This window comes from Bubalus bubalis, chromosome 4 (genome assembly GCF_019923935.1).
Source record: "Bubalus bubalis isolate 160015118507 breed Murrah chromosome 4, NDDB_SH_1, whole genome shotgun sequence".
NCBI classification, from domain to species: domain Eukaryota; kingdom Metazoa; phylum Chordata; class Mammalia; order Artiodactyla; family Bovidae; genus Bubalus; species Bubalus bubalis.
The window spans coordinates 161,622,168-161,766,346 of NC_059160.1; the positions used below are offsets into that span (position 1 = coordinate 161,622,168).

The 144,179-nt window shown below is 42.1% G+C and overlaps 2 protein-coding genes across 6 annotated transcripts in view; both read right to left on the minus strand.

The window, feature by feature from the left end:
• Positions 1 to 20,228: 20,228 nt before the first annotated feature.
• PTPN20 (protein tyrosine phosphatase non-receptor type 20) lies at positions 20,229 to 86,753 on the minus strand. Of its 5 annotated transcripts, XM_044942399.1 has the most exons (12): positions 86,545 to 86,753; positions 73,764 to 73,914; positions 64,851 to 65,047; positions 54,005 to 54,105; positions 50,767 to 50,870; positions 47,891 to 47,905; positions 46,785 to 46,933; positions 44,001 to 44,091; positions 36,001 to 36,335; positions 31,514 to 31,729; positions 22,828 to 22,890; positions 20,229 to 21,947 (listed from the first exon to the last, which is right to left on the minus strand). In XM_044942399.1, exons 2-12 carry the CDS (start codon positions 73,795 to 73,797, stop codon positions 21,882 to 21,884), a joined length of 1,371 nt encoding a protein of 456 aa, XP_044798334.1. In that variant the 5' UTR covers positions 73,798 to 73,914; positions 86,545 to 86,753; the 3' UTR covers positions 20,229 to 21,881. The 5 variants fall into 5 exon arrangements, with proteins under 5 accessions (XP_044798334.1, XP_044798332.1, XP_025140676.2 ...); XM_044942397.1 differs by lacking the exons at positions 44,001 to 44,091; positions 46,785 to 46,933; positions 47,891 to 47,905; XM_025284891.2 differs by lacking the exons at positions 44,001 to 44,091; positions 46,785 to 46,933; positions 47,891 to 47,905; positions 86,545 to 86,753 and adding an exon at positions 84,018 to 84,374.
• Positions 86,754 to 100,874: 14,121 nt separating this feature from the next.
• Positions 100,875 to 144,179, minus strand: part of FRMPD2 (FERM and PDZ domain containing 2) — a 63,500-nt gene continuing 20,195 nt past the window's right edge. The window contains exons 12-27 of the mRNA XM_025284893.2: positions 140,274 to 140,429; positions 135,309 to 135,494; positions 128,374 to 128,521; positions 124,177 to 124,387; positions 121,114 to 121,214; positions 119,443 to 119,535; positions 118,669 to 118,776; positions 118,460 to 118,576; positions 115,445 to 115,650; positions 113,122 to 113,226; positions 111,991 to 112,084; positions 111,148 to 111,233; positions 109,168 to 109,315; positions 107,342 to 107,556; positions 104,896 to 104,994; positions 100,875 to 101,491 (exon numbers count right to left, since the gene is read on the minus strand). Coding sequence (XP_025140678.2) covers positions 101,144 to 101,491; positions 104,896 to 104,994; positions 107,342 to 107,556; positions 109,168 to 109,315; positions 111,148 to 111,233; positions 111,991 to 112,084; positions 113,122 to 113,226; positions 115,445 to 115,650; positions 118,460 to 118,576; positions 118,669 to 118,776; positions 119,443 to 119,535; positions 121,114 to 121,214; positions 124,177 to 124,387; positions 128,374 to 128,521; positions 135,309 to 135,494; positions 140,274 to 140,429 — 2,421 coding nt within the window. The 3' untranslated portion in view covers positions 100,875 to 101,143. The remainder of the gene's footprint in view (positions 101,492 to 104,895; positions 104,995 to 107,341; positions 107,557 to 109,167; positions 109,316 to 111,147; positions 111,234 to 111,990; positions 112,085 to 113,121; positions 113,227 to 115,444; positions 115,651 to 118,459; positions 118,577 to 118,668; positions 118,777 to 119,442; positions 119,536 to 121,113; positions 121,215 to 124,176; positions 124,388 to 128,373; positions 128,522 to 135,308; positions 135,495 to 140,273; positions 140,430 to 144,179) is intronic.

Sequence of the window (144,179 nt, forward strand, 5' to 3'; positions counted from 1 at the left end):
TTGAGTTGAAGTAGATGTTTATGTTTGGGATGGTACCCCCGTTAGATGGAGGGTTTGCATGTATTTTCTCTCATTCCATAGCATGCCGTTTCACCATTGTCTGCTGTTTCCTTTCCATTTTTCCACTTGGATAAAGTCCCACTTGTCTATTTTTTTTCCCTGTATTTTTGGTATCAAATCCAAGAAGTCATTGCAAAGACCAATGTCAAGAAGTTCCCCCCGCGCCCACCAATGGTTTCTTTGAGGAACTTTATAGTTTCAGGTATTACACTTACGTATTTAATCCATTTTGCTTTGATTTTCATTTATGGCATCAAATAGAAGCCCAGTTTCATTCTTTTGCATGTGGATATAGAATTTCCCCCGGAGAAGGCAATGGCACCCCACTCCAGTACTCTTGCCTGGAAAATCCCATGGACAGAGAGGAGCCTGGTAGGCTGCAGTCCATGGGGTCGCACAGAGTCGGACACGACTGAAGCGACTTAGCAGCAGCATGCAGTTTCCCCAGCACCATTTGTTTAAAGAGACGATGCTTTCTCGCTATGTTTTCTGTCTTGTGACTTCTCTTCTTCTACAAAACTCAGGAAAACCGAGTTTACTCCCTTAAAATAAACTATGTCCTAGGCTTGTTGCCTTTCGGATTCCTGCCCATCTCCATCCCAGCTTCTCTCCGTGCTTGTAACGCTGAGCGGTGAGCTGCGCAGTCACCACTTGCCGCTCTGCCGTCCTTCCACCCTCGGTGCGCAGGCGTTGTGCCCCGCCCCACACACACCCTGGAGGAGCGGGTGGAGGAGCGGGTGGGTGCCGTGGCTCCTTTGCGGCGCTCACTTCCTTTGGCTTCTTCACGAATTGTTACTCTTGTGACTTTCCAAGTCTCAGTTTCTCTGATGTGACAAGTTCTCCCACTTCACATTAACCCTGTTTCCTTCCCACAAATCTCTAGGATTCTGCCCTTGACCCTCCTCTTTTGCTCCATATCACCTAGGATTCTCAATGAGGAGACATGGCCCTTTAAAACTTATCATCCAGACTGGGACACTTTGGAGAATTAAAGAAATTACGTAGAGCAATAGGTATCAGGAAGGACTGTCTTGGTCAGACTACCCATAGGGCTGTTGTAAGGGTTCTGGGATTTGTTTTAATCAGGTATGATAAGACACGCAGACTTGGAAATGATTGTCTTGAAAGACTTTGTTACATTCACAGATCCCTAGAAACAGGAGACACAGCCTGCCATGTAGGGCCCCCAGGGTCAATCAGGAGGCAGAGGAAAAGGGGGAAATTGTGGGCAAATGCCTTTATTGTGGTTTTCGTGGGAATGACTAGACAGGGCAGAATGAGGTTGCTTAGGATTGGCTAGTTTGAACAATTTTAGTAGTTCTGGGACACGTTTCAAGTATGTGGCCCTGGGTGATTAGGGCAGATGGATACTGGCCCAAAGTGTGAGAACCACTGAAGGAGGTAGTCAGGTATGGGCCCTGGGTTGGTTGGTTTGCAGTTGAGAAACATACTCTCAGGTAGGTTGTTTACTACCTTTAGGAACTGGCAGCAAGTTCCCAAGGTGTCCAAGCATCAGAATACAGAAGATAAAAGACAGGATCAATAACTTGACTATGGGTTAAACAGTTTTGCTGAACTACTGCACTTCTCACAGCTTTAGCTACCAAGGAGACTTTAATAAAGACAGTCCTCCCAAGGAGAGAAGAAGGGAGTGTGGAGGCTGTTTTTGGTTTTTGTTTGTTTGTAATTTCCTTGGCCTTTATTCTCAGACTCATGGGATTGATGATTCTGAAAAGCACTCTAGTCTAAGAGCAATGCTCTCAGGAGGCTGTGGGGCAGGTGAGTCCTCCTGCATCCTGCAAATCACATCAGCTAGACCGGTACCTATTTCACTGGCGTGCAGTCATTCCCAGCCTCCAATTAAGGTGACCCTTATCCTGAGAAGCTAATATGACCCATCTGTTCCTTCTCTTTAGTTACCCTCGGGGACATAAACTAAGCCAGCCCTTCCCCCTCATCCTTGGCTCCAGTCAAGCTGATCAGCTTGCAGTTTCCAGAATGCAACACATTTCTCTCTTCTGCTCCTTTTCTCATACTACTTGCTTCAACTAAAAAAATATATACATATATATGAAGAGCATAATCCTAATATATATAAAATCTAATACATATAATCATATATGTTCATCTGTATAAAGAACCGTATATATGAAGTTTGAGGTGCACATATATATGGATATGTTCAGAAAAGGAAGAGAAAGTGGACTCTGCTATGGACCCACTTTTCAATGTCCCAAAGTCCTGTATTTCACACCCACCATGTCTTTCTTGTCAACTTGCCCTCCTGCTAAACTCTCCCACTGTGTACAGTCCCCCTCACTCCAAGCAGATGACGCTGCCCCTACTTTCCAGGAGGAGCCTTCTGGAAAGGTTCCAGGAGGAACCGTCTGGTACACAGCCCCCAGCTGAGCCCCTGAGCCCAGCCACTACCCTCCCTCAGCTCTCACCCACCACCCTCGCTTGACTAGCTGCACTGGTCTCTCAATTCCCTGGGCACAGCCCGCTCCCCCTGCATAGGCCCATTGCAGGCAGCTCTGTCTCTGCCATTTAGCACGTCTGGTGGGCCCTCAGCAAACTAACTCTTATTTGCCCTGCAGATCTCAGCTCAGACGTCACTGCCCCCTTGTCACTAGCCCTGAACCCTAAGAACGGATCCCCTTCCTCTGTCATATTCTCCAGGCGCCTGCTTCCTTTCATACCTTGCATCTCCTCAAATAATCATCATGAGATGATGTTTAAATTATAGGCATTGTGATCTTCCTGAAGTGTTTGAAAGCACCGTAGGAACAGGCACCTATCTGCTTCTACTGCTTAGGCTGTCCCTGACACTTAAGAAATACTCAATAATATTTATGACATGAAAGAAAAGGAAAAGAGAGTAAATCAATGAATTAATGAATGAAAATAAAGTCTTTAATACCCATGTTGGAGAATCTTGATCTGATAGGAAATAGAAGCTGTGGCTTGGCAGAGACTCCCTCCTTAACCAGACTGTAGCCAGGCACCTCCGAGCTCTCCTCTGGACTAGGCCTTGTCTTTGGCTGGCAGAACCTAGGGTCATGTGCTAACAGACTCTGAATGGGATGAGGAGACTCGGGACCAAATTTTGGGACAAATTTATACTCGCTTACAGTAAACCCACCTGTCACAAACCCAAGATGGCCCTGGAGAGAGAGCCCTGGCCTCTTTCTGCCCCAGGTCTGGCTGGCCCTGGCCAAGCAGCCAGCCTGCCAGTTCAGAAGGTGCCTGGGGACCCGTGGAAATGGCCGTTCTCATGCTCTGGTAAGGCTGACTGGGAGTGGAGATGTATCAGGCTCCAAACCTCACCTTTCAAGCTTTCCTAGAACAGAGCCTCTGAGGCAAAAACACCTCCTGGTTGTTCTCATTCCCTAAATGGCTGTGTTTTATGATGTGTTAAGTTTGGGGGGAAAAATGAAAATTCCTCCAGCTGTGCAGTTATCCCAGCTGAAGGCCTTGCAGGACGGTGATTTATGATCTGCTGAGTGCCAGCAGCGTGCTCAGCTCCACGAGAGAGCCCGAGAGGGGAGGCCGGGCCGGGGAACTGCACTGCACCCCGCTCAGCAGGTACGACCTCCATGGAGACCCTTCAGCTTGAGAGGCCCCTGTGGGCTCAGGGCTCTCCGCACACTGGGACTGTCTCCAAGCCTGGGAAACTATTGGCCTGCTATTCCAGTCACCCTGAGAGTTCAAGCCTGGCCTTGGTTCATGGCGCTTCTTTGGCTTGAGGGATGGCCTCCTGAGCTGAAGGCCCTGTGGGCAGCTGTTCCTGGCCTGGGGCCCTTGCAGCTTTGCCCCCCTCTCGGTGCCTGGGCCCCTGGTAAGCAGGGCCTGTTTGTCCTGGAGGCTGACCTGGCGACCTCAGAGCAGACTTGGTTTGCCAGCACCCCATTTCCAGACCTAGATGTGAGGGCTGCTGTCGGCCAGTTTCCTTCCCCAGGAAGCAGAAGGCTGTGCCAGAGGAGAAGGCTTCACAGTTGGCCTACCCAGCCGGTTTGGAGCTTTCTGGTTACATGGAGGGGAGCCAGGCCAGGCTTTGAGCAGAGTAATCTCATTAGAGTTAACAGACTCTCCTAGATGGGCACACACTATGACTGCTGGCAGGGGTGAGTGGGTGCCCTCTGGTGGGGGATGACAAAGGTGGGACTGCCTTAGTGGCAGGGAACCATTTCGAGGTGGTTATAAAGGATCCAGGCAAACACTGATCCAATGGCCGCCCACCTTCCTTCTTTGATAGAGCATATCCCACCCTCTCAACGCTAACTGTAGAAACTGCCTGTCATTCCAGGTCAGCCTTTACCAGGGAGCGGGCTGAGCAGCCCAGAGGGGTGAGAACGTGGGGCTTCCAGTCACACAGAAGCCACCTGAGTTCAAACAATAGGTGCCCTGGGCACTGTGGGCTCTGGGGGCAGGTGCTGCTGGCAAGTGGAAAATCAGCCCACACGGGAAGCGTCAGGGTGGCTGTGTTTCTGTCCAAAAGGAGGCTCATTGTCAGCTCCAAATCCAAGCAGAAAAGCAGGGAACCCTGAGCCCCAGTGAAGAGCTCAGGGAGTGCAGAGGGATGGAGAACCGTGGGGCCGGCTCTGGGTATAATTCCATGTGACTTAGAGTCCGCCTCTCCAACAAAGACCAATTAACCTCTCTTTCGGGGGTTCCTGTGAGCTTCAGATGGGGTAACAGACTGAAGCAGTCCCTGTGCTGTGATCTTGCTCAGCAAAGAGACACTGCTCTCACACCCCAGGGTGGCTGTTGCTGCCTGGCAGGTCACACAAAGAACAGGCATTCAACGACATTTAAAGTTGGAATAAACTCACCTCGCTGCCTCTTCTGTCATTTATGCAACCGCTCATTTAATTAACGCTTCGGGGCACAGAAAATACTTTAAGCACTAACAATACAGAGTGAATACAATGAAGTTGGAAATGTGTTAGATCAAGGTTAATCCAGAGGTGAGCAGTAAAATTATCACTCCAACAATAAAATTTTAATATTGTGGTCTGTTTTTTTTTTTTTTCTTTCTTTTCTGTCCTCAGGTGGGATGGATTGTTTTGTAAGAGAAAAATCACATGGAAAATTAGAGCATAACAATTCTGAGAGGAGCTGTGCCTGTTCTAAGCCTGACCCAGTGCTGACCTACCCTGTCTGAAGGGACCCTGAGTTAGAAAGAAGTTGGGATACAACCAAGAAAGAGACAAATGACAGCTGATCCCAGCAACCGGGGCCTCCCAATTCTGGTACCCACCCTTCCTTTTCAGCAGCCTGGAATACAATGATGGCTTGTTCTCAGCTTGGATCTCTCGAGCCAGGAAAAGTCAGTACAAGGAACAGGCCTCAGGGTCTCACTACTTACTGTGGAAAGATGAACAACCACTTCCACTTAAAAGATGGCCATGATCCTCCTCTCTAGCAGGAGAAACGCACATATGCACCACACCCACGCGAGAGGACGCCTGCACTGCGCCTGTGCAAGGCCAGAAGCACACAGCCGGGCCGGTGTGGACACTGTGCCCCAGCCAGCAGCAGGGTTCTGAAGGGGCCTGGTGAGCCCCTGTCCTGATTCAATCCTTGTTTTCCTTCTGATCATTCTCGGTGAGTGAGTCATGTCTTCTCAGGTTCCAGGGTGAAAAGGGCTCTGAATCAGAAGCCCACCTTCTTACCCCTGTCTCTAGGACACACAGGGTTAGGCACTTTCAACATACCCAAGCACTATGCATGAGGAGAGAAGAATCTGGGGTTGACCAACACTCTGACTTATCTTTAGCCAACAACTTTTGCTTTACCTGTTATCAACAGAAAAAGCTGAGCAAAAGGGAATCCCCAAGTCCAGAAGGATTCGCTTAACAGTGATTCCCAAAATGCCTTATACAAAACAGCAACAGCAATCAAAATGGTGATTGTATATTCATTGTTACCAGACTGCCTCTCTTGAGAGATGGTCTGGGAGAGAATGTCAAGTGTTCTCTATTAACAATTCTAGTCTTTAGCACTGCAGCATGAGAAGGCAACGTCTCTTTTCACTTCATGAAGAAGGAGAACTCCTGAGGGCCCTCCGTGACAGCACTAAGCTGCTGATTCACTTGGTTCTCTAACAGTAACGAGTGTTTGTGGTGACTGGCTTAACCAAAGCATTGGGAAAATGCACCCGAAAAATAAGGTATGGACATTCATCCACTCATTCAAATATATGAACTACTTGAAATTGAGGGGCAGGGACATACAAGAAGTCAGCGCCAGTAAGGACAAGTTGAGAGGCAGCAGAGTGAAGTCCAAGCTTCCAGCCCTGACGATACCCACACCACCCTTGACTGTTCACTGTAGACAGAAGGGTTTCCTGTCCGAGTGGAAAGAAGTGACCACGGGAAACATTCAAACTCCAGAGGAGAGGAGACAGGCAACCAGCGGCTGAAGAACACCTGACAGATGAGAATCACGGACCCACAAAACAAGAATTAGAGGAGACAGAAGCCCTCAGAGAGGAGGAGGAGGAGGAGAAAAAGGCCATGGGAGAACAACAGAAGTTTAAACGTGAGTACATGGTGCTTGGGGAAAAATTTCCTGTTTCTTAAACCCAGCCAGCCCTTTCGTCTTCCTGCTGGTCTGGCCATTAATAAGTTAAATGGAACAATGAAATATGTTACCTGTCTGTTTGCATGAGAATTATGTTTTCAACACAATAGCTTCCTCCATAACAACATTCAATGCTATGCGGTTAGGTGCATATCTACAAAACATCTACAAATATCGACAATATCTACAAAACCCTCCAAATGAGAAAAGAATGACTTGTGAATTTTATGCAGAGCCTAACAAACGTCATACTACATGAGAAAGACATTTTCAAATATTCCAGACATGGAATATAGAACTCATGAGCTCCTCTTAGAAAAGCAATTGGAGGATAAACGCTAATAAATGCAATAGAATTCCTATGTAACCACTAAAGAGACAAAAGTAAGTTTTCTATTACAACCCAATATTTCATTCATTCATCCTTCTTCCTGTAATCATAATTTCATACCAAAGATCAAGAGAGATGGCATTTTCTGTGTGCAAGTCCTTCTCCTGGTCCATCTGATGCTAGTACACTAATCTGCACTACAGAACTCCCGCAGAATGAAGTTAGTCACTCAGTCATGTTCGACTCTTTGCAACCGCATGGACTGTAGTGCCCCAGACTTCTCTGCCCATGGAATTCTCCAGGCAAGAATACTGGTGTGGGTAGCCATTCCCTTTTCCAGGGGATCTTGCCAACCCAGGGATCGAATCCAGGTCTCCTGCGTTGTACACAGATTCTTTACCAACTGAGCCACCAGGAAGCCTATGGAATGCAGTATGTCCCAAGAACTCTTCTCTTATTGACTCTCATGGGACTGGTTTCTGTGGAATATGCCTAAGCATTTCTGGATAGTATGCTCATGTCATAAACCAATGCCTAAGATATGAACATTGCTCCAAAATATTGACATTACATGATAGGTATGCAATGACAACTTTTCTGTTCATGCATTCTCCATTCATCTGACTTTTACTGAGAACTTACTCTGTTTAGGCATCACACTCGGTAATGATGACTCAAAGCAGAGGAAAGCACAGTTGAGCCTGTGACAGCTCGTAAGAAAGTCACCCATCAATAGTTATGATGTTGTGTTTGCTGTAGTATATAAACAAGCTGTGATATAACAATGACTAACAGTCTAGGGGTGAGAGTGAAAAAAGTGTGTAATGCTTCGTAAGTCTGCACCTATTTCAAGGAGAGGGCTTTAAGTGGAATATGACACTGTCCCTTCCTGCTCTGCTCTGAAGAAAGGTGGGTGGTGGGGAAAGCAGAGAAGTACCAGGAGATCACACCTGCATGACACTCCATGTATCTGGGTGTGGACGACTAGGGAACTTGTGAGTGAGAATAGACAGAGAGGGCACTTCAGTTCAGTTCAGTCGCTCAGTTATGTCCGACTCTGCGACCCCATGAATCGCAGCACGCCAGGCCTCCCTGTCCATCACCAACTCCTGGAGTTCACTCAGACTCACGTCCATCGAGTCGGTGGTGCCATCCAGCCATCTCATCCTCTGTCGTCCCCTTCTCCTCCTGCCCCCAGTCCCTCCCAGCATCAGAGTCTAGTAGTGTACACTTGTGATTCTCCAGCAAAGCAGCCTACTCAGCCAAGGGTGCCCCCTACCCACAGATCTACGCAGGCTCTCTCGCTGTCCCCCAGCATTACCGCTCAGGTTGCTGCACTTCCCCAGCACTCCTTCCGAGTAGGACACCATCCTGGCCACAGGCACAGATCTAGCCCTGGCCTCGGTATTACAGTGATGAGCAGAGACCTCTTTTCTTCTCATTTAATGAATCCCAGCAAAGGTGTATTCCCAGATTATTTGTTATTATTGCAGTGCTTTCTATGACTTGCTTTTATAGCTTATCTTTTCATCAACATACCTCCTCTGAAGGTCAAGAGCCAGAGGAGATGTGAGTGACCCTGCTCAACCCCAGGCCTCCTTACAAATGCCTTACTCAGGCTCCTTGTCTCCAGCAGGAGCCTGGCAGTCTCTCTGCCCCCTCTCTCCCCCACAGGACTTGACCAGAGGAGCTAGGGGGTGGCCACTGTGGCCAAATGCCATCACTCAGCTCTGAGGGTAGCAGTTAGTGCCAGTGGGCAGAGACATTGTCTCCCCTTAGAGGTCATTAGAACACTCATAAAAATAAGCTGCTCACATAAGTATGCCAGATCAGGTGTCACGGGCAGGCCACAACAGACCCCGATGCTCAATGACAGGCCAGCTTGGACAGTCACTAAGGGACTCACGCACCGTTTTGTTTTGTAGGGCCGGAACTGCTCAGACTCTGACTGCTGCGTCTCTTTGATCTGGCCCTTTGTTGCACACAGCTTTAATGTTCTGCTTCGTTTTCTGCTTCGTACAGGCGGAATTCCCTGCAAACAAGTACCCTAACACTGGAGTATTGAGCTCTTCAGATGTATTTTTTGAGAGAATAAAAACACTAACAGGCATTTCTGTGAAGTAAGTTTTCTGCATTGGATTTGTGAGAAGATTGGTTCTGGATGGCTGACATCCCAAGTGCTGATACTGAGCAGAAAGGATACTGTTTGAGAATATTAAAGCTGTTCTATGGTGTATAATTAACCAAAGCCCTCAAATAGCTAGAAAGCACTTAAGAATCATCAGCAGTAAGGAAGGCATGATCTTTTACATGAAGGGACACTGAGTCATTTCCTTGGAGCTACTATCCAAGCTTGACTGTGTAGCGGACTCAGTTTCCCCAGTTCCACAGCTACCCAGCATTTCAGAAGACAAGTCCAAAACAGCCCTTGATTTGTCGGAGGGCAACCATGTCTTACTATTAAATGAGCATTTCCTGTGAGTTTGCTGCATCTGTTTGCTAGCAGATTAAAGCAATTCTCTTCGGTTCCTAGTTTGCTAAGAACTTTCTTTTTAAAAATCAAAAGTGGATATAAAATTTCATCAAAATTTTTTTCTGCATTTATTGAGCTGTGTGTAGGATTTTCCCTTTTAATCCATTAATGTGATGAATCACATTCATTGATTTTACATTGTTAAACCAATTTGGCATTTCTAGAATAAGCCAAATTTGATCATGATTCTTTTTATATTGCCATGAAAATTCATGAAAGACTTTGAAGTGGACCAAAAGGATTACTTGGTGTTCTCAATGGAGGTTATAATCTGTTTATATTAACAGTTATTGTAAAATATTGGCTATATTCCCTGTACTATAAATTTATTCTTATAGCTTATATTTTACCTAATTATGAATGATTTTTTAAATTTTTCCTGCGAACTAGGTTAGGGGTTCCCTATCATTAATTGATAAGATAAACACACATTTTGACTTGCGTATATTTTGTAATTAAAGTAATAATTACGCTGTCTTTAAACTCTCTTCTAACAGTTTCTCCTGGGCTCAGTTTGCGGCCACTTTGTCTCGGATATGTGCATACCTGTTCACGCGTCAGACTGACCTGGTGAGTTCTCATAGTTCCTTTCTGGGTTTCGCGAGCAACGTTATACTGATCTTTTTCTCTATCAGAGAACTGGATAAGATTGGAGAAATTTCTAATTATTTTTTTAGAACTTGCCAGTGGAGCCACCTACCTGGTTTTTATTGAGGAATGGTTCTAATTAGGAATCCGTTTCTTTGACATTTTAAACCTACTTACTATGAATTTCCATTTTGATTATTAGTTTTAGTATTTTTCTAGGACTCTGTCCATTTCAAGTGTATTGGCACAAACTTATTGATATGCTTTCATTTTCTTTTTTCAACATTTTTATTGAGGGATAATTGACATATAACATTATATAAGTTTTCAGGTATACAACATAATGGTTCTGTATTTGTATACACTGCAAAATGATCACCAGAACAAGTCTAGTTAACATCCTTTACCATATGTTTAAATTTTTTTTCTTGTGATGAGCACTTTAAAAATCTACTCTTAGCAGTTTTCAGATATTATATCGGTGACCATATTATTATCAATGTCACCAAGCTGTATATTATATCCCCATGACTTATTTTATAACTGGAAATTTGTACCTTTGACCCCCTTCACTCATTTCGTCCACCGCCCCCCCCCCCCAGCTATGGCTTCTAGTAGACACCAATCTGTTTTCTATATCCATGAGCTTGGTCTTTGTTTTGTTTCATTTTTTAGATTTCACATTTAAGTGAGGTCATGTAGTGTTTGTCTTTCTCTGATTTATTTCACTTAGCATAATGTCCTCAAGGTCCACTCACGTTGTTGCAAATAGCAAGATTTCCTTTTCTGTTGCTGAATAGTATTCCATTGTGTGTGTGTGTGTGTGTGTGTGTGTGTGTGTGTGTGTATCTCACATCTATATCCATTCATCCATCTATGGATGAACACTTTGGTTGTTTCCATATCTTGGCTATAGTAAATAATGCTGCTGTGAACACGAGGGTACATATATTTTTTTCAAATTAGTGTTTTAATTTTCTTTGGATGAATACCTAGAAGTGGAATTGCTGGATCATAGAGTAGTTCCATTTTTAACTCCTTAAGGGCTTCCCTTGTGGCTCAGCTGGTAAAGAATCCACCTGTAATGCAGGAGATCTGGGTTCAGTCCCTGGGTTGGGAAGATCCCCAGAGACGGGAAAGGCTGCCCACTCCAGTATTCTGGCCTGGAGAATTCTACGGACTGTATAGTCCATGGAGCGGCACGGCGGCTGGAGCTGCAGCTTCATGGTGCTTGAGCGGCGGCTGTGGGGGGCTGGAGTGACTTGAAGGAGATACTCCATGTCCAAGGGCAAAGGAGAAGCCCCAGCAAGATGGTAGGAGGGGTGAGATCGCATTTAGAATCAAACTCCATACCCGCCAGAGACGCTCAGAGGGCTCAAACAAACCTTGTACAAACCAAGACCCAGAGACCCCACAGAGACTGAGGCAGAACTGTGTTTGGGTGTCTCCTGGGGAGGTGCGGGTCAGCAGTGGACTGCTGTGGGGGCAGGGGCTCTGGGTGCAGCAGACCTGGGTATGGCGTAAGCCCTCTTAGAGGAGGTCGCCATTAACCCCACAATAGATCCTCCAGAACTTACACAGGACATGGGGAAACAGATTCTGGGAGGTTACAAACAGAATCTTATGCACATCAGGACCCAGGAGAAAGGAGCCGTGACCCCACAAGAGACTGACCCATACTTGCCTGTGAGTGTCCAGGAGTCTCAGTGGAAGCATGGGTCAGCGGTCGCCTGCTGCAGGGTTGGGGGCACTGAGTGCAGCAGTGCCTGCATGGGACCTTTTGAAGGAGGTCTCCATTATCTTCATTACCTCCACCATAGTTTGTCCAGGTCAAATAACAGGGAGGGAACACAGCCCTGCCCTTCAGTAGAAAATTGGATTAAGGATTTACTGAATATGGCCCCGCCCATTAGAACAAGACCCAGTTTCCCCCTCAGTCAGTCTCTTCCAACAGGAAGCTTCCATAAGCCTCTTATCCTTCTCCACCAGAGGGCAGATAGACGAAAACCACAATCACAGGAAACTAACCAATCTGGTCACATGAACCACAGCCTTGTCTAACTCAATGAAACTATGAGCCATGCCATGTAGGGCCACCCAATACAGACGGGTCATGGTGGAAAGTTTTGACAAACATGGTCCACTGGAGAAGGGAATGGCAAACCACTTCAGTATTCTTGCCTTGAGAACCCCATGAACAGTATGAAAAGGCAAAAAGATAGGACACTGAAAGATGAACTCCCCAGGTCAGTAGGTGCCCGATATGCTACTGGAGATCAGTGGAGAAATAACTCCACAAAGAATGAAGGGATGGAGCCAAAGCAAAAACAACACCCAGTTGTGTGTGTGACTGGTGATGGAAGTAAAGTCCGATGCTGTCAAGAGCAATGTTGCATAGGAACCTGGAATGTCAGGTCCATGAATCAAGGCAAATTGGAAGTGATGAAACAGGAGATGGCAAGAGAGAACACTGACATTTTAGGAATCAGCAAACTAAAACGGACTGGAATGGGTGAATTTAACTCAGATGACCATTATATCTACTACTGTGGGCAGGAATCCCTTAGAAGAAATGGGGTAGCCATCATAGTCAACAAGAGTCCGAAATGCAGTACTTGGATGCAATGTCAAAAACAACAGAATGATTTCTGTTGGTTTCCAAAGCAAACCATTCAACATCACGGTAATCCAAGTCTACACCCCGACCAGTAATGCTGAAGAAGTTGAATGGTTCTATGAAGACCTACAAGACCTTCTAGAACTAACACCCAAAAAAGATGTCCATTTCATTACAGGGGACTGGAATGCAAAAGTAGGAAGTCAAGAAACACCTGGAGTAACAGGCAAATTTGGCCTTGGAATACAAAATGAAACAGGGCAAAGGGTAATAGAGTTTTGCCAAGAGAACGCACTGGTCATAGCAAACACCCTCTTCCAACAACACAAGAGAAGACTCTACACATGGACATCACTAGATGGTCAATACCGAAATCAGATTGATTATATTCTTTGCAGCCAAAGATGGAGAAGCTCTATACAGGCAGCAAAAACAAGACCAGGAGCTGACTGTGGCTCAGATCATGAACTCTTTATTGCTAAATTCAGACTTAAATTGAAGAAAGCAGGGAAAACCACTAGATCATTCATGTATGACCTAAATGAAATCCCTTATGACTATACAGTGGAAGTGAGAAATAGATTTAAGGGACTAAATCTGATAGAGTTCCTGAAGAAATATGGACAGAGGTTTGTGACATTGTACAGGAAGCAGTGATCAAGACCATCCCCAAGAAAAAGAAATACAAAAAGACAAAATGGTTGTCTGAGGAGGGCTTACAAACAGTTGAGAAAAGTAGAGAAGTGAAAAGCAAAGGAGAAAAGGAAAGATATACCCATTTGAATGCAGAGTTCCAAAGAATAGCACGGAAATATCGGAAAGCTTTCTTCAGTGATCAGTGCAAAGAAATAGAGGAAAACAATGGAATGGGAAAGACTAAAGATCTCTTCAAGGAAATTAGAGATACTAAGGGAACATTTCATGCAAAGATGGGCTCGATAAAGGACAGAAATGGTATGGGCCTAACAGAAGCAGAAGATATCAAGAAGAGGTGGAAAGAATACACAGAAGAACTATACAAAAAAGATCTTCATGGCCCAGATAATCACGATGGTGTGATCACTGACCTAGAGCCAGACATCCTGGAATGTGAAGTCAAGTGGGCCTTAGAAAGCATCACTACGAACAAAGCTAGTGGAGGTGATGGAATTCCAGTTGAGCTATTCCAAATCCTGAAAGATGATGCTGTGAAAGTGCTGCACTCAATATGCCAGCAAATTTGGAAAACTCAGCAGTGGCCACAGGACTGGAAAAGGTCAGTTTTCATTCCAATCACAAAGAGAGGCATGCTAAAGAATGCTAAAACTACCTCACAATCGCACTCATCTCACACACTAGCAAAGTAATGCTCAAAATTCTCCAAGCCAGGCTTCAACAATACATGAACCGTGAACTTCCAGATGCTCAAGCTGGATTTAGAAAAGGCAGAGGAACCAGAGTTCAAATTACCAATATCTGTTATCATAGAAAAAGCAAGAGAGTTCCAGAAAACCATCTACTTCTGCTTTATTGGCTATGCCAAAGCCTTTGACTGTGTGGATCACAATAAACTGTGGAAAATTCTTCAAGAGATGGAAATACCAGACCACCTGATCTGCCTCCTGAGAAATCTGTATGCAGGTCAAGAAGCAACAGTTAGAACTGGACATGGAACAACAGACTGGTTCCAAATAGGAAAAGGAGTACATCAAGGCTGTATATTATCACCCTACTTATTTAACTTATATGCAGAGTACATCATGAGAAATGCTGGAATGGATGAAGCACAAGCTGGAATCAAGATTGCCTGGAGAAATATCAATAACCTCAGATATGCAGATGACACCACCCTTAAGCAGAAAATGAAGAACTAAAGAGCCTCTTGATGAAAGTGAAAGAGAATTAAAAAGTTGGCTTAAAACTCAACATTCAGAAAACTTAGATCATGGCATCTGGTCCCATCACTTCATGGCAAATAGATGGGGAAACAGTGGAAACAATGACAGACTTTATTTTCTTGGGCTCCAAAATCACTGCAGATGGTGACTGCAGCCATGAAATTAAAAGACGCTTGCTCCTTGGAAGAAAAGTATGACCAATCTAGACAGCTTTTAAAAAGCAGAGAGATTACTTTGCCAACAAAGGTCCCTCCAGTCAAGGCTATGGTTTTTCCAGTAGTCATGTACAGATGTGAGAGTTGGACTATAAACAAAGATGAGCACCAAGAATTGATGCTTTTGAACTATGGTGTTGGAGAAGACTCTTGAGAGTCCCTTACACAGCAAGAAGATCCAACCAGTCCATCCTGAAGGAAATCAGTCCTGAATATTCATTGAAAGGACTGATGCTGAAGCTGAAACTCCAATACTTTGGCCACCTGATGCAAAGAACTGACTCATTTGAAAAGATCCTGATGCTAGGAAAGATTGAAGGCAGGAGGAGAACAGGACGACAGAGGATGAGAATGTTGGATAGCATCACTGACTCAATGGACATGAGTCTGAGTAAACTCCGAGAGTTGGTGATGGACAGGGAGGCCTCGCGTGCTGCAGTCCATGGAGTTGCAGAGTCAGACATGACTGAGGGACTGAACTGAATAGTCCATGGGGTCGCAGAGTCAGAAATGACTGAGCGACTTTCACTTTCACTTTCACTTTAAGGAGCTTCCATGGTGTTTTCTGTGATGGCTGCATCAATTTACATTCTCATCAATATTTTACGCAGGTTCCCCTTTGTCCACATGCCAAAACTTATATATCTTTTTGATAATAGCCAATCTACCAGGTGTGAGGTGGTGTTTCATTGTGGTTTTGATATGCACTTCCCTGATGTTTAGTGATGCTGAGCATCTTTTCTTGTACCAGTAGGACATCCTCTTTGGAAAAAACATCTGTTCAGATTATCTGCTCATTTTTTAAAACTCAGCTTCCTTTTTGGTTTGTTGTTACTTGTTGTTTGTTATTGAGTTGTGTGAGTCCTTTATAAATTTTGGGCATTAACTCATTTTCAGGCATGATTTAGAAATATTTTATCTCATCCTATAGGTTGCCTCTTTCATTTTGTTGACAGTTTTCTTTACTGTGCAGCAGCCTTTTAGTTTGGTACATTCTCACTTTTGTTTTTGCTTTTGTTGCCTTTACTTGAAGCCTGCATTTTCTTTCTGTCAAGTCTCCAGATTCTATAATAATTTTTTTTCCATTCATGCTCTTCATTATTTGTGCCTTCTCTCAGCTTTCTAGATGTCTTACTATTAATAGAATCAATGTTGATCAAGCTATATTGATTCCCCTTATTATATATTTGTTATGTCATTTGTTTCTAGTCTTAACTTCCTCCAACTTTACTTTGGCTGATTTTGCTGTCCTTTAAGTTCTTGAGATTAATGCTTGTTTATCTTACTAATTTTGCCCTTTCTTTCCTAACATATGTATTTAAGGCCACAAATTCCCCTCTAAATATTGCTCTAGCTCTCTCAAAAAAGTTTTTCAAGTTTCTCCCTAAACTTTGTCACTGCATCTTACAAGCTGATATTGTTTTGTTTTCATTCATTTCAAAATATTTTCTAATTTCTCTTTTTTGTTTGACTCATAAGTTATTTAGAAGTACACTGTTAAATTTCCAAATACCTTGGAATTTTCAAAATACTTTTATATTGTTGATCTCCATTTAATTCCATAAACATATAGTTCTTTTCCTTTTAATTATATTGAGACTATTTTGAACCCCAAATATAATCTGTTGGTGAATATCCCACATGCACTTTAAGAAGTGTGTATTCTGCTATAGTTTGGTGCAGTACTCTACAAATGTCAATTAGGTCAAGCAAGTTGATATTGCTCTACGACTCTTTTACATCCTTACTGATTTTCCGTCTACTTATTCCTATCAACTATTAAGAGGTAAAACCTTTAACTATAGTTGAAGATTTTTCTATCTTTCCAGTTTTGTCAGTTCTATCAGTTTTCAGCTTCATATATGTTGAAGCTCTGGATTTGAAATGCCATTTTTCACGTACAATATGTATTAAATTAAATAGGTTTCTCAGGCGATGCTAGTGGTCAAGAACCTGCTTACCAATGCAGGAGACTTAAGTGATGGAGGTTCAATCCCTGGGTCAGGAAGATCCTCTGGAGAAGGGCATAGCAACCCATTCCAGTATTCTTGCCAGGAGAACCCCATGGACAGAGAAGCCTGGCAGGGACTGTGATCAATAGGGTTGCAAAGAATCAGACATGACTGAAGACAACTTAACATGCACACACATGTATGAAATATTCACAAATATATATGAGTCTATGGACTCTATTTTTGACTATTTTGTTCCACTGAACCATTTATGTATCCCTATACCAGCATCACATTGTTTTAATTACTGTGACTTTGGACAATACCTTGATTATTGCTAAGGCAAACCCTCTCCTTTCCTCACAATTAATTTTTCTTTGCAAAATATCATGGTTCATGCATTTACTATTCATTCAGAAGATCAGCATCGGTTGGTCAAGTTCCCAGTAAGTTTAATCTTCAGTATTTTATACATTTTATAAAATATATACGTTATATATCCCTATCACTCAGAGATACTTTTCCCATTAGAGATATATATTCGAGGCTAGTAACTTCTTCTTTAAAGGGTCATGATGATAAATACTTCAGACTTTATGGGCCATATGATCCCTACCACCTTGCCACTGCCATTGCAGCACAAAAGCAGCTACAGACAATATACAAAGAAGAACTCTATTTACAAAAATAGGCAATAGGTCAGATTTGGCCTGCAGGCTAGTTTGCTGACCCTTGATATGCTGCTGCTGCTGCTAAGTCGCATCAGTCATGTCCGACTCTGTGCAACCCCATAGACGGCAGCTCACCAGGCTCCCCCATCCCTGGGATTCTCCAGGCAAGAACATTGGAGTGGGTTGCCATTTTCTTCTCCAATGCATGAAAGTGAAAAGTGAACGTGAAGTCGCCCAGTCGTGTCCAATTCTTCGCGACCCCATGGACTGCAGCCCACCAGGCTCCTCCGTCCATGGGATTTTCCAGGCAAAGGTACTGGAGTGGGCTGCCATTGCCTTCTCCAGACCCTTAATATAGAGAAAGATTAATTTTTGGTGCATAGATATTTTTTATCCATACTTCATAATGAGTTTTCTAATACTATACTTGAGTTCACTATTTCTAGGTGGGCAAAATATCCAAACAAAAGATTATATGTTCCCATTTGCTAACATTGATGCCAATTATACCATTCTGCAATCTTATTGCGTTGGCTGGGTAACTGTAGAGCAGTTCTCACTATAGTGCTAACAGGAGGTTCTGTTTTGTTCATCAGAAGACTCTGTTTTTTCATCTCCAAATATGATGTTGCTTGCTAGTAGTATGTAAAATATGTTGAGGTTTCAGATATGATGGTTGCATCAGATATCTTTTAAAATTCCTTCTAATTCAAATTGTTTCATTATGAGGTCATTAGTTATTACTTTTTGATTGTGGCAGTGGACAAATTGAGTGCTCCACTGAACGATTCATTATCCCATCATTGACCTATTTAATGAATACTCTCCAATCTTCTGGTTTAGTTACTTGAACTTCAAGACAATATTGAAGAAAATTAATTTTTTCTGGAGATTAAGAAAAAATAAGTAGAACATGAAACTTATTTGTTTTAAAGTTATTTAAGGTGTTTTCCTTGAAATTTTTCAGTATAAATAAATCACTGAAATGACCTTTGAGTAACAATTGTAAACTTAATCGAAAATTCAATAGTCCTTTAGACAAATTGGGGGTGAAAGGTCTGCCGGGAGCCAGTGTGAGGAGCTCCGCCCGTGGCAAAGGTCATGAGGAAGGAGGCTCGGCATACACAAAGGCGGGATCAAGCCTCAGGAGTCCCCCTGAAAATTCTCGAGCATCTACCCCCAAAACCAGAGTCTGCCTACTTTCTGCTTTGTGCTCTCACCTACACCTCTGACTTTACGGAGGGCTGTTCCCCACTACCTCTCTCTGAAAAAAGAGTTAACTTACAGCTCCAGTTAATAATTCCTGGGTGTGACAGTGTTTCAACCTACAAACTCCTTTGGAAATCCTCTAGCCTGTCTGAATAGGTTTTTCCGGCCACATGTGATTGTTCAGAGCCTCCCAACTGTGAGAAGCAGGAGATGTTCTAAACTGTCTAAACACAGATTCCTTTGAGCAGTTAAAAGATGGATTAGAAATTGTATTGGTGAAGGGATTTTCACTTGTTGGGCCAATGTTTGCTGCTAAGTTTCCACATCCCTTACCTGCTGTGTCCCTGGCAGTGTATTGATTAATATAATTGGTGTAATTAGTAGCTTTAATGTTTGTAACCTTGGACCCTTGAGTTAATTCTTTTTCTTGTTATAGCCCACCACACCTTTGCCCCATAGGAATGCAACTTTATTATACTTTTGGAGGGTGTCGCCTGACTAATCACCTTTAGAGAAAAATAAGTTTTCTGAAGAAAGGGTCTTAAAATGTTAACAGGCCTCCTGGCCAGAAGATGATGCAAATCACCTAAACTTTTGCATATGATAAGTTTGCAGGAAGAAAGCCTGGCTTACTGCATGACTCTACCCCTTCCTCCATTATCCTCTATGCATAACTTAAGGTATAAAAACTACTTTGGAAAATAAAGTGCGGGCCTTGTTCACCGAAACTTGGTCTCCTCATGTCGTTCTTTCTCTCACCTTCTGGCTGAATTATTCAGCCTCTTTTCTCCACTGAATTTCCTCACTGAGCTATCCTTATTTAACCACTCTTTATATCTTTAATTAACGTTTAAATAAGCTGTTGTTTCCTAATCACTGATGCCGTCTCCCCTTCGAATTCCCTGGATCCACCGGGGCTGGACCCTGGCAAAGGTCCAAAAGAAAAATAAATTGGTAAGACTTACATGAACATAAAATTTACATTTATTTCTGAAAAGTTTGGGTCCAATATATAAATTCACCAAGAGCATGTGATTTAAACTATATTTAAAGTTGAAGCTAATATGTACATATATGCTTATATTTAAATGTTGTAAAAGTTCCTCTAAATAAGCATTTATATACTCATATAGGTGTTAGGGCTTTCCTGGTGGCTCAGAGGTTAAAGCGTCTGCCTGCAATGCGGGAGACCTGGGTTCAATCCCTGGGTTGGGAAGATCCCTGGAGAAGGAAATGGCAACCCACTCTAGTATTCTTGCCTGGAGAATCCCATGGACGGAGGAGCCTGGTGGGCTACAGTCCACAGGGTCGCAAAGAGTCAGACACGACCGAGCGACTTCACTTTCACTGTCATAGGTGTTAGTGGGAGTTTCATATTTATATCCTAAGGCAAAAATTGATTTATTATTGGCATAAAACTTTGTATTTCAATTAGTCAAAAATTTTCAATTTGGGATTCACTTCCCCAAAATTAAATAAAACAAATGCAATTAGTATTTTCATATTTACTTATTTCCCTGAAAAACTAAAAATTAGTCCAGCTATAAAAATATGAGGCAGACATTAAAGAAGAGACATGTTTCCATCAAGAATTGTGGAAATTTTCTTTATAAGAACATTTCAAGGTCCAAATAATAAAAATACTTCAGGCAATACATAGTAAATCTTTCAATTTAAATAATAGCATAGAATCCTTTTCAGAACTATTACTGTACATTATATTTATTATTTTGCTATGAGAGAAAAGAAAATTAGTAATATAAATATTAAAAGCCAATCATCAAAATTAATGTTTAGCACAGATTATTATTTACAAAAATAATGTAAATAGGTAAAATCAATTCATTTAATATAAATTACATTTCCAGCATTTAATTATTTTTAAAATGAGAAGTATCAATTTTAATTCAACCTATTCAAGTGTTTTTTCAGCTAAGGGAACAAAATAAGCTCTTAAAAATTCAAGACTTATGGATTAATATTAGAAACTTTCTCAGTACAATGCAAAGACTTCTCTGATCTCAACTGAATTACATCATAGAAAGACATGAATCACTTGCTTTATAGTTTATAATCAAGTATAACTGGTCACTAAAATTCCTTGACAAAAATATCATTATAACTGTATGAGGCAAAGTCCTATAATAAGATGAATTTAATAATGGCCACATCTTTTCAAAAACAGAATATGGAAGTTTTCATTTTCACAACTACAAATTTGGTTCTCCAGAATCTGGTTCCCAAAGCCAACTTCTAAATGTCATGGCAGAGGTGGGGCAGTAATGGAAATAAATGATTAAATGGAACACTGAAGAAAAAAATAATCATCATAGATTTTAGTTTGAAAAATATATCTGGCGTAAAAGATACCTGGAACTACGTAATAAAGCTTATATCAAAGTTTATTGCCCGCTAAAGCTAAAGGGCAGAGATTAAGAGGCAAGTAAAATGTAATGTTTGCTTTTAACAAAGCAGACTAATATGTAAAGTGTTAGGGTGGGATAGGAAAGAACTCAAGAACGGGCAAAAATTTCCTCTTGGACTTTCTACATAAACATCTATTTTAGTTTTGGACTGTCCACCAGTGTGCTCAAGTGATGGAGAAGAGGAACTCTGCCCACCCATGAAAATTCCCAGACCTTGTCCAGCTGCTCTAGAAAGGCAGCTTGTCCTTTGAGGTCCCTGGGGCTCCACAGGAGTAGAGAAGTACAGCGAAAGGGAATCCAATTTGCATAGAAAGTTGACCCTTTCTAACTGGGTTCTTTAGTGACCTAAGCTATTCAAATACCACCTAAAAGTACAGACTCTAGTTAAAAAACATGGATACGTATCTGTCTTGAAAATGCTTGTAAGAAATCATGATATAAGCTCACGATCTTGTGATCCTGAAAATTCTCAGCTCCCTCCAGCTGTCTTTCCAAATAAAATCTTAAATAATACAGTTTAAATCCTTTACTGGGTTCTGTAATCTCTTCAACCAAATAGACGGAAGTTGTTTTACATAACTTTCATTTCATGGGAAAATATGGGAAGGTATTTGACATTACCTAAGTAAGATCAGTGGGTAAACACCGTTTACCCCAAACCAAATGGCACTGCCTTCAGGGAACTGTCAGAAAGTCGAACGATATACCAAGAAAGCACATTTGTATCAGCAAAGCCCTTCAAGCACAGCTCGAATGTGTTCTTTAAGAGGAGGCTCCAAGCCACTTGCTAATAATTTCAAGTGTGAGGCAATAGTTCTTACTTTACAGTCCAAAGCTTCTGAAGAACTTCAAGCACAATTTTATAACAAAACATATACTGCTCCTAAACACACACATACATGAAAAACAATGCAATGTTAATTGAATACCAATATCCACTTTCAGAAAAGACATTTGTACTTTTTAACCACAAAGTGCCTAAAAAGAGTGCCTTAACCTAAAAAGAAGTGACTAAAAAAGGTTAACATTTAGCCAAGAACTTCTTATATGAATACATTTTTTAAAGCATCAGGAAGATAAATGGTAATAATATAGTCTTTGGTCTAGAATTAGTTAACTGAACAGAGGGGAATCTGACTCAATATCAGTCTCTTTATATCTTCATTGGATGAATCAAATTTAAACTTTTTAAAGATGTAGCCTCAGATCTCTTAGGCAACCCTATAGTTCAAAGGAAATACTTCATATCACTGAACATTGCCTTAAAAAACCATAAAAAAGATTTAGGGGTACCTGTTTGTTTTTATTATCCATATTCTCTTGACCCTTCAATAATTAGTATAACTAATATCTGTGATATTTATGCTATCTTTTTTATGACATGCCAATGACTGATACTTTAGTTGCAAATAAATGTCCTAAAATTGCCATTCATAAATTTATGGAAAATAACTTTAGATATGTTACTTAAATAACATGGTATTATGGACTAAGCATGTGTTTGGGCATTAGGAGACTTCAGTTTCAGATTTGGCTCCTACACTTGCTCTCTGATAAAACAAACTTCATTGCTCTGAACTTGAGGTACTTCATCAGTAATGTCAGAGCGTAACTTATGTTTACCTCAAACAGTGAGAATTCAATGCAACTGTGTAGGTAAAAGAGCTTTACAAATTGTAATGTGCTGTACAATGTATGTTACAATGTAATATTCATCTTTACATCATTATTGTTCTTATGAGAATTTATGTGGTGTGACTTACCTTTGTTTGGATCATTCCATGACGCTGTTCTCTCATTTGGCCCACTATATTCATGATGTCGAACTGTAACAGGATGACAGTAATTTTGAATTATCCAGAGAGGGGGAAAACACAAAACCCACAGATGCCTAAGGGGTACGCCATACTTCTTTCCAGTAAAAGATATCTCAAGATTTAACTGGCAAGTTCTCGTTTTCAGTCATAAGAACATGTACTATGTTTAACCTAGTCTAGTGGATAAGGAAGACTTGTTCAAATGGGTTTCCAGGAAAAAGCAGGAAGCAATCATTTATAATAAGAAATGTTCTCCAAAAGAAATAACAACAAATTTGCCCCTGTGTATACTTTTCTGTTCTCCAAAGGGAGAACTTAAAGCAGCATTGTGATTCTGCAAGAGTCTGAAGCATAGAAAACCTTTTCTGGCCACAACAGTAACACAGCTGTTTCTCATATAAAGAGCCCTCTCAACTCAAATGGAGACCCTGAGCAGCAGTTGGCCCAACCCCAGATTCTGCACCTGTGCATGGAGAACAGCACTACCCAGTGTGGTCACCAAGCTGGTGCAGGTCTGCAGAAGGCTGTCGCTAGACCAAAATGAGCTGAGGCCAGAAGCTGGTAATAAGTGTTTAGAAAATCTTAATGGCGATCTGGCAGTGGTGCAGCACCAAGCAGCCTCGTCGGTGGAGCAGCCGCATCATAGGCCAGCTCAGGTGCTGCTCAGCTTGCTTGAAAAGCCACACGTGGTGCAAGCTGAGGACCAGTCATGTGCGATAAGACCACATGAAATTTAAGATTTGTCAACTGTCAACTATCATCCAAAAGTACATAAAAATCAGAGAAATGTTAAGTATTCCTTTATTTTTACAACTTTGTGTTACTATAACTTAAAATTTTAATTACTCCTTTGAATATTTTTATATTGAAATAACTATAGATACATAGTAAGTTGCAAAAAATGTACAGGGATAGTCTGTGTATCTTTTCACCTAGTATTATACCAATTAGAGTATAATATTGAAACCAGGAAATTGACATTGGTATAATTTACTAGCCTTTTTAGATTTTGCCAGTTTTACACGCAATCATTCATCAACATAGGCATACATGTGTTATTGTATACAAAGTTATCACACATGAAGATTCATGTAACTGCAACCACAACCAAGACGCATAACTATAGCACCATAAGCCTTCCTCCTGTTATCTATTAGGACTACCCACCCACTCCAATCCTCAACCCTTGGCGACCAGTAATCTGTTCTGAATCTCTACAGTTTTGTTATTTCAAGCAGATCACATAAAGGAATCATGTAATATCCAATTTTTTGAGACTTTTTGTCATTGCTAATTGCTTTGAGATTCATGAAAATTGAGTATATCAATAGTTCATTCCTTTTTGTTACTAAATAGTATTCCACAGTCAGAGAAGGCAATGGCACCCCACTCCAGTACTCTTGCCTGGAATATCCCATGGATGGAGGAGCCTGGTGGGCTGCAGTCCATGGGGTTGCAAAGAGTCAGGCACGACTGAGCGACTTCACTTTCACTTTTCACTTTCATGCATTGGAGAAGGAAATGGCAACCCACTCCAGTGTTCTTGCCTGGAGAATCCCAGGGATGGGGGAGCCTGGTGGGCTGCCGTCTCTGGGGTCACACAGAGTCGGACACGACTGAAGCGACTTAGCAGCAGCAGCACCAGTATTTCATAGTATGGGTGTGTTGAAGGACATCTAGGCTGTTTTCCAGTTTAGGGGGATGATAAATAGATCTGCTATGAACACATACATACAGGTTTTTACATGAACTGAAGTTTTCATTTCCATGGAATAAACACCCAAGAGTATTATTGCTAGGATTATATGGTAAGATTAGTTTAATTCTGCTTTTGTTTGTTTTTTTTTTTTCTAAGAAATTTAAAAACTCCTTTCCAGACTGGATGTACCATTTTACATTCATTCCTATAAGCAATGTATGCTGCTGCTGCTCACTTCTGTCTGACTCTTTGAGACCCTATGGACTGTAGCCCACCAGGCTCCTCTGTCCGTGGGATTCTCCAGGCAGGAATACTGGAGTGGGTTGCCACTGCTCCTCCAGGGCATCTTCCTGCCCCAAGGATCAAACCCATGTCTCCTGCATTGGTAGACAGATTCTTCACCACTGAGCCACCTGGGAAGCATAAGCAATGTATAACTAATCCAGTTTTTTTTCAAATCTTCATCAGCATTTGGTGTTGTCATTATTTTTTGTATCAGCTTTTCTAATCAATATCTAGTGATATTTCATCATGGTTTTAATTTCATTTTGTTGTTGTTGTTCAGTCGCCAAGTTGTGTCCAACTATTCTCAATCCCATGGATTGCAGCACATCAGGCTTCCCTGTCCCTCAGCATTTCCTGGAGTTTGCTCAAACTCATGTCCATTGAGTCAGTGATGCCAACCAACCCTCTCATCCTCTGTCACCCTCTTCTCCTTCTGCCTACAGTCTTCCCCAGCAACAGGATCTTTTCTAAGGAGTCAGCTGTTTGCATCAGGGGGCCAAAGCATTGAGCTTCAACATCAGTCCTTCCAAAGAGTATTCAGGGTTGATTTCCTTTAACATTGACTGGTTTGAAATCTCTTTGATTTCATTTACCTAAAGGCTAATGAAGTTGAGCCTCTTTTCATGTGACTGTCATTGATTCATCCTTATCATTGAAATTTCATGTCTTTTACCTATTTTCTAACTGAATTGCTTGCTTACTTATAAGTTTTGAGGTCTTTACAAATTCTAGGTGTGAGACCTTTGTTGGACATGTGGTTGCAAACAGTTTCTCTAAGTCTGTAGCTTGTCTTTTCATCTACTTCACAGGGTCTTTCACAGAACAAATTATTTTAATTTGCTTTCTCCCTAATATTAGTGACGGCAAGAATGTATGCTCTGACTACCTGTTTTCAATACAACACTTGAAGTTCCAGGTAGTGCAGTAAGACCAGATAAAGAAACAAGAAACAAATGCAGTGGGAAGGGAGAGGCGTGTGTCCCTACTTGCAGCTGGAATGACTACCTATGTAGAAAATCTCAAAGAACCTAAAAACAGAACAAAACAGGGCAAAACACCCTCTTAGAACCGATAAGTGAGTTCAACAAGATCACAGGATACAAGAGCAACATGAAAAAATCAACTGCATTTGTACATACATGTACATACAATGAACATGATAGTAAAAACACAATACCATTTACAGCTTGAAAGAAAGTGAAATAAGATAAATCTAACAAAGCATGTACAGAAGCTGTATGATGAAAATAACAAAATGCTGATGAAAGAAATCAAAGAAGACCAAAGAAGACCTAAATAAATTGACATACCACATTCATATTGGAAGATCCAACATAGTAAAATTCATCCTATCAAAATTCATCAAGCTTTTTTTTATAAACATAGAAAAGCTAATTTTAAAATTTATATTGAAAGGCACAGACTTATAACAGCTAAAACAATTTTGAAAGAGAAAGAATCACTCTCCCTGTGTTAAGATTTCCTATATAGCTACAGGAATCCAAAGTGTGGTAACGGCAAAGGATAGATACATAGATCAGTGAAACAGAATACGGAACTAGAATATTCAAAATATTCAAACTAAATGATTTTGAACTAAATATTCAAAATCATTTCTGACAAAGGTGCAAAAGCAATTCAGTGGAGGAAGAAAAGCCTTTTCAACAAAGGAAACTTAACAGCTGGACATCTTAGGGCAAAAAAAAAAAAAAAAAAGTGAACCTTGACTTAAGCCTCGCCCCTTCTAAAAACAATGAACTCAAAATGGGCTACAGACTTAAATGTCAAACATGAAACCACAGAACTTAAAGAAATGACATCGGAAAGATTCTTTGGGACCCAGGCAAGGTGAAGAGTTCTCAAACTTGACACCGAAAGAATGATCCATGAAAGGAAATATGATACAAATTCAACTTCATTGAATTTAGAATCCATTGTTTCTTGAAAGTTTGTTTTATAATTTATATTTTAAGATTAGGCAAGTTATGGAAATAAATTTGTATTATTCATTTTTAACCTTAATTTACTGATAGCAAAAGAAGTGTCACTGGATTGTCTTCTCAAGAAAAGCACAGCTTTTCTGAATATAGCTTTAGTGGTTAACCAAATAATAATAATGGAAGTAACTGCAAAGAAATGAAGACCAAAAGAGTTCATGTTATTTTTACCTGGAATTACGATTCCTCATATATTGAGTTTTAGAGCCATTATTGATTGTGAAGTGCTAAAACCACACTTGTATTAATTGCAAAGATGTACTGGCTAACATAGCAAAGAAACAATTAAAATTTACTTGTCACATACAGAACAAAATAAATAGGCTCCAAGACAAAAGAATTATTTTCAAGAATACTAAATTAAAAAGCTCATGTTCAATATTTCACATGAAACATATATACTTTGCAGACTTACAAAATAGTGATTTGAACAGCTAAGATTAAAAACACATACACGACAACCAGACAATGGTGATAGAAGTCATACTGAAAGTGTTTTATTGAAAATTTGGAGTGAAGATGTGGCAGAAAAAGGTCAAGTCCCATTTTTATAATGAAATCACAGTGTGACAAATTCAGGGACTGGCGAGTGATACAGAGCAGTACCAACTCACAAAACAGAAGTAGCAAAGTATTTACCATCACAACTTGCTGAATAAAAGATACTGCTAACATAAGGACTCAGTATATGTGTGATTTGAACATGAAGTGAAAAGAAGGAAGAATATTTCCTTTTCTGTTTTATTACTGGCAATCACAACTAACTAATTTTAAATGGCACAAAATCGCTCACAAATATGGTTTTTCCAGTAGTCATGTATGGATGTGAAAGTTGGACCATAAAGAAAGCTGAGCACCCAAGAACTGATGCTTTTGAACTGTCATGTTGAAGAAGACTCTTGAGAGTCCCTTGGACTACAAGGAGATCAAATCAGTCCATCCTAAAGAAAATCAATCCTGAACATTCACTGGAAGGACTGATGCTGAAGCTGAAATTCCAATACTTCGGCCACCTGATGCAAAGAACTGACTCATTGCAAAAGACCCTGATGCTGGGGAAGACTGAAGGCAGGAGAAGAGGACAGAGAATGAGATGCTTGGATGGCATCACTGACTCAAGGGACATGAGTTTGAGCAAGCTCAGAGAGTTGGTGATGGACAGGGAAGCCTGGCGTGCTGCAGTCCATGGGATTGTAAAGAGTCGGACATGACTGAGCGATTGAACTGAACTAATTTTAAAGGGCATGAAATTGCAAAGTACTACGTTGTCATCAAATGTAATTTGGAGCTTAAGTTTTGTGTAGAATTATGTTCTGATTGTAGAACTGCAATGACAAGAAAACAGTCTGAGATAGTTACACAGATTAAAGAATTTACCCCAAATTTGAGTCAGTTCTAGTGAGGTGGATGAACCTAGAGACTGTTACACAGAGTGAAGTAAGTCGGAAAGAGGAAAACAAATATCATACGTTAACGCATATACGTGGAATCCAGAAAAATGGTACTGATGAACCTGTTCGCAAAGCAGGAATAGAGACATAGACATAGAGAACAGACTGTAGAGACAGTGAAGGGAGGAGAGGTTGGGACACGCTGAGACAGTAGCTCTGAAACATATGAATCACCATATGTATAACAGACAGCTGCACGGGGAGCTACAGTACGACATGGGGAGCTCAGCTTGGTGCTCTGTGACTGCCTCGAGCGGCAGGATGCGGTCGGGGGTGGGAGAGAGGTTCAGGAAGGAGGGTGCATATGTATGCTTGTGACTGATTCACGCTGTTGTGTGTCAGAGACCAATATAGCACTGTAAAGCAATTACCCTCCAATTAAAAACAAATTTTTAAAAACAGTCTTGCTACCAAAAAAACAAAAACCAAAGAACCCCTTCCAGATGAACCAGACAGTGTGTTTAGTGATACGGTAAGTATTCTTGATTTTGTGAAGGTTAATGTGTTAAATTTTGGACTATTCACTTCGTTACATAATAATATGGTAACTGATATTTAACTGTTGCTGTATGATGAACAGCATGTTAGAGGGGAAAGTTCTATCAAGAATGTTTCAACTACAGAACAATCTCAGGTTTTCCTCAAGAGAAGAGCCAGCTTGTTCCCAGTGTTTTAAGGATTTTTACGCAAGCTTACTTAAAAATAAAACTGACTATAAAATAACAGTAAAAAGAAATAAATCATTATATTTTCTCAGATCTTCATATCCTTTAGAGTTATAACTGATAAACTAATCTTAAAATGTCGGTCACATACGGCTGAAAAGCAGCCTGCAGCATGTAGGTCTCTCTGTGTGAGTTCCACAGCACACAAACCCGTCTGCATCCTGTTTACCAGACCAACCCACTGTCATGCTCTTGGATGTCTCTCAAATATATCAAACTGCTTTGAAAGTTTCTAAATGCTTACTCTCAATTTCAGAAAACTTATCTTTCTGCAAATAACAAACATTCACAGATTGGTACTGGTCCAAGACCATACTTTGAGTAGCTCTGGTGAACAAAATTTCTGAAAAGAGTAGAGATGGGCATCAGTAAGGATACTGGACATCTCAAGCCTCTATGAAAAGCCAATAAGGCAACAATGGATGCATTTCCTATTTCTGAACCGTTTTCCATCAAATCTGCTGCTGCTGCTAAGTCGCTTCAGTCGTGTCCGACTCTGTGCGACCCCATAGATGGCAGCCCACCAGGCTCCCCGTCCCTGGGATTCTCCAGGCAAGAACACTGGAGTGGATTGCCATTTCCTTCTTCAATGCATGAAAGTGAAAAGTGAAAGTGAAGTTGCTCAGTCGTGTCCGACTTAGCGACCTCATGGACTGCAGCCTACCAGGCTCCTCCGTCCATGGGGTTTTCCAGGCAAGAGTACTGGAGTGGGGAGCACCCTTAATTGTAAAATACATCACTATTTTACATATTGCTAATAAAAACACTGTTATTTAAGCTGACAGATGACTTATTATAAAGCACATTTTAAGTTTACAAAAGGTATAACAGCAGGGGATAAAAGTGCTCCGTAGAAGCATAAAATACAATATTTATAGTTTTTACAATTTATATAAGTTATATAAAATGAGAACAAATATAAACAAATTAATTATGATGAAGAACATATAAAAATTATTAAAAAAATTATGCTAATGTATTTTCTGTTAAAAGGATAAAACAACACTAATTACAGGAACACGTAACATCAGATTCATACTACTGAAATTTTCAGCATTTTTTAGTATTTTTGTCATTTTTTGACCACCAAGTTTATATTCATTGTTTGTAATAAAACTCTCAGTTTGCTTTGGGAAACCGTTTCTTTTTTATCCTCGACCGTATAGCCTAGAGTAGTCCTGACTGACTTTGATGGACCAGTATCTCCCACAGTGGTTAGTTTAAGGAAAGAGTTATAGCTGAATCACAAACAGGGAAATGCTAGGAGATTTTGGTTCAAGCTTCTGAGAAGAAGAGACTTCCTCTGTCCTTTAGGAAGTCCCTGGTAGAGGCCATTTTTCTATCCCCGACATAATGTGACCTTAGGATGTAAACATGTAGAACTTATGCAACCCATTTGTTGTCATGGGGTGACCTGGTCACTGCTAGGGTATAACTACATATAGCCTGAGAAAGCAGTGATTTAACATTTATGCTGATAATAAGATAACCGCAGAATTTGCCTATCAGGGCAAATGCCTCCCAGCCCTTGTTGCCTTATGACTGAGCTGCGGACTTGCCTATTCCTTGGAGACACGGTAAGAGGCGCCACCCTCCCCAACCCAAGTGCCTGCTAAGTAAACAAATGTCTTCCCCTCCTCACTTCGGCAACACAGGAAAGCAGTTCAGTAAAAGCAGGCCTTCTGGGGCACAAATCTAAAGTCATGTTCCCTAATTAATCAATCTAAAGGTAACAGTAAAATCACTACATGTCTAATTCTTGTGTCTATCTCTTCGCTGGTTCCAAATTTAGGAAGAAAGTAAAGAATTGTTAATAGTTGACTAAAACCCAGCAATATTATTATCCTTATTTTATGTAAGAGAAAACTAGATTTCAGAGAAAATGAGCAATTTGTACCAAGTCACCAAAACCTAAAGTGTGTGGCAAACTAGCAGTCAGACCCAGGGACCTCTCATTAACTCTGAGGTCTACTTTTTTCCCCAATGTGCTCACATGCATGTATTTCTATTCATTAAAAACAGACACACTTTGGGCCTTCCCCAGTGATCCACTGGTTACGAATCCATGTTTTCACTGCAAAGAGCATAGGTTTGACCCCTGGTCAGGGAAGTAAGATCCCGCATGCTGTGCAGGGCAACCAAAAAATAAACAGGCACACGTCACTGACATTCTTTAACAAGACTTTAAAAACTGTACATGTGGGTGGAAGCAAGAAAAGAAAAATGAACTCATATTTACTGTACTCCAGACATTGTCTGAAGCCATTCATTTGCATTATCTATTTAGTTTAATCCTCAGAACCACCTCCAAGAGCCTGCAGCAGTTAAGTGAGAAGCAGGTATCCAAAGCTGACATGCTTTCTATTGACTCAGTTGCTCTTGAAGACCAAATATTAGTCTCCAGCTATGAGAAGGCTGTTAAAAATACAGTGTTTACTAACAGCATCAGTTTATGCGCTTAATTCACACACTTACTGAAAAGTTCTTTTCAATGGCACAGAATACAACATCCACACACAGGAACACCCCTGTCCGACCCACGCCTGCGCTGCAGTGAACGACGACGGGTCCTGTCAGGTGGCTCTTCCTCACGTAACGAACGTACTTTATAAAACCTTCTGCTGAAGCAGGAGTGCCATGGTCTGGCCAGTTGGTGAACTGCAAGTGTTTTACAAAGTGACTAGCTCCTGTCTGTGGGGGCGGGGGTGGGGAGGGAGAGAGACAGGGAAGGGGAGAGAAGAGATTTATCAACTTCTCATATTAGAGAGCTTCTTTTAATTTCTAATATGCCACAAATAGTAATAATAATCGCTACATGGTAATACAATAATAAAAATAAGACTATTAACAGGTAACATGAATTTAGGACTTACTCTGGAGGAACGGTACTAAAGACTTCACATGCATTATCTCATTTAATCCTCACATCAGCCCTGGGGTGGCAGACACTGTGTTATCCTCATTTTACAGATGAAAAAGTAAGAATTTGAGTGATGGATAGATGTATGCTAGGTCAGGAGGCTCATATGTTTAGAGCTGGGACAATAATGTAGTCCTTCCAAATCTAACGCTACCATCTTTCTTCTGCACCATGAGAATGCAGAAGAAACCAAACAAACCAGGAATCCAAAACAGAGTGGAAATGAGCTAACATGTCGGGAATAATATAGGAAAGCAATATATCTTGGTTTCAATATTATGATGTGCTGTGCTTAGTCGCTCAGTCATGTCCAACTCTTTGCGACTCCATGGACTGTAGCCCGCCAGGTTCCTTGGTCCATGGGGATTCTCCAGACAAGAATACTAGAGTGGATCGCCATGCCCTCCTCCAGGGGATCTTCCCAACCCAGGGATATAACCGAGGTCCCCGCATTGCAGGCAGATTCTTTATTCTTTATTCTTCACCAGAGAAGCCCAAATAGGATACTAAATTTAATTAAAACAGGTAGGTGCTGTCAAGCTGCTTAATCAGGGTTTGATGGGAAGCAACCTCCTCTGGCAACCAGGACAGGGTGGTTAATGACCATGTGAGTAGACTTTGGTCCTTAATTCTTTCGCTGAGCCCCCTGAAAGTGGAGTTATGGACTCTCCCAGGGGTTGACAGATAAGATGCTTTGAGTTTACCCATCATTCTTTCAGAGGGTTCACCCCTTCCCCAGTGTGGAACCCTCATTTTACTCCAGTGGGCACGCTTGTGAAGAAATTCAGGGAGGATTTCTCACTCCTTCTCTACTTCTCCTTAATGCACCACTTTTTCCCCCAAGTTCCAAATAAAAATACCATTTTCTATGGTGTTAGAAAATAGAAAGACTCAAGTTTGAATCATTGGTACATGAAATTGGATGAGGCAAACGATGCTTAAAAATCGCGTGAAGGAACCACATTGAGGATAGGTCTCACTCCATCACGTATTTCAGGAATTAAACCTTTCCTACACTGTTGACCACTGAGAATCTGCACAAAGGTGGGCATCACTGCTTTCCTGACCCAGTACCACGAGGCAGGTTCTTCAAATGTCAGCCCCATGGTTTTGAGGTCTGGGAACATCAGCCCAAAGGCCACCAAGCTCCACAGGTGGACCTGAACATTTGAATCTTTTCAGACAGATCGTTCCTCTGGGCCTCCCACCTGACCTATATTCTCCAAGCATGCTGTCCTTCTCCTGCCACAGCACACATCACATGCCATCTAGAACTGGTGCCTTCCTTCCCCATTAGACTGTAAGTACTCTAAGAGTGGAGCCTGTGCCTGCTTTCTACCTCCAGCGTCTGACACAGTACTTGGTTCACATCGGGGAATCAAGTGTTAGGAGAGGGAGGCCTCAGGCAAATCCTCGGGTGCGCAGAGCGAACGCAGGGCCTCACACACAGCTAGCAAGCCCAACGTCAATGTCAAACACTGTTATTATTCTCGGCCTCCCTGGTCACACCACTGTGTACTCTGATCCTCAGACTCCTCAATTCTATCTTTCTATCTCTCTCCCGACTTTATCTTTTCAACATCTCCCTTCTCACTCAGACCCCCAGTTCAGTTCAGTCGCTCACTTTTGTCCGACTCTTTGCCACCCCATGGACTGCAGCATGCCAGGATTCCCTGTCCATCACCATCTCCCAGAGCTTGCTCAAACTCATGTCCGTCGAGTCAGTGATGCCATCCAACCATATCATCCTCTGTCGTCCCCTTCTCCTCCTGCCTTCAATCTTCCCCAGCATCAGGGTCTTTTGCAATGTCAGTTCTTTGCATCAAGTGGCCAAAGTATTGGAATTTCAGCTTCAGCATCAGTTCTTCCAGTGAATATTCAGGACTGAATTCCTTTAGGATTGACTGGTTTGATCTCCTCAGGCCCCCATGCTACAGTGAACTCTTGGAAGGCATCATCACTCCCCTAAATGCTTCTTCTACTTCCTTGCCTTGCCTCCATGGGTGCTGCACTCTGCAGTTCTCTCTAATCCAGGCCACCTATTCTCCTGTGCTCCAGGTACTACAGAGTCTAGAGATTAGTTGCATTCTCCTTGCTGCCCAACACAATTTCCAACTCATTATTTCTTCTCCTTGTACAAAAACTCCACTTCTTTTTAAGTTTCATACCTCCTAACTTCGTCTTCTCATCACTGTCACCTTACCACAGATTCTGACAGGGAAAATTTGGGATCTCAACAGCCAAACAGACATGCTAGCCTCACATTTTTACTTCTCTCTTACAGAGGAGGCCATTCATGTCTTCTAGTCCTCACAATGTGATTACTCCTTGGACTCACCATCACCTATAATGGCCAGTATCAAAAATCTTCCAGTTCTCAGATTCCAACATCATTTTCTGAGCAGAAACTCTTATGCTACTGCTTTACCTGTGCTTCACCTCCAACAATGTGACTAGATGGAATTCTGCCCTTGACGTCCTCTATTTCCTCCTAGCTGCTGATTCCATTCATTTCCCTAAGTTTAGACTTTATGACTGATTATCTAAATCATTCTCTTACCAAACTGTCAACTCCATTCATCCTTTGAATCTTGCACATATCCTGAGCAACATCTCTCCCTGAATCAGTCCCATAATCTCTGTTCAGGAATCCCATGGTTAGGAAAAAGAAAATCACATAGTTGCATATTTTATTGTTATTGCAAATTATGGGTTCCAACCTCAGCACCTTCAGCAACCTTTTCCTGATCATTGCCTGTGCTCCAACCAACTTCTTCGGTGATGATTCCAAATCTCATCACTCTTCAAGTTTCCAATTTAACTCCCACCCCTTCACTCCTATAGAACACATGTATTACCTACTTGCTAATCAAATCCACTTAGAGCAATGTAACATCACTTTCTCCTATAACTCATTCCTTTGCTATTTTCTGAGTCTGTTAGAGCAAGACATGAATTGCTCTATGGATTATTCTAGACCAATACTTCCCAATATTACTTTCTACAAGAATGCAAATGCTCTGTATCTGTGCTGCCCATATGGTAGTCACTAGTAATATGTGATTAAACATTAGAAGTATGGCTATTGCAAGTGAGGAACTAAATTTGGTATTTTATGTAAGTTTAAATAATTTAAATCTAAAACAGTCAAATGTGGCTATCACATTGGGCAGTATAATTTTTGAACACTCCTTATAAGTCACAAGTCATAAGTCATATAAAGTCTGCCAATTTTATCGGAAAAGCATCAAAGTCTTTGCTTTCTATCTAATTGCTAGTTGCCCTAAGTTGATCATATACCCTTCTTACTAAAATTCTTCAATGTCTCCTAATTATCTTCATAATAAAGTTTGTGTTCCTTAGCTGAAATCCAAAACATTTCATGTTCTGGCTTTCTCTACTTATTTTCTATAGCCTCATCTCATCTCTCATTTCTCCCTGGCATTTGAACTTTTACATTCCAGAAACTCTTAACTACCTACATCTCTCTATACATATGCCCCATGCTATTTTATACCTTCATCATCTACTTACTGTTTTCATTTTTCTCACTTGGGTAAATTCAGATGTCACCTCCTCTAGCAAATCGTCTGTCCAAACCAAAAGAGAGCCTCCTTTCTGCAGCCCGTACAGATCTCAGTATTACCATCCACTGAGCATAGTAACTGCAGGTACCAGTGAGCGCCCCGAACAATTGCAGCCACGCCCAGCCCAGCGATTATCAGCATGTCTCAAGGACTTCATCATATCTGTCCCTCTCAGCAGAGGTAGCCAAAGCACACCCCAGGATTAGGTAACTTCCAATACTCTTTCTCAACCGCCCCAACTCCCCTTTTCAATTATTTCGTCTCTTCAGTCCGAGTTTGGCTAGGCAGAAGAAGAAATGGCATTGTCTTAGTTTCTGGTAGCAGGGAGAAGTAAAAACAAGTTACTTTAAACAAGTGTCCCCAGCTATGGCCCACCTTACTCCTAACTTCCTCTGGGACATGTGTGCATATATAACGAAATATATATCTAATACTGATTTTATTTTTTAACTTACAGACTTCTTAACAACTTGAAACATTCGAATGATGAAATACCGAAGTATCTGGTAGTTCTCCAGGAAGATACGACAGTTCTTCAATTCCAAAGGTTTCTTCATAGAAATGGGCCAGTAATGGTGGCATTTGGTAACTCCACCTTCTTTCTCTTTGGTTATCATGGCAATAACATTAGAGTTATTTTCCCAAACCATTTGCCAAAAGTCATTCGTGGTAGTTGGCAGTGGCCCTTGGGTAGCAATATAGTAATAGTCTTCTCTAGAATTGGCTATTTTAATATAACTGGCATTGATGTAGTCCTTGTTTTCTCCAAGAGGAACACGTGTTGAATCATCTATTACACAAACAGAAACATATAGTAGATAAAGGAAAAGCAGGATATGCAATACACGCAGATTTCATGAAACCATTTCACAAAAGTAAATCTATTTATCTCTTTGACTAATAGAAAAGATGGCATAGAAATTTCTAGAAATATACAATTAGAGTAAGGTTTAGAAAAAAATCGGTTTCTACTAAAAAGAGAAGAATGCCATCAGTATCCAGACACCTTGAGAGATTTCTGTTACATATGGCACAAGTAGGAATCGGCCAAGGGAGGTATCTCCCGGCCTGTAACTAAACACAGCAGAGGAGGAGCCCCCTGAAGCAGCAAGTGAGTGAATGGCGTTCTCCCACAAATCCAGGGAACCGGAAAGCTCAGAGCAGCAGTGGCCAGAAAGGAACAAATGTTTTTGGGAAAAAAAAAAAAAAGACTGGGATAGTTTATACAAATTCTAGGATTATTAGAATTCTATCGACTCCCTGCACACAGAGTAGCCATCTTTCGTGTCCATTCTCAGCTTTTACTGGTGAAGCAGCATGCTCATCAAAGCAAAAGCATTGTGCCAAAAGGATGCTACAAAGGGGACTTGCTCAAAGTATGGACTATTATTAACAAATATGAGAGGGGAAAGCCAATTACGTGGCTCAGTGGCCTGGGAACTCTCTCTTCACCCTACATGGACATCTGGAGCTCTGCTCCCACGGGGAGAATAAAAAGAGGGTCTTTCCCTGCCATGCAGGGGTCTCACCAGTAGCTCCTCCCTAGTACTCAAGTCAGGAAGCCCGCTCATCTACCAAAAACACTGTGACAAGATCTCTAAACAGGGCTTACACCAGTTCTGACAGAACCTTTCTCAAATTCAAAAATAGCAAACATAAATCTCTCCTTGTAAATATGAAGAGACAAAACAATCACTAGATATGTAAAGATACCTAGTACTCCACAAAAGGATACCATTCTGAGAAATCACAGAAAATGCCTTCCTTTCTATAAGAGAAGAATACTTTAAAAACTCTTATTTGTATTTTAAATGAAATCTGAGCAAACATTTTATTATTTAAAGGATGATATACATATATATGTCTGTTTATTGACATAAATTTGTTACATTATTAAATTACAAAGGAGGTAAAAGAGCATTAAAGTGAGATCTTTCATCATATATATGTATATATACATATATATCATATATAAGAGCTTCTCTGGTAGCTCAGAAGTAAAGAATCTGCCTGCCAATGCAGGAGATGTGGGTTTGATTCCTGGGTGGGGAAGATTCCCTGCAGAAGGAAATGACAACCCACTCCAGTATTCTTGCCTGAAAAATCCCATGAATAGAGAAGACCGGCAGGCTGCTGGAAGTCTATGGGGGCACAAAGAGTCCGACATGGCTGAGCACAACACAGCACAGCATTTATCCAAATGCTAGTAGGGACTGTTTTATTATCTAAATTTTTACAGTGAATATGTACCATTTTGTAGTAGGAAGTAACTTTTTATTTTCAAAGGGGGAATTTAATAAGTAAAAATTAAACAATCTAAAGTAATAAAAGCTTGCTTTCAAATAAAAAACACAATTTATCAATTAAAAATCCCTAAAGTGAGAAGAAAACAGAAAAACAAATTAGTGATTTAGAAAACAGCTTAAGGAATTTTCCCAGAACCAAAAAAAAAAAAAAATAGATGAAAAGAAGGACAATAATTATTAAAATACTGAAGGATGCAGAACATACAAAGGGAATATATAAAAGGAAAGGATTTCAGAAACAAACTATAGAACACAAGCATACATCAGAGACCACACAGGTTTGGTTCCGGACAATAAAGGGACTATCGCAATAAGTAAGCCACATGAATTTTTTTGTCCCCTAGAGCATATAAAATTATGTTTACACTACACTGTAGTCTAGTAAATGTGCAATAATAACATTATGTTTATATAAAACGAAGTACGTATTTTAATTAAAAAAAATACCCTACTGCTAAAAAAAAAATGCTAACCATCATCTGAGCCTGCAGCAAGTTGTAATGTTTTTGCAATAGTAACGTCACAGATCACTGATAGTAGATCACTGTAACAGATACAATAATAATGACAAAGTTTGACACATTGCAGAAATTATCAAAACATGACACGGAGACATGAAGTGAAGAAATGCTGTTGGAAAAATGGTGTTCAACACAGAGTTGTCACAAACTTTCAATCTATAAAAAAAACACAGTATCTGCAAAGTACGATCAAGTGCCGCACTATAAGACCAGGGATGCTTGTACTCAGCAGGGAAGAAATAGCCCTGGCGGCCACAGGAGAAAGGTGGAGGTGGCGGTTTAGTCTCAGTTCCCCTCAAAAAGAGAATTTAGCGCAAACACGCAAGCCATGCATCACCTCATCTGAACTTCAAAACTGTCCTTTGAAGAGTCATATTATTATTCATGCCTTTCAGATAAGGAATATTTATTCAAAGCACCTAAGTCATTTGTTCCGTATTATGCAGCAATTCTTCTAGACTCCATAATCTACATATAATTCCATGATTTGCTGCCCTTCAAGGAAGACTCAAGTTTTCAGGTGGAAAGTCCTTACCAAATACCAGATGCCATTAATGAAGAGAGCCACTAAGACCTTGAGACCAGCAGAGCATAAGGTTACAGTGACAGGAAGCAAAAATTGTGTTAGTGGATCACTAGCAGTAACTAGCGGTATTGGAGAAGGAAGTGGCAGCCCACTCCAGTGTTCTTGCCTGGAGAATCCCAGGGACGGGGGAGCCTGGTGGGCTGCCGTCTACGGGGTCGCACAGAGTCAGACACGACTGAGGTGACTTAGCAGCAGCAGCGGTAACAGTGAGGCTTCCCTGGTGGCTCAGACGGTAAAGAATTTGCCTGCAATGCAGGAGACAGGGGTTCGATCCCTGAGGTGAGAGGATCCCCTGGAGAAGGGAATGGCTACCCATGCTACAGTCCATGGAATCACAAAGAGTCAGGCACAACTGAGCGAGTTTCACTTTCAGCTTTCACTTCAGAGGTGACAGTGACTGGGGCCACTCTCATCTCCATCCCTTGACTCCTGACTCCTGGCTGTGGCAGAAATAGCATCATGTATTGGACCCTAATTTGGAGCAAATATAACCTCTTGGCAAACACTGCTCCAGCCCTGTGAGGTACTGCCACCTAGCTGGCACTGTTACTGTGTCTACAAAAGGTCATTCCGTTGCTCTATCAAGCCAGCTCCCTCGGAATGAGGAGGAGTGTGTCAAAGCCAGTGAATTACATGATCATGGGCCCACTGTCACAAATAATTTGACTCTAAGTGAGTTCCTTGATCAGAAGCAAAGCTGTGTGGACTACCATGATGGTGGTAAGGCATTCTTCAGGTCCATTTGGTAGATTTGGTAGAAGTTTGTATGCAGGGAAGGCAAATCTATGTTGTGTCTATTTTAGAATGCAAAAAAGCATTGTTCCTTCCATGACAGAAGCAATTCAATGTAATCCACCTGTCATCAGGTAGCTAGGCGGCTGGTCACTCTTGGAAATGCTGTCATATTAGGGCCTCAGTGTCGGTCTCTGCTACTGGCAGATTGGGCACTCAGAAATGGCCATAGCAAGGTCAGCCTGGTGAGGAGAAGTCCATGTTGATGAGTCCATGCATAGCGTCTATTCCTGCCAGCAAGTCTACTTTATTCATTAATCCATTGGGTAATGACAGGAGTATTTGAGAAAGAGGCTGACTAGTATCCACAGAATAGGTCATCCTATCCACTTGATTGTTAAAACCTCTTCTTAAATCACCCTTCAATGAACGTTCACAAAAGACACCAATATATCATGTTTTTGCCCTTTCAGAGAGATCTATACACACTTATCTCTCCCAGATTTCCTTGTGATCAACTTCCCAGTTATGTTTCTTCTAAGTCTCTGACAATCCAGTCAAACAACTGACTACAGCCCATGAATTAATAAAGATTTGTACCTCTCACCATTTCTGCTTCCAAGCAAAATGAACAACCAAGTACACTGCTTAAAGTTCTACCAACTGAGAGGACTTCCCTTCACCCCTGCCTTTCAGGCATGTCCCAGAACAGCACTGTGGAGTACCTGCTAGCTACTTCTAGGTGCTGCCTGCATGGCACGCAGCCTGCATGGCACGCAGTGTCATCTGTTACCCGGGCCCAGTTCTCCTGTCCTTGGTCACCTGATCATGGGGAACCTGACACGAAGCCGCAGGTGCAGGCTGGGAAAGAGGTCATGCAGCAGAAGGGGGGGATTTTGGCCACTTCATGTAACTTATTTGTGCCGTCAGAGCTTTTAGGGGAATTATTTCAGTAGCTACTGTGAGTAGATGGGAGTAGAGGCAGTGAAGAAGACGGAGACTGGCCGAGAGAGAAAGCAGGCTCAATCTAGGCTAGCGGCAGTGGCAATCAAGAGATGCACGGGGACTCTTGCGGTACTAAGAAGGCAGAACTGAAAGGACTTTGTGACCACTTTGGATACTGCAGCTGACTCAGGTTCTCTGGCTTGAACAAATGAGTAGTTAAACTAAACAAGATACAGGATAAAGAAGAAGGTCATTTTGTAGGAAGAAAAATGGTAATTTAATTTGGGAAGAATTTTTTGACTTTGAAAGGAATGTGAGGCATAAAAATGAGATTTCCACCCTAAGAGTAAAATTGTGTTGCTTTGTTTCTGCTCTTTGGAAGGTCTGAGACAAATGAATCTGTAACTGGGTGGGGAAGAAACTAGCCCTAGAAAGCAAAGAGTAAGTCTTTGGCAACAATCAAAGGGAAGCCTCCTGTTGGAGGGTAGATTGGCAGCTTTATTGTTCAGGACAAAGGATAGAAATAGTGCCACTGTATTTGTGTGTCTAAACAAAATGATCAGGGAAGGTGGTAAGGGTTTAGGGTGGCAAAAGTGAAAGATGTCTCAGTAATAAACTTTCTGTTTTAGCTGCAACAATGCATAAGATGTTTTTTTTTTTAATTAATTTTATTTTATTTTTTAACTTTACAATATTGTATTGGTTTTGCCATATATCAAAATGAATCCGCCACAGGTATACATGTGTTCCCCATCCTGAACCTTCCTCCCTCCTCCCTCCCCGTACCATCCCTCTGGGTCGTCCCAGTGCACCAGTCCCAAGCATCCAGTATCGTGCATCAAACCTGGACTGGCAACTCGTTTCATATATGATATTATACATGTTTCAATGCCATTCTCCCAAATCATCCCACGCTCTCCCTCTCCCACAGAGTCCAAAAGAGTGTTCTATATCAGTGTCTACATCAGTGTCTCTTTTGCTGTCTCATATACAGGGTTATTGTTACCATCTTTCTAAATTCCATATATATGCATTAGTATACTGTATTGGTGTTTTTCTTTCTGGCTTACTTCACTCTGTATAATAGGCTCCAGTTTCATCCACCTCATTAGAACTGATTCAAATGTATTCTTTTTAATGGCTGAGTAATACTCCATTGTGTATATGTACCACTGCTTTCTTATCCATTCATCTGCTGATGGACATCTAGGTTGCTTCCATGTCCTGGGTATTATAAACAGTGCTGCGATGAACATTGGGGTACACGTGTCTCTTTCCCTTCTGGTTTCCTCAGTGTGTATGCCCAGCAGTGGGATTGCTGGATCATAAGGCAGTTCTATTTCCAGTTTTTTAAGGAATCTCCACACTGTTCTCCATAGTGGCTGTACTAGTTTGCATTCCCAGCAACAGTGTAAGAGGGTTCCCTTTTCTCCACACCCTCTCCAGCATTTATTGCTTGTAGACTTTTGGATTGCAGCCATTCTGACTGGCGTGAAGTGGTACCTCATAGTGGTTTTGATTTTCATTTCTCTGATAATGAGTGATGTTGAGCATCTTTTCATGTGTTTGTTAGCCATCTGTATGTCTTCTTTGGAGAAATGTCTATTTAGTTCTTTGGCCCATTTTTTGATTGGGTCATTTATTTTTCTGGAATTGAGCTGTAGGAGTTGCTTGTATATTTTTGAGATTAGTTGTTTGTCAGTCGCTTCATTTGCTATTATTTTCTCCCATTCTGAAGGCTGTCTTTTCACCTTGCTTATAATTTCCTTTGTTGTACAGAAGCTTTTAAGTTTAATTAGGTCCTATTTGTTTATTTTTGCTTTTATTTCCAACATTCTGGGAGGTGGGTCACAGAGGATCCTGCTGCGATGTATATTGGAGAGTGTTTTGCCTATGTTCTCCTCTAGGAGTTTTATAGTTTCTGGTCTTACGTTTAGATCTTTAATCCATTTTGAGTTTATTTTTGTGTATGGTGTTTGAAAGTGTTCTAGTTTCATTCTTTTACAAGTGGTTGACCACTTTTCCCAGCACCACTTGTTAAAGAGATTGTCTTTAATCCATTGTATATTCTTGCTTCCTTTGTCAAAGATAAGGTGTCCATATGTGTGTGGATTTATCTCTGGGCTTTCTATTTTGTTCCATTGATCTATATTTCTGTCTTTGTGCCAGTACCATACTGTCTTGAGGACTGTGGCTTTGTAGTAGAGCCTGAAGTCAGGCAGGTTGATTCCTACAGTTCTTGAAGGAACATACCTCAACATAATAAAAGCTATATATGACAAACCCACAGCAAACATTATCCTCAATGGTGAGAAATTGAAAGCATTTCCTCTAAAGTCAGGAACAAGACAAGGGTGCCCACTTTCACCATTACTATTCAACATAGTTTTGGAAGTTTTGGCCACAGCAATCAGAGCAGAAAAAGAAGTAAAAGGAATCCAAATTGGAAAAGAAGAAGTAAAATTCTCACTGTTTGCAGATGACATGATCCTCTACATAGAAAACCCTAAAGACTCCACCAGAAAATTACTAGAACTGATCAATGAATATAGTAAAGTTGCAGGATATAAAATCAACACACAGAAATCCCTTGCATTCCTATACACTAATAATGAGAAAATAGAAAGAGAAATTAAGGAAACATTCCTTTCACCATTGCAACGAAAAGAATAAAATACTTAGGAGGAATATATCTACCTAAAGAAACTAAAGACCTATATATAGAAAACTATAAAACACTGGTGAAAGAAATCAAAGAGGACACTAATAGATGGAGAAATATACCATGTTCATGGATTGGAAGAATCAATATAGTGAAAATGAGTATACTACCCAAAGCAATTTATAGATTCAATGCAATCCCTATCAAGCTACCAACAGCATTCTTCACAGAGCTAGAACAAATAATTTCATAATTTGTATGGAAATACAAAAAACCTTGAATAGCCATAAGATGTTTTAGAAGTAGTAATGCATAAGAACGGAGAAGGCAATGGCACCCCACTCCAGTACTTTTGCCTAGAAAATCCCATGGACGGAGGAGCCTGGTGGGCTGCCGTCTATGGGGTCGCAGAGTCAGACACGACTAAGCGATAGCAGCAGCAGCAGCAGCAATGCAAAAGAACAGAGTTGAAGGACTTGTGAAAAGAATCCTGTGACAGTGAGTAGATTTACCTGGGATAGAAGATTTGACCTTCTTCATGACCTAAGATAACCAAGAATATGCCCAGGTCACCCGGTGCTAGCTTCCAGAGTTCTTCATCATGGCCACAGGTCAAAACGGCTAATACCGAAAGCCATACAACCCACTTCTTACCTTTCATCAAGTGTAAATAGGAAAATAATTAAAACCATTGTTAGCTTACATGGAAGAATATCTCGATATCTGTTTTTGTCTCTGTTGTGTAGTTCATTCCCAGAGTGGAAAACAGCAGGCAGATTCTTAACTTCCAATGCCTTTAAAAGGTAAGAAATATATGTGATATATTTACTATGACAGAAAAAAAAAGGAGGAGAGAAAAAATATCTGTCTTTGTGTAGTGTTCATGATTCTCAAGTCCCTTTATGACATATCCTGATATTCAATGTGTTCTATGGTAAGTAAAGAAGTCAGAGCTCCACTGGAAAAGTCCTATATAAAATATCTCGGATTTGAGATGTGAATCAACAAGCTGCTTGATAAGGAAATGCTCAACTCTCTGGAGATACTTTTTCCCTTGAACTCCAAGATTTTTCCTTTTTCATTAAAAAAAAAAAAAAAAAAGCCAATACAGAAGAATTCTTCTTTTCAAAAACTTTATAACCAACTGTGAATTCAACATTAAATGAACATTTAGTATGAACTCATCACTGTCCCACATTCTGCAGTACAAAGATGACTCTGAAAATGGCTTTATACGTAAGAAGTTAACAGCAGCTAGAGAGGTGGCCACGTGATCAATGTAGAGACACACCAGCATAAATGACTAGACCGCACTCAAAGGCACAGAAAGGAAAGCTCCTAGAAAGAAAGCAGCACTTGAACTGAGCCTTCGAGGCTCAGAAGTTAGTAGCGTGGAAATGGGTGTGTGTGAAAGGAAAGAAGAGGTGAATGGGTATCACACCAGGTAGGGGAACAGTAATAAAGGCATGGACGTACACAGGTCCTCTTTAGAAAACAATCAGCAGTATGGCAGCAACAGCGCAGGACACAGGAACGCAGAACACAAAAGGGGAACTAAAACTAAGCAGGAACGCCTTGTTTCACACACACAGGAACGCAGAACACAAAAGGGGAACTAAAACTAAGCAGGAACGCCTTGTTTCACACACACAGGAACGCAGAACACAAAGGGGAACTAAAACTAAGCAGGAACGCCTTGTTTCACACACACAGGAACGCAGAACACAAAGGGGAACTAAAACTAAGCAGGAACGCCTTGTTTCACACACAAAGGGAGCTGGTACGTACCCAGCCCTACTCTAGTTGGACAGTTGCGGATAAAGCCTGAGGGTGCACACTTTTTAAAAACTCTTCAGCAGCTCTCGGGTAGCCAACTTGGCACTACCATAAGTTAATGTTGGCCACTACTGCAATGGAGAATGAGGATCCAGGTTTTAAGCTATAAGATAATATCAGGGTCGCATATAGATCTTGGTTAAAACCAAAATATTTACCACAAATTCCTGGGTGATTTCATATTCTGATACTTTTTTTTGTAAGTACTTTAAAATAATCCCTGATGGTTGACTGCTCCGGAGTATTGAATATTAATGGTCAAACCACAGCTAACTGAACTAGCTCCTTTTCAGAAACAATTTCCACACCTATTTTTACAGTTTAATCTTTCTACAAACCAATTCTAAAAGTAGTCTAGGAAAAAGCAACTGTAAAAAGAAGCAGAACAATTCTATAAAAGAAGAGTAATGAGGGAAGACGAGTCTTAATCGATGGTAAAATATAATACAAAGCTATGTTAATTTTAAAACTTTGGCACGTGAATAAACAAATCAATTTTAAAAATCACAAAAATAAAATATATATGGTGCTTCAGTTATGAAAAAGTAGCATTTCACATCACTGAAGAGAAGTTGGGACAAGAGGATCATTGGACAACTGACTAGCTATAGAGTGTTGGATCCCTACCAAATATCTTATAACAAATTAAATGCTAGCTGGATGAAAGATTTATGCATTGAAAAAAATCACAAAATATTAGAAAAAAAGCAAGAAATAATTGCTATGTTCCTAGAGTGAAAGGGGAATCCCTAAAGGATGCAGAAAACCCTGAAGCCCCCAAAAGAATGACATTCAACCATTAAAAATTAGCTATTTCTTCACAGTAAATGTATATGCATGTAACACGAAAAACAAAGTGGAAAATTTTACCATATATACAAAACACGTACAAAAAGGGTAATTTCTTCATTATATAAAGAGTTAATAACTGATAAGAAAAGGAATAAATAGAAAATTAGACAAACAACTGGAACTAGTTCACTGAAAACAAATATGAAAGGCTTAAAAGCATATGGAAAGCTATCTGTTCTCAAATTAAGAAATGCCAATTAGAATATCAACAAGAAATCATCTGTCACTTAAAAGATGAGTAAAGACCCAAAAATCTAACAGCACAAAATACTGGTTGTCTTTCCAGGAATTTGTTCTAAAGACTATGCATAGGAACATGAATGAAGAGGGGCAATGTTTTTCATAATAACAACATCTGTAATAAACTAAATGTTCATCATAGAGGACTATTTAAAGAAAAAAAGTCTTCATTCATATAACTACCATGCAATACTTAAAAGAATGAGATAGAACTATATATGCTCATAATATATTTGGGAATTATTTCTTATTGGAATTCTTCATAAAAGGAAAGAAAGAGCAAAATAATAAAGTACATGCCAGCAATTTTTCTGAAAGTTTATATGACAGATTTAATAGTGGTATAGGGAATCAAGAGAGAAAAAGAGACTTTATCTGTTTTATAACATTTTATGCTATTTTATTCTTTTACTATGTACACCCATTACTTTAGAAACAAATTTAATATTTAAAAATAAAAACAATATATTCAACCTGAAAAAAAAAGAACAGATATTCTCTGATCAAGAAGTAGAAAAACAAATCATATATAGACCTTGGTTAAAACCAAAATATTTACTTTAAATTCCTGGGTGATTTCATCTTCTGATACTTTTTTTGTAAGTATTTTAAAATAATCCCTGATGGTTGATTGCTCCTGTGTATTGAATATTAATGGTCGAACCAGAGCTAACTGAGCTAGCTCCTTTTCAGAAACAATTTCCATACCTAAGAAAGAGAAAAATTCACATCTCTAAGTTACTTATATATGTGTGAAGGGAGATTTTATTTTTATTGTTTTCTTTTAAGTAAAGAGCCAGCCATTTAAGAAGTAATGAAATTTTATTTTTCCAGAGGTGAAGAGTCTATTATTACTTTTAAAGGAAGGGTCCTTATTTTGGAAAAATCATGACTATACACCTTGAAATTACACAAAATCCACTATTCTTAGAAAAAAACTATTGCATTATAAATAGATATGATAGACTGAGAAGTGATCTGTTTTATAATGTGACTGAGTGTATATATTGACAATTATGCCAAGGCAAGCAAGGTAGAAGAACCAGAGATCAAATTGCCAACATCTGTTGGATCATAGAAAAAGCAAGGGAATTCCAGAAAACCATCTATTTTTGTTTCATTGTCTATGCTAAATTCTCTGCGTGGATCACAACAAACTGTGGAAGATTCTTAAAGAGATGGGAATATCAGACCATCTTACCTGCCTCCTGAGAAACCTGTACACAGATCAAGAAGCAACAATTAGAACCAGACATGGAACAATGGACTGGTTGCAAATTGGAAAAGGAGTACATCAAGGCTGTATATTGTCACCTGGCTTATGTAACTTATATGCAGAGTACATCAGGCGAAATGCTGGGCTGGATGAAGCACAAGCTGGAATCAAGATTGCTGGGAGAAATATCAATAACCTCAGATATGCAGATGACACCAACCTAATGGCAGAAAGCAAAGAGGAACTAAAGAGCTGCTTGATGAAGGTGAAAGAGGAGAGTGAAAAGCTGGCTTAAAACTCAACATTCAAAAATGAAGATCATGGCAGCTGGTCCCATCACTTAATGGCAAATAAATGGGAAACAATAGAAACAGTGACAGACTTTATTTTGGAGGGCTCCAAAAGCACTGCAGACAGTGATGGCAACCATGAAATTAAAAGATGCTTGCTCCTTGAAAGAAGAGCTATGACAAACCTAGACAGCACATTAGAAAGTAGAGACATTACTTTGCTGACAAAGAGACATTACTTTTGCTGATACAGTCAAAGTTATGGTTTTTCCAGTAGTCATGTATAGATGTGAGAGTTGGACCATAAAGAAGGCTGTGCGCCAAAGAATTGATGCTTTTGAACTGTGGTGTTGGAGAAGACTTGAGAGTCTCTTGGACAACAAGGAGATCAAATCAGTCCACCCTAAAGGAAATCATTCCTGAATATTCATTGGAAGGACTTACGCTGAAGCTGAAGCTCCAATACTTTGGCCACCTGATGCGAAGAGCCGACTTATTGGAAAAGACGCTGATGCTGGGAAAGACTGAGGGCAGGAGGAGAAGGGGGCAATGGAGGATGAGATGGTTGGATGACATCACTGACTCAATGGACGTGAGTTTTAGCAAACTCTGGGAGATACAGAGGGTGTCCCTGGTGGCTCAAATGGTAAAGAAGTGGGGAGATACAGAAGGCCAGGGAAGCCTGGCATGCTGCAGTCTATGGGCTCACAAAGCGTCAGGCACAACTGAGTGACTGGACTAAAACAAAACACATACAAGACATGGACGGGAAAAAGAAAGAACTTTTGTCCTCTCTGGGACCAAGTGTTTAGAAGTCCCGGACCCTGGAATCTGAGATGAGAGTATATGCAGAGTCTAATACACCTCTGACTCTAATTCTAAAACAGGTCAAGCATGCACATGTGCATACACACACACATCACAAGGATTAAGAGGATCTATATAATTGATAGCACTAAAATAAATGTATAACATTTATCTCTATATGCTGTATACAATTGTAAGTAATTTGGATGGCATCACTGACTCAACAGACATGAGTTTGAGCAAGCTCAGGGAGATGATGGAAGACAGGGAAGTCTGGAATGCTGCAGTCCATGGGGTTGCAAAAAGTTGGATATGACTGAACGACTGAACAACAACAAAAACAATAATGATATATTATACTACAGATACAGATCTATATTATATAGCTATATACTTGTAACCAATCATAACAAAAGAGCATACATTCTATTTAATAGTACATATGGAAATTTTCTGAAAAACTAATGGTCTTTTAGGTCATGTCAATAATCTAGATTCTAAATATCTAAAATTTTAAAGATCATGTACACTGGCCAAAATGCCATAAATCTAGAAAGTCAGTATTAAAATAATTTTTTTAATATGAATTTTGAGGGATTTCCCTAGTGGTCTGGTGGTTGAGAATCTGCTTTCCAATGCAGGGGGTTTGATCCCTGGTTGGGGAACTTGGTTCCCACATGCCTCAGGATAACTAAACCCACACACCTCAGCTACTGAGCCCAGGTGCCTCAACTAGAGAGACTGCATGTCACAGTCTACAAAGTCCATGCGCTCTGGAGCCCATGCATCACAACTAGAGAGAAGCCTGGCGCCACAACAAAGATCCCACATGCTGCAACTAAGACCCAACACAGCCAGAAAAACAGAGAGAAATCCTGATACATAAAAGGGCTCTCATTTTTTAAAAAAACAGAATAATTCTGAGGTAAAATGCGTAAGTGAAATCTCTTTCCAAAGCCAAATCTTATAACAAAAATCAAGTAAATACCAGCAAAAATACACAAGAAGCAATTAAACAAAAGAACTGGCATAAAGAAGAGATAGAAGTTTCCAAAAATCTGCACTGCCACGAGAAACTCATCTTGTCTTGGACCCTATTATATCCAAAAGCTCTTTCTAGAGGCGAAAATGAGGAACTGTTGGTGGGGAGAGGCAGTCACAGAAATCCTAAAATTTCCCACAAGTATCTCTAGGAAGCCCAGAAGTAAAGTCACTCAGTTGTGTCCAACTCTTTGCGACCCCGTGGACTGTAGCCTACCAGGCTCCTCTGTCCATGGGATTTTCCAGGCAAGAATTCTGGAGTGGGTTGCTATTTCCTTCTCCAGGAGATCTTCCCAACCCAAGGATTGAACCCAGGTCTCCTGCATTGTAGGCATATACTTTACCATCTGAGCCACCAGGGAGTAGCCACTAGGAAGCCCAAGGAGCAGACAAAATTCCCATTCAAAGCCATTTTGATCATCTCCCATCCCCAACAGAAACACCCGTTTGGCTTCTCAATGTGTTCTAGCCTTGCTGGGAAAAAAACTGCTGAGAGAAGGCAGAGACAGTATTATGGTTTACTTTATTATTCATACCTATATTTTCTTTTTTCCCACATATGATAATGTATAATCCCCCAAAAAAGCTATTATTTTACTTACAAAGTAACTGCTGCTGCTACTGCTGCTAAGTCCCTTCAGTCGTGTCCGACTCTGTGCGACCCCATAGACGGCAGCCCACCAGGCTCCCCTGTCCCTGGGATTCTCCAGGCAAGAACACTGGAGTGGGTTGCCATTTCCTTCTCCAATGCGTGAAAGTGAAGTCGCTCAGTCATGTCCGACTCTTAGCGACCCAGTGGACTGCAGCCCACCAGGCTCCTCCGTCCATGGGGTTTTCCAGGCAAGAGTACAAAGTAACTATTGTGCAACAAATTCAAATTAAGTAAATGAAGAAGCAGGTAATATTTACTCTATAAAAGTTGTTAAGAAATAAACAGCTCATTTTATTAAATTGGCATGTTTGCTATACTAAAATACTTAAAGAAAGAATAGAAATGTACCCTTTATTAATGTGAGGCATGGAATAGTTTCTTCATTTTTAAAGGAAAATCCTAGAAAATCAACTTTTTCCCTTTTGAAAAAGTTTTTTCTAGCTCTTTTCCTGCATCTCTATTAGAAATTTCTTGTGCATACCTCTTAAATATAGCCTCATCAAGAATCTGCTAATAAAATGGGATGAGGGCATACCCTGAAGTGCAGGATGGGAAGGCCCTGCAAGCTCTTCATCTTCATTGCTCGACTTCTGCTTTAGAAAGAAGCTATTGGTTTTCCGCAAGGTGCCGTCATTCTCACTAGAAAAGAAATTTATATTTGTCCATGGCTTAGAGAATGTATGTGTATTTAAGAGAGAATCTCTGATAATCTACATTAACTAGTCAATTGACATTCACCTCCATTTCAGTTAAACCACCCGCTTCCATTGTCAACCCCAGGAGCTGGCCCACTTTCAAAGAGATAGTTCCAAAGTTCCAACGTCTGATCACAAACTCCAACTTTAGCTTTCACTTTGCTTCTATTTCGTTTCCTCTACCACTCCTAATTTCTGAACTACCGTTCTCAGGTACTACCTTTCTCAACGCTCTGCTTTAGTAACAGTGCAGCCCCTTCTATGAAATGTAAGCCAGAAAGTAAGAACTTTTTCAACTTACTCTCTTTAAAAATGTACACTTAAGTGCATCAACATTCTTCATTATTCCTTGTTTTCTCCATGTTCAGAATTAATCCTTTCAGGTTTTCAACTCTCTGCTGTCTCCTCTGAGACATTTTTCTAAAATTATGTTTTCTTCAGTTCAGTTCACCTCAATTCAGTCGCTCAGTCATGTCCAACTCTGCGACCACACGGACTCAGCACGCCAGGATTCCCTGTCCATCACCAGTTCCCCGAGCTTGCTCAAACTCATGTCCATTGAGTTGGTGATGCCATCCAACCATCTCATCCTCTGCCGTCCCCTTCTCCTCCTCCCTTCAACCTTCCCCAGCATCAGGGTCTTTTCAAATGAGTCAGTTCTTTGCATCAGGTGGCCAAAGTATTGGAGTTTCAACTTCAGCATCAGTCCTTCCAATGAGCATTCAGGACTGATTTCCTTTAGGATTGACTGGTTGGATCTCCTTGCAGTCCAAGGGACTCTTAAGAGTCTTCTCCAACACCACAGTTCAAAAACATCAATTCTTCCGCACTCAGCTTTCTTTATAGTCCAACTCTCACATCCATACGTAACTACTAGAAAAACCATAGTTTTGACAGGATGGACCTTTGTGGGCAAAGTACTGTCTCTGCTTTTTAAAATGCTGTCTAGGTTGGTCATAGCTTTTCTACCAAGGAGTAAGCATCTTTTAATTTCATGGCTGTAGTCATCATCTGCAGTACTCTTGGAGCCCTCCAAAATAAAGTCTGTCACTGTTTCCATTGTTTCCCCATCTATTTGCCATGAAGTGATGGGACCGGATGCCATGATCTTAGTTTTTTGAATGCTGAATATTTTCTTAAATATAACTAATTTCTCCCTACCTACAAATTCTTCCATATCATAAGAACAGACATGAATCAACTGATTCTCTCTCACCTTAAAAATAAAAAACCCTTAAAAAAAACCCTTTAATCTTTCTATCTCCATCGAAATACTGTTCTATATACTCTATCAGGTTCTCAAATACCAGCCCACGTTCCCTTTCCACTTCCTTTCCACCTTCTCACTACTCAGTGTACTCACTTACGCTATCAGCTGGGCTCTTTTTGCACTTTCATTTGCAAGCCCATTTAGCAAAAGGCTCCTAATGTGATTTCTGGGTCTGCTCTCCAATTCCTGAGAAAATTCTCCCCTAAATGAAAATTTAGGTGTTGTACTTTCCCACCAACCTCAGGATAGACTCAGGCTCCTCACTGAACCCATAAATCCAGGAGGCTAATAGTCTCACCCTTGCCTACTTTTCTGTCCTCATCTCTATTAATTTCCTTTATGTACTGTATGCCTCAGCCTTAACAAAGTAAATGTCTTTCCCCTTTGTTTCTGTGGGTAATAACAGGTTCCTAACTCTTTGCTCCTCCCTCCTTTCTTGAGTTACTGTAAACATCCACTTGTTCTCCATTTGCTACCAGCTGTCTTTCACCATCAAGCCTCCTTCCTGATAGATAACAGATAGATGGATGACTGATAGACAGACAGGAAGATGCAAAAAGACTCCATCTGTGCTTCATTTTCATTCTAACAGACTGAATAAAATGTGTACTCCTTGGTTTCACATATCTTCAGTTCATTCAAACTATGGCCCACATTATACTTTCTATTCTGTCTCTCATCTTCCCAAGCTTCCTGGAATTCCAAGAAATGTATATCCTATAACTCTTGACACATAACATTTCTCACCAATAATAAGATATTTTCATGGCTCCTTATTTTTGCTCAAACTTCTTCCCACAGCTTGAAATTTTCTTCCCTTGCTTTTCACCTGCTGAACCTTTGTTTATTTAAGATCCTAAAGCCAACCAAAATCTCTTTTCCTCAAAGCAGCTGCTGGAGAACTCTCCCCCTTGCCTAGTTTTTGTTTTCTGTATCCACAATCCTTGGACTCTGATTCTATAACAATATTTACTACTGTATTTAACTTTGTCTTGTAGGTGTCTGAGCCCCAACAGTAAACTACAGAACAAGAACTATTAATATTTTGTATTTGTATACAGTGCTTAGTATGTAATTAGTATCTAATAATTAGTATATATTAGTAACATATAATATTATCTCAAAACACTTTTGAATTAATGTTATTTGTTGTTCATTTAATGCATTTCTGAAAGTTGTTTATACAACTATATACTATACACACTATTATGCAGTGCTCTTCCAGTGACTGTAGCTAATATTACTTACAAATCTCTAAGAAAATATGACTCAATAAAATAGTTTCTTATTTAATGTCTTTGTACATAACATCTAAATTTGAATATTTATAAGCATTAAAGTTGCTGTTTCTTTTGTTTCTAATGGAAATTTACTTTTTCTCCAAGTTTTTAAATTTTTTCATATGTAGTATTCACCATGCTAATAGTTCCATTTCTAGTATACGTTATTTTCTTTCTGGAAACATGTAACGTCTTATAAAACCTAATTGTGTACTAAGCTTTACCTTACTCCAAGTACACTGCCCCATCCAAGAACTCAAAACACACTTACAAAGGTTTTGGAACTGGGTAATTGTTGAGATGATAGAGAAACTGAATTCTTTAGGAATACCTTTTTCTTGTGTTAATATCATACTTATGAGATCATAAATACATCCTATTTCTAGATAAATCAGATTGTACTTACTACAAAGTACTATATTTTTAAAATTAATCAAACATTTGAGGGCCGCTATTCAGCCTCCATCAAAGGTTTAGCTATGAATATGAATAAGCAGGAAACTTACTAAATAAGCATATGAGTTATACCTTTCAGCCTCGTCTTTAAACTGATCTTCAAAATCATCACTATGTTGGAAATCTCGAAGAAAGACTTTTAGCTTCCTTGATTTAACTTCATTTTGAAAAACCTTTAGGCGTATGAAAAAAATTATAACTATGTTTTAGGAATCAATAGTTTAAGAGAAAATGATTTCTATAGCTTCTCATGAAGAGCAATAAGGTCTTCAATAATAGAATTAAATCACAATCATGGTGTGATTTCTACTCTTAGAAAATCACTTGAAATGTATATCTCCCTTTCAATATTTTCCAATCCATCAAAACAGCATGTAGAGTACCATGCACATATAAATTATTTCTATTGAATCACCCAAGTTTTAATCATCCAAATTATTTTCCAAAAGTTCATGAAAAGAAAGCTTATTTTTCTTAAAAACAAACAAACAAACAAAAAAAGATTACTATTGCAGCCCAGAGGAGATTCTTATAATGAGTGCTTATCTCATTTAGCTTACTCAGATGACCATTGTATCTACTACTGCGGGCAGGAATCCCTCAGAAGAAATGGAGTGGCCATCATGGTCAACAAAAGAGTCCGAAATGCAGTACTTGGACGCAATCTCAAAAACGACAGAATGATCTCTGTTCGTTTCCAAGGCAAACCATTCAATATCACAGTAATCCAAGTCTATGCCCCAACCAGTAACGCTGAAGAAGCTAAAGTTGAACGATTCTATGAAGACCTACAGGACCTTTTAGAACTAACACCCAAAAAAGATGTCCTTTTCATTCTAGGGGACTGGAATGCAAAAGTAGGAAGTCAAGAAACACCTGGAGTAACAGGCAAATTTGGCCTTGGGATACGGAATGAAGCAGTGCAAAGACTGATAGAGTTTTGCCAAGAAAATGCACTGGTCATAACAAACACCCTCTTCCAACAACACAAGAGAAGACTCTACACATGGACATCACCAGATGGTCAACACCGAAATCAGATTGATTATATTCTTTGCAGCCAAAGATGGAGAAGCTCTATACAGTCAGCAAAAAACAAGACCAGGAGCTGACTGTGGCTCAGACCATGAACTCCTTATTGCCAAATTCAGACTTAAATTGAAGAAAGTAGGGAAAACCACTAGATCATTCAGGTATGACCTAAATCAAATCCCTTATGATTATACAGTGGAAGTGAGAAATAGATTTAAGGGCCTAGATCTGATAGATAGAGTGCCTGATGAACTATGGAATGAGGTTTGTGACACTGTACAGGTGACAGGGATCAAGACCATTCCCATAGAAAAGAAATGCAAAAAAGCAAAATGGCTGTCTGGGGAGGCCTTACAAATAGCGTGAAAAGAAGAGAAGTGAAAAGCAAAGGAGAAAAGGAAAGATATAAATATCTGAATGCAGAGTTCCAAAGAATAGCAAGAAGAGATAAGAAAGCCTTCTTCAGCAATCAGTGCAAAGAAATAGAGGAAAACAACAGAATGGGAAAGACTAGGGATCTCTTCAAGAAAATCAGAGTTACTAAAGCAACATTTCATGCAAAGATGAGGTCGATAAAGGACAGAAATGGTATGGACCTAACAGAAGCAGAAGATATTAAGAAGAGATGGCAAGAATACATAGAAGAACTGTACAAAAAAGATCTTCATGACCCAGATAATCACGATGGTGCGATCACTGACCTAGAGCCAGACATCCTGGAATGTGAAGTCAAGTGGGCCTTAGAAAGCATCACTACGAACAAAGCTAGTGGAGGTGATGGAATTCCAGTTGAGCTATTCCAAATCCTGAAGGATGATGCTGTGAAAGTGCTGCACTCAATATGCCAGCAAATTTGGAAAACTCAGCAGTGGCCACAGGACTGGAAAAGGTCAGTTTTCATTCCAATTCCAAAGAAAGGCAATGCCAAAGAATGCTCAAACTACTGCACAATTGCACTCATCTCACACGCTAGTAAAGTAATGCTCAAAATTCTCCAAGCCAGGCTTCAGCAATATGTGAACCGTGAACTTCCAGATGTTCAAGCTGGTTTTAGAAAAGGCAGAGGAACCAGAGATCAAATTGCCAACATCTGCTGGATCATGGAAAAAGTGAGAGAGTTCCAGAAAAACATCTATTGCTGCTTTATTGACTATGCCAAAGCCTTTGACTGTGTGGATCACAATCAACTGTGGAAAATTCTGAAAGAGATGGGAATACCAGACCACCTGATCTGCCTCTTGAGAAATCTGTATGCAGGTCAGGAAGCAACAGTTAGAACTGGATATGGAACAACAGCCTGGTTCCAAATAGGAAAAGGAGTTCGTCAAGGCTGTATATTGTCACCCTGCTTATTTAACTTATATGCAGAGTACATCATGAGAAACACTGGACTGGAAGAAACACAAGCTGGAATCAAGATTGCCAGGAGAAATATCAGTAACCTCAGATATGCAGATGACACCACCCTTATGGCAGAAAGTGAAGAGGAACTCAAAAGCCTCTTGATGAAAGTGAAAGTGGAGAGTGAAAAAGTTGGCTTAAAGCTCAACATTCAGAAAACGAAGATCGTGGCATCCGGTCCCACCACTTCATGGGAAATAGATGGGGAAACAGTGGAAACAATGTCAGGCTATTTTTCTGGGCTCCAAAATCACTGCAGATGGTGACTGCAGCCATGAAATTAAAAGACACTTACTCCTTTGAAGAAAAGTTATGACCAACCTAGACAGCATATTCAAAAGCAGAGACATTACTTTGCCAACAAAGGTTCGTCTAGTCAAGGCTATGGTTTTTCCTGTGGTCATGTATGGATGTGAGAGTTGGACTGTGAAGAAGGCTGAGTGCCGAAGAATTGATGCTTTTGAACTGTGGTGTTGGAGAAGACTCTTGAGAGTCCCTTGGACTGCAAGGAGATCCAACCAGTCCATTCTGAAGGAGATCAGCCCTGGGATTTCTTTGGAAGGAATGATGCTAAAGCTGAAACTCCAGTACTTTGACCACCTCATGCGAAGAGTTGACTCATTGGAAAAGACCCTGATGCTGGGAGGGATTGGGGGCAGGAGGAGAAGGGGACAACAGAGGATGAGATGGCTGGATGGCATCACCGACTCAATGGACGTGAGTCTCAGTGAACTCTGGGAGTTGGTGATGGACAGGGAGGCCTGACGTGCTGCGATTCATAGGGTCGCAAAGAGTCGGACACGACTGATCGACTGATCTGATCTGAACACACTAATAAATAAGATTACTTATCTTTATTTCCATGCTTGTGTAATTTAATCCAGTAATTCTAGGTATGTCTCTGCATGAGATTTTGTACTACTAAATGGACTTTAGTCCACAGTGTTGACTTTGCACTGTCCTGTACAGGACCCAGACCACTGGTAAATAAATTGAATATAATTAAAGGGAAAAAACACCTTAAAATAAGGAATAAGTAATCAATATTTTTGCCCTCAATTCTGCTTCAATTAACCCATTCATCTGACAGTTCTTTTCTGGGTCCAAATACATGGAGATACTGTTCTAAGTGCTACAGATAAAACACTGAATAAGAGGCATGATGTGTTCTGCCCTTGTGAAATGCATACATTCTCATGGGGAAAGAGAAAATACACAAGCAAATATATAAAAGCTAAAATAATGCAGTAACAAAGTATGGTGATACTTAATCACCATGTACCTAAAAGATAGAAGGAAAGTTAGACAAAGAAACAGGAAAGCATCCTGACCAAAAGGAACAGCAGGTCCAAAGTCCAGAAGGCCGCCATGGTCTGGCCTCTGCCTAATTTTCCACCCCCAGCTCCCACCTATTTATGCAGCATCTCCAGCCATACACTGTGTTATGCCTTGTCATCTTTTTGAAGTGTCTTTTGATGATTCTTATTTTGTGAAACATTAATCCTTTCCCCTCTTCTTAGTCCATATTCATGTGTATGTGTTTTGCTTGATTCCACGAAATTTCCTAGACTTGAAATACTTCTTGTGGGTATGTATACATTTTTGGACATATGTACAGCTGACATTCTAGAACATGGACCGAAGCACAATTAATTTTAAATATAAGCATATTAATGGTATAACTACCTAGAACTCTTACCAAGCACATTCATTTTGCAGTATAAGTCAAAACATATCACTTATTAAGTCTTAACTTCACATAAATAACCACTAGTGGAGGTGATGGAATCCCAGCTGAGCTATTTAAAATCCTAAAAGAGAAAAAACAAACAAACAAACAAACAAAAAATCCTAAAAGAGGGTGCTGTTAAAGTGCTGCACACAATATGTCAGCAAATTTGCAAAACTCAGCATTGGTCACAGGACTGGAAAAGGTCAGAAGGGCAATGACAAAGAATATTCAAACTACCCTAAATTGTATTCGTTTCGCATACTAGTAAGGTTATGCTCAAAACCCTTCAAGCTAAGCTTCAGCAGTAAATGAACTGAGAACTTCCAGATGTACAAGCCGGGTTTAGAAAAGGCAGAGGACCCAGAGATCAAATTGGCAACATTTGTTGGATCATGGAGAAAATAAGGGAATTCCAGAAAAATACTACTTCTTCTTCATTGACTACACAAAACCCTTGACTGTGAGGATCACAACAAACTGTGGAAAATTCTTAGAGGTGGGAATACCAGATCACCTTACCTGTCTCCTAAGAAACCTGTATGCAGGTCTAGAAGCAAGAATAAGAACTGGAATGGAAAAACAGACTGGTTCAAAATTGGGAAAGGAGTACAAGGCCGTTTATCGTCACCCTGCTTATTTAACTTATATGCAGAGTACACCATGGGAAAATGCCAGACTGGATAAATCACAAGCTGGTCTGGTTGGTGATGGCCAGGGAAGTCTGCTGTTCTGCAGTCCATGGGGTCACAAAGAATCAGACATGACTGAGTGACTGAGCTGAGCTGCATCACTAGCCAGTCCCTGAATTTGTCACACTGTGATTTCATTAGGAAATGGGACTTTATCTTTTTCTGCCACACCTTCACCCCAAATTTACAAAAACAAACCCTTTCAGTACAACCTATCACCACTGTCTGGCTGTTGTGTATGAGTTTTTAGTCTTAGCAGTTCAAAGCACTATTTTTCCTCTTGGAATAACCAATTGTATCTGCACCATAAATTGAACAGACTATTCTATCCACAATGCCACTTGTCAGAAAAAGTTCCCATATATGCATAGGTCATCTTCTGTAATCTCTAAACAGTTTCATCTGTCTTATTTGCCACTTCCTAAATTACTACCACATTTCCTCAACTCGTGAGGTTTATAATGAGTCTTGATAATCTGCAGTTATCCCAGTTCTCATTCCACCACATATACACTTTGCCTTCCTTTCCTAATACTGCATATTTTTGGACTTCTGTTTCCCCAAGTAAGTTTGATTCAGCTGATTAAATCTCTCTCTCCCTCACCTACAAACACACAAAATTTGAAATCTGTATTAAAACTAGGTTAAATTAACTTTGTAATTTAAATTAAGAAAAACTGTTATCTTCATTATATTAAGTTTTATTATCCATTAATATGACATCAGTTCAGTTCAGTCGCTCAGTCATGTCTGACTCTTTGCGACCCCATGGACTGAGGCACACCAGGATTCCCTGTCCATCACCAACTCCCAGAGTTTTCTCAAACTCATGTCCATCAAGTTGCTGATGCCATCCAACCATCTCATCCTCTGTCATCCCTTTCTCCTCCCGCCTTCAATCTTTCCCAGCATCAGGATCTTTTCAAATGAGTCAGCTTTTCACATTAGGTGGCCAAAGTATTGGAGTTTCAGCTTCAACATCAGTCCCTCCAATGAACATTCAGGACTGATTTCCTTTGGGATTGACTGGTTGGATCTCCTTGCAGTCCAAGGGACTCTCAAGAGTCTTCTCCAACACCACAGTTCAAAAGCATCAATTCTTTGGCACTCAGCTTTCTTCACAGTCCAACTCTCACATCCATACATGACTACTGGAAAAACAATAGCCTTGACTAGATGGATCTTTGTTGGCAAAGTAAAGCCTCTGCTTTTTAATATGCTGTCTAGGTTAGTCATAACTTTCCTTCCAAGGAGCAAGTGTCTTTTAATTTCATGGCAGCAGTCACCATCTGCAGTGATTTTGGAGCCCCCCAAACTAAAGTCTCGCACTGTTTCCACTGTTTCTCCATCTATTTGCCATGAAATGATGGGACTGGATGCCATGATCTTTCTTTTCTGAATGTTGAGTTTTAAGCCAACTTTTCACTCTCCTCTTTCACTTTCATCAAGAGGCTCTTTAGTTCTTCACTTTTGGGCATAAGTAGGTGTCATCTGCATATCTGAGGTTATTGATATTTCTCCCGGCAATCTTGATTCCAGCTTGTGCTTCTTCCAGCCCAGCATTTCTCATGATGTACTCTGCATATAAGTTAAATAAGCAGGTGAGAATATACAGCCTTGATGTACTCCTTTTCCTATTTGGAACCAGTCTGCTGTTCCACGTCCAGTTCTAACTGTTGTTTCCTGACCTGCATGCAGATTTCTCAGGAGGCAGGTCAGGTGGTCTGGTATTTCCATCCCTTTCAGGATTTCCACAGTTTATTGTGATCCACACAGTCAAAGGCTTTTGAGTAGTCAATAAAGCAGAAGTAGATGGTTTTCTAGAATTCTCTTGCTTTTTCCATGATCCAGCAGATGTTGGCAATTTGATCTCTGGTTCCTTTGCCTTTTCTAAAACCAGCTTGAACATCTGGAAGTTCATGGTTCGCATATTGTTGAAGCCTGGCTTGGAGAATTTTGAGCATTACTATGCTAGCATGTGAGATGAGTGCAATTGTGAGGTAGTTTGAGCATTCTTTGGCATTGCCTTTCTTAGGGATTGGAATGAAACTGACTTTTTCCAGTCCTGTGGCACTGCTACATTCTCCAAATTTGCTGGCATGTTGAGTGCAGCACTTTCACAGCATCATCTTTTAGGATTTGAATTAGCTCAACTGGAATTCCATCACCTCCACTAGCTTTGTTCGTAGTGATGCTTCCTATGGCCCACTTGACTTCACATTCCAGGATGTCTGGCTCTAGGTGAGTGATCACACCGTTGTGATTATCTGGGCCATGAAGATCTTTTTTGTATAGTTCTTCTGTGTATTCTTGCCACCTCTTCTTAATATCTTCTGCTTCTGTTAGGTCCATACCATTTCTGTCCTTTATTGAGCCCATCTTTGCATGAAATGTTCCCTTGGTATCTCTAAATTTCCTGAAGAGACCTCTAATCTTTCCCATTCTATTGTTTTCCTCTATTTCTTTGCAACGATCACTGAAGAAGGCTTTCTTATCTCTCCTTGCTATTCTTTAGGCTAATAGAGTATTGCTGAGAGAATTCACTGATCATAGTAAACACCCTCTTCCAACAACACAAGAGAAGACTCTACACGTGGACATCACCAGATGGTCAACACTGAAATCAGATTGATCATATTCTTTGCAGCCAAAGATGGAGAAGCTCTCTACAGTCAGCAAAAACAAGACCTAGAGCTGACTGTGGCTCAGATCATGAACTCCTTATTGCCAATTCAGACTTAAATTGAAGAAAGTAGGGAAAACCATTAGACCATTCAGGCATGACCTAAATCAAACCCCTAATGATTATACAGCATAAGTGAGAAATAGATTTAAGGGACTAGATCTGATAGACAGAGTGCCTGGTGAACTATGAACAGAGGTTTGTGACATTGTACACAAGACAGGGATCAAGACCATCCACAAGAAAAGGATATGCAAAAAAGAAATGGGGCCATGCTTACTCTTTGACAAGATCCCTCCCATCTCCAAAAAGACATGCTAAAAAACCATTTGTATACAACTCATTTGCTAAGAAAAAGTGACATCAACTGAATGAGAAGTCCTACCATAATTTAAACCTGAGATATACTTCAAGCCATGCTTCAAAATAAACTAGATTATATTTATCAAAGAAGCAAACTGTTCTACATAGCTGTAATTCAAATAAGGCTCACTCAGGACTCTAACATGTCTCTGATGGAATGAAATGTGATTTGGTTAACAATGCCAAGAAGGCACAAAGAGAAATATTTTAAATTATCAAGATGCCAGGTCTTTTTGGAGAGTGCTCTTTTTGTCAAATTAATATCAAAGAAAAGATTGTATACATTTTTCCAAGGAGCCTAAGTTAACTGTTCTGCACTACATATGCCAAAGATTTATGAGTGAAATTTGAAAATAGTCAGCTAAGAGATTGAAGCCTGGTTTCTAGTCTTTTTTATGTGACTTGAAGAGCTGTATGATCACAGAAAAATCATTTCAGCTCCCTAGGACTTAGTTTTTTCACCTTTAAAATGAGTGTTGGAATAAAAATTTATTTATCTATCTACTAAATCTAATCATCAACACAGAAGTCTATGAAGTCTAGACAATTCCTAGGGACAGCATCATAACTGAAAGGCTATCAACTGACTATAACACCAAATTAATTCATGAAATGTAAGCAAGGCAAATTCTAATAAAACTAGCTGGTTTTCACAACATATTCTAAAAACACCCGGAAGTATTCTAAGATATTCTTTTCTAAAAGGAAACTTTAAAAAGTATCATAACTCATTCTAGAAAAGTCAAGTCATAAAATACAGAGGAAAAATCCAAACTATAAAATATACTCAGTTACTCAAAAAAAAATCATATACATTTTCTCTAAATAGATAACTTTGAAAAAATTTAAAAAATAAGATATACTCAGTTCTAGAAGGCAGTCAAGTATGGTTATGTAAAGGATCTACTCGAGACAGTCCATGAAGTTTCTCACTTCCAAATACTTCTCCAAGTAGAAAATCATTCAGATCAGAGAAAAGTATCAACAGCGGAACTGAGAACCGTGGATTACACTGAGAAAGACTGCCAGCCACAAATGGGATGGCTGCTTTGATGTGGCCATCCTACATGTCACAGAGGAATGGACAGACTTCTACACGAGAGAACAATCAAGCCACAATGATTTTTTTCAAAGCAGAAACACACCTGTCAGCCCTGGGTGGCAGTGGCAACCAAATTGGGAAAGTTGGGGAGACAGTTCCTGCTCTGGGCACTGATTTTTATCTCTATTAATTCTGGAACCTACTGGAAGTGAATATGAGGACAGCAACATGATTGAAGTCCCAAAGCTCCAATAGATCAGATAAGAAAAAAGGGCAAGGCACCCACAAGATGAAAATGCATTTCCCTTTTCGTAAAGGACAGAAACGGTATGGACCTAACAGAAGCAGAAGGTGTTAAGAAAAGGTGGCAAGACTACACAGAAGAACTATACAGAAAAGATCTAGTGACCCAGATAACCGTGATGGTGTGATCACTCGCCTAAAGCCAGACATCCTGGAGTCTGAAGTCAAGTGGGTCTGAGGAAACATCACTGCGAATAAAGCTAGTGGAGGTGATGGAATTCCAGGTGAGCTGATTAAAATCCTAAAAGATGATGCTGTGAAAGTACTGCACTCAATATGCCAGCAAATTTGGAGAATGCAGCAGTGGCCACAAGACTGGAAAAGGTCAGTTTTCATTCCAATCCCTAAGAAAGGCAATGCCAAAGCATGCTCAAACTACCACACAATTGGACTCATCTCACACGCTAGCAGAGTAATGCTCAAAATTCTCCAAGCCAGGCTTCAACAGTACATGAACTGAGAACTTCCAAATGTTCAAGCTGAATTTAGAAAAGGCAGAGGAACCAGAGATCAAATTGCCAACATCCATTGGATCACAGAAAAGCAAGAAAATTCCAGAAAACCATCTACTTCTGCTTTATTGACTATGCCAAATCCTTTGACTGTGTGGATCACAACAAACTGGAAAATTCTTATGGATATGGGAATACCAGACCACCTTACTTGCTTCCTGAGGAACCTGTATGCAGGTCAAGAAGCAACAGTTAGAACCAGACATGGAACAATGGACTGGTTCCAAATTGGGAAAGGAGTACATCAAGGCTGTATACTGTCACCCTCCTTATTTAACTTATATGCAGAGTACATCATGAGAAATGTCGGGCTGGATAAAGCACAAGCTGGAATCAGGACTGCTGGGAGAAATATGAATAACCTCAGATATGCAGATGACCCTACCCTTATGGCAGAAAGCAAAGAGGAACTAAAGAGCCTCTTGATGAAAGTGAAAGAGGAGAGTGAAAAAGCTGGCTTAAAACTCAACATTCAAAAAACTAAGATCACAGCATCTGGTCCCATCACTTCATGACAAATAGGGTAAACAATGGAAACAGTGACAGACTTTATTTTCTTGAGCTCCAAAATCACTGCAGATGATGACACAGCCATGAAATTAAAAGACACTTGCTCCTTGAAGAAAAGCTATGACCAACCTAGACAGCATATTAAAAAGCAGAGACATTACTTTGACAACAAAGGTCGTCTAGTCAAGGCTATGGTTTTTCCAATAGTCACATATGGTTGTGAGAGCTGGACTGTGTGAGAGCACAAATAAGGCGGAGCGCTGAAGAACTGATGCCTTCAAACTGTGGTGCTGGAGAAGACTCCTGAGAGTCCCTTGAACAGCAAGATCAAATCAACCCTGAATACTCGTTGGAAGGACTGACGCTAAAGCCGAAACTCCAGTATTCTGGTCATCTCATGGGAACAGCTGACTCATTGGGAAAGTCCCTGATGCTGGGAAAGATCTAGCACGGCAGAAGAGGTGTCAAAGGATGAGACGGCTGCTGGCATCACTCATGCAATGACATGAACCTGGGCAAACTTCAGGAGATGGTGAGGGACAGGAAGGCCTGCTGTGCTGCAGCCCATGGGGTGGCAAAGAGTCAGACATGACCGGGTAACTGAACAACGACACAGCCAACTAGCAGAGATCCCTCTCCTTCCAGGTTTACCTTATGATTCACTGGTCTAGGTGTGGTCTCCTGACTCGATGAATGCAGGTGGTCATGACATGATGAGTAATGCAGGTCTTCACAACTTGATGAATGCAGGTCGTCATGACTTGACGAGGGAAGGTCGTCATGAGGTGACACAGGCAAAGGTACATTCAGGTTTTTCATATCAGAGTCCTTTCCTTTCTGATCTTCTCCTGAACAAAGAAAAGGAAAGAACTGATTAAATGTAACGGGTTACAGAGGACAGGTTGACACTTAGTGAGAAAAGTCAAGTTACATGAGGGGAACTTTCATCCACTTTTCCATTTTAGAGTCACCTCATCTTAATCTCCTGTATTAATCACTTTTCTCCTTGCTTTGAAAAAATAACTTAGCAAACATGATCCTACCTCTAGGATTTTCCTCAGAAAGTGGATTTTTGAGCAGTCTCTTTGTTCCTGCTTCCATATTACTCAGTAAAGTACTCTTCAGGAAAATTCTAAATATATAGCACCTACAGAACCTGTGCATTGGGATCTATAGAATTCAATTCTTCTGTGTTTCAGAGTCTATTTCTTAGATAAAGAATAGTGTCTTATATAAGTCTCCTTTTTACATTTTGTATTGTTAATAATAAATCAAAAATATGTTAGTGTACATAGAAAGTTGTCTTAGACTTTATTGAAGAATGTCATATGAATAATCCCTAGGAAACTCACTGTTGGCTTTATTTTAAGATTTTTGGTAATTATCTGTTAATTTCACTCCACAGAATCTTTCATAGAAACCAAGGGAGTTATTTTTCTCTGATCTTAGAACTGAGCACTCAGAGTACTGTTTCTTATATCACAGTAAACTTAAACGTTATGATTGAGAAATTTATAACATAGCATATTAAAAAATCAACGATAAAAAGTAAAGCATAGTTAACAAGTACTGTAGAAATGGAAAAATGCATTTCTGAATGTGTCAAAAAAGGAAATCAAATAGAAATTATGAACTATAACATGAATTAATTTTCTAAGTATATATTAAGAAATATCAATGAAACACAACATATTAAAACTAATGTGAAGTAGCTAAGGAAGTGTTTAAAGGGGAAATGTATAGTTGGAAAAACAGTTTTTAAAAGACAGAATAAATGACAAAAATGTGTTTTGTATTCAATCACAAAGGCCAAGAATAACTAAGGAAATCTTGCAAAACAGAAAGATTCATAAAGAAAAATAACACATAGAAAATAAGCTAACATAACAGAATAATCAACAAAATCAAAAGTTGTTTCTCTGAAATCAAAGACTTAAAAATATACAAACTTGTTTCACTACACCTTATAATAGCAAAAATGAAAAAAAAAAAGCACAATCACAAATCCAACTATCATTTTAAGAACTAAGAAGAAAATTCAATTAGACAAACTTGATTAAATGGAAACTTTTATAAAATTATAAATTATCAAAATCTACTCAAGAACATACAGAAAGTCTGAATAGTATAACTATTTAGAAAGTTAAACCAATAATAAAAAGTCTCACACCCTGGAGGAAAAAGGAATCTGGACCCAAACAGATCCCCAGATGATATTTTATCAAATTTCGAATGAACAAAAATCTCTTTCTTATGGAAACTGTTTTAACAAAAATTTTAAGTACTGTTATTTCATTTATATTAAAAGGTGAGCAAATCCTGACATGAAAACAATGCATGTAAAATACAAGTAAGAAAAATTATAAGCCAAATTCAAAAATGAACATAGCTGCAAAAGTCCCAAATAAAATACTACTAAATGATGCAGTAGAAAAAATGCATAGATGAAGATTTATCTCAAGAATTCAAAGTATGCCCAGTTTCACAAAAATCTGTCAATGCAAACTGGCATATTAACAAATGTTGACAAAAGAAAGGACAGAAATCCTATTATCATCTGAACACAAAAAAAATCATATGAAAAATTCAATAGTATTTCAAGGTAGAAACAGAAGAAAACTTCTTTAATTTATAGACAAGTTTTATCTGATCAAAATACTGAACCAACATTATCCTTAATGGCAAAACTTTAGACACATTCTCATTGTTTTAAAGAAAATATAAGAAAGTCTACTACTTACTTAACATTAAAGACATAATGACTGGGGGAAAAGCAAGTAAATTGTTATCTGCAAATATTGTAATTGTCTACATAGAAAATTAAAGAGACTCCAAGGTCAAATACTAGTAATAATAAGAAAGTCTGACAGAAGAGTTGACATGAGATCAATAAATTAGGATCATTCATAGGCCAACAACCAGATACTGCAACAAAGGAAAATGTGTCATTCACAATAGCAATAAAAATACAAAGTAACTAGAAGTAGACCAAACCAAAAATATATAGTGAAAATAGCAAAATTTTGTTAAGTTACAAAAATAGAATTAATAACCTATATTTCATACAAATGAAAACTCCTATCATAATAATGGTAAGTACCCTCCAAATTAAACCGCAGATTCAATGCAAATCTGATAAATATTCAAGTAGTATGTGTGGAGGTATTTGCGTGTATGTATGTGTGTGTGTGTAAACAAACTCAGAAACAGAAATCTAAGAACAGGAAAAACAATTCTGGAAAAGGAGAACAGACTGGGTGTGTTTGCCCTATAAGATACCAATACTTATTATAAACTAAAGTCATCAAAACAGTGTGAATTGGTGTAAGGATGGGAAAGCAGGTCAATATAAGGGAACTGAGATTCAAAAACAGTCTTGAGCATGTAAGAGCATCTGCCATTTGATAACAATGGCAGTGCAGATTAGAGTGGGGAAAGTACCAAAATAAATGGGGACAACACAGAAATGCAAAGGATCGTAAGAGACTATTAGCAGCAACTATATGCCAATAAAATGGACAACTTGGAAGAAATGGACAAATTCTTAGAAAAGTATAACTTTCCAAAACTGAACCAGGAAGAAATAGAAAATCTTAACAGACCCATCACAAGCACAGAAATCAAAACCATAATCAGAAATCTTCCAACAAACAAAAGCCCAGGACCAGATGACTTCACAGCTGAATTCTACCAAAAATTTAGAGAAGAGCTAACACCTATCCTACTCAAACTTTTCCAGAAAATTGCAGAGGAAGGTAAACTTCCAAACTCATTCTGAGGCCACCATCACCCTAATACCAAAACCAAACAAAGATTCCACAAAAAAAGAAAACTACAGGCCAATATCACTGATGAACATAGATGCAAAATCCTTAACAAAATTCTAGCAAACAGAATCCCACAACATATTAAAAAGATCATACATATGACCAAGTGGGCTTTATCCCAGGGATGCAAGGATTCTTCAGTGTCTGCAAATCAATCAATGTGATACACCACATTAACAAATTAAAAGATAAAAACTGTATGATTATCTCAATAGATGCAGAGAAAGCCTTTGACAAAATTCAATATCCATTTATGACAAAAACCCTCCGGAAAGCAGGCATAGAAGCAACATAATAAAAGCCACATATGATAAACCCACAGCAAAATTATCCTCAATGGTGAAAAATTGAAAGCATTTGCCCTAAAGTCAGGAACAAGACAAGGGTGCCCATTCTCACCACTACTATCCAACATAGTTTTGGAAGTTTTGGCCACAGCAATCAGAGTATAAAAAGAGATAAAAGGAATCCAGATTGGAAAAGAAGAAGTAAAACTCTCACTGTATGCAGATGACATGACCCTCTACATAGAAAAACCCCAAAGACTCCACCAGAAAATTACTAGAGCTAATCGATGAATACAGTAAAGTTGCAGGATATAAAATTAACACACAGAAATCCATGCATGAGGCAGGGTGCTCAGGGCTGGTGCACTGGGATGATCCTGAGAGATAGGATGGGGAGGGAGGTGGGAGGGAGGGTCAGGATGGGGAACACATATACACCCATGGCTGATTCATGTGAATGTATGGCAAAACCACCACAATATTGTAAAGTAATTAGCCTCCAACTAAAATAAAAAAATAAAGTATAGGCTGCACACCAGAAAAATAAAATAAAATAAATGAGGCTGGGACAATTGGTTTACCTACCATAAAAGAAAGATCATATCCCTTCCTCACTGCATAAGATCAAAAATCAAAATATACAAAAGAAAAGAGACTATTTTTATTATTTCAGAGTAGAGACAGATTTTGGAATCATGAAAGCAGAGTTTATATAAGAAAAAACTGATATTTGAATATCAAAAGATAGTATCAAAAAATAAGCATTTACTAGGGGAAAATGATATAACTGATGACGAAATTTATCTAGGATATATAAAGAACTCTTAAAATTCAATAAGAAGAGAAAGCAACTATTACTGATTTGAGAATAGAGAAAATTTACCTCATGTCCTCTGGGAAACTCTTTTAACCACTAAAAAAAAAACTGAGCAATAAGATAGGGTCCTCTGACTGCTGTGGGATACAAGGCTAACACTCCTGATAATGAATGTTAACATTGCGCCTGCTCCCTAAAGCCCTTGCCATTGGATATCGCCGCCACCACTGCCTCACATCCAGATTTAAACAGCACTGAGCTCTTCAAACCTAAGAAGGAGCTTCAAGTGCAACAGAGGTCAGTTACATGGAAAAAATGTCTAGAAGAATTATTAACAGGCAATTCATAGAAGAAGAATACTTAAAGACTAATAAATGTATGAAAAACTGTCCACCATCAGTTAATAAAGAAATGAAAATTAGAATAACCTACCACTGACTTTCACTTCGGCCCATGAGGGATTCAGTGCTGAAAAACTTATTCACAACCAGAAAATAGCACAAAAGTACATGTGACAACAACCTTCAGATTCTGTAAGATAAGCCTGGAGTATCTTATCATGCAGTCAAGTCATTAAAAGCTCGGAAAACAAAAGGATGGGTTATGTCAAAGAGACACAGGAGTCAACCTGAAAGAGCTCCCAAGGGCCCAAACTGGAACATTTTGAACAAAGTAAATAACATAACTAGATTATAATATAAATTATAAAATACATATGCACGAGTCCATACTGATATATGCTACTGCTAAGTCGCTTCAGTCGTGTCCGACTCTGTGTGACCCCATAGACCGAAGCCCACCAAGCTCCCCCGTCCCCGGGATTCTCCAGGCAAGAACACTGGAGTGGGTTGCCATTTCCTTTTCCAAAGCATGAAAGTGAAAAGTGAAAGGGAAGTCACCAGGCCTCCCTGTCCATCACCAACTCCCGGAGTTCACTCAAACTCATGTCCATCAAGTTGGCGATGCCATCCAGCCATCTCATCCTCTGTCGTCCCCTTCTCCTCCTGCCCCCAATCCCTCCCAGCATCAGAGTCTTTTCCAATGAGTCAACTCTTCGCATGAGGTGGCCAAAGTACTGGAGTTTCAGCTTTAGCATCATTCCTTCCAAAGAAATCCCAGGTCTGATCTCCTTCAGAATGGACTGGTTGGATCTCCTTGCAGTCCAAGGGACTCTCAAGAGTCTTCTCCAACACCACAGTTGAAAAGCATCAATTCTTCGGCGCTCAGCTTTCTTCACCGTCCAAATCTCATATCCATACATGACCACTGGAAAAACCATAGCCTTGACTAGATGGACCTTTGTTGGCAAAGTAATGTCTCTGCTTTTTAAAATGCTGTCTAGGTTGGTCATAACTTTCCTTCCAAGGAGTAAGCGTCTTTTAATTTCATGGCTGCAGTCACCATCTACAGTGATTTTGGAGCCCAGAAAAATAAAGTCTGACACTGTTTCCACTGTTTCTCCATCTATTTCCCATGAAATGATGAACCAGATGCCATGATCTTAGTTTTCTGAATGTTGAGCTTTAAGCCAACTTTTTCACTCTCCTCTTTCACTTTCATCAAGAGGCTTTTGAGTTCCTCTTCACTTTCTGCCATAAGGGTGGTGTCATCTGCATATCTGAGGTAATTGATATTTCTCCCAACAATCTTGATTCCAGCTTGTGCTTCTTCCAGCCCAGCGTTTCCCATGATGTACTCTGCATATAAGTTAAATAAGCAGGGTGACAATATACAGCCTTGACGAACTCCTTTTCCTATTTGGAACCAGTCTGTTGTTCCATGTCCAGTTCGAACTGTTGCTTCCTGACCTGCATATAGGCTTCTCAAGAGGCAGATCAGGTGGTCTGGTATTCCCATCTCTTTCAGAATTTCCCACAGTTGATTGTGATCCACACAGTCAAAGGCTTTGGCATAGTCAATAAAGCAGAAATAGATGTTTTTCTGGAACTCTCTTGCTTTTTTCATGATCCAGCAGAGGTTGGCAAATTGATCTCTGGTTCCTCTGCCTTTTCTAAATCCAGCTTGAACATCTGGAAGTTCACGGTTCACATATTGTTGAAGCCTGGATTGGAGAATTTTGAGCATTACTTTACTAGCGTGTGAGATGAGTGCAATTGTGCAGTAGTTTGAGCATTCTTTGGCATTACCTTTCTTTGGAATTGGAATGAAAACTGACCTTTTCCAGTCCTGTGGCCACTGCTTAGTTTTCCAAATTTGCTGGTATATTGAGTGCAGCACTTTCACAGCATCATCTTTCAGGATTTGAAATAGTTCAACTGGAATTCCATCACCTCCACTAGCTTTGTTCGTAGTGATGCTTTCTAAGGCCCACTTGACTTCACATTCCAGGATGTCTATTACCAGCCATAAAAAAGGACAAAATAATGCCATTTGTAGCAACATGGAAGGACCTAGAAACCATCATACTGAGTGATGTTAGACAGAGAAAGACAAATATCATATGATATTGCTTATATGTGGAATCTAAAAAAAGGGTGAAAGTGAACTTATCTACAAAACAGAAGTAGAGCATGTAGAAAACAAACTTATGGTTACCTGGAGATGAGTGGGGGGAAGACGTAAATTGGAAGATTGAGACTGACACATACAGACTACTACATATAAAATAGATAACTAATAAAGACCTCCTGCATAGCATGGGGAACCCCACTCAGTACTATGTAATGGCCCATACGGGAAAAGAATCTAAAAAAGAACGGATGTACGTATTAACTGATGCACTTTGCTGCACACCTGAAACTACACAATGTTGTAAATCAGCTATACTCCAGTAAAAAGTTTAAAAATAATAACGTAGTTTGGCTCTTGCTTCGTCTCTTATTTTGGATTTTAAATTCATCCGTATGTTTAACTTTTCAATTTTACAAAGCATCCTCTTTCCTTGAGAAAAGAGACAATTCACTAAGTGGAAAGAATAAAACTATAAATTACTATAACATTATGTAGTTCTTTTTGAATATAGAAAAATACATTCAGAATCTGAAAAGTTCTACCAATAAACTACGATAATTGTTAATTTTACTTTAATTTCTTTCAAGAAAGCACACCCAGTTGGGTCACTTGCATATTAATTTGCAAGTGTCTTAAGAAAATTAATGACAAATATTCTTTGTATACTGTTTTTTGTCCTTTGCCCAGATGCTAAAACAAAGTCGTGGAGTGCGTAGGATGTAATAGGAAAGAAGGTGAGTCAAATTATATTTTAAAAGATTCCTTTAAAATTTAAATTTCATCAGGTTCTCGAATAGAAGGTCAGAAGATAATTGATAGAATGGTTAGTGCACAGTTAGCTTAAAATGGGAAAAGTATCAAGCAGATTTTTTTAAAAATCCGGTTACACGAAAGGAAATAAATAATCCTGGACAGTAAACACAGCAATGTAAATTAAAGGAAGCTCAAGGCATCATTTCAAAACAAGTAAATTAACCACAATTCTTTTTGCTATGATAACACCAAATCTGGTGAGATTATAGTATAACCAGTATATTGCTGGTAATGTGATTTAAACTCTTCTAATAATAAAAAGTGATACAAAATTCAGATCCATTAGCTCAAGAATCCCCATCTGGAGAATTTATCCTAAAGAATAAATTGGGCTTCCCAGGTGGGGCTAGTGGTAAAGAACCTGCCTGCCAATGCAGGAGACATAAGAGATGCGGGTTCGATCCCTGGGTCAGGAAGATCCCCTTGAGGAGGGCATGGTGACCCACGCCAGTATTTCTGCCTGGAGAATCCCATGGACAAAGGAGCCTAACAGGCTACAGTCCGTGGGACTGCAAAGAGTTGGACATGACTGAAGCGACTTAGCACACATCCTAAAGAAATAATTCAACAAAAGAACAAAATCTATAAATATTATTAATAAATCAATAATAGTATTTATAGTCAAAGGGAACAAAAACTGGAAACAACATACATGTTATGGATAACTAATATCACAATGAGAAAGAAAGCGGCCTCCAGGCCTTTCAGATTGCAAACAGGACCAGAATACTTCTGGAGTCAGACCTGCAAGGCTAGAGCGGCAGCCTGGCAGGGAACGCCCATTGTAGAGCTCTGGCTTAAACCTCTAGCTGGAGGGAGCAGCACCCACACCGATTACAGGGAGGCAGCGTAGAAGAGCAACCAAGGGCTAAGCTGAACAAGGAAGGAGTGAAAAAAGGTACAGGAGAAATGTTGGAAACTGACGGCAAGCTACTAATGTGTGAGGCGTGCACGACAGTGACAACATGGGTCGGCTGGGGACAGTCAGCATCTAATCAAAACACTGCGTTAGTATTATACACAAAATCCTCTTTTTTGTGTTTCTGTGCTTTTATATACTTTCTAAAGTACATAGGTATTTCTGTAATACATATATATTACACCTACAATCAGAAATAAACATTATGTAATCAGAGTAAAATAAAACACAAGAGTCTAATCTTTGCTATTCCCAGCACGGTGGCTTGTTAAGAGATGCAGAATCTTGGGCCCCACCGCAGACCCAGTGGATCAGAATGTGCAGGTTAACACATTCGCAGGTGGTTCATACATATTCGCAGTCTGAGGAGCACTGCCCTGACTCTCCTGCTCCCGCACCCGCCACAGCGCACAGTGCCTAAGAACCTACCAGACGCTGCTGTAGCATTTTCCGGTGAAGACATGCCGTCATTCCCAAAAGAGATGGGTGAAAGGCTTCTCCAGGTACTGAGCCTTGCGTTCTGAGAGTTACATAGACAGTCTAATTAATATCCTGGGGCTGGCACACAATTGTTTTTCACCTGGTCAAACATACAACGTAAAGGAATTTTAGACAACTCGAGTTCCCACAGTTTTAACATATTATTACTCATTTATTTAGTCACTGTTATTCAGCAAATTGAAGGCCGGGAGGAGAAGGGGACAACAGAGGATGAGATGGTTGGATGGCATCACTGACTCAATCGATGGACATGAGTTTGAGTAAGCTCCAGGAGTTGGTGATGGACATGGAAGCCTGGCATGCTGCAGCCCCTGGGGTCGCAAAGAGTCGGACACGACTGAATGACTGAACTGAACTGATTCAGCGAATTAATTCTTTTATGCCAGACTTATTCTGAATTAGGTGCTGGGGACTCATTATTGAAGGATAAAAATTAAGTTCAGAGCCTGTCTTCAAGGAGTTAGTTCATTTTCAACCTATAAAACAGCCCTCACATAGGATAAACATTTTTTTCTCTTCTGATCTTTGCCATAGTAGGCCTGTAAGATGATGTTATATTGTTCCTATTGGTTAAAATTTAGAGGGTTTTGTTTTGTTTTGGTCTGGAGACTTATAGTTTACTTGCCAATGAAATAAAGTGAAACTGTTAATTGCTAAGTCATGTCTGACTCTTTGCCAGCCCGTGAACCATAACCTGCCAGGCTCCTCTGTAGAATACTAGAGTGAGCTGCCATTTCCTAAGCCAGGGGATCTTCCCGACCCAGAGATCAAACTCATCTTCTGCACTGCAGGCAGATTCTTTACCATTCCACTACAGAAATAAGGTTACTATAACTGAACCTAAAAGTTATTATTTTGAAACATATATTTTAAAACTTTATGATACAGTATGTTAAGAATGATTATTTAAAACATGGAAGTAAGGCAAAATCATAGGTGGCATGTCCTTCTAACGTTATACGAGAATGGTGTTTAAAAGGCCCTCCCAAGGATTATTTAATAATATAAAGGGATTGTACTTTGTACAACTCATTATTTACTGTTGATTAAAAGTCCTAGACTTAGTAAGAATACGTGTTAACCTATAAATCTTCATCCTGTAGGGATACAAATAATTTCCGTCTGGATAAAGAAAGATAATACCAAAGATTATAATTTATCGCCCTGTTGGACATAGACCAGGCTTTTAAAATCCGACCCAGCAGTCTCACTCTGACATTTGTTCAGAATACGTATAAAACCTAGAGCCTCGAAATGTTCTCAGGACCACCTTTGTCACCTTCCCGGCTGCTTCACTAATAAATAAACTGAATAAAATCCTTAACACGGTTTCATTTCAAATTTTAGTGAGTTACATTTTAAATTTTTTGAAAATTCTACTTTTATGAAGGGGGGGTAGATTTCTTCTTTTTAAAAGGACATCAGGACTTCCCTAGAAGTTCAGTGGTTAAGACTCTACATTTCTAAAGCAGCAGACGTGGGTTTGATTCCTGGTCAGGGAACTAAGATCTCACGTGCCGTAAGGCCAAACAATAATAAAAGGGCAGCAGTGGCCTTGTGACGGGCACTGAGGCGCTGGGCGTAAGTGGTGAGCCTCCTCTGGAAATAGCACTGAAAAGTCAAACATCTTATTGTTAAATAAAACCCACCAAGAACGATGCCCAAGCCTCTGCCTCCCAAATATATGACTGAGAATATTTTAAATGATACAATCTTCTAAAAGTTTTGAAGTATGGTTGATTTACAACATTGTGTTAGTTTCTGGTATACACCAAAGTGATTCAATGATATAAACACACACACACACACACAGTGTTTCCCATTTCAGCTTCTTACAGGATTTGAGTATAGTTTTCTGTGCTATACCATAGAAGCTTGTCGCTTATCTATTTTATAAATGCTGCACTGTGCTCAGTCGCTCAGTCATGTCAAACTCTTTGCAACCCCATGGACTGTAGCTCACCAAGCTCCTCTGTCCATGGGGATTCTCCAGGCAAGAATGCTGGAGCAGGTTGCCATGCCCTCCTCCAGGAGATCTTCCCAACACAGGGAATGAACCCAGGTCTCCCACATTACAGGCAGATTCTTTACCATCTGAGCCACCAGGGAAGCCCATTTTATATATAGTAGTTTGTATCTGTTAAACTCCTAATTTATCCCTGCCTTATGGTTACCCCTTTGGTAACCATAAATTTGTTGTCTATGTCTGTGAGTTTGTTTCTGTTTTATAAATAAGTTCATCTGTATATTTTAGATTCCACAAACAAGTGACATTATATATTTGTCTTTGTCTGACTTAACGTGATAATCTTTAGGTCCATCCATGTTGCTGAAAATGGCATTATTTCATTCTTTCTTATGTCTGAACAGCAGTCCATTGTTTATATATACCGTATCTTTTTTATCCATTCATCTGTCAGTGGACACTTAGGTGCTTCCATGTCTTGGTTATTGTAAATAATGCTGCTATGAACACTGATATGTATGTATCTTTTCAAATTAAAAGTTTTCTCCAGATATATGCCCAGGAGTGGGATAAATAAACAAGTATTTTTGTAAAAATCAATAAGAAAACAAACCAATTTTAAAATAGGGAAAAAAAGCTAAACTGACACTCCACCCAAGAATATGTTCAGATGGCAGGGGATTCCCTGGCAGTCCAGCGCTTAAGAGTCCATGCTTCCACTTCAGGGGGCACAGGTTCGACCCCCAGTCAGGAAACTAAGACCCCACATGACACTCGGTATGGCAAAAAAAAAAAAAAGGTACAAATGGCAAACAAGCATATGAAAAGATGCTCAACAGCATATGTCACTCCGTTCAGTTCAGTTCAGTCACTCAGTCGTGTCCGACTCTTTGCAACCCCATGAATCGCAGTATGCCAGGCCTCCCTGTCCATCACCACTAGAGAACTGCAAAATAAAACTACAATAAGATGTTAAGAGCTAACTATCAGAATGGTTAAAATTCAAAAACGTGACAATATTAAATGCTGGCAAGAATGTGGATTCACTGCTGAGAATACAAAATGGTACAGTCACTCTAGAAAACTAGCAGATCCTTATAAAGCTTAAAATAGTATTGCCATATGATCCAGCAATTGTTCTCCTAGTTATTTACCCAATTGATCTGCAAGTATATCCACACAAAAACATGCATTCAAATGAATATAGTTGGTTTATTCATAATCAGCAAAAACTGGAAGTAATCAAGATGTAATTCAACAGTGGAATGGATAAACTATGGTATATCCAAATGAAATATTACTCAGTGATAAAAAGAAATAAGCTATCTAGCCAGAAATAGATATGGAGGAATCTTAAGTGAATGCTGCTCTGGGAAAAAGGCCAGTCTGAAAAGGTATGATTCCAGATTGGCCGTATGATTCCAACTCTATGCTGCTAAGTCACTTCAGTCGTGTCCGACTCTGTGCAACCCCATAGATGGCAGCCCACCAGGCTCTCCCGTCCCTGGAATTCTCCAGGCAAGAACAATGGAGTGGGTTGCCATTTCCTTCTCCAATGCATGAAAGTGAAAAGTGAAAGGGAAGTCTCTCAGTCATGTCCAACTCTTCGCGACCCCATGGACTGCAGCCTACCAGGCTCCTCCGTCCATGGGATTCTCCAGGCAAGAGTATTGGAGTGGGGTGCCATTGGCCTTTATCAGATATGTGTTTTGCAAACATTTTCTCCTAGTGTACAACTTATCTTTATTTTCTTAACAATATCTTTCACAGAAATTTTTAATTTTAATAAAGTCCAGTTTGTAAGTTTTTTCTTCTATCTTTTGGTGTTGTGTCTAAAAAATTCATTGCCAAAACCAAGGTCATCTAGATTTCTCCTATGTGACTGTGTCCTTTAAAGAGCTATTTTAAAGTCCTAACCTCCAGCATCCGTGAATGTGAATTTATAGGGCATTTCCAGGTATAACCAAGTGAGGATGAGTTTCTAACCCAATGACTGATATCCTTAAAAGACAAGTGAAATTTGGACACAGATACAGAGGAAGAAATCCACGCAATAACAGGCAAAAATTGGAGTCAAATGTCTACAAACCAAGGAACTCAAAGATTACTGGCAATTATGAAAAGAGCGAGGCAAGGAAAGATTCTCTCATAGAGACTTTAAAGCCAGAAAGGCTTGCTGACAACTTAATTTCAGAATTTTGCCTCCAAATGTGAAAGAATGCATTTTTCCTTTTTTAAATCATCCAGTTTGTAGTACTCTGTTATGGAAAACCTAGGAAACTAATATATATTCTGGCACCAGAATGTTGTGCTGATGTATTAGTTATGTAAAAATGTAGAATTAGGTAATGGGTAGAAGATGGAAGAGTTCTGAGGTGCAGAAAGAACTTAGATTGCCTTAAAAACACTATTGATGCAAATACAAATGTTAGGGATTTCCCTGGTAGTCCAGTGGCTAAGACTCCACGCTCCCAATGCAGGGTACCTGGGTTCGATTCCTTGTCAGGGAACCAGGTCATACATGATGTGTGGCATGGTCAAAAAAAAAAAAAAAAAAACAATTTAATTATTTAAAATTAAAAATATAAATACAGATGTTAAAGGCAATTCTAGTAAAAGCATTGTAAAGAAAAGAGGGGAATTTTAGAAAAAGAACATATCCCAAACATACAAAAAGTTTTACAACTCAAAAAGAAAATCAACCCAATGTTTTTTCAAACGGGCAAAAAATTTCAAAAAAAAATTTTTTTTTACAAAGGAAAAATACAAATGGTACACAAACAGATGAAAAGATGCTCATCACCATTGGCCATCAGAAAAATGCAAAAGAAAACAATACTAAGATATCACCACATACCTATTTTTAGAATGGCTGAAATGAAACATATGCACACAAACCAATATAAAGTAGTTTTGGCAACAATGTGAAGCAACTGGAATGCTCATTACTGCTGCCTGGATCACTTATTACCCTGTTTATTTTTCTTAGAAGCACTTGTCATTACCTTAAAATTTGCTTACGTATGTATGGAATAAGTCAAAATTTATCTGCTTATATGTTTACTGTGTATCTCAGTCAATATAAGGACCATGAGGCTGGTGACTTGGTCAGTCTTGTTACCATTTTTGACATCTCCGCACCAAGAAAGATGGCACAAACTGGGCACTCAAAACATATTTATTAAGAGGCAGGAAAGAAAAGAAAGGACACTAAGATAAGTGAACTTGTGGGGGAAGGAGCCAGTCACAGTGCACAGAGGACAACATGCTGTTATAAAAGAAGATGAAGTTAGACCACCAGAAGGCTCCATGCAGAGGCCGTTAACTTCAGCTGCCTGTCAGAATTACCTGGAGAGCTTTGCAAAGTGCCGATCCCTACACCAGATCAAGTTGGGAACCACTGAGGAAACGGAGCCTAAACCACAGAGCTGCCTGCATCTGGGTGTAAATCTGGGACCAGTCACTTAACTTCCCTTTGCCCCAAAATTCTCACCTACAAAGTGGAAATAATACACACTTCCCGGAGTCACTGTCTAAAACTAAGACTACAGATAAAGTTCTCAGTAAGTGATAATTCTCCTCCCCAGGGAAAACTTGATGAAATCGTCACTGCCCAGTGAGAAATGCTAATGCACTCATTAACTTATTTCAGACAGTGCCTGAAGCCATGAAGTTAAAGACACTTGTTCCTTGGAAGAAAAACTATGAAAAACCTAAGCAGCAATATTAAAAAGCAGCTAACATCACTTTGCCAACAAAGGTCCGTATAGTCAAAGCTATGGTTTTTCCAGCAGTCATATATGGATGTGAAAGTTAGACCATAAAGAAGGTTGAGCGCTTAAGAATTGCTGCTTTCAAACTGTGGTGCTGAAGAAGACTCTTGAGAGTTACTTGGACTGCAAGGAGATCAAACCAGTCAATCCTAAAGGAAATCAACCCTGAATAATTTTTGGAAGGATTGATGCTGAAGCTGAAGTTCCAATACTTTGACTACCTGATGTGAAGAGTCAACTCATTAGAAAAGACCCTGTTGCTGGGAAAGACTGAGGGCAGGAGGAGAAGGGGCAACAGAGGATGTGGTGGTGCGATGGCATCACCAGCTCAATGGATGTGAGTTTTAGCAAACTTCGGGAGATGGTGAAGCACAGGGAAGCCTAGTGGGCTGCCATCCATGGGGTCGCAAAGAGTCAGACATGACGCAGCAACTGAACGACAACAATCATCAATTCGTATTTTTCTTTCTTACTTGATTATTAAATTGAACATCTGCATTGGGTAGATTTAGAAATACAAACTTTTTTTATTCTCCTGCTAAGATGATGTCTGAAGCCATGTGATTCTCAAACCTGGCTCTAAGTTAATTACCTAAGAAGACTTTTTTTTTTTTAAATATCAATACCAAATGTCCAGACTTGGCCCAAGTCAAGTGACTTAGAATCTCTGGGGTGAGTCTAGAACATCAATATTTTTAAAAAAGTTTAACTCAACAGTGATTTTAAAACACAGGACTGAAAAGCACTCATTTGCATTAATGATATCCCATGCTAACTGCACGTAAGAGTCATTCAGGGAGCTCTTAAAAAACAGATTGAGTCCAGAACACCATCATGACTTACTGATTCAGAATCTGTGGATGTAAAGCCTATCATTTTGCAAAGCTTCATTAAACTCCCCCAGTTATTCTGGTGCAGACCCACTGGGAACCATTACTTTATGCCTTGCATTCAGTCTCCTGTTGTCCACCAGAAAACATCCTTTAGGACTTTCACTGGCCTCCTGTGCCAAGCCAGTGGCTTTAAGTCAGCAGATGAAGTGACACATCACAGTAGGTCTTGATGTTACAGATCTTTTCAGAACATGTTCATGGGGTACCCCTTGACCCAATCGTTTACCATACACTGTGCCCAGCGCTAGCTATATAGTCCATTGTCCCTTCTAACCAAACCCCTGTAAGAGGCTGCTGATCTGGTAAGGACAAAGTGGAATCACACTACTCCCTAAGCTTTATTTCCCTCTAAATGGTATTGCAATGCCAGGACAAATTAAATGAATATCACTGGTCAGATGAATCTGAATGAAATCAAAGTTGTTTTCTGCACTGAGAAGAAAACTGATATGTTTGCTTCCCTCAGAGAGGTCATAAAAGTAGGGAAAACAAAGATGATCCCTGAGTTAAGAGCATTTTCAAACTCAACCTAAATCCAGCAGCAGAAACCTCAGAAAATGATTTTAGGGGTGTCAGTCAGTACACACACCACCATGGCTGCACTACCAGGCATTAATTTAGGTTTAGTAAGTATATTAATTCGTGTGATCCTCACAGGAACCCTATATGTAGGTATTATTTTTATTTCATGGATAAAAAGGAACAGAGGTTAAACATGAGTCTGAGTGAACTCCGGGAGTTGGTGATAGACAGGGAGGCCTGGTGTGCTGTGATGCATGGGGTTGCAAAGCGTTGGACATGACTGAGCGACTGAACTGAACTGAAAGGTTTATTTATGGATTAAGGACTTTTGTTAATTACATTGCAGTTTAAGTTGGCCTTTCCAGAGGAAGGTGTTGTGTCTGTTTTTGTTTCGTTGTTATAAAATTTAAAATACACATTTGTTCATAAAATATATATATATATATATATATATATATATATATATTTTGCCCAAAGTCACATAGCTAGTGGGTGGCAGTTTCTGAATCCAGTCAACCTGCTTCAGTCCATTATCTTGTCTACTCCACTACTATGGTATAGATGAGTGATGCCTAAGTTCTTAGAAAAAAAAAAGTTGAAATCTGCAGCAGAAACTGGATATCAGACCATGTGTACCTAGGGCAAGTTACTTAACGCCTCTGAGCCTACTTTTGCATCTGAAAAATAGAGATAATAATAGTACCTGCCTCGTTGAGTTGAGGTGACAATTCAACAAGACTATGCATATAATGTGCTTCTAAACAGTGCCCGGCACTTTTAAGAGCTGTCAGGGTCAGCCATTATTATTATCTGTATCATAATACAGCCCAAGCAGTCAGGGAGAAATTACAACCTATGAGGCTGAACATTTTCCCTGCTGATCTTAGATCTGTGGATTCCCATTACACCAGAGCCAATAAAACAAGTAATAATAGATAGTCACAAAATCTTAAACTGTCACTGAGGAAAACCCCCAGCCCCTCCAGTCCAAGGTTATGAGTTGGTCTGGAAATGGAAAGCTCTATTTGCTATAGTTTGGCTCTTTTTAGAAAAACATGCTCAAGTATCAAGTTGTATAAATGTAACCGCACCAGGAGCTAGACTTTCAAGTAGCTGCAGACTGTGGCGGACTTTGGTTAGAGAATATGTCACAGGAGAAGATTCCCCTCCGGTGGTAAATGTCGCTTTCCTCAGTCACATTTGTATAAACAAAAGAAAAACAAAGTAAGGATTCAAACAGGTAAGAGTCACCATATGCTTGAGACTGTACTAAACGTTTTCCATGTATTACCTCACCTAGTCTTCACTTTTCCCACCCACAGGAAGCCAACAACCCCACTGGGTTAATCTCACTTTTAAGTTCATGACTACACATCTCAAACAGGCACTCAGCGCTGCCTAGCAATCCAATTCCATTTCCCTTAGTTCACTTCCCCACTCTCCAGAAGGGCTATGTCACAGGTATCTCCTAACGCATCTTCTCCTCTCCCCTGCTGCCCTTACTCTCAGCCGGTGGCTGCCTTCATAGACAGATGGCGCCTCTGCCACCCGTCTGCATCTGTACTTTCCTCAGCTTCCCCTCTAGATACAATGGAATATATGTTCCTATTCATTTCAAACCCAACTGCTCACCAGCACTGGGGTCTCCTTTCTGAGGTATTCAAGTACTTCCCCTGAAACGTTCCCCTTTCTCATCTGCATCATTTTCCCCTTTCTATGAATTCAATCCCACTAGCACATAAACGCGGAGAAGGCGATGGCACTCCACTCCAGTACTCTTGCCTGGAAAATCCCATGGATGGAGGAGCCTGGAAGGCTGCAGTCCATGGGGTCACTAAGAGTTGGACACAACTGAACGACTTCACTTTCACTTTTCACTTTCCTACATTGGAGAAGGAAATGGCAACCCACTCCAGTGTTCTTGCCTGGAGAATCCCAGGGATGGCGGAGCCTGGTAGGCTGCAGTCCATGGAGTCACACAGAGTCGGACACGACTGAGCGACTTTCACTTTTCACTTTCATGCACTGGAGAAGGAAATGGCAACCCACTCCAGTGTTCTTGCCTGGAGAATCCCAGGGGCGGGGGAGCCTGGTGGGCTGCCGTCCATGGAGTCGCACAGAGTTGGACACGACTGAAGTGACTTAGCAGCAGCAGCAGCGGCACATAAATATATTCTAGTTTCCCCTATCTTAAAAGAAAATTCCACTTGACTTTAAGACCCCTCTATTCTACCAAAGTTTTTCTTCTTAAAATGATGAAAATCCTCTTAATTGCCAAACTATTCTTGCATATTCACCGTGGATGGCCACCATCTCCCTCCGGCTTCCCTTCCTCTTCTCTATGTACACTCCCAACCTAGGTGGTCTCACCTAGTCCTTTAATTTAAATCCCACCTATGTGATAATGATTCCAAAGACCGATTCTAGCCCTAAAATCCCCTAGGACTTTAGACTCAAATTTCCAATGGCATATTTGACATACCACCTTAAAAATCGACTAAGTGGTTTATATTACATATGTTTTACCACAAAAAAAAAAAATCTACCAGGTGATTGACAGAGTGACGGAGAGATGAAAAACAAGCATAGCTAAATATTAATAGTAGGGTCTAGGTGGTAAGCATATTCACTGTAAAATTCTTTCCAAGTATATTGTTCATATGTTGTATGTTGGGGGAAAACCTATTAGGAGTCTCAACATAATATATTCAAAACAATCTTTGATTCCATCCACCTACAGCGTTCTCCCATCTCATTAAATAGCAACGCAAAAGCCCAAAACTCAGCCTTGAGTGGCTCTCTCCCACCTGGAATATAATTCCATGAAGGCAAGGACGCTGCTCATCTAGAAAAGTCCTAGCACACAGGAGGTGTTCAAAAATATCTGTGGAATTAAATGCATTAATACTCTGTTTCTAAGTCCTACAAGCCTCACTAGTCCTTGCGTGAGAATGGAGCTCTTGGCCTCCAAACCTCCCCAGCCCGGGGAGCAGAAACTGTGTCCTAAGGCCCGATTATGGCTTCTTACCAATCATAGCAGTTCCGTGCTCGTCAGCCAGAGTTCAACGCCCTTCTTTACCACAGAACCAACGTGACTCCTGTCCCAAACCTGCGACACACAGGACCCATGACACATGTCACAGCACAGCTGGGCATCACACGGCCCAGGCTATCTTCCCCCAAGGATTCAGCGGACTCTGACCTCACTTTGCCCAGGGCCTGCCTGCCCGAATCCCGCCCAAAAGACCTCCCTGCGGTGACTGGGGCCACAGTCCACTCTTCAGTGGGCACCAGTGGCATCTTCCTCTCAAGACCATTGGCTGGACCCAAGTCCGCCCTCTCACGCTCCTGTGCAGCAGCCCCTCTGCCCTCCCCATGTCCCACCTGGCCCCCACCACCTGTCCTCACCTGGATCTACCCCGCCCAGCCTGGCCCCAACCGCCCCGCCCGCCCTCAGCCCCCTCCCTTGCCAGTTGGGTTCACGCGGGAGCTCTCAGGAGGGGAGAGAGCGGTGCCATCCAATCCTGGAGGCTCCCGTGGGCCTGCGCAGGGAGCCTCGCCCTGCTCCAGAGCCTCTGCTAGCGGTGCTTCCCTCTGCTGGCCTTCCGAAGCACTGCCGCGATCACCAAGGACCCGGTGGCAGATTTCCTGTGGTCCCCGGTCCACTGCCCTGTGTATGCTCCTTCCCAATGCCAGCAACTCTCTGAGCTATGCCCACATCCACTGAACCACTGACGACTGTGTTCTCTGGGGGTGACCGCCTGGTTTACATCTGCCCCTAAGCTTCCTACTGAGTTGGAGAGGAGCCAGGATAGGGTGCTGGTTTGCAGTGTCAGGATAAGGCAGGTGGGGTTTAGGCACTTCCGACAGGATAGACTATTGCAAAAGGAGTCACTAGCCTGTGCCAGAATGCGAGGTCATTTAGCTGCTAAGTCGAATGAGACAGTTTCAGCTAGGGTGGTCAGTGTAGGGGGAATTCAACATACAAGCCAGAATCGTTTTATCCTAACAACAGCACCTCTCTTCATTTGGTCCTGACCAGAGCCACTCTGGTGAACCTAGTTCCCTTAAGGCATGATGAGACCTGCCTCACTTAACCCACAGCCTGGTCCAGGGGAGCCATATCATTGAACTGAGCTGGGACTGAGTAAAACAGGTCACCCTCTGTCCAGGCATAGGGGTCAATTTCCTGCTTGGTGAGTCACAACAGCTACCTACTGCCCACCAGAGGCCTGGCCATCCCTCAGCAGCCAAGGCTTCCTCCAATCTCAGGATAGGATTCCTCCTTAAAAGATGGGCTCCCGTTTGATGCTTCTGTTGTTTCTGATAGTGTCTAATGCCAAAGGCTGCGCATCATCACTATTTCACTATTCCACAAATCTGAGCAGCACAGATGAATCAGAATGTTCTGTTGATGAGTTCCTACGTATTATGTGGCTGTCATGGGGAAACAGAGACAGGTGTCACCCATGGCGTAGGGAAAGCACTGAATAGAGACTGAATGAACACTTGGTGGAAGTGGTCCCTGAGGTCTCATCCTGTCCCTCAGCTTTCTCTTAAACCATATCCTATTCCCAGTGGTTACATACCCAAGAGGCTGCTTCTGTTTTCACCAGTGAAAATTTTGAAGAATTATAAAGTTAGTTTTTCATCAAAATTTCTGCCATTCTTTGGCAGTCTTGCTATCACCATAGTACAAGGTACAAGTGCAGGCCAAGATTTAAGTCCCTCCTTTGCTACTGAGAAGTCCCCTTTCTAGCCTGACTGAGGAGTAGCTTGGTTGTCCCCTCCCTGCTGCCCCCAGATACCACCTTTCCATATCCCGCTCGGTTCCAGGTCCACTGTGGATCCCTCGGAAGCTCAACGAGTGTAGCAGCAGTGACCAGCACAGAGGTGATGCAGATTCTGGAACCTCAGTCTGCATTCCTGACCCTGGTCTGAGCACCCGGCCTCCCTCAGGATGGACTCCGAGGGCCAGGCATACTTCTGCTCTCCATTGAGCTGAGACCCATCTGCTCCTTTCAAGTGCAAGAATTTACTGCCCAAATGGCCACTCAGTCTCCAGACACAGCCAGAGAGGACCCTTGAGGGCCTCCCAGGTCCCAGTAAACAGCTTGCACCCAGAACCTCAGGACCCAAAGTCATGTCTTCACAGCCCCCAAGGCCCATGTTCAAGTTCAGGGTTTTCTAAACCTTTCTTGGGGACAGGGAAGAGCAGATAATTAAGAACAAGCAACGCTGACCAAAAAAAAAAAAAATCATTTCCGCCACACTACCCTTCCACAGGCTCCATCGTGGTACAGACCTCTGCTTTACAGCCTGGTTTATTTTTGGATGGTGCTCTTCACACCCAGCACCAAGTGTGAGTCAATGGGGACTGTGAGCTTGGAAGAAGCTGTGGGCCTTTTCTGTGTGCTTCTTTCTCTCTGTTCAGTTTTGAGATACTTCACATAAAAGACTCTATAAAAATAAATTGTGGAAAGTACAAGGCCAATAAAAATCCCAGGGGAAGCTGAACACTAGTTTATTTAAAAAGCCGAAGAACATGCACTTACCTTGTTCTGGATTCCCAGCTGCCTAGTTCCTGGGCCTGGCACATGGTCAATGCCCCATAAATATTAATTGATCGATCCATTAAGTTGGTTGCTCACCCATTTGCAGAGCAACAGTCTACCGCTCTGCTTGCACACAGACACAAGCCTAAGGAGAGAGTCCTTAGGCTATGATGGGAGAGTTGCTAAGTTGGCAGGGGAACCTGCCACAATGCCCTGCCTTCTACTTCCAGCTCTGCTTATTAAGAGTCAAATAACGATGTGGCAGGAAGTGAATTGCAAACATTGCCAAATTCTAACAGAGGAGCTGGACACATGCCTTTCAGGCCTCATGTATTTGGTCCTCTTGGTCTGTGCCAAGCCCTGTGCTTTGCAGCAAAAATCCAGATGCTGCCATCTTACTGCATCTTATTAGCTGGACAGAATAGGGTGCATGCAGAAGGCAACTTCTTTGTTCCTTTCTAATGTCTTTCGAACCCAGTGCTCAGATGCATTTTTTCCCCCTGGGGTCTTGCATATAAAACCTTGGGCAGGTCTAACTTTGAGCACCCAGAATAGTCCTTTTCAGTGTAAGACTCCTTCTGACTTCTTATCTAACTCCTGGGCTCTCTCTATCTTGAGGCCAGGACTGCTTTGGGCTAGAAATTGGCATGGGAAATGGGCACTTCAGTTTCTCCTTTCTTACCCAAATTCACACCCACATTCTACCCTCCAGACCCAGAATCTGACACCTCTGCATCTGGAATCCAACACAGGGCCTTCTGCTGACTGTCCTGAGAAAATCCTAGGCTTTCCCTAAGAATTTCCCCAAGAATTCCTTTTTGAGATACCTCCAAGGGCAGCTCCGGGGCTTGGGTGATGTTGCCATTCGCCAGTTGTTTATTATGCCCTCCCTCTTTTCAAATGAAGAAAGGGCCACCTTCAGGTCATTCTGAAACTTCCTATAGAACATGCCCTGCCAATACATGAGCAGTCATGGCATGGTTGGAGCAGAGTAAAGAAGACCACTTTTCAAAATTAAACTTTTTTATTTTGAGATTATTGTAGATTCACATGCAGTTATATGAAACAATACAGATGATCTCCTTACTCTTCACTCAGCTTGCCCCAATGGTAGCATCTCACAAAACTAGCAGGACATCACAACCAGGATATTGACATTGATGGATCCATCCTCTTGTTCAGATTTCTTTTGTTTTACTTGTACTCATTTTTATGTGTGTATTTTAAGTTCTATAAAACTTAAAATTTACATACATAATACTGTACATCAGCTGTTTCAATTTTTTGAAAAAGCTCTACATAATTTTATCATAGGAGTAGGTTTGTGTATCCACCACCACAGTCAAGATACGAAACACTCTATCACCGTCAGAATGGTGCCCCTTTATAACCACACCCACTTCCCTCCTACCTGCCCCTCCTCCCCGCTTCCTCCTAAATCTAGAGTAACCACAAATCTATTCCCCATTTCTATAACTTTGTCATTTTAAGAATACTATATAAATAGAATCATGCTGTGAAAACTTTTGCGATTGACTTTTTTTTTTTCAGCATAATTCTCTGGAGATGCATCCAAGCATGAATCAATAGTTTACTCCTCTTGGTGTGAATGTACAAAAGTTTGTTTAACCATTCACCTGCTTGAAGGGCATCCAGATTATTTGCAGTTTTTGGCTATTACAAATAAAGTTGCTACAAACATTCATGTACAAGTTTTTGTGTGAATATGTTTCCATTTCTCTGAGATAAATGCCTAATATGTAGTTGCCTAGTCCTATGGTAATTGCATATTTATGTTTTTATAAGGAATTGCCAGTCTTCTAGAGTGACTGTACAATTTTATATTTCCACCAGCAATAACCAGTTTATCCATATCTTCACCAGCATTTGATATTGTAATTATTTTTTATTCAACCATTCTGATAGGTATATAAAGATATCTGTGGTTGACTTTGCATTTCTCTAATCACTAATGAGATTTAACATCTTTTCATATGCTTCCTTGTCATTTATATATAATCCTCAGTGAACTATCTGTTCATTTGCTATTTTCTAATTGGATTTTTTATATTCTACTGTTAACTTTTGAGAGTTACATTCTAGATACTAGTCTTTTGTTGGATACATAGCTTGCAAATAATTTCTCCCAGTTTACAGTTTGTCTTTTCATCCTCGTAATAGAAACTTTCACAGAGAAAAGGATAGATTTTTCATTTTTCCTTTTATGGACTGTGATTTTGATGTCAAGTGTAAGAACTCATTGCCTAGCCCTAGAACCCAATCCAGGGTTTCCCAGGTGGCACAGTGGTAAAGAATCTGCCTGCCAATTCAGGAGACACAAGGGATCCAGGTTTGATGCCTGGGTCAGGAAGATCCCCTGGAGGAGAAAATGGCAACCCATTCCAGTACTCTTGCCTGGAGAATCCTATGGATGGAGGAACCTGGAGGGCTGCAGGCCATGAACTCGCAAAGAGTTGGACACGACTGAGTATGCATGCAATGCAACAACACGAGAACCCAATCCTTTCCTTTTATTCATCTAAAATTCTCATGGCTTTACATTTATATTTGAATCTGTGATCCATTTTGAGTTTGTTTTGTTTTTGTTTTGTAAAATCAATAGGGTTAATGGGGGATTTCTGTTGTTTTGTTGTGTTGAGGTTTTTTTTTTTTGGTCTATGTATGTTCATTTATTGAAAAGCCATTTTTTTCCCATTAAATTTCTTCTGTACCTTTGTCAAACATTAATTGGGAATACTTGTTCAGGGTTATTTCTGCATTCTTTATTCTGTTCCATTGAACTATATGTTTATCACTCTGATAGATTATACTGACAAAGTATAGATTATACTTCGATTATTGTGGCTACATAGTAAGCCTTATTATTTAGTACAGTGATTCCTACTTCAGTCTACTTTTTCAAGATTATTTTAGCTGTTCTAGGGTTTGCACTTTTTCAGAACATTTTTAAAAATAAAAATATAAAATAAAATTTATAAAATGGATTTCAGAATTAGCCTATCTATGTCTACAAAATGCTTTCCTGGGAATCTGATAGGAATCACAGTAGACCTGTAAATTAATTTGGAGAGAATTGACATCTTTACCATGTTGAGTTGGGAAGGCCATTTTTGCTCTGCAGTTTAGTGATTGAACGTGTGTATGTTTGAGCAACCTAATACAAATAGTGTGCTGGCAGATAATAGAAGCTTAATAAATATTTTTGGCAGAAAGGAAGGATGGGAGAGCCTGGCAAAATCTTGAAAAGCTTGCATCAGTGGTTCCCAAATTTGGCCACACATACAATCCTCTGCTGACAGTAAAAGTACAGATTTCTGGGTTTCACCTCAGCTTACCCTGCTGGTTCCGATTCTCCAGGGTTGAGGCCAGTGGACCTCTATTTTTAACACTATCTATAATTGATTCTCAGGTACAGTCAGGTTTGAGAACATACGATACAGAAACTAGACATGGAAGCAGTTTGCAGGCAATGAGCTGAGTCCCTTAGGACCACACTGTTCTTTTTGATATTTGCCCTAAAACAAAAGAAGTGGCAGCTGAAATCAAGTTCATTTAAGGCAAATGAACAAGACCTTCAAGAAATATGGCTCAAAATGAGTAAACAGCCCTGGAGGGAGGGGGAATGTCCTTTCCTATAAGGAGAAAGATTAAATTCATTTTGAAACTGTAGCCACCCATTTCTTTTTCAAAGACAAAATAAGAAACCAGAGTTCAGAAGACTGCAAGCAGTTGCAAAGTTGTAAATACTGTTATTTATTCACTGCATTTCCTACTTGATTAATCCCCTAACCTTGAGGCCCATGAAACTGTGCATTAGGGCCCCCAGGGAGCTGACTCCAGCCCCCAGAGCATTGGAAACAAGACTGTTCAGATGCCTGCAAACTTCTTTCCAAATAACCTATCAGACTTTTCTATTATAGAAGAAAGTGAAAGTGAAGTCACTCAGTTGTTTCAGACTCTTTGTGACCCATGGACTGTAGTCGGCCAGGCTCCTCCATCCATGGGATTCTCCAGGCAAGAATACTGGAGTGGGTTGCCATTTCCTTCTCCAGGGGATCTTTCTGATTGAACCTGGGCCTCCTCCTGCATTACAGGCAGATTCTTTACCTTCTGAGCCACAAGGAAATCCCTTCTCTTATAAAGAAAACAGGAAATTAGAAATAAAAGTACATAGAGAAGAGCTCATAAATTAAATTTTTAAGCACAGGCTTCTTTAAACCTTTGTCATTGTTTTTGTTTGTTCTTTCTCTCTGCTGCTTTCAATTTTTTTTTCAGTGTAAAATTCATTACTTAAGTAATAAATATATACAAGTAAAGGAATTTTTAATAAAATATTCCCCTAATTCCATCACCCAAACACTGGGCGATTTCTACTAATATTCCATTGGTTCCCCTTCCCTGCTCTTCACTGTATTCCTCTGTGTGCGTACATGCTTTTCTGTTGCTTTTTATTCAGTTCAGTTTAGTTGTTCAGTCGTGTCCGACTCTTTGTGACCCCATGAACCCCAGCACGCCAGGCCTCCCTGTCCATCACCAGCTCCCGGAGTTCACTCAGACTCACGTCCATTGAGTCGGTGATGCCATCCAGCCATCTCATCCTCTGTCGTCCCCTTCTCCTCCTGCCCACAATCCCTCCCAGCATCAGGGTCTTTTCCAATGAGTCAACTCTTCGCATGAGGTGGCCAAAGTACTGGAGTTTCAGCCTCAGCATCAGTCCTTCCAATGAACACCCAGGACTGGTCTCCTTTAGGATGGACTGGTGGGATATCCTTGCAGTCTAAGGGACTTGCAAGAGTCTTCTCCAATACCACAGTTCAAAAGCATCAATTCTTCAGCACTCAGCTTTCTTCACAGTCCAACTCTCACATCCATACATGACCACAGGAAAAACCATAGCCTTGACTAGATGGACCTTTGTTGGCAAAGTAATGTCTCTGCTTTTGAATATGCTATCTAGGTTGGTCATAACTTTTCTTCCAAGCAGTAAGCATCTTTTAATTTCATGACTGCAGTCACCTTCTGCAGTGATTTTGGAGCCCAGAAAAATAAAGTCTGACACTGTTTCCACTGTTTCCCCATCTATTTCCCATGAAGTCATGGGACCGGATGCCATGATCTTAGTTTTCTGAATGTTGAGCTTTAAGCCAACTTTTTCACTCTCCTCTTTCCCTTTCATCAAGAGGCTTTTTAGTTCCTCTTCACTTTCTGCCATAAGGGTGGTGTCATCTGCTTTCAACTAGCATACAATTTGGAGTTCTTATGTCAAACATTTTCCTAAGTTGTGACTTTTCAGTATTTACTTTAATTGTTTGTTGGCTATATAATATTCAATAGTGCTAATATACCAGAACTGCTCTCTTTCACCATGTTGTCTTTAGTATTACCATATTTTATCCTATTACCATTTCTATTCTATTCTTTTTTTACCAAAAACAATTGTTTTTATATTATTACTGATATATTCTAAGGCATTCCAGCCATTTTTAGTTTGTTGTTTTAATCAAGAATAATGAGATGAACATCTTAAACAGATATTTTCTTATTCTGAACTATTTCTTTGGGATAAATTCTCAGGAATATCATTGTTAGGTCATTGGGCATAAGTATCTTTATGGCTTTTGATATTTCTTAGAATACCAAAATCACCAAAATTTTGCCAAAATTGGATAGTATTTTTTAAATTTTGCAAATGCAGTGGATGCAAATGTATATATTGGCATCCATTATTTTTTATTAGAATGTGTCTGCCATTTGTATTTTTATCATATACATTGTCTATTTAAATACTTTATTACCTATTATAAATTATAATGACCTTTCTAAATATTATAGATATTAATCTGTATTCACAATTATGTAAATGTTTCCCTATCCACTGCTCCTATTTTTACATTAATTTTGTCATTGTTAATAAACAGAAGTTTTAACTTTTCCAATATTGTCAACTTTGCAATTCTTGTTTGTTATACGCCTTGTCTATTGTGGGCTACCAGAGAAAGTTACTATGCCTCTGTAGATCTGATAAAACCAGAGTCTATTTTCTACCAGTTTTCCTATGCTTTTTTTTAACCCAAACTGTATGTAGTTTTAGTGGATGAAGTGAACTTGGAATCTAAGTTATCTCTTCCAGCTGTTTCAGTTCTGCCTGTGGAGCTGGCCTCTTCCCCCGCCCTGAGGCACTGACTGCGGGAAGCCCCCTGTCACAGAGCACTCGGTGTTCCTTGGCTCACACTGTGGTCCACCAAGCCTGTTTCTTCTGTACACTTGATAGCTCCAAGTTTTAGGACTTTAGTTTTTGCTATGGTGGTGAGTATCTGGTAATAGTGGATCTGCCATTTCACTCTTCCTTTTTTCTTAGAGGGTCCCATCTTGTTTTTCTTTCCTATAATTTTTAGAATCAGAGCCCCAAAAGGAAAATGTTCTTAAAAGAATGTATAACTATTTGGAATTGCATGGGAAAAACACAGACAGATAACAAAACATATTACTCCCATGGCCTTTCAGCCAAGTCTGTCATCAGATTCCTTCAAGGAATCTGGGGGCACTTTGAATACCATGGAAATTCCTTCAACCAATGGAGAACCCAAAAGTACCAGCTGCAACAAAGCATGTGTCCCAGAAAGTGTGACCAGTGCACACTTGTGGTACTGTGAGAATGTACCCTTTACTGGTTTATCTTGATGTGAGAGGTTGATTCTCAAATTCTTTCACCAGAGGAAGTCCCACTTTGAGCTCTCAGGGGCACGTGCATGCGCCTGCCTTCACACACACACACACACATGCAGAGCTTTATTCAACATAAACCCCAGAACTAAAGAGGGCCACAATCACTATTCAAAAAATGAGTTTCAGAAGTGACAGGCATGCTTTTTTTTTTGAAGTTACTTTTTAAGTGGGCCAGACCTTCCATCCCAGGTCACCTTCTTAGCTGGCCTCCTTCCTGATTGTAGAGTATGTGGGTACATTCTTTAGACCAACATCTGAGGCTCTTCCATGTGATCAGGGTCAGAAGGATGTCCAGGCAGAAACCCTTGGGTTCTGCCTCTGGAGATTGTCCTACTTTTTCTGTTCACCTAAAACAATAGCAGCTTTTATTGGATTGCTTTGCCATTTGGCCAGCAGCCTTCCCTAAACAGAACAGTTCAATTGTCTTTTTAATCTTACTGGACAGCAGTGGTTTTTTTAGCCTCGGAAGAGAGAAGCAGGAGGACGCATGACATGTGATGGAAAGACGTGTGTGTTATACAAGTCCACGTGGACAGGCACATTCTAGGGGAAATGTAAAAATGCACCAAAAGGGTAATCAGACAGCAGAGGTGTGAATCTGCCCCTCATGGCTGCATGATCTCAGACAAATTAAATAAACCTTCTAAGCTCCGTTTAAAAAAGAGGAATAAGAATACCACTCAAAGTTGAAGATTCAATGAAGTCATTTATAGAAAGTACCTATATACTATTACTGTCTTAATATCTAAAAGAACCAAATAAAATAATTTGTTACACAATTTGAAAGGATTCATGACTCCATCCATAAGCAAAGTCCCATTATACTCTCCAAAACGTCTCCATACTTCCAAGATGAAAGAGAAAAATGTATACAACAGAGACCCTTAACCTTTGGGAGGTTTATTCTCCTGGAGAACTTGGAGAATGTTAAAAGTTACTTTTTCCAAAGATGCAGCAAGTCAACATTCTAACTGTAGAGCTCCCCACCTGCCTCGAAGCACACCTGTGGGCAGCTCCATGGAGCCCAGGCTGGGAACTCACGCCTTGAGCCTCACCGCCCACAGGGCCACCTTCTGTCAGCAGGGAGAATAAGTGACCACGACAGGACTCGGCTTAACTACATCCCAAGCCATCGTCCATCTGAGGGCTATTCAGTCACCCTGAATCTTGACATCTCTGCCATAAGCCAGCGCTTCTCCTCACCCCACCTCACACCCCATGCTCGGGCACAAGCTCTTTGTCTACAAGGGAAAAAAGACAGTGTATTGAATGCATTAATAAGGCTGCATCATCTCACTGCTGTAATTTCCTCCTTTATGATTAAAAGCAGCTAGCACTTTTTGAGTTCATACTACCTGTCACACAGTGTGCTAAACACGTGACTCAAACTGTCATCTAACACTCCCAGGAACAGCATGTGGTGGATTTCATTATCTCCACGTGGCAGTCAGCTAGCTGCATCTTAGATGGTTTAAAAGAATCCACCTGCAATGCAGGAGACCCGGGCTCGATCCCTGGGTTGGGAAGATCCCCTGGAGAAGGGAAAGACTACCCACTCCAGTATTCTGGCCTAGAGAATTCCATGGACTCTACAGTCCATGGGGTTGCAAAGAGCTGGACGTGACTGAGCGACTTTCACTTCACTTCATTTCACTAGATGGTTTAAAGTCACTTGCTGCAGGGCATCTAGTCAGTGAGTGGCGGAGCCTAGCTTGGAGCTGTGTTCTCACGACTCTGATCTCTGCCTCCTCCCTTCAGGGCACTGCAGATCTCCTAGGACATTCCATAAGTACTGACACTTTCGGTCCCTAACTGTTTCCCCATGGATCACCAAAGCATTGCTCACCCTATTTGCTTTTAGCTCCCCAGCCCTAAAGAGCCCCCTCTAGGAAGATTGCCCTCCACGTATAAGCTGCTCTCTGCTTGCTTTACACTTTTGTGAACCCATAATGCATCACTCCTAAAGTTGTCAGAGTGTCCAACTTTCCCATAAATGGCATGCAGGGTCTTCAGAGCCTCAATGTCGTCCTCTCTATTAACACATTGCTTCCTATTTCAGATAAGAGCCAGCCCATTTGTCATATTTGAATTTCAAATATCCACCCACCTTATCAGCTTGCCTGCCACTGTCCGTTGAGAGTCCAGTTCAGTCATTTGTGATGAAAATGTAGCTGGGACACAATATAAATGAAAGTGAGAGAGTGTGCTTCAGTTACACCTAAATCTTCACAGGCAGTGCCTTGGTAAGTTTCAGTGTGTCATGAAAATGTGTTGATGCCAATGTTTCTTGAACGTTCAGCATTTTTCAAATACTGGAACTACCTGTGTTGTAGGCACGTGAACAGAACTCGAGAGTTTCTGTGACACTTACTCCTCCCGTGTCTTCATCAGTCTGATCTGACTCCTGCCTGGTCATCCCAGCTTCTGGTAGCAGTTCGTGTGAACAGTTTGGCTTTCTTGATCAAGAAAGAGCTCACTGTGTTAAAACCACAGGGGCTCTTGAGAGGGGCCACATCACATGTCACCAAGACTCTTCTCTGAAATACACTTAGCCCACGGGAAGGCATAAGCGCACAAAGCAACCCACCGAGAGACAGTGCTGAGGAGGGACAGTGGGCCTGGCCACGTGCTGCAGGCAGCAGAGGCCCGTGAAGGGGCCCTGAAGTGGGAGGCCTGGGGCTGGATTCTGACTCCATCACTTGCTTACTGATGACCCTGGGAGAGTCCTGAATGTGCCATCGGAATAGCGTGAAGTGTCAGGGCATAGGGCTGTCGCCTTGGAACATGGAATATGGTAAGTACCACAAAGAGGTGTGACCCCAGAGGGGAAGCAAGGGGAATGCTGTAATGCCCATGGACCATCACCCAGCCAAAGTAGAGACACGGACTCCCTCTAGAAGAATTTAGCCCAGCCTCATTCCACCCAGAGTGCTACCCACCTGAGGGGGCCTTCATCTGCGTGCTCAGCCTCCTCGAAGTCTTCCCACTCGCTCTCACTCTCATGGGACACTTCTGGAGGCAAAGACTGTGAGAAAGTACTCCAGGAACAGAACTGTGGTAAGGGAATGGTCCCTGAATCTGCCTCCAAACATTCTCCACAGGGTAGCTGGTCTCCCAGTGAAGGGTTGATAGTAAGATACACTTCATCCTCCGAGGTAGGAGAAGGGGTCCCAGGTGGATGGTGCATGTCCCGTTCCTCATTATCACTCTACAGCTCAGGACTAGAAAACAGAAATCCACGTTTCTTCCAGGGTTGATCACAAATCCCGCTCCCCACCTTGCCTTGCCTTCAGGATGCGGTCATGACCTGTCACAGGCAACTGCCACAGGCTTCAGACAGCTGCTGCCAGAGCCTCCTCTGGGGCCAGGAGGTGAACAGTGAACCGGGTGCGGCCCTTGACCTTGAGGAGTCCGTGATTTAATGAGAAGAGTGAGCGGTGAGCAGACGTTACAATCAGGTAGTTAGTGCTACAGTACAGAATGTTATGAGGGTGGACAAGCTCCTTACTGAGTCCAGGAGATGGTGGGGGGACTCACCAGAGGACACGGATCAAAGCAGAGCTCTGACCCACGCTTCATATGGGAAGACAGTCAGACCTCAGGCAAGTTTATTAACTTCTCTAGAGCCTCAGTTTTTTCATCTGAAAAAATGGGAAAATCAAGAAACTTATGGGAGTGTTGGAATGCTTAAGTTAAATAATTCTGATACAGCCAGCCATGGCTCCTGGTACAGGGTTAGTTCTCGGTAAATGGAGGAGGCTGTGATCACTACTATGATTATAGTTCTTTCAACAGAAGAATTAGATGGAAAGGGCCAAAGCAAGAGGCTCAGAACAACTCCAGCAGGTGACCTTCAAAGCACTTTGTGCAAATATCAGGTCCTTTTCTGAGCATTGCAAAAGTGCTTATTTGGAGAGGCAGCTAGCTGGAGTGACATTTACTCCCTGCATGACATAGGAAGCAGGTGAATGGCGAGGCTCATTGGTAACAAAGATGCAGAAGCAATGGTGAAAGAATAAGTCTTCCAGGGGTTTCCAAAAGTCACCACACACTCCTTTTTGATTAGAAAGAGCAGTCCATGAAGATGACAGAGCATTTTGCACAGGGCTTCCAACATGCAAAGAAGGTGCTCAGAAAATGTCTGTAGACAGTCTGGTTAGAGAAGATGAGTAGGAAAATCTACAAGAAATGCAGACAGGTTGGTCTTTGTACCAAATACACAAGTCCTTGTTTATCAGCCTCTTTACCCACCCCCATATCAACAGGTTGGTTTTGTCAGTATCCCCTGCCCTCCCCTTCCCTTTCCTGCAATATGTCTTTCCCTTAAAATCAGTGCTGGCATCTCCCTATAGCCAAGAGCTCCCAAACACCCATACAGGTGGCCCTCCTTCCGGTACAGCCAGAGTAGCTGTCTCAACCTGAGTTTTGCTGTTAAAGAGACATCCATTCTGCTCATGAGAGATACAGGGTTCAAGTAAATGTGCATTTCATGTAAATATACAGACACATGCTTAAAAAGGGACTATATTCTGTAAGGACATTCACTTTAAGGAAATATTTTAAAATCCCTAAGCACTTGAAGAAATTGGTTTAAAACCTTAAGCTACTCAACCAAATTGTGTAGAAAACTGTGTTTCTTTGTAAGTATAGGGAGGGAACATCATGGAAGCTTTACCAAAGGGCAGGAAATCCAGCCTGGTGCCCAGGCCCACTCTGTCCCCTCCCCCAACCCCCTAGGCAGCCAACCTGTGCCACCTTTCCTGTGCCACCTTCCCTGCGCCACCTTCCCTGCGCCAGCTTCCCTGCCAAGAGGCAGGTGACAGCAGGGCCACGCCTGGCTGTCCACACTTCACCTCCCACGACTGTGCTCCTCCAATCTTTCTAATGATCTCCATGCTCTCCGGATTGGATCTGGGGCTCTCGCTGCTGGCCCCACCAGGAGAGAGATCCAGGGAAGCCATCAGCCTGAGGAGCAAGAGGCAAGGCTGCTGGGTGTCTGGAGAAGGGTTAGTGATTGTCAGGAAGCATTTAACAGGAGGCTTCCTGTGTGCTGTTTTGGATCTGTCAGGAATTCTCTGCTCCTTATTAATTCCTGAATATTCAGGAATTAAGAGGAGAGGCAAGCCTCTCCTGGGACTGAGGAATCCAGGCATTTCCTTCATTTGTTTTTCTATGCGGTGATAAGCACCCTCTTCCTTTTTATGAACCATATGGTAAAAGTGGTTATTTACAACTCTCTCTTTCATATGGATGTTGCTGAAAATAGCTATCCTGTAAGACAGTATAAATACCTACATAATGTTGAATAAAACACCTTTGCTCCATCAGAGCTCTGGTTCCCGTGTCTTTCTCTCTCTCTCTCTCTCTCTCTCTCTCTCTCTTTCAGGCTAATCCCCTGGAGCACAGAGGCTCTCTGAGTTCACTTTCCTGCCCAGGCTTCTAAGACCCTCTCGAGAAGGTGCTCTGCACCTTCACCCCATCGAGAGGGCGCCTGAGGCCTCCATGAACAGAGCAAGCCCCGTGCAGGGGCTTTATTGGCTTTCTGTGTAAACCAAGGAATATCAGCCTCTTTCTCTCCTTTACTTTCTTATCATCAACTCTGGACCACCAAGTTCTGGTACATTAAAGGAGCTCAACAAGTGATCTCCACGGTGACATTCTGGCCATTCTGGTGACATTCTTACCTCAGGGAGAATCACTGCCTTTCCATCCACCCTTCCACCCAGGCTCCCGACTGCTCCTGGAGCTCTGACCTGGGGTTTGCTTGTGGATGTGGGGAAAGAGAGGTGAGGCAAGAAGAGGCATAGGAAGTCAGATACTGTGTTGCTTTCTTACATGTTTTGCAGAGACCTACTACTATGTGGCAGCAGTATGTGTACAGTGTGGTAAAAGAAGAGAACAGGGCAAGAAAAGGAGAATTTCATCTTCTCCATGAACACTCTGGGTTTGCAAGGGTGCTGGCAGCCACTTGACTGTGGAAAGTAACCACCTGGTAGATGGTAAGATCTGGCAGTTTGCTGGGAATTTCAATTGATTGGGATCTGTCTTTAGCTGGAAATGGCTGAGGAAAGAGAAGGAAAACTGACTGGTGTTGAGTTCTGGTGTGCCAGGCTCTGGGCTAGCGCTCTGCATGTGTTATTTCTTTTGAAGGCCACAGCACACTTTGGAGTTACCGAGGTCTTCATTAACATTTGAGAAGCCTCAAGCTCAGAGAAATCAATTCGTCAGACACGCTAGTAAGTAGTAGAGCTGAAACCGAGGCTATATGATCAAGAAGTCAGTCATCTTTTTGATCTAAACCACTGAAAGAAAACTTCACTCATGGATGCCAGAAGCAAAGAGGCAGTTACCTGGAGCAGTCGCTTCAGAACTGAACTGCGGACATTCAAGGGAGATCCACAAAGAACCACAATCCCACCTTGGAATCCTAATTCTGACGCTGCCCAGGAGCTGGGGGAACTGTGTCCAGAGATTGCTGGTCGTGTGCCATGGCTTTCCTCCTGTAGGGGGAAGCGACTAACTATACGTGCTTTAAGTGCAAGCTAAGGTTCTCTTGGAGGAGAAGCTAACACAGTTGAATTTTGTTTGCCTGGCACAACACAGTATACTTTTAAAAAATTCTATCTGGATGCTTCTAGGAAACATGCCTGGCTTCTGTCTGTCACAGATCGAGCCCTGTCTAACTGCATTACCCCAGCTGCTTTATACTTCGTGTCACTACTAGTCCCTGTAGATTGGCCCTTATCAGCCTTCTAGGATGCCAACAGTTAAGAGCCACTTAATGTCAGTGGGTTTATACAATGTCAAACATGAAACATTGTTCCCTGTTGTTTGGCTGCTTTGTGCCCGTGCATCTAACTAACAACATGCCTAGGAGCAATATCGTACCCTCTCTCCATATCCGTACCCCTCTCTTTGCTCCTGACAGGTTTCCAAGCACCTTGGATATGTGTAGTAAATACTCATCAAACTGAATGAAAGAGTTTGTTTTCCCTCAGAACAGGATTGAGAAGTGGAAATACTTAGGGGTGGATGAGCACAAAAATGCAGACTAAGTTAAAAACAAATGGCTATTAAAATGAACATCACAGGGCTTCCCTCATGGTCCAGTGTTAGGAATCTGTCTTGCAGTGCAAGGGATACCGGTTTGATCCCTGATAGGAAGATCCCACATGCCTCAGAGTAAACTACAAGCCAGCACTCTGGAGCCTGTGAGCTGCTACTACTGAGCCCATGTGCTGCAGCTACTGAAACCCAAGTGTCCAGAGCCCGTGCTCTGCATGAAGAGAAGCCACTGCAATGAGAAGCTCTGCATACCGCAGGAAAGAGTAGCCCCTGCCTCACTGCACTAAAGAAAGCCTGCGAACAGCAACAAAGATGCACCACAGCCAAAAAATACTATTAAATAAAGAAATCTTTTTTTAAAATGAAGGTTTCAGTCTGGTTTTGAAGATGTAGTTTTTTTTTTTAAGCTTCTATTGATTATAAAGCATCATATTAGCTGTAGAAGTGATGATGCACACAAGGGAAACTCTTTCTTATCACAAAGCTTCAAGAGGCCATGAGGGACGCAGAACAAAGGTTTGTATGCGAGGAAGAAATCCCAAGGCCTGCCATCTGCAGTCCCCAAGGATACTGGAGGACCACTGGGTGGGGTTTGCTTTCCCAAAATCTCACAAGTTGTGATTACCTCAGCTCCAGATTTCATGTTTCTCTTCTTTCATCCTCCCCTCCAAATGCGCAGAACCCTCCTGGCCCAGCAAGCATCTGAGCCATGTTATTAATTGTTTGCTTGTAATTTCTAGCAATGACATGCATACAATTTACAATATGTCTGCAAATGGACTGAGCCTTACCTTCCAAGTCTCCTGATATCACAAACTGAATCACAGTTTTGCCTCAAATCCTTCTCCAAAGAGGTAGCCAATGTTGATGCCTCCATTTCTTGGTGAAGTCTGCATAGATGAGGGAAGGAATCCCGAGGATCAGTCAAGGAAGTGGCCCAGGGTTTCTCGGTGTCTTGGTCCCGTTGTGCCTCTTGGGTGGCTTGTTGGAAAGACTCTGGCTGGAGACCTACGCCCTCCCCTGTGTCTGGGGAGGCACTGTCCCTCCGGCTGTCCCCCTGATCCAGGCTGGGGCTCTGCTCCAAGTCAGCACATGCTGCCCTGGAGAATTCTTTGTCTGCTGCGAACACAGGTGTCTATTGAAAGAAATACTACGGATTATTGGATCCATGGTGCACATTGAGCAAAATCTAAATGTTGCTTTCGTACCAGTGGGTACCACAGTTGGTACCAATCCACCCCTTTTCCGTGCTCTTCAAATGAGTGCCTAGACTTGCTATTTCTGTGTCCACCTCTTCTTCCTTGCACCCACCCGAACCAGGCTTCTGACCCATCACTCAACTGAAAGATATCTAATTAGGATCTCTAGTTACCTACATCTTTCTAAAGCCAAAAGATAATTCTCTGTCTTCATCTCTAACTCTCAGCAATGTTCAACATAATTGGACCTTCCTCCTTCCTGAGAATGTCCTTTACTCGTTTACTCTACTTAAACACTGAGTTTACCCTAAGCTCCACCTTTATCCAAATCACCTCCAAGGCTCCTTCTCAGTCTCATGCGTTATCTCATTTCTTTGGGGTGTCGCATCGCTCACTTCTCAGCCCTCTTCTTGACTTTTTTGGGATTCCTCCCCGAGAAGATCTCATCAAATTTACAGCTCTCAGTGGCATTATCTGCTGGTAATTTCGAATTCACATTTTCCAGCCCTAGCAGATATCTCCATTGAATGCTCGATAAACATTTGTTTGCAGGCTATTAAGAACTACTGTTTCTTTCCACATACCTTAAACTGCTCCCTCCAAGCACATCCTGTCTTGGTAAGTGGCACCACCATTCATTCAGTTACTTGAGCCAACTCCACTCCCGGTCTTCACACCAATGTCTTGTCCAAAAATCATCCCATGGGCTCTACCTCCCAGAGTATCCTCAATCTGACTGCTTCTTACAGCTATCTGGCTACAGCCCGAGCCTAAGACACCATATGTTATGTGAATCACTGCCAGATTACCTGCTCCACTCCATCTCTCCCGGCAACCTAAGTGACCTCTCCAAAGTGTGGGCCAGATGAGGCCACATTTCTGCTTCACCCTTCATCCTCCCACCTCCCCAGCCCAGTGGCTTCCCATGGCATCCAGGATGGGATCAGCACATTACCAAAACCTACAAGCCCTACCTGATGCAGCTCCCAACCCCCTCTACAACTCCTCCCCCTCCACAGTTCCCTTTATTAACTACTGTCCAGGCACAATCCTTATCTTGTGTCCTTCAAAAATCTAGGTCTTTCCTGTCTCAGAGCCTTTGCACTTGCTATTCCTCCTGCCTGAAATGACCAACTCCAGATGTTTACAGAGCTGCCTCCTTCTCATAACTATTCTAGTTCTAAACCAAAGTCTCCCTTCCTTGGTCTTCAATCAGAGCTCTGGAACCAAGCGAATGAATGAAAATTCTTCTTCCTTGTGGCCCTCAGGTATGAGGAGAGAAGAAGCATGCCCACCATTCCTCGCCTCAAACCCTCTCCACTGGACACTTCTGGGTTCTCTGGTAGAAGTTCTTCTCCAGGACAGGACAACTGTTTCCCTGGCATTTACCAGATATCTGAACAAAGACACAGGGTACCAGCGCCTTGGCCTGATGGTCTTTGAGTGTGTGAAATGTGACCCTCTCCCACCCTGTTCACTCGCTTAACACAATTGCTATCATCTACCTTCTTTCCAAACTAGCAGCTCTCTGGTTTCCTTCCTATAGCTCTTGTCTCACCAAAGTTGGTATAAAATGCCTCTTAGAGTCCAAGCATCAAGAATACGTGGGTCACCAAGTCCCTGTGCTGTCTCTACCAACTGTCACCCTCGGTGAAAAGTGACTGGTTATGACCGATAAGTGACTGATCAGCCATGGACACGGCTTGTCCACGTCTCAGATGAGGAATCATGAGACCTAGAGGAGTTAGGCAAGTGCCCAAGGTCCTTGCAGCAAACAGAGCAGGTACAGATGATTCCGGGTGTCCACGCACACCCTCCTCCGTGAGCGAGGTCTGCTGGTTGCTGGTGGCTCGCAGCAAGCCCCTCCCCAGGAATTGTGTTCCGCTTAAGGGAACTGCCTCAGCCAGTTAGGCCCCTCCCTTGGGCAGCTCATACCCAGTGCTGTTTGGTGCAGATAGCAAAGGTACAGGCTCTTCTGCTCCAGTGAAGGACAGCTCTGAGGGGCCATCTCAGCTTCAGAGTTCCCTCTGGGGCCAGCTGAAGCCCCTATTGCAGCTGAAGCTCATTTACTTCCCCTTCCGCCCAACCCTGCTTCTCTCACCCTCACAAAGGTGTTCCCAAGAGCTGTCCCCATCCACCTCCAGCACTCCAGTCTCTGTCACAGACTCTGTGTCCTGGAAGCTCAGCAGGTGGAAATGTGATGGGTAACACTAAGTGTCATCCTGGCTAGAAAGTGAAAGTGAAGTCACTCAGTCGTGTCCGACTCTTTGCGACCCCATGGACTGCAGCCTACCAGGCTCCTCCATCCATGGGATTTTCCAGGCAAGAGTACTGGAGTGGATCGCCATTTCCTTCTCCAGGAGACTACCCAGATATTTGTTCAAATACAAATCTAGATGTGACTCTAAAGGTATTAAAGAGAGTTGTCTATAAATCAGTAGACTTTGAGTGACACAAATAACCTTCTATAATGTGAGAGAGCCTCCTTCTGTCAGTTGAAGGCCTTAGGAGAAAAATGACTGAGAGCCCCAAGAAAAATGAGTCCTGCCTCCAGACTGCCGAAAGATTCACACTGTGACATCAACTCTCTGCTAGATTTCCAGTCAGCCAGCCTATTCCACAGAATTTCGACTGGCCAGCCCCACGACAGGGAAGCCTGGTGTGCTGCAGTCCATGGGGTCACAAAGAGTCGGATACAACTGAGAGACTGAACTGAACTGAAGCCCCATGATTATCTGAGTCAGTTCCTTAATCTCTCTCTCTCTCTCCACACATGCACACACATATCCTATTTGTTATATTTCTCCCAAGAACCTAATACAGGCATCAACATAACAATCTGAACTTTCCAGATTCCAATGCCTGTCTTCTCTGCACCAGACTAAACATGCCTAATCCATGTTTTAGAAGGCTGGACTTAGATCCTTCCTATTTTCCCCTGCATTTCATTCTTCAGAATGGAAATTCTTACCTCCCCTTTGTCTGGTTTTATATGCATTCTCCTTGTTCCTGGTTTCCCCTTTCTGATGCCTGGCTGCCTCTGATGCCAGAGAACCCAGCTCTAGAGGTTTCACAGTCAAGATTTAAGTATGTAACCAACTATGCGAAGACCCAAATATTGGGAGAGACAGAAGCAGGGAGAGGAAGAGAGAAACAGGGCCTTATGAGCTTGTCATAGACTAACTGAGGTTAGGGTGGTGAGCTACGTTCCTGCCCCAATGAAATAAGACGGCACTGAACCCTATTGAAGGCAAAAGTCAAGCTTCTCAGGACCCACCAGACAAGAAAGGGGTGGCTGAACATGATGCATGTGGAGAGAGCAGAGGGCAGCACCCCTTACCTGCCAGCCCTGGTCCATCTCAGGCAGCGCACCTGGAGGGGGTCGGCAAAGCAGGAGCGTGACTTCCTGTGAGGCGCCTTGAAGTAAATGGAGCACCTCCTACCAGAAAGCAAAACCTATGGTTAGTTATGGGGCTGGCCTGGCTGTGGGGGTGTCCTCCTCTGTGTTCTCCACTATCTCTCTGGCCCCTCCTCTCAGTACCTCATTCTGTGTCTTGGCTGCAGAGAACTTTGGAGAGCACTGCTGTGGGCCTGACTTCCCCAAATGCATGGATCCAAGGCCACAAAATGATGAGCCAATGCTGAGCTTTAAACGACCAAGGTCTGCTCAGGGCCTTTACATAGCAGCATCTGCCAATACTGATGCCTCTTCTTCAGAGAAAAAGAGTGATTCTAGCAAATGACTCTTCAATGTTCATTGCTTCTCTACCCGACTCATATCAGGAGCTATCGGTCACATAAACACCACCACTCCAATCTCTAAAGCCTGACCCTCAGCCCCGAGCTTCTGCCCAGTCTCAGCTCAGGCCCTCGGACCCTCTCACCTATGACACCGCAGTGACCTCCTCTCTGCTCCCTGGCTCCTCCACCCTCACCCACCTCCCTTCCTCCACATTGCTAATGTGCAATCGTTCCAAAATGCAGATGTCATCAGGTTCTTCTTCTGCCAAACCCCCTCTCTGGCTCATCTCACCCTCAGCATAAGCACACCACCCAGAACCTGGTCTTACCTGCTGTCTCTCTCCCACTTTCTCCTCCCTGCACCCACATCTGTAGCTCCCACCATAGTGAACCTCTTGCTCCAAGCCATCCTCTCACAGCCCCAAGCGTGAGGTTGCCTGAGGAGCTCTTCTTATCTAACTAGACCAGGACTTCTCAACATCTCAGCACTACTGGCACTTTGGGCTGAATAACTTTGTTGTGAGAGCTGTCCTGTGCATGGCAGGATGTTGAGCAGCATCTCTCTACCCACTAGACACCATTAGCTGTGACAACCACAAGTGTCTCTGGGCTTCACCAAATGTCCCAAGAGGCAACTTCACCCCTACCTGGGAACCGCTGATCTGGATCCTACTCAGTGCCCCCAGCTACAAAGGACTGCCACAGAGGGGGCTCCTTCCCACTCCCTGTGCAAGCAGTGGAGCGGGGCTTTTCTCTCTCATTTATTTCCCCCAGTGGGTGTTGTTCTTGTCTATCCCACCAGCCCCATGAGCTCTGAGACCCTACAAACTGTCCGTCTGTGTGTTTCCAGTTCCTGTTGGAACTGTTGCTGGCCCAGCAGCAGTTCTCAGAGGACAGTTCCTGGATCAGATGAAGGATGCAGGGTGGATGGAGACATCCCCCCTCTAATCTTGTTCCGAGGATTCTCCACCCTTCCCCATCCCTCCTTCATGAGCCTTGCTCTGTGCCCTGGAGATGGACCTGCATCGTGGGCTACAGAGAAGCTTTCTGCTGGGTTCAGCCAACGAGTGGGTGAGCAGGGGTCAGATCTGAGGAAGAAGGGGACGTCCAGGTTGGCTTTCCTGCCCATGCAGTTATCATGGAATCATGATATCTCTCAGCTAATTTTATAGCTCATGTCAGCGAGTCTACTTCACCCAGCTCACTCAGTTTCTGCACTTTGGTAACTGCTTCTACCCACTCCCTCTGGACTTGGGGGAGAGGGTCGATAACTGCATCCTCTGCTCTCAGCCCCAGGGCTCTATACTTTCCCTTGAGTTTCCCAACAACCTCTACACCTTTATTAAGCTTTCTCAAATGGTCCAATTTCTGCCAGGACCTTGACTGATATGTACAATATTTCACTGAGCTATTATGCCATAAACATCATTGTTATTGTTCAGTCACTAAGTCGTGTCCAGCTGTTTGTGACCCTATGGGCTGCAGCACGTCAGGCTTCTCTGTCCTTCACTATGTCCTGGAGTTCACTCAGATTCATGTCCATTGAGTCCATGATGCCATCTGACCAGCTCATCCTCTGCTGCCCTCTTCTCCTTTAGTGTCCACTTTTTACTTTCTTTTTTATTATGTTTTTTTATCATAAACACAACAACCTATACAACTCTACATGTTAAAGCTGTAAATTTAATAGAGAAATGGGAAAGAGCGCAGAAAAGGACCTACCGTGGCCCACTGAAACTTCACGCCCACCTCTGGGAGTGAGTGTTAGGAGACCTTTAGCACAGAAGTCAGAGTTTTATCTCGAGTTTCATTACAAACCTAACTCGAAACAAGGCTTACTCAAGGTCAGATTCTTCAGAATTGAGATGAAAATTTTAACATGAGGATGTTCTGCCAGTTTCTCTCTTTACGTGATTCAAGCTCAGACTCCAGATTGTGATCTCCAGGAGCCCACAGTATTCCTCACTGAGGGTGGGTGGCCCTGAAAGGAATGTCCCCACAAACCTTAGTCCACAAACAGGACTGCATCCCTCACGTCCTCCCACCTGGAAGTCCAGGCCTTCTGTGGACCTTCCATTCACAGCCAGGATAATGTCACCAACTGCGATGGCCCCGTTCTCCTCCGCCGGCTGCCCCGGGAAGAGCCGCTTAATCAGCACGAGATCACTCTTGAGGTGGCCGCAGTGCTCGCTCTCCATCTGCACAAAACTGAATCCCAAACCACTGGCGTTCTTTTTTAGCTTGACTTCAAACTTGGGGCCTGTATCATGGGATGTGAATGAGATCCATCCTTCAGTAAATTACAGATGAAATTTGCCAGCCTCAAAATGCAAATTGTCAAATAGATGAATTATTTCTGTTTTCTGTTAAAAGATTTCACTTTGTTCACTTTTATACAGAGTCTATTATACATTTTATAGGTCAATGCCATCCAGTAGAAATATGTGAGCTGCATATGCAAACTACATATGTAATTTCAAAGTTTAACCCAACATATCTAACGTATTACCTTTTCAACATGCAATCAATGTGAAAAAAATTATTAATGAGGTATTTTACATTCTTCTTATGAACTAAATCTTTAAAACTGAGTATGTATTTTATCAATTTGGATTGGCCACACCTCAAGTATTCAATAGCCACATGGGCAAGTGGCTATCATATTGGACAGAGTAATTATAGATAGCCAACAAAGGTATATGTAAAGATACAGTGTATAGCCATCTACAATAGACCCATATTATTTAATAAAACTTGCATCTCATATATTCCTGCTACCCTTTTAGAACCCCAGTCATCTTTTAGTGTACTTGAAAAAAACTTTTGAAATAACTAGACCATGACAATAATTATGGCCAACTCTACGAAAATGTTTTTGCTGCCATTTTGTTTGGCCCTATGAACTGACCATAGACACAACAACTGCTTCTGGGCACCAAGGTGGACAAAGACTCAGGAACTTTCATAGTCTGGCAGCCAAAGAGGTCTCTAGGCCTCCCCTGGTCTGCCTGTACCACCCCAATAGAGGGACAGAGCACTAATTTATAAACTCGGATTTGGGGCAAGAATGAAAGTGTCTGAAGCAATTAGGTTCGGGTGTGTCACATGACCGATTTCAGCAGCAGCATCATCTGACCACCGTAGCTCACTCTGTAGTCAATTTCTCAAAGGTCCTCCGTGGAGTGAGCTGAGGAACGATGAAAGAGCAAATGGGCTTGTTTTACACACACGCCTCCCCCCTCGACCATGGGTATTCAACCTGACTTATGCCTTCAGAAAACTCTCCATAAAGGGGTTGAAGAGCGGTTAAGCTCCAAATCATGATATTTTAAGGGAATAAGTGTATTCCAGCAGGAAACAAAACCATAGGAAAGTCAGAAAGGCAACCCCTCAGAAGACGTGCTACAGTGTCCCCGTAAACTGATCGTGGGTTTGCTTTTTTAAATGCTAATAACTAAGCTAGGTTTCTGAGCACCTTCCTCTCCTCACCCACCTCCGCATTCCTCAGATTTTGCCACAAAAATCTTGGCTGAAATATGGACATTTGATCAGAAAAGGCATGACCCTTTCATTTCAATTTCAACCCCAAACACTTATACACAAGCATTCCAGCAGCTGATCAGAAAACCTCAGAAGGCTTTGGGGCAGAATTATACCTGGTCATCATATTTTGGACAATGAATTTTTTTCCCTAGAAATATTTCATTAGATTGCCTTCCATCACATCAAAGTCGGCCCCATTATAACCACCACTGCTCATTATCTTTTGAGAACCCAGATGAAGCCTTCCTGCTTTCCCTTTGGAGATGACAATTCAAAAGCAGCGCAGGATGACATGACAATAGTACCACTCGACTCTCTCTCCTCTCACCATCTGTCGCCGAGACCCTGCTTGCGGGCCTTCCAGGCAAGACTGTTGCCAAGGAAACAGCCGTGCACTCCTCTCCCATCCTGTCATTAGCAGAAGGACACTGCTGTGCAATCCTGGGGCCTCTTCTCTCTAAGACCAGTCTTGCAACCTAGAAGTGTGGGTGGATGAACTCAATTTACACCTCATATGGAAACCAGGAGGCTCTCCCTCCACACTGCAAATGCTTCATAATTTTTTTGGTACTTCTAGTAGCTGCCTCATTTGAATCTCAAATCAAAATCTCCAATCTAGCCTATTTGTTGGGGTCCAGAGCCACATTTCCAACTGTCTATTGGACAAATGATCCTGGGAGTAATGCATGTACTTCCATTTCAGTATATTCAAGTCCAAATCATCTTCTTTGTCTTGCTCTCCCTCCCTACCCCCTCCTCATTCTGCCTAAAACACTCCTATTCTTGCCTTTGCTCTCTCAGAACCCAGACCTGTCCCTCAGCTAACCTCCCAGGGGCCACTCTTGCAGTAGCCCAACTCTCTTCCTTCCACCTTCCAAATACACATCTGGCTTCCAAGGCTTGCATGTTCTCCACCAGAAACATCCCCCACAATGTTCCCTTCTCCATTCCCTCTCCTGTTGCCAATGGCCAGCTGAACTGGAGCAAGTGCCCTCCCACTTGACGTCCTGGACCCTATCTCCTCTTCCTTCAGTCCATTCCCCTCAAGGTTGTTGGTGGATTAAAATAAGACAAGAGTTGAACATGCAACACTCTTGATTAAAAGTCTCCAGTGTTTTCCATCACCTAAAATTCAACCCCTTGGGACAGTATCCCAGGTGGCTTATGTCCATCCAGCCTCCCCCTTTATTTCTGGTTCAGTTTCCCACCCTCCTCCCCGACACCATATGCTCCCATTACCCAGAGCATGACCCCATCACCTGGAAGCTCTTGATTCTAAGCTTCCACTCAGGGAACCCAACCCTGCCAACACCCTCCTGCAGCAATGGTCATTCAGCACCAAGCCTGTGACCCCAGAGTGACAGTTGCCACCTGTCATCACCGCTAGTAGGTTGGCCAAATACATTCTCTGAGCACGCCCATTAGCAAAGTTCCAAAGAATACAGAATACTAATAAATGATGACTCTGTTTTCAAGATATGTCAACCATGGTCACCAAGACAAGTAAATCTCATCACAAACTAGAAGAATGCTTTGGGCAAGTAAGCAGAAGGAGGCCCTTCCTTGCCTCTATTTGCCAGTGGGGGTCCTAGGGGTTCTCTGCATTTCTGCCAATTGCTCAGTTGCCAAGAGGGAGGCCCCAGTTCTCTAGCTTAGGACACTGTGGCAAGCAGAAGCTCCCACTCCCAGGTGGAGGATGGGACAGAGAACAATAACATCCAGATGCTGCCTGGATACTGCACAGAAAGAGAACTTTGAAGTTAATGCTCTGTGCATCCTGATTTCTACGTCATTGTCGTTAAAGGGCCCCCAGACAGTGTGTCCTATGATTACAGAAGATGATGGGACTGCCACGAACCTGGGGTGTGCTAGGGTGTCAGTGCATGCCAAGGCCAGTGGTGAGAGGCCCTGAGAGCAGATGGAGGCATTGGCCAGCTATGGCTGGAGCTGAGGGTATGAGAGGACGGCCGGAGCCAGGCAGGAGAAATCCCTTCACTTCATCAGCTCAGTCCATCTGTCTGATTCCAGACTCTAGGCAAGTGACAGTAAGATTTTCAGGGCTCTCTATGGGAGGTGAGCTTCCCTGCCTGGGAACATCTGCCTGCTCCCTCCTGACTTTGACACCTCCAGGGAAAAGTGCTGCTAAATGGTAGATGTGAAAGGAAAAAAAAAAAGCAAACAGAAAAGAAAGTCTCATTTGTTTCCTGCCTACCCCTCTCGCACCCAGAGGCAACTGCAGCTTCCGATGTTGCCAGGAAATCTCTGGAGGGATGGGAAGCTCCACAGTAACCAGCAACGCTGCACTCACCTGTCCAGAGCTCCTGAGGCACTGCACGGCCTGCTTGTGGGTGAGGCCGCGCAGACTCGCTCCATCCACCTGCAAGAGCCGGTCACCTGGGAGGGGGAAGACGTCATGTCCCCGAGCTCCTCAAGCTGCAGGAAGGACTCTGGGGAGACCCTGCCCAGCACCTCTCCATGCAGCCTCAAGGAGGAACAGGGAGCTAAGCTGGGAGGAGCCCCAACTAGGCCTGAGTACTGGCCCCTTGTGAACACCTCCACACTCAGTGGTCCAGAAACTTCTGTCATTGGCTCAGAGTAGTTAAGCCAACTAACAAGCATGGCCTTGTCCTTTTTCTCAACTTCCCATGAGACTATTTTTGAAAGTTTTTGCAAGTCTCTTACAGGTAACATTCATATCTCCAGGATATTTTTTATTTCAAAAAAAGGTCAGGGAGACCCAGTTGATGCCAGGGACACTGAAATTCTAGTGGAAATGTATGTAGGTAAGATCTCAGTGCATTTTTTAGCTCCATTCTGGCCATTTTGGAGAGCAGTGAAAACTCTCCCCCTTCCTTCAGAGCAATGGGCTTGAGGAAGGGCAGATAGGAGGCTTGCTGGAGCACTACTCCCATGAAAGCCAAATGGCCACAAGCTTATTTAAAAATCTCATATTTTTAAATCATCTGTGTTTCCCAAGTATTTTGAGCCCCATGTTACATGTCAGGTAGGTGGGCTTTTCCAGGTGAAGAGGCTGAGCGCTAGAGAAACAATCATTTGCACAGGAGAAAGAGTGAGAGTTGGGCAAGCCTTGCAGGCTGCAACCCCCAGGCCAGGGATCCTCACACCACAGAATGCAGAGCCCATCCCTCACCCTGCAGGATCCGCCCTTCCTTGGCAGCTGGCCCTCCGGGAACGATGGATTTCACGTAGATACCTCCACAGAACACACTTGTGTTAATTCCTCCCTGGAAAATAGAATAAGAAAAAAACACACCAGCCATTTGCTCCCCTCCTAAAGGGGCTTCCCCAACCTCCCTGACTCAGAGAGCCCCCATCTGCCGTGCAACTCTACCTATCACGTCCTATTTATGTGACACCATCTTATATATTCACTTGTTCGTTTAGGCTATATTATCCCGTGAGCAGGAAGGTGAGATGCTCATAAGAAGTATAACAATATGAGCTGGATGAGAGATTTGTGCTGTATCCAGCCCAGCACTGGCCCATGGAAGATGCTCAGAAATGAATCATATCAATGTACCACTTTGTGTCTCCATAAGCAGAGAACAGCAAAAGTGGATACAGCTATGATCCAAAAGGCTGGTGCCTGGCCTGTCCCATATGCTTGTGTGTTGATCTGTGTATGCAAAGGTAGAATTCAACTACACAGCGTTCTGCAATTTACTGTTTTTTTAACTTAACAATAGATCACTAAGGTCCATACCAACACTAGACAAAGATCTAACCCTTTTTCTTCTAGTTTTTCCATGCATGTATGTACATACATATAAAGATTCAGTGGGGTTATATCATTTATGTACAATTTTATCCTCACTCCTCCAGGGTCCGCCAGATGGAGCTCAGGAATCAAATGCAGTGTCCATCCTGAATAGAAGTCTTGCCAACCTGACTTTGTCTTGACCTTGGACATAGGAGCATGAGGCCCCTGCTGTGGATGACTGGAGACAACCCCACCCATCTTTGGCTTGTGTCCCTGAATCCCACCCTGCCACCCTCTCCTTATTGTCCAGAGTAACCTTAATTCCAACCGTGCTCCTTGGAGTGTCTGCTCATCCCAAGTTTGTCATTAGTCCCCCAGTTTCACCTTCCTATTCCTCACTGAGGCTCCCACAGATTTCCTTGGTTCATCACTTCTGGTATACTGCTTGTACCCAATGGGCACTGGGTTATTAGAGATTGGCATATGAGTGCAATGCCCACCAAGGCTCCAGATGAACATCTTTCAACTATTTACTTTTCAAACTCTCTTAGAAATTCTTACAGTCACGCTGAATCCAAGTGTCCCATCTTCTTTAACCAGCTCCACAAAGTAAATTTCACTGGCATTAGTTTCTGAAGGTGATGGAGGACAGGAAGAACAAGCACCCTGCCACAAACAAACAGAAAGAGAGAAGGTGTTAAGACACTGGCCCTGCCTAAGCAGATGGCATCTCTTACCCTCACTCTCAGGAGATAGAGAAAAAAAAATTGTACACTAAAAAAATCGTAAGTTTCAGGGTTGGGCCAACAGAGGATTCCTTACATGAAACTTGGACTTGTCTCCTGGTCTCTCCAGCCTGTTTCCCAACCCACAAGACTGGAATGAGAGATCTCCTTCTAACAGTGAGTATGAATGATGCCTGACACCTAACAAGGACTCAGTCAATTCCCTTCTGTTTCTACTTGAGATGCAAATATTGTTATGAGAACTGAAGTCATTCAGACACTTCCTACACACACGACACCATTCAAGTGAGGGCATGCTGGATACCAGACACATAGCAGCTGCCCCAGCAGAAGAAAACCTCAGCAGGATCTTCAGCCATCTCGAGCGAGAGTAGCTGCATGGGTCTCTACTCTACAGTGAGTGAACGCGTGAGGGAAGGACAGAAGAGAAAATCATCGACCTCATCCCAGGCATTCTGCTCTCTGCTGTGACAGGCATGATATGTTGAGTCACCCTTCCAATCATAACCTTCATTGAGCACCCACTGTATGCCAGGTACTGTAAAAGTTGGGGAAGTGGCAGTGATGAGACACGCCTGCCCATATTGAACAGTTCTAATGGGGAAGGATCTTCCAAGGAGCTGTGCCAAGAAGATGGGGCCACATACTCCCAGCCTTTTGTCCTATCTGCCTCCTTGACTTAGCTTCTTCTTGGTCTGCCTTGTCAGAAAATACAATCAGCACATAGAAAATAAACAGGCTGAAGTTAGCTAGAAAAAATCTTTGATACTAATATTTGGTCTTTGATTTTAGTTCCTGACACAGAGCTCTCAAATCGCTTGGAATTTTCTGGGTGAGGAGAATGTCTTTGGTTCTAAAGAGTGGACTCTGGCTTCCTGTACAGTTTCAGGATGGGGACTGGTGACCAGAAAATCAAACCATGATTAGAAGCTTGGAACTTTCCACTCCACCCAACTCCCCGTCCTCTGGGGAGGCAAGAGGAGCTGGAGGTTGAGCTAAAGACCCATCATGTCTGTGTGCTGAAGCCTCCATAAACATTTTAAAATTATGGGATTCATAGTTGCTGTGCTGATAAACCCATCTACACAGGAAGTATGGCACACCCGCACTCCAGAGGGACAGCAGATCGCGCTCTCAGGACCCATCTAGACTCCATCCTGTACATCTCTTCATGTGCCCGTTTCCATTAAAAACATCCTTTACAGTAAATCAGCAATGGCTGATTTCCATTTGAAACTGAACCGTTTCTGAATGAAACTCTTTTCCTGGGTTCTGTGAGTTGTTCTAGGAAATTAACAAACCCAAGGAGGTGGTTACAGAGAACTCCAGTTTGCAGCCACGTCGGACAGGAGTGTGGGTAACCTGGGGACCAACGACTTGACTGTGGTCTGAAGTGGAGCCATTTCAAGGAACTAGTCCTTCACCTGTGGGATCTGGTGCTAATTCCAGCCCATTAGTAACAGAATTGCTCGATGTGGAAAATCCACAAAACTGGGGTCACGGTGTGTGAGATAAAGGAGAACAGAGTTTCATTCTAGATGCAGGGCTTTGAGGTGGAGTGAGCCAGAAGACACACAGCTGACACCACTCCACGGGGCCCAGAGCAAAAGGGAAAGAGATCTGTGGGGCAAGGAGCCCTTTCCGTCAGTGAAGCACAGCTGGAGGGTGGTGGCCCAGGAACTAAGGCAGACAGTTCTCTGCACCCGGAAGCCAGCCTTTGTCTTCTTCCTCCTTGGTGTGTTGTCAGGAGCAAAGCCAGTGAGTTGCAGCTTGAGGGCCAACTAGAGGCCAACAGTGCAAGAGGTCTGATTGTCCCTCCATTGGCCTTAGCAGCAGCCAGTCATTACCAGCCGCCGTTTTAATTAGTGGCTGGGGCCACTGAAACCTCAAACACTGAGCCCTGGCACTGCATGCGAAGTTTTCCCTTTTCCCTTTTATATTTTTCTCAACAACCATGTACTGTGAGCATTTATTTCCATTTTGAAGATGAGAAAACTGAGGGTCAGAGAGGTTAAGTAACCTCTATCCGCCTGACGTGGCAAATAGAGAACAAAGAAGAACTTTTGAGCCAAGGCCGTTGGGCTCCACAGCCTGTTCTCTTTACTCCGGGCTCTAGAGTGAAGCAAGAGGATGATTACCTTTAACGGCAGAGCAGACAGCTGAGGGCTCAACCCGGGCATTATGCTCTGAGTCTGAGCCATTTCCAATTCTTCGATATTTCTCTCCCGGTCTTGTGTGTGTGATGAAAGACTTCCCTGGTGCCCGTTGCTCAGGCTGTCTGTAGAGCATACCCCTGAATTGGCTGTGCTGTTCTTCTCCTTGCTTGAGGTATTGCCACAAACACCTAGAAAAACAAGCCAAGGGGAAATTGACAGCCTGGAAAAAGGCTGGGGTCTCGGTGGCATTTCTATGTGGGGCACCGTGTTTTCCTCCAATGATGGAGAGGTCTTTCATAGCAGCTGGGAGCAGGGTGAGTTTAGCACCTCACAAAAGATGATGCACTTAGAGTAGAGGAAGGGAGGATTCTGGATGTGTTCTAGAAGCTTAGATAGAGCTCGTGTGACCCAATTATGAAAACGCAGGAGCCACGGACAGTTATAATGGCAGTTCCCCCTAACTAAGCTCTTGTCATGCAATGAGCACCAAACACACACATACATATGTATCTTTCCATCTGTTTTACATGCCCGCCAGGAAGGTGTGACCCCAGCTCAAACATAAGAAAGCAAAGTGAAAAGGATTAAATCTTGCCCAAGACCCTGCCATGCGGCAGCGCTCTTAAAGCTGGCCTCTTCCAGGGTCCCTGCTGATCGCACCTGTAATCACCCTATGATCCAAAGACCAAAGTGTCTAGTCACTGGAAGCAGCTTTGTACTAACTGATGGTGGACTCCTTTCGGGTGAAGACCGGGCCACTGATGCCCTTTTACCCCATGTCTTACCCGTGAGCTGACATATAGCAGAGGAAAGAACCTGAAGAATCAATAGGCAAAACCCTGGGCAAGGTGATTCACATTTCTGGACCTCAACCTCCTTCTATCTAAAATAGAAATAATATCAACTACTTCACAGGGTTGGTGAGGCTTAGAGATTAAATACAGAGAAAGATGTTTATATATGGAGAGAGAGGGGGAGAGAGATATTACAGCTTAGTACTTGGTACTAAGAGCCTGGATACATGTATTTACTATTCATACATTAGTAACAGTGATTCAACTAGATCCCCGTATATAGGAGGAAGGAACACAGTTAGATTTTCTTTAAATCTGGATATATAGACACATAAGTAAGTTTACGACTTTTGATACAGACTCATTACCACCCAAGAAAGTGCCCAAATCCAGTGAATGAACTTAATTTAATGAATTAGATTAGAAGTTGTTCAATCCTAAAGGTATTCGGTAGAGTGCTGGAGCCACCATTCAGTAATGCCTTATTTCTGGCCATTTTATTCAGATTCTACTGCCATTGTCCTCCGGCAACGTTGGCAGCATCTGTTCATTTTCTCCCATACCCTCGACAAGAGATGAGGACAGGACTTATAATTGTATTAAAATGTCAAGCTGTGCAACGTATGTCCTGCCTAATGGAAATACAAGCTAGGAGACCTTCTACGGGTAATTAAAACTCATTTTATTGTAGATGGTGATGACTGCTCCTGAGGGAATGATATCTGTCTTGTTCCTGACCTCCAATCTAGAGCACCTCCCCCAGTAGCGCCTCAATCACATAGAAACTCCTGGCGATCAAGCCTCTGCCCACAGTGACCAGCTGGAGTCTCTGTGAAAACATCTTCCTCCAACAAAGGTAGCAGCTGTGTCGAGGATCTCCAGCTGTGACCAGGCGGAGTTACTAACAGGTGACAGGTTCCCAGGATGAGAGTACGTGTAATTCAGAGGCACTGTGGCTGCTCTATCATCTAAAATTCTGAGACTGTGATTTTGAGCCTCACAGATTTGGGGTGCCACTTTTGGTCACCCTCCAATCCTAGCTGGCACCCTTGTCACAAATGACTCCAGCTCAACTGCATTATGTTTCTCGATTTAAGAAAAGGATGGTTTGATTTCTCCTTTCTGTCCTTCCTGTGGAACGTGTAGAGGGAAACCAAGGACCTCTAAAGTAATGTGGGGAGGACAGTGACCCTATACAAAAGCCAATACAGCAGTGAGCTGCGGCTGGTATTTGGGGAGGGCTGGGCAGGCTCCTGGGTCAGCTCTAAACACAGGGTGAAAGGCACATGTCTGCGGCCCCAGCTTTGCCCCCTCTCCCACTCCCCGTAGCTGCTGGGCCGGGGGTGCTGCGGCCCCGGGAAAGCCATCTGGTGATGATGTGCACACATGCAGGAATGAGAGAGATTTTTCAGCGGGCAAGGCAAAGGGGCAACGACATTTAAGACCTAGCATTGCTGGCTGGTGTGGCTTGAAGCATTGCTGTACATGAGAGGGAATTATACAAAGCTCCTCGAGTGTGAGCCTTGCTTTGTAGGCAGTCTGCTGGCAAACAGGATCATCCAACCAAAAAGCAGTGGAGGGCCTAGGTGACTGGGAGGGAAAGAGATGTTAATATCACCCTATTACTTCCATCAAGCCCCCACTAAATCTGCCCCAGATAAACATAGTAATATCATTTTTTGATAGTAGATAGTCATATAGTTATCTAAAGGATGAATAAAAACATCTTAAAAAGAGAAAAACAAACCTTTACTCTCTTGATTGATCTGTAACATGCTAAGCCTTGGTGAAGTAAGAACAGAATGCTTGTTATGTGAGTAGCCCCCACCCCCGTCTCCTTCCCTTTTGATTGCCACACCTATGCCCCCAGCTATGCAGAAACCCCGCAGCAGCAACTTTCAATAAGGACTTGCGTGACAGAAAGCAGATCCTCCCTGTCATGCAAGAAAACTGGCACCGAAACACGCAACGGCTGCATCTGATAAAGAACCAAGGCAGGCTTCTCCCGTTCAGCAGGACAAGCAACGGTAGAGCCTGTGCTGGCCCTGAAATTGCGGAGTTTATTGATTTGTGCCAAAACCATTACCACGGGGAAAGTAATGAACAAGACCTCCATGACTTAAAATCCCAGTCCCAGAAGGTAAAGATGCACTCCTGAGAATAAAGAAGACTCTCCAGCTTCTGAAAGCAGAGGAAGACATACCTTTTGACTGAGAAATGATTAATTCTATGTTGTCAGGAGAATTCTGAATCATTCTAACAGCCATATCGAATGTGAAGCCCTCCAGACTGATGCGATTCAGGGCTAGTATCTGCCCTCCTGGAAGAATAAGACATCTCAATCATCCCATCAAGAAAATGAAAAAGAGCAATTCCTTAAAGCAGCATCTCTGGCAATTTAAAAAGACATACCTGGTTTGATCTTTTTGGCTTTTTCAGCTGGTCCCCCAGGTATAATAGAAGATATAAAGATGCCAGGATCGACTTTGCCTACATCTTCCCCCTCATTAATCACAAAACCTGTAGTCCAATTATATTAAAGAAGATGATGATGATTTTGCAGCTCAGAGAGGTTGGGTTATTTACTTGAGATTATGCAGCTGATATTTGTACCTAGGCCCTCTGATCTTCAAACAGCTCTTTCTACTCTGCCATGACACATGGAGAAAAGTATATGGTCTCCCTTTCAGAAGCACAGCTAAAGCCCATCAATGTACATGGATTTTGCTCCAGTACATAATCAGAGATAAGAAAAAGATGGTTTTTAATCAAGTACTTTCTCTCAGTGCCTTATTTCTTGCAAGGTTATAATAAGGTTCTTAGGGGTCTTCAAATGTGGTAAATGGTAAGAGGTGAAAAATATTGTCTATTCTTCTCCATCACTAAGAATTTGAATATACTAAGATATGGTGTTAGGTGAAAAATTGTTTTTCTACCTTGTTCTTAGATTTTCAAGATACGCACTCCAAAATCTTATAGGATCTAAAAAGAAACTTTTGTCCCCAAAGTCCCATTACTCATTAGGGATATTTAAAGGGAAGAAAAAGAAGTGATCACTGAAAACAGGCAAATTGGAAGAGGACAGGCAGGAAAAGGGAGTAGGAAACTCTAAAGGGAAGATGGTACACACCTCCTTTCTGCCCAGAGAGAGAGAGACTGGGACTCCTCTACCGGGGGCCCTCTTACCAAAACCACGGTGTGGGTCCCGGCTCAGAGTCACATGCACAATTTCTCCATCTGGTTCAGCTATAAAGCTCCTTCTCCTGTTATTTCGTGATCCTAGATATGGAAACAAAGCCACACATTGTGCTTTTCCCCAAAATTTCTGAGAGGTAATGCGAAGGGTGTGAACAGCATTTCACACACACATGCATGGGCGCGAGCATAATACTGGGCACAGACCACGGGACACGCACCAGATGAGCTCCCTGGGCCAGCGGCGGCTCATCCAAAGCAGAGGCAGGCAGGTGGGCCATGCGCTTGTCCTGCACAACTTATTACAGCTGTTCTTTTTCTGCACTGGTCTTAGGATAAGACAGAATTTGAGCAGAGGTGACTTTGCTGACAGGGCTTCCCAGGGAGTACAATGGTAAAGAATCTGCCTGCTGATGCAGAAGATGCAGGAGACATAGGTTTGATCCCTGGGCCGAGAAGATCCCCTGCAGGAGAAAATGGCGACCCACTCCAGTATTTTTGTCTGGATAATCCCATGAACAGTGGAGCCTGGAAGACTACAGTCTGTGGGGTCACAAAGAGTCGGAAACGGCTGAGCAACTGAGCCTGTACAACCTTGCTGACGATGAAAGCTAAAACTAAAGTTGGAGCACAGAGATGACACAGCAAAGCCTTCCTCTTGTTGGCCCCTCACCACCAGGGGTGATGTGGCCTCAAAGTCCAGCGGAGGCACCCTGCAAGTTAGCCCCCAGCTTGGGTCTTGCAGGGGACTCAAGACAGAGCCTTAAGGGGCATTCCAATGCTGACCACAGAACACATGGAAAAATCCCCAAACGGTAACCCACCCCTCAACAATTTCCACATCACTCCCTCCCACAGGGCACCATAATGGGACTGGCACACAGGTCATGTAAAGAGCCTCCTGGTGGTATTCCAGATCCAGCCCCCAGGCTTAATGCTCATAAATAATATAAATATTAATATTTATTAATATGTATATAAATATCTTCATAACATAAATATCTTCTCTGACTCAGGAATCTTTATGTCCCACTGGGGACCTTCCTAGAGGATATATGACAAAGAGGGAGGCCGCCTGCCCTGTGTATGTTTTCTGATAAGAGAAAGTGAAAGTGAGAGTTGCTCAGTCATGTTTGACTCTTTGCAACCCCCTGGACTGTAGCCCGCCAGGCTCCTCGGTCCATGGACTTTTCCAGCCAAGAATACTGGACCGGGTTGCCATTTTCTTCTCCAGGGAATTTTCCAGGGATTGAGCCCAGGTCCCCCGCACTGTGGGCAAATTCTTTACCATCTGAGCCCCCAGGGAATCCCCTTTCTGGTAAGTAGTGGGAGATGATATTCTGGGACTGCATGAAGAGTTGTAACAAAAATGAATGAAGCATTTTTCTAACCATGCCTCTCCATGGCAGGTATTCCTCACACTGGACCAGAGTGCTCAGAATCCTGGCCAGTGCTCACACATTTCAGATCAATGTGCCCAGCCCAAGCCAAAGGTGGACAACAAGGGCTCTTCTCAACCATAAGTAGTTATGAGATTAATGGAAAAGCAAAAAGACTGTGAACATTGTTGGAGAAGCAAAATGAAGTGATGGCAAAAGACTGAAAGCAAGCTTAATGTGTAAGGCTTCCTTTACCCCTGCTTGGCCGATGGTTGGCCTGTACCTGTACATATGCTCTGAGCAGGCTGCCTAGAGAGAGGGTCACAAGTTGTTGACTTCTGAATCAAACAGAGGCGATCCAGCTGCTCGCGGCCAAGGCAGGGGCTGTGGGAAAAGACAACAAGTTTTGACAAGAGGCCCCTGGGAGGCAACTTCCCACCATTCAGAGTATGTGTGGTGGTCCCATGCTCTATCGGTCAGCAGATCTATAGATGCCATCAAAGGCTAATCTGGTTATTCCCTTTTTATGGAAAGTTATCAGTAACCTCTGATGAAAGAGATGGGAATACCAGACAACCTGACCTGCCTTTTGAGAAACCTGTATGCAGGTCAGGAAGCAACAATTAGAACTGGACATGGAACAACAGACTGGTTCCAAATAGGAAAAGCAGTACATCAAGGCTGTATATTGTCACCCTGCTTATTTAACTTATATGCAGAGTACATCATGAGAAACACTGGGCTGGAAGAAGCACAAGCTGGAATCAAGATTGCCAGGAGAAGTATCAATAACCTCAGATATGCAGATGACACCATCCTTACAGCAGAAAGTGAAGAAAAACTAAAGAGCCTCTTGATGAAAGTGAAAAAGGAGAGTGAAAAAGTAGGCTTAAAGCACAACATTCAGAAAACGAAGATCATGGCATCCAGTCCTATCAGTTCATAGCAAATAGATGGAGAAACGGTGGAAACAGTGTCAGACTTTATTTTTGGGGGCTCCAAAATCATTGCAAATGGTGACTGCAGCCATGAAATTAAAAGACACTTACTCCTTGGAAGGAAAGTTATGACCAACCTAGACAGCATATTAAAAATCAGAGACATTACTTTGTCAACAAAGGTTCGTCTAGTCAAGGCTATGGTTTTTCCAGTGGTCATGTATGGATGTAAGAGTTGGACTATAAAGAAAGCTGAGCATCGAAGAATTGATGCTTTTGAACTGTGGTGTTGGAGAAGACTCTTGAGAGTCCCTTGGACTGCAAGGAGATCCAACCAGTCCATCCTAAAGGAAATCAATCCTGGGTGTTCATTGGAAGGACTGATGTTGAAGCTGAAACTCCAATACTTTGGCCACCTCATGCAAAGAGCTGACTCATCTGAAAAGACCCTGATGCTTGGAAAGATTGAAGGCAGGAGAAGAAGGGGACGACAGAGGATGAGATGGTTGAATGGCGTCACTGACTCAATGGACATGAGTTTGGGTAAACTTCGGGAGTTGGTGATGGACAGGGAGGCCTGGCGTGCTGCATTTCATGGGGTCACAAAGAGTCGAACACGACTGAGCAACTGAACTGACTGACTGACTGATGTGAGTCATTAAGGGTTGTGAAAACCTGGCATTCATAAACTAAAAGTAGAGGAGATTACTGAGGACTCTGATTCAGCTTTCGATTGAGAAGGCCAGCTGCCATGCAATGTTGCCAGTCCCCTCATGGGCATGTCCACTAGTGAGAGAGTCAGTTCCTAGGCAGGTTGATAAGGAGTCTAGGGGTCCCCAAGGAGAGAGGGGTCTGGAATTCTCAAGGAGGAAGAAAAGACAAACTTTTTTTCTTTCTCCACATTCCTTAGGATTATATAACAATAATGTATCCTGCCTGAGGACAGTCTCTGGATTAAACCTTCTGGCTAATTCTGTTATCTTAAAATGTAAATTATGGGAGGTCTTTACAACCTCCAGACATTCTTTGGATTATATAACTTCATTGTTAACACTAGCAAGCGGGTACTCTTTCTGCCCCCTTCTGATGCCTATGTCAGAAGCTTTCTCTATCTCCTTTATACTTTAATAAAACTTTATTACACAAAAGCTCTGAGCAATCAAGCCTAGTCTCTGGCCCCAGATTGAATTCTTCTCCTCCAGGGGCCAAGAATCCCAGTGTATTCACGTGATTCAACAACAACCTTTCACTAGCAGGTCACTGGAAGGGTATCTTGCAGTCAAAGCATTCTCAGATGGCCTCAAGTCAGTCATGGCTTCTTTGAGCTTTTAATCTATCAGATGAGCTGAGCTCACCGTCCCAGTCATCCCCAGCAGCGGGCTGGGCATGTAAATAACACAGTCTTGGAGGCGTCAGACCAGTTCAGATGAGTACCATCAAGAGGAGAAGAATCAGCCAGCCAAGCCCTGCCTTAAATTTGTAACCCAGAAAAGTGTGAAATAGAATAACACAATGCTTGTTATTTTAAGCCACTGTGCTTTGGAGTTGTTCGTTACACAGTAATAGATAGTTTGGCTTCATCATTACTGACTGGGTTTGCAGTATATGGTGATGCATATTTGCATCAACAGATTGGGAGCCATAATTTTCTATGAATTGCTTTAAGATATAATATATGCATCACAATCCAAATCAACCACCCTTTCCTCTTGCTGAAACAGATGTATAACTCATTCCAAAGAACAGCTCCTGTAACATCTTCATTGCTCCTATAACATCACATGCTGCCTGTGAATCTGTGGTATTTTTATTGCACCATGTTAGTGCAATCCAGCTGATAGGCTATTTTAAAATTTATGGATCATTGTGTTATACTGTAGAGTTATGTTGATAAGCTCATTATTTTGCAAATTAAATCACAAGTGATTCATCAACAAAGAAAGCAGCGGTAGTGTAGCAGTTAGGAGTGCAGATTCCGGGGCCAGTTGTGTGTGTTCAAGTCCCCAAATGGGAGAAAATAGAAACTACTTTGTAGGGTTGTGAAGGCTAAAGTCTTTGATGGGTACAGTGTTTAGAACAGTACCTGGTTCATGACAAACCCGAAAAGGCTACTACAACTTGTTTATTTTGTCCTCATCAATTTCGTATCATCACCTAGCTCTTTCTCCGCCAAAAGATAGAGCAGCATAGCAGGGGGACACGAGATATCGGCCTTAGAGTATTTAGCATAGATTTGGCCCACAGACAGCCTTCGGGAAATCTCTGTGGAATTAATTGGTAATTACCCAATGAACGCGTACTTCCCTGAGACATCTGACCTCCTTTAAACAAGGTCTTCACGTAGGGATTGCTCCAGAGCACCAAGTACACGGCGGTTCAGGCCCAGAGAGCAGACGTGTCAAACCCACCTGCCTCTGAGTCCTTGGGCCCTTGTCCCCTTGCTGGTGTCCATGGTGAAGTTATCCAGTGACCTGCGCAGCAGGCCCCCCGCGGCATCCTCCAGCCCGGGTATGAACAGCGCATTTTCTGAGCACGACAGTCTCTGAATCCAAGTGAGTTGGTTGGACTGGGCCAGGTGTGCAAGACTCAGACTGGCCATTTGCACACACTTATCGAAGTCTGAAATGTGGCAGAAACAGATAAACATAAATACCCACAAGAATGATGCTGGTTCCATCACTCTCATGGCAGCAACACATCACAGGCCCCAGGTGCTGTCCTGGCTTTACTTTGTCTGCAGGGAGGGACCTATTTTTCCTCATGCTGGCTCTTGGAGCTGCTGTGATGAGCCCTGAGAATGCCAAGTCTGCCTAGTTAGCACTCACTAAGGAAAGAAAACTCAGACACACAGGTAGGAAGAGACGGGATGCCCTCCCTGCCCCGGCAGCTGAAGGACTTTGAGGCACAGTTCACGGCAGCGTCACAGCGCCAGCAGAGCCTTGTGTAAAATTAACTGCCTCCACCCGTTCTGCTCGCTGCCTTTACAAACCATTCTCCAAACGTTAACAAATAGGTCTGCAGATTACCTGAGCTCCCAAGATTCCTCTCTGCACTGTGGAACATAATCTTTCATCTCTACACAGCTTAGTTTCCTTACTACTAAGATTTAAGATCCGATTTCCTGAAATATGAATAGATCAGATGTGTTGTCTTCCAGTTTTAACAACGCCCTCCCTCCCTTCTTACAGAAAGAGGTAACAAATGATTTTGATGAAATCCCTAACGTGAGCCCAGGAATGTGAGTGACTCTCACCACTTCATTCGTAAGAAACTGGATTTGACAGATAGATTCCTTAACTTAACTAGAATTTATACAAAGCCCAGTTTGTAATTTGAAAAAAGAAAATGATGACTATGTTCTGACTATCAACCAATGGCACGACCCTGTTACGACCCAGAAGAAAAGAATGCTCAGCACGTGGCCCCGGTGTGGCTCCAGCCGTGTGTGAGCGTGTGCCTGCACGCATATCTAAAGCAGTGAGGTGCCTTCAGGGAGAGCTTGTCCGTGGGCATTTATTTCCTCTGGTGGACAATCCCCCTGATGCACAAGGGCCCGGTTCATTGTCAGTACTGCACCCACCGAAAAAGGCAGCTCTTTTTTTTTTTTTGGCCTCGCAACATGGCATGTGGGATCTTAATTCCCTGACCAGGGATCAATCTTGCACCACCTGCAGGAATCTTAACCACTGGACTGCCAGAGAAGTCCCAATGTAGCCTTTAAAAAATATTTTGGGGGAACATTCTGTGTCTAGGAGGCATTCAGTACCATCATTCACGTACAGTAGGCAAGGGAGATGGAGAAGGAAATGGCAACCCACCCCAGTATTCTTGCCTGGGAAGTCCCATGGGCAGATGGGGTGCAAAAGAGTCAGACACGACTTAGCGACTGAACAACAACAGGCAAGGAAGAAAAGAAGACTAAACGCAATTTGAATATGATATAGCAGCAATGATAGTAATATCCACACTAGCAGCCTACCCATCCTGTGTGCTTATCACATGCCAGGCACAGTGGTAAGCATGTTATCTGTATTGTCTCATTTAATCCTCACAAGAACCCTGTGGGTTAGATATTATTATACCCACTTTATAGATGAGGAAAAGTGAGTCTAAGAGAGAGTTGACAATTTGCTCAAGGTCCCCAGGGCTTGTAGGTGGTAGAGCAAGACTCACTCAGCTGACTTTACAGCCCATACCAGAAAATGGATGTACCGAGGACGTGGAGATAAAAACAGCACGGGAGATTCATCTGAGGCGTGTCCAGCCCCCTCTGATTGCCAAGGTCTAAGGGGAGAGTGACCGTAGCCTTAATTATGGTGGATGTTTAATACTCACAGGGAGACACTGTAGAGAAAGAAAGTGATGACAGGGATTCAGCTCAAAAAGGTTTTGTGGATTTCAAAGAACCCTATGTACAGAGGTTGGCGGTACAGGAAGAAGAGGTGTGCCCAAGAGAGGAAGGCTCCAGAAGGTAGCAGAGGAGTACACGAAGGGCCTGGATTCCCAGCAGAGTTCTGTCCCCAGCAGAAGATGGAGAGCATTGGTGCACCAGAGAGGAAGCCACAAGGAAATGGAGAAGGGAACTAGGGCAGGACGGCAGCTGGTCACTGCAGGTCTGTGGAGTCTGACAGCCACAAGCTTGTGGAAGGGCCACAGGTACCCCTGAAGCTTTCGGCCATCTGTCTGAAAGGACGAGAAAAGGCCTGTGGTCCCCCTCTGCGATGCTGACAGATTCTCTCTGATTTAACCCTGAATTTATGCACTTGTAGAGGCTCGGTGATTTTTCTCTCGCCCCAGGGACTCAAATATAACTATTAAGTAATATGCTTGTTGAGACAATTCACAGAAGAATGACTAAGAAACATTTGGAAAATGTCCAACTTCCCAACAGTCAAAGAAATGCCAAGTGAAACAACACCAAGGAATCATCTCTCCCCATAAATGAGCAAAGATAAACATGAAGCTATCTCTTCCAGCAAAGATGCAATGAAACAGGCACAGTGATACTGGGCATGGGAATGGTGCTCAGAAAACCCGCAGAAGCCCTAAAAGTGCCCCTGCCTTTGTATCCCAGATTTAAATGAAATCTAGCTTAAAGAAATAATACAAGATACAAAAAAGTTTTTCTTCCACTGATGTTTGCTGCAATATTATTTATGATATTGGAAACTGAAAACCAAATATAAAATCAAAATAGAGGCACAATTAATTAAATGATTGTATTTCCACACCAATTATCCATCCATTCATTCAAAAAACGTGTGTTAATATCAACCATCTCACTTGATACACCTCTGTTTCATGTTGGAACAGTAAAGGCGGGGACCCTCTCCCTACCCTCTGGGAACTCCCAGCTCACTGAAAAGTGGAGGCAGACACATCCACAAATCCAAGGGGCTGAATACCACACGTGAGAAGGTGGAGCCTGCATGAAAGAAGAAGCAGTCAGCTCCATCTGGGAAGGGAGCACAGAGGCAGTTAACTGGCAAGGACTGCAAGGAGCGGATTGTCCTTGAACTTATTCTTGGAGAATCAGACTTATCTTGGTTGTCTGAGCCTGGAAGAGCATGGCAAGTAGAGGCCATGCAAATATTAGATTCCCCAAAATTCCTATTATGATCAAATCTGTAGTTTGAGAAAACAGTGTATTATGAGCAAGACAGGCTTAAAAGGACTAATTTTGCTAGTAAGCCCATGGAGTCTTTATAAATATTTTATGTTCATTGATATCAGGCAATAAAATAGATACGGATGATGTCTCACACTTTATTTTAGCAATAGGAGGTAAAACGTAATTTACATTCATTATTTCTAGCTCCCTGGAAACATCATAGAAATGCTAGTCTGTGACTTCAAAGACATATTTATATATTTGTTTGGTTTTGCTGAAAATAATAGGCCACTTTTATTTTCTGTATTTGGTTCTGCATCTGAATGCTCAACAATTTTGTTTCCTATTTGACCCCCAACCCCGGGATGCCAGGACCCAGTGATGCAGCTCCCCTGTGAATTGACTGGTGCCGAACAAAACCCCTTGGCATGCTGCAGTCTATGGGGTCACAGAGAGTCGGACACGACTGAGCGACTGAACAACAAACAAAACCCCCACAAGCAAGAGCTGCCGTAACGAGTCACGTGGAGCCATGAACATCCGACATTCATTCTAGATGAGTGAGAACAGCACGGCCTGTCCTGTTGGGGCACAGCACGAACCTGCTGGATGGGCAGTTGCTCAGTTGAGGACACCGAGGCCCAGAAGGGCAAGTGAGTGTTCAAAGTCACGCAGCTAGTAACTGGCATAGCTCTGAGTCTGCTGGACTCCAGGGTCCACATTCCAAGCCTGGGGTTCATCTGCGTCCAGATCACCTGGGTTCTTTTACAAGGGCAGATTCTGATTTGGGGGCCTGAGACTCTGCCTTCCTAGCTGGCTCCCAGGTGATGCACACACAGAGACCACTCTGGGAATACGAATGGTGAAAGCACTACATTATATTGCTCCCTTTTATAAATGAATAGGAAATAATGGTGAGAGCTCAACAGTAAACATGATACACCCAGCCTTCAAGCCCAGCTAGCTTTAGGTTGAGAACGCAGTGTGTACTCACCACTCATAACTCCAGGAGAACTCATCTGAGCATTAAAGCCATGCTGGGCGCAGCACAGGCCCAGCAGATATTTACAGGTCTTGACTGAATCAGTGACAAATGTGTGCTTTTTCCCAGTGATGCTGCTTGTGATGATGAACTTCTTTCGCTGCGGGGAACAAACGCGGACTTTAGTACATTGACCATTCTCACCCATCTATCGAAGCACAACTATCCAGAAAATAACCAAATGCAGGAACTGTCAGTTGGATACCAATGTAGGCATCCAGAAGGGTATGGCAGATGTTGTCTGCCTATGGCCCAATATTTTTTCTTAGTTTAAATACAATCCCTCTTTCTTTTCCCCTTCATTCATAAATCAAATGTTTCTTTATTGAGCAATTGCTATCTGCCAAGGACTGTGCTAGGTGAAAAGAATATGAAATGAGTTCAGTACAGGCATTTCGCTCAGCAAGAAGTGAATATAATTTCCACGTGCATTGGGAAAGGCCATTAAATATACTTATAGTTTGCATTGTCCAAACTCTCGGACTTGGAAAGCAAAATCTCAGCTAGCAGGTTTATAGAAAAGATAAAATCACATCAGTAATCTCATGTTTTCATGCTGTTATGTGCCAGGTTCTGTTCTAAATCCTCTCTGTGTCTTAATTCATTTCATCCTAGAAGCTACAGAATGAGAGCAGTCCCATCATTATCCTTACTCTACAGATGAGGAAGCAGACAGAGACTCCTCAGAATGCAGCAGGAACTGAGGTCATATCACCAAGAAACACTTCCTCAACATTTATACCTTCAAGGCCCATGCACAAAGGGATGATTTTTGTACTGCTCACTGAGATAAACTGGAGAGGAATATCTATATGGGGTTATCTATATGGAGCTTCCATGAAAAGATCCTTAAATGTTTGCAATATATAACTCTAATAAGAACAATGAAATATACAGTAATAGAAATGCTATTAAATACAAATTTATATATAACTTCCAAATAAAATCTCTATTCTAGATATTTCATAAGAACCTTGAGCTTGCTCCTATAAAGATAACTTTATAAGTACAGGTTTTATGCTTGAAAGGGCATTCTGAAACTCCTGAACTCCTTTAAGGCTGCTGCTGCTGCTGCTGCTAAGCCGCTTCAGTCATGTCCGACTCTGTGCGACCCCAGAGACGGCAGCCCACCAGGCTCCCCCGTCCCTGGGATTCTCCAGGCCAGAACACTGGAGTGGGTTGCCATTTCCTTCTCCAATGCATGAAAGTGAAACGTGAAAATGAAGTCACTCAGTCGTGTCCGACTCTTCGCGACCCCATGGACTGCAGCCCACCAGGCTCCTCCATCCATGGGATTTTCCAGGCAAGAGTACTGGAGTGGGGTGCCATTGCCTTCTCCGTCTTTAAGGCTAATCCCTTTTAATTTTTGATAATTGCCATTCCCAAGAACCTCCATCCACGCAATCAAATATGAACAGAGGGTGACAAGTGTTCATGCTTCCCCTTTAAAAACGCTTTTTTACCATTAACCTAATTTCAGATACTTTAAGCATTCTCTAGATATCCTTTACTTTTATTAACAAATTAATGTTGAATCTATACTAATGTGAATGGATTTTGAATTCAAGTGAATTATACCTAGTATTTTTTATTTAATGCATTTTCTCAAACATTAATAGATGCTATCTAACTATTCTTACTAATTTTTTCCTCAGTATTCAAATTATAATGTCTAAACTCCACTGGCTGATCATTTTATCCACACTTTTCCAAAGTTGAATATGTGCTTAGAATCCCATCTACTTTGTCAATATGCATTGACATGCTTATATACAGTCATGACAATTTTATATTAAATTCACTCAGGTATTAAAAATCTTAGATAAGTCATTTTCTAAAATTGAATAATTCTTCTTTAACAAATCTAAAAAAAGAGAACTGTTCACACGGGCACACATATATACCACATCTTTCTTTCAGACCATAAACACTTGCCAAACTATCGTACTTTTGGACCCCAGTGCCCGAAGGTATTAAACACCCCAGAGAGTAGAATTGCTATCTCATTTCTTGGCATGAAGCTGAAAATAGTCTTGACTGTAGTGGTTTACATTTTTTTTTTCCCACTTTGATAACATCGTTTAATGGGAAATCCATATCTTCAAGCCAACTTTCACACAAGCAAACTGCTCTATGAATAAGATGATGTGTAACTTGAATCTCAGGGTTTTCAGCACAAACACCAAAAGTGTATTTACATCTGTGTTGTTACAGAATAAAAATACTTGGTGTTTCTGTAACATCATGTTTGTTTCAAAGCATGTTTTATCATTTCAAATATTTCTTCCCTGGTAATTTTATTGTTCTTCCTTTGCAGGCTCATTTATTTGTTTGGCTTGACACATCTTTGCAGGATAAGATTCTCTCAGACAGAGGCAGATGTGCCCAGCTAAGGAAGTTGAAACTCCAGACCCCTACTTGGGAAGGCCATTTCCTGGAAGGGGCCCAGCAACAGCTTCCTGTGTTTTTATAAAATGTAGAAAGAAAGATGCTTTCACCACAATAAATTAAAATCACTGACTCTTCTTTCCACTGGAACTCAGTCTTATTTTTCTCACCAGAGATAACACTGCATGATGGAGAAGCAGACCCCACTAAGGAGAAGCGGAAATGAATGGGACTGCTTTCAATGTACAGTTAATGGGATTTATTTACGTGATTTACAGTCTCTTCTGCAACAGTTTATTGCCAGCCATCCCAGAATACTCCTTCCATTGGACCAACTCACCCAAAATCTCAGCATAAAGACAGGACCAGTAATCATGTAAAATTGACCATGCCCTACAATAACCAGCCTCAGAAGTATGTGGCGTCAGCCCCAGAGAGGAATAAGATTTGAAATGCAGAGCCAGAGGCCAGTCTGCAGGAAACATTTTCAATCATCAGAAATGAAAACCTGTAATTTAATTCTCAAAAACATCGAATTAAGTGGAATTTTTATCCTATCAGGAATGTACTTTGTAATTGTACATATACTGCCTTATCAATACAGTGCACATTTTTTTCTTTTTGTTTTCTTGATGGGAATCACACAATATGAAATTTATTTGATTTTCCTGTGTTGGTAGCCTAGAAACCTGCAGTGGCGCTTCAAAGAGCAAGAATGTCTGTCGCAAAGCTGCATGTTTTATGGATCTTATCAACAATAAAAACAACTTTCAATCAGATGTGCTAGATTTCTCTTCTCTCTAGAAAATAAGATATTACAAAAGTATCATCCTACGGAAAAGTACAAAGTGTGTGCCACCAAAACTTTGAAAGAGAAAGAAAAGAATTATAGAGTTTATCCAGAAATTCATTAATAAGAATATTAACTTTTTTACTTTGGGGATTTTGCAGTAGTTGATCTTTTAAAATTCAAGAGTTGTGGTGATTAATTTTCTCATTCTACATGAGCAGTCACTTTAAAACCTTGTTTGTTTTGGAAATTTGTGTCCTTGTTTTTAGAGAGAGCCCTACAAATGCTGTATCCTCCCAGGCTTCGCGCATTTCTCTCCAGACATTTTTAACTACTATTAATATCCAAGAACAGTTATTAGCATGGGTAAGTTCATTATTTAACAATGAATGCTTTCGTGATTGAATAAGCTTTTGAATCGATGTCTCTGTCACAGGCGGGCTGCCAATGTACCTACAAATCATATTCATTGTAAAAATGGCATTTTTTTTCTATTTCCTTGGCTACCTCTCTTCAGGATGACAAAACACATGTTAGCAATTGTCTGAAGCATTCTGGCTTCCTCTAGTAATTAAGCTAATTTGAAACTAGCTTCCTAAGTTGTATCATGAACAGCTCAAGTCATTTTCTGTGTAAGATGCTGGGTTTGTGGCAAGCAGCTGGTGATGTTACTTCCCATGATGACTTTTCCATAAAAAAAGATATTTATGTTGAGGAAGAGACTGGTCATCAGAACATGGAAATCCTAATTAGTGACTGGGTGTTTTTAAGCTACAACGTTTGTTTTGTGAACCAGATGACTTTCCAGCTTTAAACAAGAAATTCTTTGTGGTCATGGGGAAAATAAATAACTGTAAAAGTTAAACCAACTTAAATATAAAATACTTCAGGGGGCTGTTAAATTTATGGTTTCAAAAATTCTAGTTTTCAAAATTACTTGGTAGGTTGTCTGCACTTCTACAAATGTTTTAAAAGAAATTACACTGAGAATTGAGAATTTTGAACAATCAAATATGAGATAGAGAAAATAGGAAGTAATAACAGTATTGAATATTCAATAATCACAACCCCACTGTGGCCTGCCAGTCTCCTCTGTCCATGAAATTCTCCAGGAAAGAAAACCGGAATGGGTAGCCATTCCCTTCTTCAGAGGATCTTCCTCACCCAGGGATCAAAGCCTGGTCTCCTGCATTGCAGGCAGATTCTTTATCATCTGAGCTGCCAAGGAAGCCCTCATTGTGAGTCAGCTGTTCACATCAGGTGGCCAAAGTATTGGAGTTTCAGCTTTAGCATCAGTCCTTCCAGTGAACATTCAGGACTGATTTCCTTTAGGATGGACTGGTTGGATCTCCTCACAGTCCAAGGGACTCTCAAGAGTCTTCTCCAACACCACAGTTCAAAAGCATCAATTCTTCAGTGCTCAGCTTTCTTTATAGTCCAACTCTCATATCCATACACAACCACTGAAAAAACCATAGCCTTGACTAGACAGACCTTTGTTGGCAAAGTAGTGCCTCTGCTTTTTAATATGCTGTCTAGGTTGGTCATAACTTTTCTTCCAAGGAGCAAGGGTCTTTTAATTTCATGGCTGCAGTCACCATCTGTAGTGATTTTGGAGCCCAAGAAATAAAGTCTGTCACTGTTTCCACTGTTTCCCCATCTATTTCCCATGAAGTGATGGGACCAGATGCCATGATCTTAGTTTTCTGAATGTTGAGCTTTAAGCCTACATTTTCATCAAGAAGCTCTTTAGTTCTTATTTGCTTTCTGCCATAAGGATGGTGTCATCTGCATAGCTGAGGTTATTGATATTTCTTCCAGCAATCTTGATTCCTGCTTGTGCTTCACCCAGTCTGACATTTCACATGATGTACTCTGCATATAAGTTAAATAAGCAGGGTGACAATATACAACTTTGATATACTACTTTCCCTATTTGGAACCAGTCTGTTGTTCCATGTCCAGTTCGAACTGTTGCTTCCTGACCTGAATACAGATTTCTCAAGAGGCAGGTAAGGTGGTCTGGTATTCCCATTTCTTTAAGAATTTTCCACAGTTTGTTGTGATCCACACAGTCAAAGAATTTGACATAGTCAATAAAGCAAAAGTAGATGTTTTTCTGGAACTCTCTTGCTTTTTTGATGATCCAGCAGAGGTTGGCAATTTGATCTCTGGTTCCTCTGCCTTTTCTAAATCCACCTTGAACATCTGGAAGTTCATGGTTCACGTTCTGTTGAAGCCTGGCTTAAAGAATTTTGAGCACTACTTTACTAGCATGTGAGATGAGTGCAATTGTGCAGTAGTTTGAGCATTCTTTGGCATTGCCTTTCTTTGGGATTGGAATGAAAACTGACCTGTGGAGGTACGGGTCAGCAGTGGCCTGCTGCAGGGGCTGTGGGTGCAGCAGACCTGGGTATGGCATAAGCCCTCTTGGAGGAGGTCACCATTAACCCACCCATAGAACCACCAGAACTTACACAGGACTGGGAAAACAGGCTCTTGGAGGGCACAAACAAAACCTTGTGTGCACCAGGACCCAGGAGAAAGGAGCGGTGACCCCACAAGAAATTAACCCAGACACAGCCATGAGTGTCCAGGACTCTCCCGCAGAGGGGTGGGGTGTCAGTGGCCCGCTTCAGGGTCGCCTGCTTCAGGCTGCACTCGGGAGGCACCGAGCGCAGCAGTGCATCATGGGACCTTTTGAAGGAGGTTGCCATCATCTTCATTACCTCCATCATCGTTTGGCCTCAGGTCAAGCAACAGGGAGGGAACACAGCCCCGCCCATCAACAGAAAATTGGATTAAAGATTTACTGAACATGGCCCCGCCCATCAGAACAAGACCCAGTTTCCCCCTCAGTCAGGCTCTCCCATCAGGAAGCTTCCATAAGCCTCTTATCCTTCTCCATCAGAGGACAGGCAGAATGAAAACCACAATCACAGAAAACTAACCAAACTTATCACATGGACCACAGCCTTGTCTAGCTCAATGAAACTATGAGCCATGCTGTGTAGGGCCACCCAAGATGGACAGGTCATTGGGGAGAATTCTGACAAAACATGGTCCACTGGCGAAGAGAAGGTCAAACTGCTTCAGTATTCTTGCCTTGAGAACCCCATGAGCAGTGTGAAAATTAATTGTAACTAAATTCAAATAAATGATGTTCAAATGTTATTTCAAAAACTGTACATTTAATAAGTATGTTGTTATTGTAATTTTTTTTTTTTAATGACTGACAAATGTTTTCACATCTGTAGTCCATGGGAGACAGGCCAGATGCCTCCCCACCATGTGTGCAAAGGGAAAATTAAAATACAAGGAAAATGTTTCAAAAGCATGCAGACTCCATTGCACCTACTTCGAACTCTCCTTCCCCATCTGCCACTCCCAACCTTGCCACTCTCAAAATCAATAGATTCCCCAAACTAAAAGAACTTCACCCAGAGGGAAGGTGGAGTCCTTTAGGCTAGTGGCTGCCTGTGGAGGTGACAGGGGCCTGGGTGGAGGATGGCAGAAGAAATGGCCTCCAGGGGACTCAAATCCCCTGGTAGACTTCTCCCAAACATGCCATAGTCAACGGAGTACAGGTTAGCTGACAGGCTGTGAGCTTAATTTCTTAGGAGAAGATCATCTGACCTATTGTTCCTTTAAAGGGGTAAGAAATCAAAGGAAAACAAAGCCGGGGTCATATCAACTGAGTGACACTCACATAAGCCAAAATCTTTTCAATTTCTCTCCACTGAAACCGTAAAGTTGCAATTCGGCTGTTGTTTCTCACTTCGTATACGATGACACCCTTGGCACAGATCCCCAGGGCCATTTCCCCTTCCGGCTGTGTCTTCTCTGGGAGAACTTGGTAAACCAGCACACCATATTCCGGGAGCTGCTGAGCGACCTAGAATGAGAACAAGGCCAGTTAAGAAGAGACAGGCACACTGGTCTAAAATAATGGATTTCAAACCATTCCATGAGAAAAAAAAAAAAAAAAAAAACCTTAACAGATGTTCTGAAAAAAAGAGTAAGATTGCCAAATAAGTTTCGGAAGCACTAAGCTAAACATATCTCCTTACTACAGCATTTCTCTGCACCTCTAATGTGATGGTGTTGTTATATTTTATTAATAGAATGAAGGAATCCTTCCCTAATGAAGTACCTTGAGACACTAGGAACACTGATATTAATTATGAAAGGGATACCAGAAAATAATAATATCCTGAACAAGGTTGTAGAACTCAGACTCTTCTGAATCATCTCACAGGGATTTCTTTTTCTAAAGCCTACTGCAGTCCTATCTGATACAACCCCTTCATTTTACAGGTGGAAAAACTGAGGCCCAGGCACAGAAAGCAGCCTTCCAAATGATCAGCAGCACTATTAAAACAAGATAACATCCTGCAGAAAAAAAGGAGCAATCACTGGCATTTCTCACCATGTGGCAGTGATTTGGTGGGGTCCCCACAGCCCAAGATCTATCTTCAGTTTTCCAGTTTAGGAGACAGAATTTTTTCAGGAACCTGAGGGTCAGTCAGAGCTGGGAACTGCATCAGGCTAACCAAAATCTTCTGAGACTGGTGTGTAAACCTAATCCAGATATTTTTTTTTATGTCTGAATGGTAATCACGTCTCTGTTCTGGTCTCTGCCATCTTCATCCTCACCTGGTAGACTCCAGTTGTTACTAGAAGACTGATGCACCCAGGCTCAAGGAAGGTGGGCTCAGAATGTGTGGATGTGTTCTCCACACATTTGAAACTCTCTCAGAAGGGTTTCAGGGGTGAGATCCGGTGCTCATCTCCACCCCACAGCAGAGGGGACAAAATCCTGCCCAATCTCTCTCATCCCCACAAAAATGAGGACAAATTATGGCTTTGGAGAGCTCCTTTCTCGGGCCCTTTTCTGTCTTTTCTCCCTGTACTGATAAGTAACCTGTGCAGATAGGTCACACTGCCTACAAAACCTACAGCCTTCTGCATGATCTTGATTACATTTCTGGAGCCAGAATCTCGCTGTTTCTTTCAACTTTGGAAAGAGCCTGACATCATCACTATCACCATCGTCGTCATCATCATCTAGAACAGTATTACTGGACATCAGTGCTGAAATATCCAACGGCCAGACTGAGCATGTACCTAAAGTACAAAGCAGGGCCAACCCAAAACAATTGCATAAATTCGTTTAAAGAATTTGATGTGATATTTCTAAAAAAAAAATTAAAGCACTAAAATAGTCATCATTAGAATAGAATCAATAGAATAATAGAATATTCGATAGAATAGAATTCTATCGAATATTCATCATCAGTAGAAGATTCTATTCATCAATAGAATAGCCTCTATTAGACTTTCTTTTATTTTTTAAATTGTTTAGTATTTATTTTAATTTTTAATTTTTTAATTATATAGAAAGGGATATGATATTGAAGTACTTGGAGCCACAAAATTTTTAAAATGGTTCAGTGCTATTCCGTAACAGAGCAGGACCCTACGGGGCTTTCCTGGGACAGACTTCGTTATCCAATCTCTTTCGCCTGTTTCTCATTTGTAGAAAACCTTTATCTTCCTAGGCCTTCCCGTCTTTGACCTATCATTGCACTTCTGGGAATCTGTCCTAAGAAAATATACCAAATGACCAAGATCAAAACCCTTTGATAAGAGTGATGTTTGGTGCAGGCTTCCAGAGTTGGGTTGAGAAAACTAGTTCCTTGCAATAAATGTTCCTAAAGGCCCCGCCTTATAGAGTACTTGGAGAAGGAAATGGCAACCCACTCCAGTATTCTTGCCTGGAGAATCCCACAGGCAGAGGAGCCTGGCTAGCTAGTTACAGCCCGTGGGGTTGCAAGAGTTGGACACGACTTAGTGACTAAACCACCACCTATAGGATCCTACCTAAAAGGTATCACCTAAAGGTAAGGGAAGCCGGTGGCTCAGAGGTAAAGACTCTGCCTGCAGTGCAGGAGACGCAAGAGATATCGGTTTGATCCCTGGGTCTGGAAGATCCCCTGGAGAAGGAAATGGCAACCCACTCCAGTATTCTTGCTCAGAAAAATCCCTTGGATGGAGGAACCTGGTCCAGAGGGTCACAAAGAATAGTACATGACTGAACAACTAAACACAAAGGTACCACCTTAAAAGGGAATATTGGGCAAGCTTTGCAAAGGATATTTACAAAGCATTTGTATTTGTCTGGGGAATGCATAGGTTATAATGCTAAGTGGGAAAAAATACAAGGTACAATCAGTATGACTTCAACAACAAAAAGAAAATATTTTAACAGCATATGGCAATCCCTAGTTATGTGGGGAAATGGCTCCATGGTTGAAGAAGTTTGGAAAACACCAAGTTAACCTTGAACAAGTTGTTCTGAGATTAATATGCTAATATAGGCGTGAATCTTGCCAGCAGCAGTACCCAAACTGGACTCTCGCCAAATCTGATGAACTAGCAGCATTAGTCATCAGTGAAGCATAGGCCAATAGGTGTCATCTGACGATGGAAAAGAGAGCCACAAGGAGCTATAATTAAATAATCCAGGAAATGTTTATTGGAGTAACTGGTCTCTGTGCTGAGTTCTGGGGATCCAAGGCCCTCTGGACATTTACAACCTAGAAGAAGGGACAAGAAATGAACAGAGATGTCTGTGATGTAGACTGTCAGCAATATATGCCAACAATGTATAAAATGTTCCTAACCTTTGATCCTGTGATTCTACTCATGAGAGTCTATCCTTAAGAAATTAAGCAGAAATGCAGCTAAAGACATATGCAGAAAAAAATATGAATCTCAGTGTTGTTTAAAATAGTCCCATATTTAAAATAATTTATGTGCCAAATAACAGGATACTGAGAAAAAATTTGGGGTACCTCATGTGTTGATTCAAAAGAAAGTTTCAATAGTGAGATGAGATTTAAAAACAGCCCACAAAACTGACTATATAATATAAATCCAATTTTAAACATAAATGCATGTACACATGTGAATGCACAGACAAAAGAGGGAAGGATGAATATATACAAATGGATTGTGCTGTCTCAATGGGGAAGAATGAAGTGAAAAGTGAATGTGCTATTCACTCAGTTGTGTCTGACTGCAACCCCATGGACTGTGCCCGACAGGCTTCTCTGTCCATGAAATTCTCCAGGCTAGTATACAGGGGTGGATACCCATTCCCTTCTCCAGAGGATCTTTGTGATCCCAGGATCCAACCCAGGTCTCCTGCACTGCAGATGGCTTCTTTACTGTCTGAGGCATGAGGGAAGCCTATTTGCGTGTGTGTGTGTGTGTATGTTAGTCGCTGAGACATGTCTGACTCTTTGCAACCCCATGGACTGTAGCCCACCAGGCTCCTCTGTCCATGGGATTATCCCAGCAAGGATACTGGAGTGGGTTGTCATTTATATATATATATATATATATATATATATATATATATATATATATATCTCACTTTGCTGTATATACTTGAAATTAATGAAGTATTGTAAATCAACTAATTTGAAAAAGATATCCCCCAAAAAAGTTTCCACATTTTTCCTTGAGTTGGTGGCTTCCTTTACAACTACTGGTCATCGTTCAATGAGAGGAAGAAGGGACACAACGAGCCAGGCACACTAAGCCAGGGCTGCGCAGAGGCCTGCAGACCCAAATCCTTGGCTTCTCTGCTGGCTCTGTGGTCCTGCACCCTCTCTCCACCAGAGGTGCGCTCATGGCTTTGAAGTCCTCACTTGTTCATTGTCAAGGGAAGGCTGCATCCACTTAGCAAGGAACCGGAACAAAGGCTGGATTAGGGAACACACTGAGCGCCTTTCTCCCGGAGCTGCTCAAATGAAACACTCAAGTGTTCATATTGTACTAAGTGCTGCAGAAAGTTCCAAGTGACTGACCAAAAAAAAGCCCTCACCTCAGTCGTTCTGCTTTCAAAAGAGTATCTCTATCAAAAGCTAGAAAACACAGAATATTTTTGTCTCAGGAGACATTGTAAAAAGAAATATAAAAGCCCTGGAGTTCCCTTTTGAAACTGCTCCCCAACTCTAGAAGCCCCACCAGGGACATCACCCTGGGGATGCTCGGGGGCCTCCTCCCACATGTCTCTCCCCCACCCCCGGCTCTATCTGCACTGGCAGAGCGGCCAGCCCCTCCCGTCCTGAAGTACAGTAACTGGTACTGTTTCTGTTCTCACTGGGCAGCTATCAGCTCTCACAGTGCTGCAAGCCTCTGGGTCCCCTTCTGTGCTCTGTGCAAAACTTAAACTCCCCAGAGGCAGAAAGCATGTCCTTCATGTCTCTGTTTTCTGTAGTGCCTGGTCCACTGCGGGTGTTAAGTTGTGAACTGAGCAAAAGCTATTCACTGGAGGCTCTGTGCACCAACATAAGAGACTTTGCTTTTGGCTCACACTCAAGTTTGTGCTTCAGATGTCAAAAATGTCTCTACAAGAAATGTAGCCTGCCCCCACTCACAGAATATTGACCGTGTGAGCTCCAAGGTTGAAGAAACGGCCTGCCATGCCCACCCTGGTCCAGTAAATCCTGCTCATTTGGGGGATCATTTCCAATGCCATCTACTTCCAAAAGTCTCGAGCCCTGTGCTTGTACCTCCCTGTGGCTCTGAGCACACCCAGCCCCAGGGAAATCTCTGGAGGGATTGCTGACTACATGCCCCCTCAAGAGTCCAAAGGCCTTACCCTCAAGAACTCCAACTCAGCATCCTCTCCCCAAAGCACGGGGCTCAGACGGTGCATCTCTGAGACTTCGACTTGGACCCGGAGAGCCGTCATCCTCTCAATGAGACTTGCGGGGATATAATCTTCAACTCGAAAATAGGCTTTGTTCTCTACCTGCTGGAAAGATGCAGAAGAAAAGGGACACAGCCAAGACAGCTTCTATAAGACTCTGAGCAGAACAGAAGCCTGTCTGCAGTCGCAACTCAGTTAGGGCCCCCGGGAAAAGATGCTCTTTTGAAGTGCCCACTGGATATCATATTCTACCATATTAGAGACTGAGCCAAACCACATAACAGAAACAGAAGGGAAAGGGGAAAGAAGCCACCTGTTTTTGACCCACTCTTGTATGTCTGAGGTCCCCAGAACATAGTAGCTCTTTCTATCCTCAAGGTAATCGTAAGAGGACAGTACCGTTATTGTCATTGCCAAGATGAGCCAAATGAACAAGAAAGAAAGGCATTTAACAGAGCTAAGTTCACACCATTTGGAAGTGACAGAAACAAAGCCCTCACCCCTTCCGCAATGTCAAGCCACTTCCCCAATGGCACAGTGAAACCCTGGCTCTAAAGCTGTGTTCCTATATATTCACTCAGCACTTCTATCTGCATGCGCTACCAGCACGCCCCCTCTCACAAGGGAGGCCTTGTCTATGGCACCATCTCTTCACAACAAGGTGATCAAGAAGCGTCCCCCGAACAAGAGAAGATCTGGCACCAACAGCCCGCCCAGGCCTGAGCCTTCAGCGTCTACTCTTCTGGAAACCTGAGGCTGCAGCCCCACTGGCTGCTGCAGGAAGATCGTATGGCTCGTCGTCACTCACTGCCCAATACTGAGTTCCCTGGTACGGACTCTGGGGCACGGAGAGGTACACAGACTTTTGGAGGAGTGGTCTCAAGGTTCACAGTAAGGAGTGAGGAAGGTAGAGTTTGGCAGATAGAGAAGCTGGCCCTTCCCTGGTATTCCTGAATCAGTCCATCCTAGTCTCAGGAAGCCAATACCAGCCTAATCTTGGGCAAGACGCAAGCTGAGGGCAACTGTCCATGTGGGAGGCAACTGGAAACTGGGAGCATCTGGCCACTGGGAGCATCTGGCCTTCTCGGGGCTGGGAATGGGCACGTTGGTTTGATGACGGGGTCTGACAGGAACAGCACAGCATCCACTACATCCCCATGTTCCTGATCTGGCACAGGAGTCCCCATGTGGCTGGAGACAGAATCCTCCAGCCTAGGGCTGGCCCATGCCAGTTCTGAGCTCAGCTCAGAGACACTGAGGGGAAGAAATTGCTTGGTAATCCAGTACACAAAAAAGCATTCAGAATGCTGTTAGAATGGCCCCAACCCAGAAACTGACACCAAATGCTGGCAAGATGTGGAAGAGCAGGAACTCATTCAGTTACTGGCAGGAGTGCAAGATGGTTAAGCCTCTTTGGGAAGACAGTTCTTCAATTTTTTATGGAACTAAACAAATTTGTACAGTATGATCCGGTAATCATCTCTTTGGTATTTACCCAAAGGAGCTGGAAATGTACGTCCACACAGAGATCTGCACATGGGTGTTCACAGCAGTTTCATTCACAGCTGCCAAAACTCTGAAGCAAAAGAGGCCCTTCAGTTGGTGAGTGAATAAATAAATTCTGGTACACCCAGACAATGGAATATTATTCAGCACTAAAAAGAAATAAGTTATCAAGCTGAAAAGACATGGAGGAAACCTACATGCATATTACTAAGTGAAAGAGGCCATTTTGAAAAGGCTACATACTGTATGATTCCAACGATATGACATTTTGGAAGTGGCAGAACTACAGAGACTGTGAAAAGATCAGCCGTTGCCAGGGGTAGGGGAGCAGGAGGGGGGAGCACGGAGGAGTTTCAAGGCAATGAAATTACTCTAGGGAATTCCCTGGTGGTCCAGTGGTTAGGCCACTGCCAGGGCCCAGGTTCAGTCCCTGGTAGGGGATCTAAGATACTGTAAGCCACGTGGTGTGGCAAAAAAACAAACAAACAAACAAACCACTACTCTGTATGATTCTGTAAGAGTAGATATCTGTCATTATCAATTTGTTCAAACGTATAGAATGTACAACACTAAGAGTGAACTCTAATATTAACTGTGAACTCTGGAAGATAAGGATACATCAGTGTGTAGGCTTATCAACTGCAATAAATTGGAACTGATAGTAGGAGACTATGGTAGTGGGAGAAGCATATGTGGGGCAAAAGGGCACGTAGGGAATCTCTGCATCTTCCACCCAGTTTTGCTATGAACCTCGTTCTAAAACAGAAGTCTATCAAACATTTTTAAAAATTGCTTAGGACATATTAAACATTTTTTAAAAATTTAGGACCTTTGACCCAGCATCCCTTTGCTAGAACTAGAGAAGTCAGATCAACAGAAGTCAGCATGAAACTAAAAAAGCTCCAGCACAAGTATTTCCTTCTTTGTCATTTATTTGAAAAAGAAAATTTAGAAGCAACTGGAACAATAATAGTAGTAGTTATGAGCACTTCCATGGCGCCTCTAGGTGATGCCCCCGAGTGAGAAAACAAATAAGAAAGCCAAGTTCCGGCCCTAGTGAGGCATGCCACGTGGTTATCCCAAAAGCTCATTAGGAAGGCCAAGGGAAGACATACTATTGAGTGAGAAAGCAGAATGCAAATCAAATGTGGCAACGTTTACAACTGCATAAAATCCCCGTGTGTGATCAAAGGCTGGAAGAGAATGCACCCAGAGGAAATTTGTTCCGCTGCAATGATGTGATTAAGGAGATTTATTTTTGTACCAAACTGTCTTTGTCTCCCTTTTTAAAATGCAAATGTAATCATGTTACTTACTTCCCAGCTTACAATTCATCAGTGCCTCCAGTCTTTCACTGCAGTGGTTTCCAAATCATGGTTTTTTCCCCAGCACCACAACCATTTATCAGACAAAATATCCACCCCTTAGAAGGGCACACGAGGTTCCTCCCTGGATCTGCCTGGCAGCGCTGCCCAACCTCGAGGCCCATTAACTAAGGCTGCCGTGAAATCCTTGCAGCTCCGGACGGGCCAGCCTCCTCCTCCTGCTCACTCAGTGACCCAGATATAAGGAGTGACCCAGATATAGGGAGAGGCCTGCACTCTGAGACCTCCTTATGCCCTTTGATGTGCCCACCGCAGTGCTGGCACATAGTATAGCAAGGCCCTAGAAGTGAGTCCCAACTGTGCTCTCACTAGCTTACCTAACCTCACAGAGGCACGATTCTTCAATCTGCCTGCCAATGCCCGAGACACACTTTCGATCCCTGATCCAGGAAGATCCCACATGCCTCGGAGCAACTAAGCTCGTGCACCACAGCTACTGAGCCTGTGCCCTAGACCCCGGGGGCCGCCACTACTGAGACCACGCGCCAAGGCTACTGAAGCCCTCGTGCCCTAGAGCCCGTGATTTGCATCAAGAAAAGCCACCGCAGTGAGAAACCTGTGAGCTAGAGAGTAACCCCTACTCACCACAACTAGAGAAAAGCCTGCACAGCAGCTAAGACTCAAGAGAGTCAAAAACAAACAAATAAAATTATTTTAAAAAATTTAAATAAAATGCAATGGAAATAACACCAACTTTGCAGGGTTGACACAGGCTTAGATGATGCAAGCAAGCAGCAAGCCCTCCATAAATTAGGGTTGAGCGAGTAGATGCTCAAATGAACGGGTATGTATAATCCGTTGCTTTCACACACACACATGCATGCACACAGGCGTGCAAGAAAGGGGAAAGGTCTGCCTTTAGGGGCCACATGGGGGCAGCAGAGAATATCTTGGAACCACACTGGTGGCCAGAACAGATGCAGAGGTGGAGGTGAGACAGGATCTCAAGTAGAAGCTGAAGGTG

What these genes read in the sequence shown, in the direction of transcription:
- PTPN20 (XM_044942399.1), bottom strand. Translation starts at nt 73,797, where the DNA reads ATGTCTTCACCGGAAAATGCTACAGCAGCGTCTG. An exon ending in TTTAAAGACGAGGCTGAAAG is followed by an intron (nt 50,871 to 54,004) that starts GTATAACTCATA and finishes TTTCTTTTCTAG; the next exon opens with TGAGAATGACGGCACCTTGC. An exon ending in TTCAAGTTGTTAAGAAGTCT is followed by an intron (nt 31,730 to 36,000) that starts GTAAGTTAAAAA and finishes CCGCCCCCACAG; the next exon opens with ACAGGAGCTAGTCACTTTGT.